This window comes from Cricetulus griseus, chromosome 6, assembly GCF_003668045.3.
Source record: "Cricetulus griseus strain 17A/GY chromosome 6, alternate assembly CriGri-PICRH-1.0, whole genome shotgun sequence".
NCBI classification, from domain to species: Eukaryota; Metazoa; Chordata; class Mammalia; order Rodentia; family Cricetidae; genus Cricetulus; species Cricetulus griseus.
Window position 1 is genome coordinate 137,179,287 of NC_048599.1, and position 135,545 is coordinate 137,314,831.

Below are 135,545 nucleotides of genomic sequence, written 5' to 3' on the forward strand. Positions count from 1 at the left end.
GCATGTGTATGGAGATATAGCATTTGGCACTTGGAGTTACTTTCTTGGGAGTGGCATCCGTGGTAGTAAAGACCACCCTCAGAGCATCCCAGAGACTGGCACCGGAGTCACCTCTTAAAGGGCACAGGCCCATGAGGTTCTGTGGAAGCAGGAAGCCTGTAAGGCCTGGTAGTCTTCATTTGGACTGAACCTGTCCCTGTCTGACCAGCAGGGACTAGACTCCCTGGGGGACTAGTGATAGCAGCCCAGCTGGGAAAGGCTCTGTTCCACGTGTTGGTGAACACACAAGAGATAGCAGTGGCGTTATGGTGGTTTGTGGGCTGACAGTGACCCTACTGGGCATGTGGCAGAGATATGTGAAAGCTGTACCCACACAGGTGGTGCTGCACAGATGCTCACAGCGGCTTCCTTCATGACCACAGCCTGCAACAGGCGATGGCCTGCAGAAAGCCAGGGGCTTGGGCCAGCATAAAAAGAACAATAGCAAAACTGTAAGAAAGGGGGCAGATCAGAGGACAGAGAGTCAGGAAAGAGAAGCAAATGTGGCTATAAGGAGGCACAATATGATCCCAGCTGTGCTGAGCAGTACTGTCACTGAAGGACAGCAGTGGTGGATACACAGCCCTACACAACTGATAAAATGCTCAACACCAAACACACACACACACACACACACACACACACACACACACATACACACACACACATGCATGTTTATATATGTACACACACACATATATATATATATATATATATATATATATATATAGGATCACACTACACATACATACATGCTCATGTGCACACATACATACACTCACATACACATATGCCCACATGCACATATGCACACATACTCACACAGACACATGTCCACATATTCACGCAAGCAAACATGCTTATATATGCATACATACATGCTCGCTCACATATGTGCATACATGCACACATGCACACTTACTCACAGGCACACACATGTTCACACCAGCAAACATACTCACTCACACATGTACACATGTATGTACATGCACACGCACACATTCACACATTCTTACTCATTGCACACACTCATCCTTCAATCACCTTTCAGGGCAGGATTGACCAACCTGTGTCTTCTGGGACTTGAGCTTGTTGTTGACATGGGTTACCATGGGGGTGGCTGGGCAATACTGGGGATCACCCTGAATTCCTTCTCATGATGGCATGTGAATCCCAATCCTCTCCAAAAAAAAAAAGTTAAAATGGCAATATGTATGCCCTCTGACTCAACTGACACCCCCTCATCTGTAGTGCACTTTGGCCTGGCTTCCACTGCCTGTCCCAGGCCCTGTCATCAGCCTCATTTTTGCTTCTTTGCTGGCAACCCAGGTTCCTTCCAGGTATCCAAGACCCCTGGATCAAGGTCCACACTTCCTGCAACATTCTGGTAAATGCTCCCCCTGCTGTTGAGCAACGGAGGTGAAGGACCCTAGAGGAGCATCAGGGACTCTCAGCCTCTCACCAGGCTGTCTGAGGGAGGCGTCCCTGCCCTGAAAGACGCTGGCTGGGCAGACCTGGCTGATGTTAGCTCTGACAGTGCTCTGTGGTGGGTGTAGGATTGCCCTGTGAGGACCCCACACTGCTGAGTCCACAACATTAGTGATTGCTGGGATAGGAGCCCAGCAGGCTACTTCAAGTTATAGCTTGGGAGGCAGTCTGTCCTGGAGCACTCCTGCTGAGAGGAGGAGCTGAGTGGCCTTCTGAAGGACTTGCCAGCAGGTGAAATAACTCTGTTGGGTGGGTGGAAGGTACCCGGTGCTCCCAGGCAGCCCAGATACTGGATGCTTTGGTATAGAGTGCTGAACCACAGCAGAGACAGATGTGCAGGAAGCCAGCCACATGATCAGGGTCTGCCAAGGAGGATAGATGGTGCATTTGTTACTTTTCTGGGACCTGCAGCAAAATCAGCCGAAAGAAGGAAGGGTTTATTTGACTCACAGGGGCACAGCACAGTTCCTTGTCATGGGGAAGGGGTGACAGCGGGGACATGAGGCAGCTGTCACACTGCACCCGCACTCAGGAAGCAGAGAGAGAGATGAACGATGGCACTCATCATCCTTGCTCTTTTTTATTCGGTCTGGGACCCAGCCCATGAAATGCTGCCATGGATATGCAGGGCGAGTCTTCCATCTCAAGGACTCCCTCACAGGCATGCTCAAGGGCTGTTTCCCAGAAAATTATAGATCCTGTCAAATTGACAATATTGACCATTGCAATTCGGGATCAGAATAATGGCTGTCCTGAAGAACGGTAGGAAGTAGCTGACTTGCACATGCAGAGACTCACAGACCACTGAGAGACTTTTGTGCCCTCCTAGGAGATGAGCCCATAGCCAAGTGTCTCCAGGGCCCCATGTTGTCTTCTGCACACCCTAGGGCTGGCCCTGCCCTATAGATTCTTGTCCCACAGCCTCCCAGTGGGTAAGGAAACAGGACAAGAATATCTCTGCATGCCCCAAACCATTGGACTCCTAAGAATTTCACTGAGGTAGAAGGCTCTTGAATTTTGGTTGGATTTATTTCTCAACTTCTTGTATGCATATGGGGGGGATACCAATGATTCCAAAGTGGTTACTACCTCCTGCTCACTTGGTCCAATCAGCATAATGTCACCAATAAAGCATATCAATGTGATATTTTGTGGAAGAGACAGGTAATTGAGATCCCTTCCAACTAAGTTATAAGACAGGGCGGGGGAGTTATTATCTCCTTGAGGTAAAACTGTAAAGGTTCACTGCTGGCCTTGCTAACTGAAAGCAAATTGCTTCTGGTGGTCCTTATGGTCAGGTACCTAGAAAAGGGCATTTTCTAGGTCATTAGCTGCTGCACATCGTGTACCAGGATAGGTGTTACTATGCTCAGATAAGGATACCACAACTAGAACAGCAACTACAACTGGAGTCACTACTTTACTGAGTTTTCTTTCTTTTTTTTGTCTTATTTTTTTTTAGAGCCTGGGTTGTCTTTTTTATTTTTATTTTTTATTACTCATATTTACATATCCATCCCCCCAATTTCTCACCCTCCCCTCCTCCCGTGTTCCCCACCCAACCCACCCCAACCCATCCCCCCCCCGACTCTTCCCCAGGGATAGTGGGACCCTCTACCATGGACCTTCAAAATCTGTCATATTGTTTGGGGGAGGGTCTAGACCCTCCTTGCTGTATCTGGGCTGCAATAGTATCCCTCCATAGGGAATGGGCTCCCAAAGTCCGTTTGTGCTCTAGGGATAAAGACTGGCTCCACTGTTAGAGGTCCCATAGACTGTCTTGGGCTCCTAGCTGGTAGCCACATTCAGAGGGCTTTGTTCGGTCCAATGCTGTTTCCCCAGCTTTATGACTAGGGTCTCCATTCTATCGGTAGGTCAGGTCCACTGTTCTGCAGGTCTCTCCATCCCTGTCTTGGCTCCTTTGCTCAACCCTTCTCCCTCTCCACAATTGAATTCCAGTAGTATGGTTCAGTGCTTAGCTATGGGTGTCTGTTTCTGTTTCGAACAGCAACTGGGTGAAGACTCCCCTTCCTCTCCCTGCCCCCAGGCTCCAATTTGGTCAGGGGTTATTGTCCCCATCCCCTTCTTCGAGGGACTTTGCAATCTTCTCTTGGGATCTTCCTTGTTTCCTAGCTCCTCTGGAATGTAGGCTAGTGATCCTTTGCTCTATGTCTAAAAATAAAAAATGAGTGAGTACATATCATATTTATCTGATTGGGTTATCTGAGGATTGTTTCTTCTAGTTCCTTCCATTTGCCTGCGAATTTCAAGATTCCATTGTTTTTTTTCCACTGAGTAGTACTCCATTGTGTAAATATACCACATTTTCTCTATCCATTCTTCAGTTGAGGGGCATTCAGGTTGTTTCCAGTTCTGGCTATTACAAATAATGCTGCTATGAACATAGTTGAACATATGTCCTTATTGTATGGGTGTGCATTCTTTGGGTATATGCCCAAGAGAGGGATTGCTGGATCTTGAGATGGACTGATTCCCATTTTCCTGAGAAACTGCCATACTGATTTCCAAAGTGGTTGTACAAGTTGGCACTCCCACCAGCTATGGATGAGAGTTCCTCTTTCTCCACATCCTCTCCAGCATAGATTGTCATTGGTGTTATTGATTTTAGCCATTCTGACAGGGGTAAGATGGTATCTCAGAGTTGTTTTGAGTTGCATTTCCCTGATGGCTAAGGATGTTGAGCCCTTTCTCAAGTGTCTTTCAGCCATTTTGGATTCCTCTGTTGAGAATTCTCTATTTAGTTCTGCACTCGAGCTTTTAATTGCGTTGTTTGGTGTTTTGGTGGCTAGCTTCTTGAGTTCATTGTATATTTTGGTGATCAGTCCTCTGTCAGACGTGGGGTTGATGAATATCTTTTTCCATTCTGTAAGTTGGCATTTTGTCTTGCTGACTGTGTCCTTTGCTTTACAAAAGCTTCTCAGTTTCAGGAGGTCCCATTTATTGTCGATCTCAATGTTTGTGCTACTGATGTTGTGAAAGCGGGCTCCTGTACCAATTTGTTCAAGGGTGCCACCTACCTTCCCTTCTAGGAGGTTCAGTGTGGCTGAATTTATGTTGAGGTCTTTGATCCATTTGGATTTAAGTTTAGTGCATGGCGATAGATATGGACCAATCTACAATCTTCTACATGTCCGAATCTAGTTATGCCAGCACAATTTGTTGAAGATGCTTTCTTTTTTCCATTGTATAAATTTAGCTTCTTTGTCAAAAATTAGGTGTTCATTAGGTCTGTGGGTAAATATCAGGGTTTTCAATTCGATTGATTCCATTGGTCTGTCTGTCTGTTTTTGTGCCAATACCAAGCTGTTTTCAGGACTATGGCTCTATAATAGAGCTTGAAGTCAGGGGTGGTGATGCCTCTGGAAGTTTCTCTATTGTACAGTGTTGTTTTGGCTAACCTGGGGTTTTTTGTTTTTCCATATGAAGCTGAGTACTGTTCTTTCAAGGTCTGTGAAGAATTGTGTTGGGATTTTGATGGGAATTGCATTGAATCTGTAGATTGCTTTTGGCAAGATTGCCATTTTTACTATGTTGATCCTACCTATCCAAGAGCATGGGGGATGTTTCCATTTTCTGGTATATTCTTTAATTTCTTTCTTTAAAGACTCAAAGTTCTAACTATACAGGTCTTTCTTGTTTTTGGTTAGTGTTACCCCAAGATATTTTATTTTGTTAGTCGCTATTGTAAAGGGTGATGTTTCTCTGATTTCTTCTCAGCACATTTATCTTCTGTATATAGTAGGGCTACTGATTTTTTTGAGTTAATCTTGTATCCTGCCACTTTGCTGAAGGTGTTTATCAGCTGTAGTAGTTCCCTGGTAGTTTTTCGGGTCACTTATATAAACTATCATATCATCTGCAAATAGTGAAAGTTTCACTTCTTCCTTTCCAATTTGTATCCCCTTGATCTCCTTTTGTTGTCTTATTGCTCTAGCTAGAACTTCAAGTACAATATTGAAGAGAGATGGAGAGAATGGACAGCCTTGTCTTGTTCCTGATTTTAGAGGAATAGCCTTGAGTTTCTCTCCATTAAGTTTGATGTTGGCTGTTGGTTTGCTGTATATTGCTTTTATCATGTTTAGGTATGTTCCTGTTATTCCTGATCTCTCCATGACCTTTATCATGAAGGGATGTTGGATTTTGTCAAAGGCTTTTTCAGCATCTAGCGAGATGATCATGTGGTTTTTCTTTTTCAGTTTGTTTATATGGTGGATTACATTGATGGACTTTCGTATGTTGAACCGTCCCTGCATTCCTGGGATAAAGCCAACTTGAACATGGTGGATGACTTCTCTGATGCGTTTTTGGATTAGATTTGCTAGTATTTTGTTGAATATTTTTGCATCAATGTTCATGAAGGATATTGGTCTGTAATTCTCTTTTTTTGTTTTGTCTTTGTGTGGCTTAGGTACCAAGGTAATTGTAGCCTCATAAAAAGAGCTTGGCAATGTCCTTTCTGCTGCTATTGTGTGGAACAATTTGAGGAGAATTGGTATTAGCTCTCCTTTGAATTTCTGGTAGAATACTGCAGTGAATCCATCTGGCCCTGGGCTTTTTTTGTTGGTAGATTTTTTTGATGACTGCTTCTATTTCATTAGGGGTTATAGGTCTGTTTAACTTGTTTATCTGTTCTTGATTTAATTTTGGTAAGTGATATATCTATCCAGAAAATTGTCCATTTCCTTTAGATTTTTGAATTTCGTGGAGTACAGGTTTTCAAAGTATGACCTGAAGATTCTCTGGATTTCCTCAGTGTCCATTGTTATGTCCCCCTTTTCATTTCTGATTTTGTTAATTTGCATGTTCACTCTCTGCCTTTTGGTTAGTTTGGATAAAGGTTTGTCTATCTTGTTGACTTTCTCGAAGAAGCAACTCTTTGTTTCATTGAGTCTTTGTAGTGTTTTCCTAGTTTCTACTTTATTGATTTCAGCCCTCAGTTTGATTATTTCCTGGAATCTACTCCTCCGGGGAGTGTTTGCTTTCTTTTGTTCTAGAGCTTTCAGTTGCTCTGTTAATTCTCTAGTGTGACTATTTTCCAGTCTTTTCATGTGGGCATTTAGTGCTATGAACTTTCCTCTTAACACTGCTTTCAAAGTGTTCCATAGGTTTGGGTATGTTGTGTCTTTATTCTCATTGAATTCTAGGAAGTCTTTAATTTCTTTCTTGATGCAGGAATGGTTCAATTGCACATTATTTAATTTCCATGCGTTTGTAGGGTTTCTGCAATTTGTGTTGTTGTTGAAGTCTAACTTTAAAGCATGGTGGTCTGATAAGATACAGGGGGTTATTCCAATTTTTTTTGTATCGGTGTAGGTTTGCTACGTTGCCGAGTATGTGGTCAATTTTAGAGAAGGTTCCCTGTGGCACTGAGAAGAAGGTATACTCTTTTGTGTTGGGGTGGAATGTTCTATAGATGTCTGTTAAAACCAATTGGGTCATAACATCTGTTAGTTCTTTTGTTTCTTTGTTAAGTTTCTGTCTGGTGGTCCTATCTAGTGGTGAGAGTGGGGTGTTGAAGTCTCCTACTATAAGTGTGTGAGGTTTTATGTGTGATTTGAGCTTTAGTAATGTTTCTTTTACAAATGTGGGTGCCTTTGTATTTAGGGCATAGATGTTCAGAATTGAGACTTCATCTTGATGGACTTTTCCTGTGATAAGTATAAAATGCCCTTCTTCATCTCTTTTGATTGATTTTAGTTTGAAGTCTAATTTGTTAGATATTAGGATTGCTACACCAGCTTGTTTCTTGGGTCCATTTGATTGGAAAATCTTTTCCCAACCCTTTATTCCTCCCACACATCCCCAGCCCAAGTTATAGGGCCCTATCCTGAGGTACTGTCTGTCTTTGAAGTTGAGATGTGTTTCTTGTATGCAGCAGAAGGATGGATTCTGTCTTTGTATCCATTCTGTTAGCCTGTGTCTTTTTATAGGCAAGTTAAGACCATTGACATTGAGGGATATTAATGACCATTGGTTGTTGATTCTTGTTTGTTTTGGATTTGGTGGTGGTGGTGTTATTGTGTGTGGATTTCACCACTTTTTTTTTTTGGTGTTTGGTAAAGTTTGATTATCTATTGCCTATGGTTTTTTGATCGTAGTTATCTTCATTACATTGGAGTTTTCCTTCCATTAACTTCTGTAGGGTTGGATTTGTGGATATGTATTGCTTAAATCTGGTTTTGTCATGGAATATCCTGTTTTCTCCATCTATAGTGATTGAAGGCTTTGCTGGATACAGCAGTCTGAGCTGACATCCATGTTCCCTTAGAGTTTGTAGAACATCTATCTTCTGGCTTTGAAAGTTTCCATTGAGAAGTCGGATGCAATTCAGATAGCTCTGCCTTTGTATGTTACTTGGTCTTTTTCTTTTGCTGCTCTTAACATTTTTTCTTTATTCTCTAAGTTTGGTGTTTGATTATTATGTATCAAGGGGACTTCTTTTTGTGGTCCAATCTATTTGGTGTTCTGTAAGCCTCTTGTACTTTTATAGGCATATCCTTCTTTAGCTTGGGGACATTTTCTTCTATGATCTTGTTTAATAAGTTTTCTGTACCTTTGAGCTGAATTTCTTCGCCTTCTTCTAAACCTATTACTCTTAGGTTTGGTTTTTTCACAGTGTCCCATATTTCCTGGATATTTTGTGTTAGGGATTTGTTGGACTTGAGGTTTTCTTTGCTCAATGACTGTATATCCTCTAATGAGTCTTCAACACCTGAGATTCTCTCTCTTCCATCGCTTGTATTCTATTGGTTATGCTTGCATCAGAGGTTCCTGATTGTTTACCCAGCTTTTCTATTTCCAGCATCCCCTCATTCTGTGTTTTCTTTATTGTTTCTAATTGTGCTTTCAAACCGTTAACTCTTTGAATTGTTTCCTCCACATGTTTGGTTGTTTTTTCTTGGTTTTCTTTAGATTCTTTAAGGGATTTGTTTATTTCTTGAATTTTTCGGTTTTTCTTTACCTCCAATTCATGTAATTTTTGCTTGTTTTTTCTTCTATTTCTTTAAGGGATTTTCTTGTTTCCTCTTTAATGGTCTCTATCATCTTCATAAGATAATTTTTAAGGTCTGTCTCTTCTTCATCCTCCACATTGGGCTTTTCAGTTCTTGCTGGTGTGGAGTCCCTAGATTCTGGTGGTGTCATATTGGTATTTCGGTTGAGTGTGTTCTTACTCTGTCATCTTCCCATCCCTTTTTCCAGTGGGTGCAGGTGGGGTCTCTCCCTCTCTCAGGTGGCAGGCAGAGGGCTCGGGCTCAGGCTCAGGCTCAGGAGCCAGCCAGAGGACAGAGGGTAGAGGGTGGACAAGGGCGAGTTGTGTCTGGACTCAGGGTGGGCCTTCTGGTCTGGGCAGGTCCACTCCTGTCCAGTGGGGCTCAGGAAGAAGCGAGCAGGGGTTGATGGGGGAGCCCAGGGGGCAGAGCAGCGCCCAAATTCACCTGAGGCTCGGGCGCCAACCAGAGGACAGAGCTTGACTGAGTTTTCAATAGTCAACTGTCATTCTCCAGGTCCATCTATCTTCTGCACAGGGCAGATAGGAGAGTTAAAGGGAGATGTTGTGGGAACCACCACCCTTGCATCTTTCAAGTCCTTGATGGTGGCACTAATTTCTGCAATTCCTCTGAGAATGAGGTACTGGTTTTGATCCATTATTTTCCCTACAAGAGGCAACTCTAAACCTTTCCAAACATAACAGCCCTCACTCCACAGGTCAGGGAACAATTGTGAGAATTCTGCCAACTTCTAAGTATACCTATCCCGATTATACATTCCGAGATGGGGGAATTAGCCACAGGATGAATTTGGAGACCCAATGGACCTACTATGAATCAGACTTCAGCCAAAACTCCATTGATCACCTTACCTCCATAAGCGCCTACTTTAACCAGAGGGTCACATGTTTCTTGGAGTCTCCTGAAATCAGTGTCAATTCAGAAGCAGTAGCCAGTAGGCCCCAGAAAGTCTGATTGTTTCCTTCCCTTCTGTGTACACTTACCCTTGTAAAAGGCCTTAGGTCCCCCTGGGGAAGACTGGAGAAAGGCTAGCAGCAAAAACGGCTAGGTGTTTTATCAAGGTTCTTCCTTAGGGGAATTTGACTGTCTTCATTCAAGGGGGTTGAGTATGCAAACTGGCTCAAGTCTTGAAACTGGTTTCACAGGCCAAGTTCTATATTTTGCCATGATCCAATGTGGCCTCTTTCATTTGTTTGAGAATTTTTCTGCATAGACATAACAAGTAAGAATGCTGGAGGCTTCTTATCTATTTCATGCCTGGAAACATCATGATTGAACAGCCAACACCAAAAGTCCATATGAATCATGCTACCATAAAAACCACTTTGCCTGTATTGCCCATTATGGGCCAGGCATTATGGACACTGCTTTGTCTATGCTGCCCATTATGATAATCACCTTGTCTTTGGCGATTCATTGCTGCCACCTGGCCTCTGCTATTCCGAGGTCCAGTTAAACCCGCTGTAGTTAATTCATCCAACTGAGCAGCAGCATCTCCAACTCTTAGGTTGACCTGAGGAAATGGGAAGACAGCAAAGCTCTTCTGATATGTTGGTGCCCCTCTCACCATTTTGTGTCTTATGGGATTTGTGATGGGCATATCTTCTGGGCCTTCCCATTGTGGAGGATTAGGCTTTACACAGTGTGCCCACTCTAGCTTTGAAGTTTCTCTGAGCTTAAAACCTTCATCAAGACTAAGACAACAGGGATTTCAGGCATGTCCAACTCCTTTTCAGTGGTCCATCTTTTGACAAATGCTTCAGACAACCATTCAAACAAACCTTTGATACCTTTTTTTGTGGGCAGAGGTTTCTGTCCTGCCTGGTCCCACAGCCACTTTGACCCAAAGTCAAACACTCAAAGACTTATTAATGTATAAGCTTTTGGCTGATGACTAGGGCTTCTTACAAGCTAGTTTTCTCTTATTTATTAACCCATAACTACTAATCTATGTATTACCACGAGGCTGTGGCCTACCTGTAATTCAGCATGTTACTCCTTTGGGCAGCATGGCATCTCTTTTGGGCAGCCTCTCTCTCCCTTCCTCTCCCAGACTTCTCCTGGTCTGGTAACCTCGCCTAGCCTTCCTTCCTGGATACTGGACAAACAGTGTTTTATTCACCAACCAATAAGAGAAGTATATATACAGAAGGACATCCCCCATCGTTTTTTAAAACTGTGCAAGCTTCTGTATTAAACCTAAAATATCTATTCAAAGGGCCCATATAACAAACTCAGCCTGATCCAGTTTATGTTCCTTCCACTGTGACAAGAGTTGCAAGTTGACTATGGTGACTCCATTTTGGCACCTCAGATGAACTTTGTCTTGCTGAGTAAAGTGCCAGGAATTGTAAGGGAGCCTAAGAAAAACAATTCCGGGAAGAAAAACAACTCAAGGATGTGGGCTCTTTGCAATAGTCATCCTGACCTCATTATTTTTGCTAATCTCACATTTTGGCTTTTGTAACTATTTAACTTAGCTTGCAGCCATGGGAAGGGAACCTTGGAGACTTTCCAGCCAGGATATGATTTTTCTCACTTAAATGTGGACCCTGAGGAAGGCTCACTACTGTGCCTGGGTCCCAAGTACCCAGATGTAGCCACCAACTTTCTATAAAGTTCATTTCCAAGGCCTCTGCTCTGTGGAGCCCCACAATATCACCAGTACCCACACCCTTAAAATATATCCCCACACATATACCCCAGACTTCTGCTTGAATGAATTAGAAAACTCATTAAACTCTTTAGTAGAGTAGTGCACCACCTCATGGACCACACTTCCTATCTCTCCTCTAGGAGCCTGTTTTGCCTTAAGTCTGGTGATATGTCTACAGAGAGACAAGGAAGGATTAGTTCCCTCAGTCAAATGTCAGAAAAGGCAAGGGTGGGGGTGTGAGTGCATCTCCTACCCAGGGTGGAGAGGCTGCCTCCTCACGTAAGATAAACCCTTGAGAATCCGAGGATTCAAAGCTCTCGGCTTCAGTGGGGTCCTCCCACACATCCCCAGCCCAAGTTATAGGGCCCTATCCTTTATCAATCAACGCCCTTACTGTACCGGCTGACACCTTCTGAGGCTGGGTCTGGAATTTTTGCTGTATTCAGCCAAACTTATAATGACTTTCCACAACTTGAGCTCTGTGGCTACTAGAAAGAAGATTCTCTTCCCGGGAACACTTAGAAACCTTTAGATTGCCAGGCAGTGGTGGCGCATGCCTGTAATCCCATCACTCAGGAGGCAGAGGCAAGCAGATCTCTATGAGTTCAAGGCCAGCTTGGTTTACAAAGCAAGTTCCAGGAGAGCCAGGGCTCTGACACAGAGAAACCCTGTCTTGAAAAAAGAAAACAAAAGAAAGGAAAGAAGGAAGAGAGAGAGACAGACAGAGAGAGAGAGAGAGAGAGAGAGAGAGAGAGAGTCTTCAGACTGTTTCTATTCATCTAGAGCCAGGTCGTTTGTATTGCTGAGTTCATTGTTGTCCTTCATTGTATTCTGAAATATTAGAAGTTGGTTAACTTTATCATGGAGCTTGATGGGAGATGTCCTTCTGTATATATGTTTCTCTTATTTGTTGATGAAAAAATGATTGGCTTATTGGCCAGGCAGGAAGTATAGGCAGGACTAGGAGATGGGGAGAATTCTGGGAAACATAGGCAGACAGACACACCATGTAGCCCACCAAAGGAGTAGCGGGTCCGAACCCTTCTCCAGTAAACCAAGACCATGTGTGCAAATACATAGATTAATAGAAATGGGTTAATAATTAAGACTGAGCTAGCCAATAAGAAGCCCAAGTCACTGGTCAAAAGTTTTATAACTAATATAGCATCTGTGTGTTCATTTGGGGTTCAAGGACTGGCAGGAAAGAAAACATTGCAACAGGAGCTCATTCTTTTCCTTTGTCAATTTATCCAGAGAATCTAGGAGCAAGCAACAGAAGCATCATTTTCCTTATTTTTCCACAAACTGTCAAAAGTTTTATATCAAATCCATTGCCCCTTCGAGCTCTGGGAATTCTGTTGAAGAGAAAGGATTATATGATCCTGAGGGGTCAGGGTCATCACAAAGGAACTCAAAGAAACAACTAACCTGGGTTCATAGGAGCTCACAGACTTTGTACCAACAGCCAGGGAACCTGCATGGGACTGACCTAGGCCCTCTACATGTGTCTGACAGTTTCGAAGCCTGGTCTATTTGTGGGATTCCTAGCAGTGGGATCAGGTCTGTCCCTAACACTTGGGCTGGCTTTTTGGGAACCTATTCCTCAGTCCTGGGTTGCCTTGCCCAGCCTCAATACAAAGGGAGGAGCTTAGTCTTACCTCAACTTGATATTCCATGCTTTGTTGACACCCATGGGAGGCCTTCCCTTTTCTGAAGAGAAACAGAAGAGGAGTGAATGTGGGGGGGCGGCGGCAGAAGGAGAGAAGGTAGGGGAAACTGCAGTGGAGATGTAAAATGAATGAAGAAATTAATGAATAAAAAGAAAAATCCATTGCCCCTCACAATTGTTGAGTCAAAATAATCAAATGCATTTGTGTCCTTAAGTTTGCAAAACAGTTCACCCTATGGGCTTTCAGTGCTCTCCCAGCTTCTAGGAGAGGTTCAGTAACTGTCCGTGTCAGATTGGAAGCCTATTCCTGATACTTTACAAATTCTTCCTTATACTTCTGTTACTCTAGAACCACTCCTAGTACCAAAATTTGTATTATTCAGGGTTCTCTAAAAGAACATATATACGGAATGTATTAGAATGGTTACAGGCTGTGGTCCAGCTAGTTCAGTAATGGCTATCTACCAACAGAAGGTTCAAGTATTCAGTAGACACTCAGTTCATGAGACTGGCTATCTCAGCTGGTCTTCAGTATATGCTGAAATCCCAAAGAAGTAGGCTCCAATGCCAGTGAAAGAATAGACTTGCTAGTGACACAGACACAGAGAGTACAAGCTTCCTTTTTTTCATGTCCTTTATGTAGGCTGCCTGCAGAAGGAGGGGGGCAGATGAAAGGTAGACCCTCCCACTTCAAAAGATCTGGACTAAAAGTAGGTCTGCCCACCAGGTGGTGGTGGCGCACGCCTTTAATCTCAGCACTCCGGAGACAGAGGCAGGTGGATCTCTGTGAGTTGGAGACCAGCCTGGTCTACAAGAGCTAGTTCCAGGACAGCCTCCAAAGTCACAGAGAAACCTGGTCTCAGAAAAAAGGAAAGAGAGAGAGAGAGAGAGAGAGAGAGAGAGAGAGAGAGAGAGAGAGAAAGGTGGGTCTTCCCACTTCTAATGATTTAATTAGGAAAAAAATCCCTCATAGGTGTTTTAGTTAATTGCAGATGTAGTCAAGTTGACAACCAAGAACAGCCATCACAGGCAGCAGCCCTGGGCCCATAAGCCCCAACTGTCTGCAGAACCAGGAACCTTGAGGATGCCACCCTTTCTGCTGCTTAGCATTGTTCCATGGCCTCTGGGCAGAGGAAAGGCTCTCCAAGGAACTGGAGATAGAGCTGATAGAGGTGAAAAGATAGAGGGTTTTAGCAGGGCTCCCAGGATAGAAGGTTGCAAAGTCAGGACCAGGGCTGGAAGGGCAGGCCCGCTATCCCAGCAGCATCATGGGGCTTACCTAGGAGATGTCATGAAAGTGGAGAAGTAAGGATGTAGGACACCTCAGTACTCTCAGACAGCAGGACCCTGAGGTGGAGCTGGCTCAGCCGGGGGCTGTGGCAGCTGTGTACACTTATCTGGTTTATGTCCAGAAGCTGGCGGGGATGATCTCTTAGGTATCACGATCTCTGGCTGGCCTTGTTAGGTAGTGATAGACACCCCAGCTCTGGCAGACTAGAGCCAGACTTTAGGCACTCCAGACCGGGCCATGAAACTTGAACCTTGAACACAGCCTTCACATAGGCTGTAGGAGGAACTCCAAATGCAGCCAGAAGATATGGAGTGCAGCATTTGCTGTGTTCTTAGAAAGAATTGCATGTTCCTTATGATTAATTGCAAAGTTTGGTGACTTGTGCAGTGGAGTCAGAAGAGCTTGGGACCCAGACCTCCCCCTTCCTCCCCAGTGTACTCACATTGGCCACCCAAGGGACCAAGGATGGCCAGCCAGACTTTCAGCCAGTGAATAGCCCAGCCTGAAATTCAGGAACCACCAGTCTGGCCAGCACCTTGTGTGCCCCTGGTCACAGTCTAGGCAGCATCAGGAGCCAAATGGATACAGGAGATGACCTGCCACAGGATCCCTTTTGACACCTGCAGCTCTGGGAGCTGCCACAAGGTGGCATTGGCCTCCAACAGCTTAGCCTCACCAGGCCTGGTGGACACTTGAGTTTTATCTAGTCCCTTGAGTGCAAAAACTGACAACCTGCTTCCTTGTCCAGTGTGAGGGGCAACGTGCTCAGGGTTAATAGATAAGCTGGGTAGCCCGGTCCATGCCCTACCATCTCTCAGCCACAGCTGCCCCCCCCCCTGTGCAGTTACTGTAGTTGGCCCCACTGGGCTGAGGAGCTACACTCAGGAAGTATGGCATAAAAAGCTATGAATTCAGCACTGGTGGGATCTATCTTGACTTTGAGTTTGAGGAATTTTTTTCCCCGATGGGCCAAGGCCAAAGCCGGGCCAGAAGAGATCTGAATAACCAGTGATCAGCTAAACTCAAATCCCAAATTCTAAGAACATTTAGAAATAGCAGGAACATGGGGACAGATGCCCAGCCAGGAGCATCTTTATGTGACTCCCCTCCTTGCAATGGACTGAAAGACAGAAGTCAGGAGGGCTATCCAGATACACAGGACACACGGGGTGAAGTGGGGAAGTGCCAGCACAGCAGGCAGACCACCCCAGCAGGCATGCGATCACATACCAAGACAGGCTCAGAGAAGTTCACACGGTTAGAGCCAGTATGGTATTCCTAGCTTTGAAGTAGCTAACTGGGTGGAAGGGGTTCCCATGGGTCCCATGAGAGGACCTGTCAGATGGCGTTAAAAGGACAGTTGACCCAAGGTCCAGGATGGATAGATGTCTGACCCAGCCCTAAGCACCCCCAGGTCTCACTGAGCCTTGTGTCTACATGCCCATCTGCCAATGACTTTGGCGCCTCTCCCTTCTCTGATGCTGACACTATGGTCCCCTGAGGACCTTTTATACCCCTTGCAGCTCACCACCCACCCACCCAAGACCCCAGTAATGCTCCATGGGCAGGTGAAAAGTGCAGAGGAGTCCCTGCCTCTGTTCCCAACACTGGTATCAGGCACAGTCCAGGGCTACTAGCTCAAATATCACAGTGGCTGCAATGGTGTTTACAGAGAGCAGAGATCTCTAGATCTGGTATCTTTTGTTTGTTTGTTTGTTTGTTTTTCGAGACAGGGTTTCTCTGTGTAGCTTTGGAGGCTATCCTGGCACTCTCTCTGGAGACCAGGCTGGCCTCGAACTCATAGAGTTCCGCCTGCCTCTGCCTCCCGAGTGCTGGGATTAAAGGCATGCTTCACCAACGCCCAGCCCTGGATCTGGTATCTTTGACAAGCCCTGCTTAGCAAGCCAGTACAGGGACTGGAAAACCAACTGTGATCCCCTGAAGGGAATCTGTTGGAAACCACTTGCTGGTGTTACCTGGGAGCTTGCATGATGCTGGATCTGACCTGAAATTGTGGAGACCCTGGTAAGTTGCAGGGTCAAGAGGTGCTGCTGGACAGGTCAAGGAAAAAGCTAGCTGCCTTCTCCACACAAAGGGCCTGGCAGAGACTCCCAGGGCCAGAGGTGTGCAGCTTCACCACCCTCCTCATCTCAAGATCCTACACCATCAAGCTTTCACACTCCTCTACCATGTAGGAGTGTCCACAGGGTCTAAGATGTGGGTATCTTTGGGGGTCTTTACAAGTTGACCAAAATAGACAGAGTGGTAAGAAGTGAAGCAGCCGTGAAAACAGGCTTTCAGACAAGACTCAGCATGGTGGGCATGCCTGATAGATGTTAGGGACGTTGCCACCATGCACGCCTTTAAGTGAGTGTCAGATGGGAGAAGAAATAAAAGGTCCCAAGAAAGAGAACAGAGAAATTCATGGTCACTCCAAGACTAATGCTTCTCTCTTGGCAGGTGCCTTGGTGTCCTGGGGTGGGACAGCAAATGACCAAAACCTGGCATCTGAAAACAATGGGAATGTGTTCTTGCACAGCTCTAGAGGGACACCTGATCAGTCACCCTGGGGAAACTCGGGTACAGGCAGGGCTGCCCTCCTCTACCAGTGCCCTGGTCTAGGTATCCCTTGGGTGGTAGGTGCATTATCCCCCCAGTCTTTAAGACAAGATGTCTAACTTTGTTGGTTCATGTCCCTAGTAGCTGGGTGCAAACTTCCTCTGCCCCCAGCTGTTGACATAAGGAAACGATGTGGCTGCCATGGATTGGGGAGAGGGAGGGATGAACAAATGGAACACAGGTGACTTTTGCAGCATTAACCCTGCCCTACCTGATACCAGAATGGCAGGCATGTCATTATTACACATCTGGAGAAACATACAGAGAGTTCAGACTGAGAGCAGCCACGGGTGACAATGACATGCCAATGTAGGCTCACAGATTGTAACAAAAGGGCCATGCTAGTGGGATGCTGGTAAGAGGGGAGGCTGCCAATGTGGCTCTCTGTACATACTCCTCAGCCTCCAATGCTGGAAATACACACACACACACACACACACACACACACACACACACACACACTGATTAAAAGACAACAACAACAGAATAGGAGAGACTATTTGAAAATTATGTCTGATTAGAGTTGCTATCCAGACTCACCTACATAGCAGCTCACAACCATCCATAATTCCAGTTCCAGGAGATCTGTCCCCTTCTTCTGGCTTCTACGGCCACTGCACACATGTGGTGCACAGACATACCTACACTCAAGCAGAACATGCATACACATAAAATAAAATAAATAAATCTAAAAACACATACACATAAACACATAAAACACATACACATAAGGTAAAATAAATAAATCTAAAAACCAAAACAACAAAATTCTGACACAGTGCTTCAAATGGATGAAGCATGAAGACATCATTACATCAGTCACAAAACACAAATTCACAAAGAGCAAAAGTTAAAAGTGTGGGTTGGATCAGGCGGTGGTGGCGCACGCCTTTAATCTCAGCACTGGGGAGGCAGAGGCCGGCAAATATCTGTGAATCTGAGGCCAGCCTGGTCTACAGAGCAAGTTCCAGGATAGCCAGGACACAGATAAATCTCGTCTCAAAAACAAAGCAAAACAAAAAGTGTGGGTTAGCTGGGGAGATGGTTCAGTTGGCAAACTACTTGATTAGCATTCTCGAGGCCCTGGGCTTGATTCTCAGTATTGCATAGCCTGGACGTGGTGCAGATACCTGTAACTCAGCACTGCAGAGGTGGGTGCAGAAAGGTCGGCAAAGGTCAGTCTCAGCTACAGAGTGAGCTTGAGTCCACCCTAGGATAATGACACACTCTCAAAAAGAAAAGGCAAGCACTCAGGACAAAGGAGGGAGAAAGAGAGGGAAGATCTGACAAACAAGGAAATGCACTGAAAAGCTAGTAGCAGGGGAATTTTCCCTATGTGATGTTTATATGAATTCTAAACACAGAACAAAATAAAGTGTTTAAGAGTGCAAGTTATGTAAAATTGTAAGGAGCATTGAGGTGGCTTCTACAGGGGTTCCCCTGCGGAGGAGAGGTGTGATCAAAAAGGTGGCAGAAACTACTGGGCTGCACTCGGCAACAGACAACTTCAGCAAGTACCCAGTGAGCAACAGGCTGAGCTGCAGATGCTGAGGGCCTGGGCAGATCTGAAGTGTCTGTCCTTTGTGTAGCAGAGGCAATGTGAGTGAGTGTGACTCATCAGCAGGCTGCTGGGGCTCAGCTGCAGCTCACACATGGCTCTCTCAGTTGACTAGTTGCCTCTCTCCTCTCTCTCTCTCTCTCTCTCTCTCTCTCTCTCTCTCTCTCTCTCTCTCTCTCTGGAGTTATTCAGAATAAAACAAGAGCCCCCTGCAGGCCCAAGTCAGTCTAGAAGACAGCCTCACAGGTAGCGTGAGGTTAACACTCCTGCTTCTGATTACAGTGGTGCAGGGTGGCATGAGCTGAGGTCTTGTCAGGAAGAGCTCAGATTGGAGCCTGGGGACCAGAGCTTTGAGGGAAGACTGCAATGCCTTGAGTATGAGCTAGTGAGAATATGGACTGGACCCCAGCTGATCACCTGCCTCAGGTGTTGGTGGCCATAGCTGACCACCTGCCTCGGCAGCGGGTACTCCTGACTGACCACCTGCCTCGGGAGTGGGTACTCCTGCCTTGGGAGTAGGAACCGCCTAGCTGACCACCTGCTATGGCCAGGCACTCTGTAACTGTGACAGAACCAAGTTTGCCATCCTGAAAGCTCCTGTATCCTGATACCCTGTCTCCTGCCCCGTGATTTCCACAAAGCATGGGGTAGATGAAGTGAAGCAAACCCTACATAGGTGGCCAAGCACAAAGGCCCACACACATACTGGGCCTCCCAGGACAGGACTGGCAGTGCCATTTTCTGCTGCAGCTACAAGATGCTAGCTGGCTAGTTAGGGTAGACAGACTGTCCACCCTGGCAGCTGTTAAATTTTGTTCTTGGGAACTGGAGGTGCAGAAACTTCTCTAGGTAGGTGCCAGGGTGCTAATTGCTGTCATCCATGGTGGGTGGTGGCAGCCATACTGAGGGAGGGACCTTTTGCAGTGCAGCACTTGCCAGAGTTGCTGATGAGGTGACCACGGAAAGCTCAGGGTCTGCCGCATCCTTCAGGATAAAGTACCACCCCCTGCCTCCCCTCAGACTACATCATCATCCTCCAGACCCTGACCCAAGAGTCTGGAAGGAGAAGGAAGGCCACCTGGGTTCCAGGGCATCACTGTCACTGTCCACATTTAGAGATACCTCTATTGGCTGAGAGAGCTAAACCAGGACCACATATCAGGAAAAGCGCCAGGAGAATACAGGGCCACAGGCAGGGATGTGGAGAGCCCAGCCCATCAAGGCAAAGGCTTCAAAAGAGGCACAACCACTGATTTCCTGATGGCTGGCCATATCACCTGACTACCACATCCGTAAAAATCAGAAAGAACCTAAGGAGCTACCACCCTAGAAACCACACTGCAGCCAGGGGTGTTATTCCGAGTCTCTGTGACCATTGACCATCCTTAAGCCAGGTGTCTCACTTGAGCCCCCTGAAAAGTGCTGTGTATGCCACAAGCCCATAGACCATTTTTCAAGCAACCCCAGGAACCCATCTGGCTGGCTAAAGGCTGTGGGGAGATCAGCAAACAGATCCAAGAGAAGAGTACCTACATGAAGGGAAAACACGGCTCAGAATGCACACACACACACACACACACACACACACACACACACACACGTATACACACACACACACACACACACGTATACACACACACACACACACGTATACATCCACAGTGTGCCCCACGACACATACACATGTCTCCACTTACCTCACAATGCTCACACATTTTTATACACTTACTCTGCCAAAGGACACGCCCTGAGCTTCCAAAAGGTTCAATGTCTGTTCCTGTGAGGATCTCCCAATTGTGTAAGGAACATAGGCAAACCTGAGTCTTACCTCCACCCCTCTTGAGCTCCAGATATGAACTCAGCATGTCTGCACAAGGGGGGCATGGGCCTCACAAAAGCAGGGTGTATAGTTTCACAGAACTGTGTGGAGTTGCTGGAGAGGTAGGGAGTGGGACTAGACACACTTCTGCCTTAAAGCCCCTTCCCACAACCATCCTTGAAGCCCATGACTGCCAAGGCCCTGCAGAAGGGCCCCTGATCCTCTGAGGGCTGCCACATGACCCAGCTCCTTTCACCTGACACAAAGCACACAGGCTCCCTTCAAAGGTTTTGAGGCCCATGAACAGACAAGTGCCAGTCCCTCCTCTCTGTCATGGGGTCTCTAGGCACAAATAAGTTCCCCAAACAGGCTGAAGACAGACATAGGATCTGCTGTTCAAACCACAGCCTGAGTTTTAGGGGTTCCAACAGTCTGAAATAATCTCATGCAGGGTCTGAAGGGTGATCATAACAGCACCTGCTGGTGACACCTGGCTCCCCTGTGAAGTATGATTCTAGTGCTGGCCCCCTACCCACCCCACTGGGATTCCCACCCTGAGGAAAACTCAGAGTAGGCAGCATTGCTGTGTGCCCTTCATGCCACCAGACACCGTGTCCCCAAGCTTTGGGGGAGTGTGATTGCAGGGCACCAGGAGATGATAGTGGTAGGGATGAAACTGGGCTGTTAACAGCCCTGAATCCAGCTTTCAGGCCAGTGGGCCCTTTTCCCAGGCTGGGTGGTCATTGCAGAGTGGGGGGGTGCCAATTCTCAGGGAGCATGGCCAGGTCCATGAGTAGGAGATTCTAGGGTTCTGCAGGGAGAAATGGAGCAGTATTGGGGAAGCCCACATGGACTGAGGCCCAGAACCACCAGCAAGAGTATCTGCAGTGGCTGTTCACAGCCGCCCAAACCCAGCCGGATGAGGACCTACTGCAATCTCAGCCAGTCAGACCAATAATTTGGGAAAGAAAGAAAGAAAAAAGAAAGAAAGAAAGAAAGAAAGAAAGAAAGAAAGAAAGAAAGAGGAAAAAAGAAAAAGAAGGAAGAAAGGAAAGACAAAAAGAAAGAAGGAAGGAAGGAAGGAAAGAAGGAAGGAAGGAAAGGAAGGAAGGAAGGAAGGAAGGAAGGAAGGAAGGAAGGAAGGAAGGAAGGAAGGAAGAGGTGAGGCGTGGCTGCACAAAGAGCCACACCTGTTCCCACAGCCTTACAGGAGTAGACATCATGGTCAGGCCCCCGAGCCAGACAGCCCTTTTCCTATGCTCCTATGTAGGGTGGGGTCTAAGGTCCCCAACTCTCTTGGAGTACTACTGCACGAAGACTGCCCTCAGTCCCAGGTCTCTGGGGGCTGTGGTTTCCCACCACCTGATGAGGTCTGTTACTGCTCCTGCCCACAAGCCAGGCTGGGCCTCAGGTTTGTTCTTAGCACTAGTCCAGGACGAAGAGATCACCAGCATCCTGCAAGGGGTCTACCCCTCATGTACTGTGGGAATTTCTTCCATCCCCTAGGGTTTAGCACGACTCTGAACAAGCCAAGCCAGGCTCCCTGCCTCTCCCTCTTAGGTGCCATAGGTAAGGCCACATACCTGACCAGTGGCACCTGAGGTTTAAGAGGTCCAAGAGAGGGGTTGGCTACAAAGATGATTGAACATGTACAGACTATCTGCTGGGAGGGGTGAGTAGGACCCAGGCGTCTAATTCTTCCATGACCTGCCTTGAGGCTGACAAAACCAGAAAGAGCAGCAGGCCAGGACCCTGGCTCAGCCTCAAGCCACAAGCTTGTGGCCATGTCCAAGGACAGGGGAGCAGTTACACAGCAGGGCAGGGACGGGTACTATACCTCCAAAGATCTTCAATGTTCACCCTCCCATGGCTGTGATGTGCACACATTATGCCCAATACATGGGCATAAGCATACCCTAACATAAATACACACACACACACACACACACACACACACACATCAACATTCATGGGCACACAAATACACAAATGCCACAGACACAAATGCATACACACCTATATGGGCACACAAACACACATGCCTGTCTGCCTTAGCATACATGGTATACACACAAGCACACCCCTGGAGATGCACATGTACAGTATGTAGTCTTCCAGAAGACATGTGAATTCAGACAATTGAAGTTGACCGAAAAACTCAAACAGCAGACAACCAAAGTGAGTCCACTACCCCTGTGCTTGAGAGATGTGATATGGTTTTGGCACACTGGCAGTCAGGAACCTGGAAGCCACTCTACTACTGACCAAGGTCTTTACCCTGTAAATCATAGGAGTCGGTGAGGTACTGAGGGTGGCAGTGGATAGCTATAACCAGCACCCACCCAGGCTCTCCTGGACCACCACGTGCCCCTCTCAGCTCCTGGGATGTGTGATGATCTCAGCGCTCACAGCCCCCAAGTGCTTCATCCCACGCCAACTGCTCCTGGGCTTTTGTCTGCAGTGACTCATGGGAATGAATGGAACATTCCACTGACTGTGGGAGCAGGCTGGTGGGAGCTCTGATCTCACACTCAAGGTTCTTGGAAGAATCGAGCTGCTGCGCTGCTCTGACCCCACAACAGGGACTGATAAGGGGGAGGGAGCCCCAGAGACCTGGGGATGCCTCCAGATGCAGACAGCAGGACAAGACCCCAGGCTTCCTGGAACAAAAGACCAGTGCCAATCTTCAGTCTGCCCACAGCAGCCCAGTGTGGAGAGTGTGGGCACACACTCAGGGTCCCCAAGAGCCCATGTACAGCAAAGTTCAGAGGTGACTGGCAGTAAAGGGGGAGCAAGCTCTTCCCTCAGGACATGGTGCAACACTGGGAGAAAAGACACCAGGGTCCCCTGAAAGGCCCCACCCAATCCAAACACCTGATGAGGAGGGGGAGGAGGCGGAGGAAGAAGAGGAGGAGGAAGCGGAAGAGGGGGAGGAGGGTGGCACCCAGTCTCTAGCACCGCTCTGGAACAAGGCACAGAGCTAGGTTATTTAGGGATCCCACCAAGCTGAGAATCTTTCAGAAAGGATCCAGGCAGCTGCCTGTGCTCTGAATGGAGTTGGGGCAATATGCCCAGTGAATTGGATTAATTACTCAAAAGCCAGAGAAATTTTGCTTCTGCCAGGAAAACCACTTTCCTCTTTAATACAAATTCCACTAAGTCCTCCCAGCCTCCCTCAAATTAGACCACAGCTGCAAAACAAGCCCAAAATACAACACCCAGGCAAGGGACACGGGCACAGGCTATCCACGTGCTCCATGCTGCCCTGTTCCCCCACCAAACTAACATAACTAAACTAGCAGGGGAAAAAGTCAGGGAAGATGCTGTCTGCTTCATCCTTCAAGGCCAGGCCAGGGCTGCCAAAATCCAAGCCCCACAGCTCCAGGGGGCCAGCGTGGAGCTCCTGGGAGCTGGGCTCAGGGTCCCCCATGAAGCTTGGTTCTGCCCCATCCATAGGGCTGCTTGTGGCTAGGACTGGGCCTTCTCTGCCCTCCACTGACCCTGAAAGAAAAAGGAACATCAGTATGGTAGGCATGGACCCCAGACACTAGCAGCAGGCTGGCCATAGCGTAGGGGCTTCCATGCCTCTACTACCTTGTCCATTCTGCAAGCCCTTTGCCCTATGTGGGAATGTGAACCTGTCTCCTCCCAGTGAAGGGGGACGAGCCCAACCCTGGTGACCCTACTCTCATGGCTTAGGAGATCTACCCATGGCAGAACCACAGCAATGTTCCCTCAGCACTGGACCCTAAAGGCAGTGAAGACATTAAACACATGCCTTGTCTACACATGTCCTGGTGGCCCAGTGGCGCTGATCTAGGGACATGACTAAAAACATCCATGGTTTCCACATGTGCCCATGCAGTCACACTTTACCTCTGTCCCTGCCAGTCATCCTGATCATCACCAGACAAGAAGAGGGAAATGACATGGGGACCTTGGGTCAGAGAGCAATCTGGACCTTGGCACAGTCTCCCTGGTCCTGTCAGGTTGGACACAGGCCCTAGAGCCAGGGCCGGTGTGGGGAAAGGCAGCCTGGGCTCACAGCCCCACTCACCCAACCACCAATCAGGATTGGTGGTCAGCAGAAAGGGTGCTCCATCCACCACGTCGGACCCTGCCCCTGGGGTGTATCTGGAGATGAGAAGATCCCTTAGTGTCCACAAGTGCACCTGGGCAACAGAAACTCAACAGAAACCAATCCCAATCCTACAAAGGCACTTCCAACTCCACTGAAGCTCAGCCTGCCAGGACCAATTGTAGAAATCACAGCTACAGGTGCAGGCCCTAGCCATAGGCCTCTGCTGAATGGAGATCCATGCTGGATTCTCCAGCCATGGCCTCATCCCTCCCTCTCCCTCCCACACCCCAGCTGGTGTGTGCTCCCCAAACACAAATTTATTTCACCATCAGCCCAAACAAGACAATTAGGACACAAAAATGTTTTAGAAACACATATCAGAGAGCCACATGGTGAGTCTGACTTGGGCCTGTTCCCTGGGCTGCCTCTCAATGTGGGGTAGAAGTCAGGACCAGAAGCTTCCAGAAGTGGAGAAAGGCACAGACTAGGGCTGGGCTGGAGGCAGGCACGTGACAGCTGCCACAGACAGACAGAAGCACCCACCTGGCATCAGGCACAGATGTCAAGACCAAGTTGGGCTCCTCATCCAGCATGCCAGGAGATTCAGTGTCCCTGGCCAGGGATCCCACAGGGTGCAACCCACTGGAAACAATGTCAGTCATCTGGGGGCTGGCTAACTGCCATGAGTGAGGAAGCCAGGGTGAAAGCCCGGGACTCAAGCTCGAAGGCTCTGAATGGAAAGAAAAATGGTTAGCCCTCTCCGTTTAGGCCAGCCACACAGTTTAAGCCAGCAAATGTGAAAGCCAGAACCAAAAACAGGTGTCCAATTTCAGGTCAGGGCAGGTTCCTGGAGAAGGTCGTCCCCAGGCCTTGGATCACTCACATGGGCTCAGATCAGGAGTTCCCCTCAGCACTGCTCCTGTGACCTTGAGTTCCTCCCTCAGACTGGCTGCCTATCCCCATGACCCCTATACCTGTGGCTGCTTAGAAGCCCTGCCCAGCCAGCTGACACTTCTAGACATGGCAAATACATATAATGGGAGACAAAAACAGCCAGAAGGGCAACTGTAAACTGTCGTCAGAGGCACCCCACCTGGTGACTCACTGGTACCTACTGACCAGGGCTTGGCACTGGGGAGCAAAACCCCATGTCCTGGAGGTGTATAGCTGGAAAGACTGCAGGCCTCAGAGTCACCCCAATTTCAGCAAGGCAGAGGTGAGACAGCCAGCTGTTGCTAGACTCTGGGCACAGGCAAGTCAGCCCCTTCAGCAACAGTGCCAATCGTTTCAGGGTCAGAGGTCACCTGGCCCACCCATGGAATGACAATGTGCTCTAGGGTTTACCAGAGGGGGAGGAAGGTGTCTCCAGCAGTTCTGGCACACTCCCCATGGCTTGGCTTTGGTCCATACCCAGCATCCCACAGCATGGGGGGTCCTGTGCCCTGAAAGAGTATAAGACATTAAGGAGCTCAGAGCCCTATAGAGCAGAAGAGTAAGTAAACCCCATTCTTCCCAGTGTCCTGAGTCAGCTGACAAGATCACCCCATGCAATACTGCTACAGCAGGCTCTCAAGGGACCACTACAAAGACCCGTTGAGCATGAACAGTAATGTCAAAGGTGTGTGAGAGGCTACGTGCTAAATACTATTGTTCAGACAGAGCCCAGGCCAAGGATGGACCACAGGGACACTAACCGAGCTGCAGCTGCTTTTGCTATCCCGGAGTCTGGCTTGCGGTCTGTGATCTGATCCGCCAGGGACACCTGCAACACGTCCCCCTGCCACACGTGCCACATCTCCTGGGGAGACTGAGGAACCTGAGATTTAAAGCCATACACACCAGGCAGAAGCTCAGGGTGGGGAAAGCAGTGAAGACGCTGCTGTCCTCAGCCCAGCCTCCCCATCAGATGTCCAGGGATGGACTCCCTTGAGCTTGGCCTGGGCCCAGAACAGGGAAAGGATGTGCAAGCACTGATGCTTCACTCAAACAGTTCTTGAGTCAGGCTATAGCCACCCAGAGGCTTGGCCGCAGGGCCTCAGGTCATCAGAACAGAGCTCTCCTCAAGCACAGGTATGACCAATGTACATGGGACTGTTAATTGGCCAGCAGTCTTGAGCCTAAGTGAAAGTATTCTTATCCTGAATTGGGCTTATGGAGACCCTGAAACCCCCAACGCTGGCATCACCTATGGGCAACTAACCGGTCATCAGTGTTGGGGAGAGACAGTGCACACTTGCCCATCTCAGGAGAATACCAACTGGTATGGTTTGGATGCATCATGAGGGTGCAGAATACATGTTTGGGCTGAAAGGTGAGTGGGGCCCAAGGAGGCAAGGAGAATGCTACCCCCAAACAAGGACATCATACAGTACACATACTGCAGAAGCCTAACAAGGCCCACCTGCTTACAACTCACAGAGAGCTGCTCCCAACCAGGAGCCATACTATGGGCAAGCTGGAGGAAGCACACTGCCATCTCCAGGACGGATGCCATGTCCTCTCGCCGGCCATCAAACTGAGGCAGCAGAGCCCGCAGGCGCTCACAGCTCAAGGAGATCCGCCTCCTGCTTCCAGACAAGTGAAAAGGGTCTAGTCTTCACCAGAAGGGGAAAGGAGCTCTGGAACCCATCACTGAGTAGCCCCCAAGGTAAGCCCTCCAGCAACCCGCGGCTTTGGGACTGTTACACACAGTAACTCTCGGCTGAGGGCACAGCCCTGAGGCAGTTCTGCTCTGGTATGTGTAAGGGTTAATCCAAGTCAGGAGTCTAGACTCTAGAGGATAAATACACTCATCCGTGGACCACCAGGGTTTCAGATCAAAGTAGCTGCAGTGGCGCCCCTACCTCCTTCCGCAAGACTGAGTTTGCTTGGGGATCTGGGGTTAATCCCGACTGCTCCAAAAGGATAGAACCTGGTTAAACCACAGACCTAAACTCCTCCACCCTTTCTTTGAAGCACTGTCTATCCTGAGGCTGCCCTCACCTGCGTTCTCTCTCGCTGACCACATTTCTCCGAAGGCAGGAATCTGCAGGAGCAACAGGACCTGTGCGGGGGCGTAAGCTGTCCGGAGTCTCAGGCTGAGGAGTTCTGCTACAGAAAACGGAGCCAAGACCACCTGTGAATCCCATGCACCCCACATGGAGAACTACGCCATTTGGGGTGAACGTCTGGAAGAAGTGGCAGACAGGCCTGGGTCATCCAGGAATACCACCTTGCCAGCGCATGACGCTTCCCCGACCCCTCCACGCCAAGATGGGGTGCTATGCCCCGCTGTGTGCCAGGCAGGGTGAAGATTGTGGGCAGCTCCTGGGCAAAGAAAGGTCTCGGGACCCGACTCTCTCAGAGCCTGTCAATCCACACTGCACCTGCATCCGGTGAAGCTGCAGACTCCATAATCCTCAGTGGTCTGCTCGTGACCACTGAACGCCATTGGCACGAAGTTGGAGGGAAGGAAGCAACAAACTGGAAACCACAGATAGCCCCAAGCGCTGCCCACCACCCTGCCCTCCCACCCACACGCTGCCTACCCGCGGGAGCGCGGCATCTCACCAGCACCTGGAAGCCCACTCTCACACAAGCGGCTCGCCACCCCCACTCCTTCTGCCTGCCCACCTCGTGCAGGGCTTGCCCCGCCCCTCCACGTGTTTGACTCTCTGCCTCACGAGCTGGCCTTCAGGCCACGTGACCTGACTACAGTCCACGTGATGGCTTGCAGCCCGGGTTCTGGCGCCTTTACCAGAAAGTAGCAAAATGATTCCACTCATGAGGTCTCTAGCGGATTTCTAGGGGCGTGGCCTGCCAGGTGCCCAGGCCTTTTCTTGCACTTTTGCCAAGAGTTGGTTTCTTCCTACTCAAGATAACTCTGTGCCTACAGTTCTTTGGAGTGGCCTCCGAGGCTAATTAAAGTCCAGCTCCACCCTCAAGAAGCTCACAATCTAGTTGGGAAAGGGAGGCTGGCCCACTGTGTAGGTGACACCTATGGGATCCTGGCCTGTCTCAGGAGGTCTATATATAGGGTGTCCAGGCATGCCCTCACACATTGTTCCTTCTAGCAGGTGTTCTGCGCAAGTTCACAGTTATTACCCATACTAAAGGATCACCAGAGCCAAGCAGCCCCTCCCCTCTCCTGACTCACCTGGCCTGCCATCGCCAACCTAAAGAGACTTACCAGCAAACAACAAAGCTGCCATCATTTAAACTACATGAGCCCTGGGTCCTGAATCCCAACCATATGTGCCAGCCGCCTGCATTCTTGATCTGGGCCAGTACCAAGTTTGGAGACCTCCATCTGGAGCCTGTCGTCAAAAGCTCCATCCTACCCTGTAAGTGTCCCTCAGCAAATATTCCTTGGGAGGGAGGAACGGGAAAGCAGGGAGAGGCCTGAAGGGTCATGTAGTGGTGAGGGATGGGTGTTAGGATTCGGGCATTCCAGTGGGACTTCTTTCTTGGGGTAGTTGATGGAGATCACTACACCTGTCCTAGGGAACATTAGGAATGGGCAGGTAGCACCACAGAGGAAAGGACGTTGCCACAGAGTTGGATCTCTTGCTTCTGCTTCCAGCTGGGGTCCTGGGTGGAGCCATGGGTGATGGGGCTGGGCATCAGCTGGAGAAAGGGGATGATACTGGGAAGATGTAGGAGCAGTCTTGCCTCTCTCTTCCTCCTTGTTCTGCTCAGGCACCAGAAAAATACATTGGGTGGCCCAACCAGGGCTGCAGGATGGCGAGGAAAGCCAGCGGTGCTGCTGGCATGAGCTCATGAGCTCAGGCCACCTTGGACTAAAGAAAATCCCTGATTCTGGGGTGAGGTGTGGAGCAAGAGCCAGTTCTTACTCTTTGCACTGGAGGCTCAGGGCAATAGACAAACCTCTGAAACTATAAGCAAGCCCCAATTAAATGCTTTCTCATACAAGAGTTGTGTGGCCATGATGGCTCTTCACAGCCACAGAACACTAAGACAGTCTTTGGAGAGACTTGAAGGGTGTAAAGTCAGGGGCCAGTATGCTGTGAACCCTCCAGTATATTGACCTGGGCCCTTAGGAAGAGACTGGATTAGTGGACCAGGCCTGGAGAAAAGAATGGAAGTTGTCTTAACCCCCAAGCATCTTCTAGGTATCCTGTGTGACTTCTCTCCTGCCCGCGCTTCTCACTGCCACACTGTTGGTTTGGTAGGGTTTTCCAAAACACTGAACAACAAAGGCTCCTGGGACCCAGAAGGCCCAAAGTCAGGTCTCAAGGTGTCTTGTGAATACCCCACCTACCAGAGTGTTGTCCTGCATCACTGGGCTGTAGCTCCTGAGAGTGGGAACGCACCCACTCCACTCCCTGTTGAAAGGTGCCCATGTGACTGAGGGCAGGTTCCTGGCAGGGGTGCACTACCTAGGGCCCTGGGGCTCTAGGTGCAGGCCTCTGCCCACCTGAGCACTGTTGGAAGAGGGGGAAGAAGGGGAAAGCTGGCTGGATACAGTAGCAGCGTGGTGTCATCCATGCTTGCCCACTTGAAATGCAGAGGCCCTCCTCCTTCCCAGTGTCCTACATAAGCCTGAGTCCCCCAAGTTAGGGCACATAGACCTGGGGCACCACGATTAGGGTTTCTAGCTGTTAAGGGTCTCCTTCCTAGCTTTCGGAGTAAGGAGGCCGTTCAAATCCAATGATGAAATGAGTGGTCCCAGCAAAAATGTACATGAGACAGAGTCAAGACACCCTTTCAGGTCTCCTCTTGGACTAGACACTGACGCCTTAAGGGTGCGATCGGCAGGGGGCGCGCGCGGCCAGGCGCCTGAACCACGACTACCCGATTTTTTGTTGTTGCCCCCGCCCCCCAACACACGCGCTCGCGCGCGTGTACACACTCACACAATCTTGTAAGAAAAAAAGACTAAGTGTTTCGGGACAAAGAGAAGAAAGGGGCGATTGCGGTTTCTGACTCCTCCCTCACAGCGGTTCCGCATGTCACTTGAGGACCATCGCGCATCTGGAAGCATCTGCTGAGCTGATGCCTCCCAGGTACCGGCTGCTGCACTCCGCCCCAGGAGTTATCACCGTCCCGTGGGAATTCCCGTTGATCCCGGTTGTTTCTCCCTCCAGGACACCACCTCCTATCCCTTTGTGCCAGGCCTCTCAAGCTCAAGATCTTCTGAAGCGGCTCTTGGGGAGGAGCCTTTGTTTGGACCAGCCTGCTGATGCCAAAGGGGTGCGCTAGATGCCTTGGTGGTCTGAACACAACCATTTCTAGGTCCAGAACTGAGACTACGCAGGCATGGGTGCGGGGGGGGAGGATAAGGTGAGTTGTAGAGAATACCCCTCCCTCGCCTGCAAAGAGCGCTCAGTTGCAGGCATGGGGAGAGATGCAATGCGCCCCACAAGATGCTTTGCATGAAAGTAGCAGCGCTGGGACCTGAAGTTCATTCCCCCCACAGAAGGGGATTCCCCAGGGCAGCTCCTCCCAGGCACAGCCCCTGAGAAGAGGGTGAGCATGAGCCAGAAGACAGCAGTCAGTGGTAGTTCTCTGCTGGTCACTTCTTGGTAGCTACTGGCTATCAATCCCTATGAGGAAGGGCTTCCAGGGACCTGGGAGCCAGCCCTTCCAGACAGCAGGAACACAGACATAGCTTTACCTACCCAAGTGACCAAGTGCAAGCAACACTGGTGGAGAGGCACAGGGTCAACAGCTGCACATTGATGGCATTGACTCTGGTCCTGGTTCCCCCTGCTCCCTTCCCCACCCCTTTTCCTCTGGGCCGATGCAGCTAGTCTCTGCTTTGCTGGGGCCAAGCACACCGCAAGGCAGGTAGGAGATGCCACTGCTGATGTGGGACTCAGTTTCCCCTGTGTAAAATGAGAGGTGGAACAGCTGGTCTTTGAGGACCATTCTGGGTGAAGGTGCAGGTCTTCAGTTGGGGCTTCGAGGGCCAGGGACACTCCTGGAAGTACTAGGGGAGGCAATGTTATGGCTGCAGCAAATGCTTTGAATGCAGGCAGCGTCCTTGGGAAGCAGACAACACCTGGCCCTCCCCTGGCTTCTCTGGAGTCAATCAAATAATGACTGTCAGGCAGAGTAAGTCCAGGAAGGCTCTCTGTGACCTTGCTGTTCTGGAACCTTCTGCCACTTACCTCCATAATTTGGTGTCACCCTCCCTGGGCAATCAACCTGTGTCACTTCACTGCCTGATCCAATCCAAGCATGAATACTGTGTCCTTGAGGTCTGGGATTCAGCTCCAGGTCTAGTGACATCTTCCACCTGGCACTGTCCACAAATTCTCAGCCCCACCCCCATCTGAGTCTTGCCTACGTCCCTGCATAGATTCGCTCTCAAACCTGCAGGTGTAGCTGCTGCCAGGACTGGAGAGCTGGTGTGAGGCAAGAAGAGCAAGGAGAGGTGAGCCTGGGCGGTACCGAGGCTGACAGTTAACAGTGGCCTCAGCAGAGGCCGAGGGTGGGAAATCTGTGGGCAGATTCCTGTACCAGGACTCACAGGCAGGGACAGTGGAGCAGCCCTGCCTTGGATGTACCTCTGTTTTATAGGTGCTGGGAAATGTGACATTCCATTTCCAGTGTCTGCCAGCTCTTATCTACCAGCCCTATGCCAATGCTGCTCAGACAAAAGTAGGGGTCCAAAGAGGAGCTCTTGGCCCTGTTGATGGCAACTCTATACCTGAACCCCAAACTCCCTGACCCCATCTATTGCCTCATCTCAAGGCCCCTGCTGTGTGGCCCCAGGCCCCAGTGACCTTAGGGTCACTAGACATTGTCATCTTCTGTCATGCTCCTTTTTGTGATTCAAGCTTCTTCTGCCCCAGGTGACAGTTACTATGGGACAAGGAGGAGCCATGACATTGCAGTCTCCACCCCCTACTCCCCCCCCCCCCCACACACACACCTTCGTTTTTTGAGACAGGGTTTCTTTCTCTGAGTAACTCTGGAATTCTTCACTCCCTAGACCAGGCTGACCTTGAATTTATAGAGATTCACCTGTGCTGGGATTAAAGGTGTGTGCCACCATTGCCCAGCCATCTTAAAGACAGAGAGATCCTCTCTGCCATACCAGTGCACTTCCCACCAGAGCTGGGATCTTTCCTGGAACTGTGTGTTCTAAACAGCCTGGATCCCAGACATCTTGGAACCCTCTAGGCCTTGAAGACTAAGGGCACAGAACTTGATCCTGGCCTCCAGCCAGTGTACATGCCTGGCTAGCCCTCTGGGTCTGTTGTTAGGAAGCGGTGCCTTCCAGGGCAGCAGGAAGTGGCCCAGGTCCCATGGGAAAGATCCTCAAGGGCCCACAAGCAGCTGTGGCTGGCAAGAGGCACAGCCAGACAGCTATGCAACTGAAGGGGGGGAGCTCGGGATGCCAAAGGCATTGGGCTTCAGCAGCAACTCAGGAGAGCAGAGTGGGAGCAGGGGACAGAATGGTCCCCAGTGCCATGTAGCCTAGGTCCTTACTCAGCACACCTGAGAGTGCTAGCTTCGGCCACCAGTGATGGACAGTCTGGGATGACATAACTCTTTTCTATTGTCATGACTCATCTTCTCAGAGGTAGTTATCTTGGTGTGTTCACCCCTGAGGTTTCTTGACCTGATTTCCAGAGATATCGAGAGATTTTTCAGATCTTGTTGCAGGGGCTACCTACCACCAAAGGTGGCTCTTCTGTTCTGGTAAACTATTCTGGATTTCTCTGAAATGGGACAGTCCACATGGATGAGGGGTGCTTACCAAAAAACCAGTTACCTCCCTGGCCCCAAACAGCACACACTGAGAGTCCACATGACCTTGTGCATCTATGAGTATCAAGTGCCTACTATACACCCAGTGTGACTGTGTGTAAGAGCCAGAATCGGCCAGGAGCAGCCCACCGGCTAGCTCTAACCATGAGTGTGGGGAAGCAGTGTGGGAGGGAGCAAGGGCATCCCCAGTGCTAAACTTGAGAGTTGTACTGGCTCAGGAAATGAAGACAGTGTTCAGTGTTAGCAGCTTGAGTAGCCAGAGGGAGGGGCTGGAGTGATGGCTCAGTGGTTAAGAGCACTGGCTGTTCTTCCAGAAAAACACCTGTGTTTGATTCCCAGCTCCCACATGGTAGTTCATAACCATCTGTAACTACAGTTCCAATGGACCTGACATCCTCTGCTGCCCTCCACAAGTACCAGGCACACACGTGGTTCATAGACATGCAGGTGAAAGACACACAACAAGAAAAATGGAAGAAGAGGGATGAGGAAGGAGAGGGTGAGGCTAAGGCAGGAGGACTGTTTGAGCCCACGAGTTGGAGACTAGCTCAAAAGGAAGAGGACACAATATGGCTGAACATCATCCAGGACCTGAATAAATGACACCACCAGTAGGCGTGCTTTTGTGGAAAGGAGAAATCCCATCCCCCCCCCCCAAGACAAAGATCTGGACTGTGGAGAGAGAGAGAGAGAGAGAGAGAGAGAGAGAGAGAGAGAGAGAGAGAGAGAGAGAAGGAAAATTAGTCTTCCCCAGGGATAAGCACACTAATCCAATACCAAGTGGTCAGCATGGTATATATATGTTACATATATGTAACAATAACAACTTAAAGAGGCCATGGATTTGAAAGAGAGGGGTACATGAAAAGGATGAGAGAAGGTAAAAGAAGGAAATGATGTGATTCTATTCTAATTTTAAAAACAATGAATACATTTTTTTTTTAAAGAAAGGGACAGAACTGGCCAAGGGAGGAGCTCCCTGGGTGAGGCCTCCGGGAAGGGCAGGTCCTCCTCAAGAGGGGCCTACAGCTGCTCTTAGAACAGGGAAGAGGGGAAGATGGGTCAGGAGGATGGCTTTATGGGAACGAAAGTAGCATAGAGGGTCCTGGTTTTAGGATGGGTCCCCTTGGGTATCACCAGGAGCAGGGAGAGCAGAGGGGCCTGGAGGCCTCTGGGAGCTGCAGCCAGCCCATCCTTCACCTGTCTCAGTAACTGTGTGAGCATGAAAATCACATGGGCATGTGGGGTTGGAATGGCAGTATCTGCCTTGAGACTTGGTAGTGACGGTACAGGTCAGCAGTGGTCACGAGGCTGTGCCAGCGCCTCCGCACTCCTCCTTAAAATAACATCTGGGCAGTGTTATTTTAAGCAGCTCTGTGGGAAAACATCTAGGACATAACATCTGTCTACTTACTTCTGTGACATGGCTTTTTAAGTGTGGAATGGTCAGTCAGAAGGATTCAAACACCAGGTAGACACTGCAAGTGGGACCAGCTTCATCCTACAAGAGCCCAGGGCACAGTGGTCTGAACACCAAACTCCGGTGTGGAAGCAACCAGCTCCTGGGCAAGAAGGCTTGACCAACACAGCCCTCCTCACAAACCTTCTGACTTCATGAGTTTTACCAGTTATAGAAGGGGCAGGATTTTCAAAAACTAGTTTAGAAGCCAGGCATCGTAGTCCATGCCTTTAATCCCAGCACCAGGGAGGTAGAGGCAGGTGGATCTCTGTGAGTTCAAGGCCAGCCTGATCTACATAGTGTGTTCTAGGACAGCCAAGGCTACATAGACCCTGTCTCAAAAAAAAAAAAAAAACCTACATAGTTTAGACTTTTATTTGATAGAGTTAGATCATATGATTTTGCTGCCTTTTGCAACTGCTCCTTTGGGTCGTCTTAATCTCTCTAGACAAGTAAGGCCACATCCCCAAGGACAGCCACTTTCCAGGCACAACCAGAGCCAGTGAGAGCAAGGGAGAGCCTGTGTGTGTCCAACAGATCCTAGCATTGGACCTTGTTCTCTGTGACTCCCTTACCTTTGAACCTCCTTTGGGTCTGGTGAGATGGTGTTTGCCACCAAGCCCAATGTCTTAGTTAGGGTTTCTATTGCTGTGATAAAACACAATGACCAAAAGCAACGAGAGGAAGAAAGTGTTTACTTCATTTTATATTTCCAGGTAACACATCACTGAGGGAAATCAGGGCATGAACTCAAGAAGGTCAAGAACCTGTGGCAAGAACTGAAGCAGATGTTATGCAGGAATACTGCTTATTGGCTTGCTCCTTGTGGCCTGCTTCCTTATATCATCCATTGTCAGCACATCCCACAGTGACCTGGGCCTTCCTACATTAATCAGGAAAATGCCCCTACAGGCCTTTCTAGTGACGGCATTTTCTTGATTGAGATTCCCTCATCCCAAATGACTAACAAGTCAACTTGACATAAAACTTAGCAGGACACCCAATAATCTGAGTTCAATCCCCAGAACCCCCATGGCAGAAGAGAGAATGACTGCACAAAGATGTTGTTTGACCACCACATGAGTGCCAGGGCATGTGAACACCCCTCCAAATAAATAATAAGCTTCATGAGCCTCCTCGTGACTTCTGCCTTTCCCATACCCTTGATGCAGGAGCAGGGTAATGCTTCTTCCCAGGCCTACACAAGGCCTGTGTTTCCCTGCAGCTGCCAGGCTTCTCTCTTCCTTCTGGCTGGTTGGTTCAGAAAGCAGCCTCCATGTGCCACTTTAGACACATCTCCAGTCCCAGTGCAGCTCATCTGAGAATTCTGAGCTTTCACTTAGGGGTGAGGTGTGTGCCTCAGGAGCTGTTGGGGAGCAGCCATGGCTGACATGGACACCAAGCCCCTTCCCCTAGGGACAGCTGCCTACCCAGCAGCTTAGCAGCTCCAACAGCTTTGACATTTTAACTGTGCACAGGAAGCAGCTAGACTTTCTGCCATGGTCAGCAGAGAGCTTCTACTGCTTCCCACTCACTGGGCACCAAGCCCGGCACTCAGCTGTCCTTACCACAGTGGCACTGCAGTGTTGCCTACAGGACTCTCTCAGATGCTTGGTGGGAATGGCCAGGAGCATGCAGGCATGCATGCATAAACATACAAGCATGCATGTACCCATGTGCACACACATGCAGATGCATACCCAGGCACACACAAGCATGGATGTCTGGCTTTGAATACACACATGCCCACATAAGTATAAATCTGTCCACGTGCAATACACATGTGGAAATGCGCACAAAATGTACATATTCACATGTACACATACCCACATGTGTGTGCATGTACCCCACGCACATGTTACAGTACACCTGTGCAAATTGCACACACAAGAACATGCATGTGTTTCTGTATAGATCCAGATGTATCCATCTCAGGCTCTCTGTCTTTCACCAATCTGCAAGCTCCTTGAATGTGATGCCAGTGTGAATGGTGAAAGAATAAATCCCATCACAAGAAACACTCTGCCTATAGACGATGGTCCCCTTCAAGCTCTTTGGATAGTTTGAACACTGAGCACTTTAGATTCTTTCATTTTTCTCTTTTCTAATTATTTAAATTAGAAACAGTCTTATTTTACATATAAATCCCAGTTCCCTCTCCCTCCCATCCTCCCATGCCCCTCACCGACCCCCCATCCCATTCCCCATCCACTCCCCAGAGATGGTGAGGCCTTCCATGAGGGATCATAAAAATCTGTTAAGTCATTTGGAGCAGGGCCTAGGCCCTCCCCCTGTGTATCTAGGCTAAGAGAGTATCCCTCCATGGGGAATGGGTTCCCGAAGTCCGTTCGTGCACTAGGGATACATCCTGGTTGCACTGCCAGAGGCCCCACAGACTGCCCAGTGCTCCTAGTTGACACCCACATTCAGGGGGCTAGGTTTGGTCCTATGTTGGTTCCCCAGCTGTCAGACTGGGGTTCATGGGTTACCACTTCCTCAGGTCAGCTGTTTCTATGGGTTTTCCCAGCGTGGTCTTGACCCCTTTGTTGGTCACTCCTCCCTCTCTAAAACTGGATTCCAGGAGTTTGGCTCAGTGCTTGGCTGTGGATCTCTGCATCTGCTTCCACCAGCTACTGGTTGAAGGCTCTAGGATGGCATTTAAGGTAGTCATCATTCTCATTATAGGGGAAGGGCATTTAAGGTAGCCTCTCCACTATTGCTTAGGGTCCTAGTTGGGGTCATCCTTGTGAATCTCTGTGCAATTCCCTAGTGCCAGATTTCTCTTTAAACGTATAGTGACTTCCTCTGTTGATGTGTCTCTTTTCTTGCTCTCCTCTATTCCTCTCCCCACTCAATCTTCCTGATCCCTCATGTTCTCCTCCCCCTCCTCTTTCTCCTACCTCCCTCTCTCTCCCATGCCCCCATTTGTTCAGGGGCTCTTGTCCCTTTCTGCTTTGCTGGGTCCTCCTTGTTTCCTAGCTTCTCTGAAGGTGTGGATTGTAGGCTGGTAATCCTTTTCTCTATGTCTAATATCCATATATGAGTGAATACATACCATGTTTGTCTTTCTGTGACTGGGTTACCTCACTCAGGATGGGCTCTTCTAGTTCCATGCATTTGCCTGCAAATTTCAAGATTCCATTGTACCACCCCCCCAGGTAGTACTCCATTGTGTAAATGTACCACATTTTTTGTATCCATTCTTTGGTTGAGGAGCATCTAGGCTGCTTCTAGGTTCTGGCTATTACAAATAATGCTGCTATGAACATAGTTGAAGGGATGTCCATTTCCCCCTGGCTTCATGTGCTAGTCCTGTGGAGCAGTCCTTGCCTCCCCCTGAGGCTCACCTGAGGGCATGGGAGAAGGGTTTAATCAATGATATCAGGCACTACTAATGACCCACTGTGGTTCGTGTAACTGAAATTGTGATTGCCAGACATGGGGATAGTCTCTGCATGACTTTCAAACTGAGAATCCAAAGAAATCCCCTCTCTCTTGAGGTTCTTAAAAAAGCAAATATGTCTAGCTTTTGTTTTTGTTGTTGAGACAAGGTCTCACTATGTAACTGCTTGGTCAGGAACTCTCTGTAGACCAGACTGACCTCAAACTCACAGAAATCTGCCAGACTCTGCCTCTCCAGTGCTGGGATTAAAGGTGTGCATTGCCACATTTAGCAAGAATTACTATCTGTGTGTGGGAGGAAGCTGTTAGGCTTGGAGTGCCCTTACTTTCTGAGCCTTACTCTTGTGCCTAGTTTTTTCATTTGTTTGTTTGTTTGTTTGGTTTGGTTTATTTTAATGGACCCCCATGAAGAGCTTGATCTGGGCTCCTGGGAAGATGTGACTTCAGAGTGGCCTGGGGCAGAGCTGCTAGCTATTCCTAAATTATTCTATCCAAGTCTCTATAGCATTGGACATTACAAATAAAACTATTAAAAAATTATGTCCAGACCTCCTCTGGAATGGGATGGGGCTGTCTCCATGATACTCCAGGGTAAAAGGAAGCCCCTGACACATCATGATGCCTAGCTCCTAGTGACGGTGATGATGCCAGAATGTCCACAAATCCATGCTTTCTACCATGCTATCCGCCAGCTATATCTTGCTGTCCTGTGATTTTCCCATCACTATGGAGGCAGAATGTCTCTTCATTTCCTTATTGAATTCTCTGCTCATCTTTGGACAGCCACCCACACAGCCTGCCTGTCACTTTCTGCTGGGCTGCTGTCCCATTCTCTGTGGCTGTGTGATCAGTCAGGTATTTTTGTGTCAGTCATTTGTTCTTTATTTTGTGGATATTGTCGTCCCAGTGCAGAAGAGGTTAGGAGTCAGTTCCTCTATGCCTTGGGGTGGGGGTGTATATTAAATAAAAGACTTTCCATGTAACTAATATTTCTCTGCATTGTCTTCCAATCTTTTCCTTGGCTCGAGGCTATGAAGGAGGCCTGATTTGATTCTGTCCTATCTAATGGCAGGCATGCGGCTCCTATAGGAGCATGGGCTCTGGAGCCAAGAATCTGAACTCAACCACTGACCCTGCCAAGGGCAAGGAAACAGCAGCCAAACAAAACAAGTCCTGGGGCTGAATAAGCAGTGAGGCTTAGTAAATTACCTGCGCTCTCAGAACCTTTGTCCCCATCTACAAGATCATCATCCACCCGGAAGCTGTGCCATGGCCATCACCTTGGCCCTCAGGATGGGTCCAGTGGTGCCACCCCATTGCAGGCTGACTGGTCCCACACCCGATCACTTGTCAGTACTAACATAGAAGTTGCCCAATCAAGGTGCTCTTCTGTGTTTGTCTTTGTGGGTGCCAGCCTCTGAGGGCTACCACCACAGTCATAAATCTGTGCTGACTGTGGCCAAGATGAATCCCTACCTCGTCTTTTCTCACAACTCCCGTCGCCATTCCTGAGCATATTTTCTTCAGTATGAATTTTCAAAGCAGCCTATCAGATTCTGGGAAAATAAAGTGCTCGTGGAGTTGATGAGCACACCCATTTGTTGGAGAATAGGCTTGGGACCTGGAGAATCTGATGCTGCCTCCCCTTAGGAACAACTCCCAAGCCACCTGGAGGAAACTGGGGTGGGGGCAGATGGAGCCCTGGTTCAGTTGTTTGCAGCTGCTATTGGAAGGCTCTGTTCCCAGCACCAGCCTCTGGCTCTTTGCTGATGTTGCTTCTGGTTTGTGGGTACTCTGAGGCTTGGCTCCTTTTAGATGGTGGTCCTGATGTAATATAATTAATTTCCCTCTGACTCCTCTTGGGTTTCTGTGTAAGTGGTTATAGCTATTGTGGACACAACTTCCAAATATCTTCCTTTGCAGTCCATACTCTTTCATCTTGGTGCCTGGGCAAGGTGTCCAACAATGAGCAGCTTCCTTGTGTGCCTCATTCAGAGGTTACTGAGTGCTTGATGCCTAAAAGGCCTCTCTCTCTCCTCTCTTCATCTCATTTGATCCTTTGCTTGATCCCTTGGTGGGGGAAGAGGGAGACAAGTCTATCCTGGCCATGATGCCCAGGGGGCAGGACAGCAGTAAGTCATGGGTTATGTGTTGGTTAATATTGTCAATGTGACAGGATCTAGAATCAACTAGGAAACAAACCTCTGGGTGTGTCTGTGAAGAATTATCTAGATTGTGTCAGCTGAAGAAGTGAAAGAGGCACCCTAAATATGAACAGAACCATTCCATTGGTTGGTGTTCTGGACTTAACAAAAGGGAGGAATCATTTAATTGGGGCTGGGCTTACAGTACAGAGGTTTAGTCCATTGTTATCATGGCAGGCAGCATGCAGGCAGACATGATGCTGGAGAGGTAGCTGAGAGTTCTACATGTTGATCTGCAAGCAACAGGAAGTGAACTGTCCCCCATACTAGGTGTAGCTTGAGCATGTGAGACCTCAAAGCCAATCCCCACAGTGATACACTTCCTCCAACAAGGCCATACCTCTTAATAGTGCCATTCCCAGGTCAAACCAATGACTGATCCAGCTTGAGACCCATACCATGAGAAGGAGCCCACCCTGGCACTGCCTAGAGGGCCAGGACCCAGAGACTGGACATCCCAGATGCCTAGGATAGAACCAAATGACTCCTAATGATATTTGGCTATACTCATAAATTGATGCCTAGCCCAAATGTTATCAGAAAGTTTTCACCCAGCAACTGATGAAAACAGATGTAGAGACCCACAGCCAAACATTAGGTGGATGTTGGGATGTTGGGGGGGGGAGGAGGGAGGATTAAGGGAGCCAGAATGACCAAGGACTGATGGGGGAAGTCCTTCTGTGTATATGTTTGTCTTATTGGTTGATAAATAAAGCACTGTTGGCCAATAGGGAAGCAAGTTAGGACTAGGAGAGAAGGAGGATTCTGGGAAATACAAGAAAGGGACAGAATCGCCATGTGATCCCAGGAAGAGAGGACGCATGCCGCTGGCGTCCTCTATAAGATAAGTCTTTATAAAATATATATGGTTATGGTTGATACTAAAGACAGAGCTAGCAAATAGGAAATCCTAGTCATTGGCCAGCAGCATTGTAACTAATGTAAGACTCTGTGTGTTATTTGGGGGCCCTAATGTGGCGGAGGAACTCAGACGGCTGGTAGAAAGAGTTATCATTACAAAGGACACCTTAAGAAAACCCACAGAACCAACTAACCTGGGCTCATAGGGGCTCACAGAGACTGAACCAACCACCAGTGAGCCTGCATGGGACTGACTTAGACCCTCTGCACATATGTTGCAGTTATGTAGCTTGGTCCTTTTGTAGGACTCCCAACAGTGGGATCAGGGGCTGTCTCTAACTCTGTTGCCTGCTTGTGGGACCATTTCCTCCTACTGGATTGCTTTGTTCAGTCTTGATGTGAAGGAGGGGAACTGTGGATGGGCTGGAAAAATAATTAATTAATTGAAAAACTAGTGCCACTCCCTATAGACCAAATATTCAAACACATGAGTCTATGGGCTCTATACCTATTCAAACCACCACATTCTACTCCCTGGCCCGCATAGACTAGTAGTTGTAACCTAATGCAAAATGCATTTAATCCAACTTCAAAAGTTCCCATAGCCTATCGAATTTCAACTAGGTTTAAAAGTTTAAAGTTCAAAGTCTCTTCTAAGATTCATATAGTCTCTTAACTAGAATCCCCTATAAAATCAAAAAACAGACCACATACTTCCATAATATAATGGCACAGGACATATATTACCATTCCAAAATGGAAGAAAGGGAGGACAGTGAGGAAACACCGGACCAAAGCAAGACTGAAAACCAGCAGGGCAAACTCCAAACACTGCATCTCACATCTGGTGTCAAAATGCTCTTCAGATCTCCAACTCCTTTCAATTTTGTTGGTTACAACACACTTCTTTTAGGCCAGTGAACAGCTTTCCTTGACAGGTATTCCATGACTTTGGCATCTCCAACATCTTGGGATCTCCAAGGAAATCCAGGGTTTACCTTCATAGCTTTACACAATGACCTTTCTGGGCCTCCATGCAGGGACACGGCTGCTACACAACTGGCTTCAGCAGCTTTCTTTATCATTCCTTTTGAATGATAAAGGAGAAAGGAGATTCCACAACTCCTTTCTTCTATCCTTGACTCTAGAGCCAGAACCACATGGCTGAAGCTGCCAAGTTCTTCTGCTTGCTGGAGTTGGACTATGGCCCTCTTATTCAATTGCATTTTCACCAGCTTTCTGTTTTCAATGGTTTTCTTCACTGGCCAAGCTTAGTTGTCCTGAAACTGGATCTGTAGACCAGGCTGGCCTTTGCCTCTGGAGTACTGGGATTAAAAACCTGTACCACCACATCCAGCTCTAAGCTTTTCTTTAATTGCTTTTCACAGGTTGGAAGCTTAGCTGGCTGGGTTCTTGCCCTAAGGTCATCACACCCTTTATTCCATTAAACATCAGGATTTTCTTTCATCTGTTTAACCCACTTCCTGGTGCCCTTTTCCTCCTCAAGTTGTACATTTTGTAACTTTCCTTTCTCAGCTTGCTCCTTTTCATAATAGATCTTTATAAGAATGATCACTAATAACCATACTATAGAGTCAACATTAGGCTGTTTTGAGATTTCCTCTGCCAATAGGATTCATCCACATCTCTTCACTTTAGCTTCAGGCAGACTCTTCAGACAAACGCAAAAAGCAGCCACATTCTTCACCAAAATATCACAATAATGATCTCTAGGCAATATACTAAAATTCTTCTCCTCTGCAACCTCTTGATCCAGGTCCCCACAGTTCAAATAACCTTAAACACCACTGTCTTCTTTGTTCCTAGTAGTCTGGCCCATTAAGCAGTGCTTAAAGCATTCCACTGCTTTCCTAACCCAAAGTCCCAAAAGTATGGTCAGACCTATCACAGCAAACCCCACTCTAGTGCTATGAAGAGATATCATGATCATGACAACTCTTATAAAGGAAAACATTTATTTGGGGCTGGCTTACAGTTCAGAGGTTTAGTTCATTATCACCATGGAGGGAAGCAGGGCAGCATGCAGGAAGATGTGTTGCTAGAGAGGTAGCTGAGAGTTCTACGTGTTGATCTGCAGGCAACAGGAAGTGAACTATCCCCCACACTGGACAGAGCTTTTGAGACCTCAAAGCCCATCCCCACAGTGACACACTTCCTCCAACAAGGTCATACCTACTCCAACAAGGCCACACCTCCTGATAGTGTCACTCCCTATAGGCCAAGCATTCAAACGAATGAGCCTCTGGGGGCCGCACCTGAGACCACCACACAGAGAGACCATTGTATGAAAAAGTGAAGGTGAAATCTGAGCTGCAGTGGAGACCCCAGGTTGTTGGAGATGCCAGAACCATAGCTGAGGGAAACCGAAAGCTTGGAGTGGAGATGGCCCACAGAAAGACTTATGTTTACCAGAGACAGCAGAGCTAGCAAAGGGTGGCTACCTTTGGATGGCAGCTGATAACCATCTGAGCCTCAGCTGCCCATCATGGAGCTACAGGGTTTATTGTGTCTCCCGCCACCCTCTGGCTCTCAGACTCATTTTGGTCTGATTGTTCCTTGGTATACTCCCATTCCTTCCTTTTAGAGTGGGAGTGTTTACTGCATGGCATTGTCTATTGCAAGTATATAACTCTATTTTATTTTATAGGAGCTCACAGTTAAGAGATTGCCTTGAGTCACAGATGAGACTAGCTTTTTGTTTTGTTTTGAGACAGGGTTTCTCTATGTAACAGTTCTGGTTATCCTGGAACCTGCTTTGTAGAACAGGCTGGCCTTGAACGCACTAAGATCCACCTGCCTCTGCCTCCCAAATGCTGGAATTAAAGACATGTGCTACCACCGCCTGGCTAGACTTAAGCTTTTAATCAATTTTGGAACTGTTAAATACTATGGGGATTTTTAGAGATGAAATAAATCCATTTTACATTATTAAACAGTTGTAAGCCTTTAGGGACAAGAGGAGAAGGTTTATAGCTTAAAAATGATGTCTAGGTGTCAAGTTGACAAGGAATAGACGTGTGATGGTTAATATTGATTGTCAACTCAACAGGATCTAGAGTCACCTAGGAGATAACTCTCTGAATGTGTCTTAGAGAGTTCCTAGGTTAAGTTAACTGAGGAAGGAAGACCCACCCTAAGTGTGAGTAGCAGGATTCCATGGGCTGGGGGCCCAGATTGAATAAAAAAGGAGAAAGTGAACTCAGCACCAACGTTTATCTCTCTCTACTTCCTGACTGGATTCTATGTGTCCAGCTGCCTCACCCGCTTCCTGTAACCATGTCTTCTCCACCATGATGGACTATACCCTTTGACTGTAAGTCATAATGAAACTCTTTCCTTAAGTTGACTTTTCTAGGCATTTTGTTACTGACATCAGGATGGTTGTAGCATCAGCACTCTCTGGTCTCTCCCCTTGAGCACCCTTGAGCTTCTTACACTCCTGAATCCATACGCCCTCACCTTGTACAAGGGCTGGTAACAGTCCTGCTTGTGGATATTTGTTGGGAGCTGTAAAGTACCATGCCCAAAAGATGGCGCTGGTTTCCGCCTTCCGCCAGCCTGACGGCGAGTGCTCTCTGTAGTAAACAACTCCTAATTTGGTAAAGGCCATGTATCCTCTTAATTCTGCTTGGAGACAACCTATCCTGGTGCGCCACATAGGGTTAGGTGATTGATAGATGTAGACTGTATCAGGCCCCGTCTTCCTCTACCTGGGGCCGCCATTCACTGTAAACCAAGGTTCCCAATTAAACTGTGTGAAGAAGATTCCTTGGTGTTGCGTCGTTCTTGCTGGTCAAGGGTGGATGCGACAGATATTCTCATCATCCTGTACTGCCATGCAACTCCTGAAGGTGCCTAGCACTGAACACAGCTGCTGAGAAGCTTTCAGAGTTCGGGACATGATTTCATGCACAGGAGTGCCCCTCCTGCCGTGAATGCTGGGCTGTGTCCTCTGTGTGCCCTTGTCTCTCTGGATGGATCACCTAGACTGGTGACCTACAACTAAGCTCTCCAAATGGTCTTCCGGATGACCTGAATAGGTTGCCCTAAGGCCCAACTTGAGCTCTGTCCCAAACCAGGAATTGCTGTCATTCACTAGTGCTGTGCAGAGCAACTCATGCTTACCATCCTGTTATTGTTCTACTAGTCTACAGTCACCCTGTGAGGACAAACAACATGGATACGCTCATTTCCAGATGAAGAAAGCGTGACTCAAATTGAAAGAACTTGCTTAAGGCTACCTACCCAGGCACGGGGTCCCCAAGGGGAGCAGGTAGCTCCCAGAGCTAACAGACTTTCTTGGGAGAGCAACACTATCCCTTGCTGGCTCTGCCTTGACTTGGGGTGGGGGTGGGGTGGGCTATGAGTCTCATAAGTTGAACTCCATACCTTTAGAGTGGGCTGAGGGCCTGAGATATGACCAACTTCTTTGAGCCACAAAACATTGAATTCTTACAGAAACAGGCAGTTCACAGTCATCTGTGAACTGTGAAAGATCAACTCTGCATCCCAGCTGCCTCCTGGGATCTCCTGGGGTCACCAGGGAAGAAAGGGGAAGCAGATCAGGAAGTGGGCCCCCTTGAGTCTTGGAAGCTGGGCCAGAGCCATGTTCTCAATTCCACCTTTACAGACTCTCCTAGCTATCCTGCCCTGCACGCCCCCAAATTCTCCCCAATATGTCTGAGTCCCCTGTCCCCAGTGCCCAGACCATGCAGTGAGCAGAATTTCAAGCACATCTCCCCCACCATGGGCACTCTTCCAAGAGGCTCTGGGGCACCTAGCCTGCACAATAGTCACGTTCAAATTCATAGGGTGTGGAGCGGGTAGGCACTGCTGAGGAAATATGAAGGGAAATGGTGCCAGGAGGTCTGTGGGATGCTCACTCACGTTGCCTGCTCACTCATGTGCTACATACGGCAGCACTCCAAGGTTGCAAGGACAGCCTGCCCTTGTCACTCATCCCAAACCACAGCTGGCTGGGGGTGGGGCCAGGTCTCTGGACTCCAGATGCATTTCCTTCCCCTGGGGCCCCCTGAAGTAAGCAGAGGTTCTCCCCCCACTTCTGCTGGACCTTTAGGCCAGGAGAGAAAATTCAAAAGTGCCCAGAAGGTCAGAAAAGCAGAGAGAGCAGCTCCTAGGGACTTGGTGGTCCCTGGACGGCTTGCCAAAGGAAATATAGCCCTGACCCCTGGCCACATGGTCCCCCACCTGCCAGCACCTCCCCAGGCCCAGCCAGCTTGTGACTAAGAAAAAACAAGCAACTCCACTGATCCAATTAGGAAAATGTTATTTTTCAAGCGCTGCCAGTTCCTGGAGGTTGAATCTATGACCTGAGAAACATGTGAGTGTTGTCACTGGCCTGGGACAGCCACTGAGCATCCCATCTCCAAAGGGAGGGAGTACCCACACTTACTTTTGGGCTGATAGTGGGGGGGGGGCGCAGTGGCAAGGAGGACACACACTCTTCCCAATTTGAGAATGAGAGTCCAACCCCTGCCTGAAGCGAATGCTCCCTTCATCTTCTGCCCTCATGCCAATCACTCAGTCTGTGACCTACTGTGGACAAACACAGGACAAACCCCTTCCTCTCAGTCCTTATTTAGAGGAGCTTAAGGCCCAGGAGGATATTTAGTATGTGCATATGAAGACTGGCTGCCTTCTTGGGCTCTTTGTTCTTAGCTGACCCAAGCAGGGGCACTGCTTAGTCTGATAACTGTGGATTAGGCATTCCACCTCCTGCATCCTACCATGGGCTGCTGGAAGCCTAGACTGAGAATAGCCTGGGGCTGAAGCTCTCCTAGAAACTCTGCCATGCCAGGTCACAAGAAGCACGGGAATCTGGTTAGGACCACAGTTCCCCACTTGTGTCAATTCCATCACTGCATGGGTGTGTTGTACCCAGCCCAGGAGACAATGAACAAACTCATTTCCTCTGCAGCATCCTGCTTAATTGAAGTATACCATCTTTGTCCTGTCCTGTGTAACCATGGAAGTTTTGTAATCTTGGGGCTTCCAGTCCTACAATTTTCCCTTATAAAAACCCCCTCAGTCGAAAGTGGGTATTCCATTTATTCCTGAAAGAATAGGGTCCTTGCTGCAGCTCGTATCCTCGAGTCAATAAAGAAACCTTTGTCCTTGCATTTGGTGAGTTGTCTCCTTGTTGGCGGCTTCTTTTGGGGTTCCAAAATCTGGGCACAACTGGTGCAGTGGGTCTGAGCCTGTGCTCTCTTGGTATATGTAAGCTGTTTACTGAGTCCAATGTTGTAGGTTGCGGTTTCTACAGGTAGTTAGAAGTTCTCGGGCTTCAGAATAGATGTGCCCAGCCTGCTGCCCCAGGAGGTGGTGAACTGGAGCCTGGGAGACTATGACGGCCACTCTCCAGGTGTTGTGTATTGTGAGTGCCGCTGAATATTTGGAGGGAGAGGAAGACAGGAAAAGGCCAAGAGTGGAAGGACTGCTGGCCACTGGGGATGAGACCCTCCTGGCACACATAGGCTGCCCCACCCCCATGCTCTACATGTCACTACAGTGACTCCCAGGATTGGGGTAGGAGTCTATGGCAGCCCAGAGTAGTGGATCTCATCTGTTCTGATTGATGGCCTAGAAGGTCTCTTCTTAAATTGCCTTCTTGCCTCCAAGTAGTGAAAGGCTGAGAAGAGGCCTTGAGGGCGGAGACGGGCTCCAGAACCTGAAGAAAGCTGAGCAACTGGCCTTGGAACTGACTGTGGAGGCGGGGAGGCTTGCCTGGCCCAGGTCCAGGGAAGAGAAGGGCTCCCATGCCAACCCAAGGAAAACCAGGGACCTTCGTAAAGGCTATTCTAGAGTTAGCCATTACCACTCTCCTCTCCAAACCTCCACACATCCTGGGGTGGCAGGAAAAGAGCTTCCAGCAGGGCCCAAAGGACCCGGAAGGCGCCCCGCCCCTGCCTAGCCCCGCCCTCAGCCCCGCCCCCTGCAGGTGCTTGTCCCCCCCCCCGGGGGTCGCGGAGGCCCAGAAGCGGCTGCGGGGGTCGGCGCGCGTCCGGCGAGGGCGCGGGCGGTGAGGGGGTGCTGCCGTGTGCAGGCACACGGCCCTGAGCTGGGAAAGTCGGCCGCGGGGACGTGCTCCTGGACGCCGCCAGTCTCAACAATGAACGACCGGGACACGGAGGTGCTGCCCTTGCCGCCGCGGTACCGATTCCGTGACCTGCTTCTGGGCGACCAGCCATTCCCGAACGATGATAGGTAAGTGACGGAGCTGTCCGAGGTGCTGAGCCCCGCATGTACCCCCACCCACCCTCACCCTCACCGCCCTTCAACTTTCCCGGCTTCCCTGGCGAGAAGTTTTGGGTGGGCTGGGATTCGGGGCGCATCTCCCTGCAGGGGCCTGGAGCTGGACGTGGATCCCGGTGCTAGCAAGCTCCGAGGCTAAACTGTGCGAGGTGGAGGGAGTAGAGTAGGGAGCTAGTTCTGTCTCTCTGTGCGCACCCTCTCTTAGCCCCAACCCCAGCGCACCACTGATTTGGGGACCAGCCAGAACCGGACCCACTAGGACCACGGAGCCCCGCAGCCAGGCAAGGCAGTCACCAGGGGAGAGCGTCCTTCAGGCTCATTTTCAGCGTGGTCACATTTTCAGAGTGAAGGTGTTATGACGTTCCCTCACCTCAAATTCCCCTCTGTGCTTTAAGCAGGGATCAACAGAATGAATCTATGGGAATCACTCGTAAGTGGAGGGGCTTGGCAAGAAGCCAGAAAGAAATATCTTTCTGCCTTTTCCCCAAATAACTGTCTTGGGTAAACACTAGTGTTCTCGCTGTCAGCCTCAGGGGAGGCGCTTTCACACCAGCAAGGCAAGATGGTGAAGGACTCTGGTAGACTGGAGAAGGCTGGCTGGAGAGGAGAAGGCTTATGATCAGGAACTTCTACTTCTGTGTGTCACCTTCCCAAGGCTATGTCACCCCCACCCCTGGACTGGGATGCTGTTTCCCCCAAACGATGTAATTACTTGAGTTAGAACAGAAAGTACATGAGCCTGCAAATTGTCAGGACACACACTGAGCACTTAAAACAACCAACTGCTGAAATCACACTGGAAAAGAAATCACTTTTGTGAGTAGGTCAGTGTGTGGGGACTTTATGTACAGAGTGAAGCTGTGTGTGTGTGTGTGTGTGTGTGTGTGTGTGTGTGTGTGTGTGTGTGTGTGTGTTCCCAATCTTCACTGACTAGAACCAAGGCATTTGGGTCCTATGCGGGCATGTTTGTTCATTTGTCCTCTGCTATGTAGTCGGGACTTGCTTTGATTTGCTATCCTCCTGCTGAGCTCCTCGAGTGCAATTGTGTGCCCCTGCCCCTGGTTTAAAGGTGTTTTTACATTTGTGCTTTCTTGTCTTTTGAGCCAAGTGCTACAGTAACAGACAAGCCTGTCCAAGAAGGATGCCCTGGTGGTGGTCTAGTTAGCAATGTCTGTTCAGACAGTGGGAGAGATGGTTGTCTTGGCCCTGCCATCTGTAGTGGAGACTCTCTTGCCCTGCTGGGATTCTCACAGGGCAGGACTGGGGCTTTTGTGGGTCCAATTTTCTGTGCTTGACATCTTAAGTCAGCACCCCCTCCCTCATGGGTGCCTACTCCACTGGGATTTGATGAATTCCGGGAAATAGCAGCTGCGGAAGATTCTCCCAGTGCTGGGTAAGAAACAGCATCTGTCTCCCTGAAGTGCCTGGGGCCTGACTGGATAGATGCCAGTGACTGTGGTTGATGTAACTGAAAGACTGTGTGTCTCCCTTTCCAGACATGGATACTGAAGGTTTTTGTTGTCAGCTGTAGGGTGGCAGCCACAGTCTGCCTGGCAACAATCGTCTTTTGCCCCAAGGGGGTGAAAAACTGCTATCAGGTCCATGGCACTTTGTTCAGTTTTTTTGTTTTGTTTTGTTTTTGTTTTTGTTTTTGTTTTTGTTTTGTTTTGGTTTTTTTTTTGGTTTTCCGAGGCAGGGTTTCTCTGTAGCTTTGGAGGCTGTCCTCGAACTAGCTCTTGTAGACCAGGCTGGTCTCCAACTCACAGAGATCCGCCTGCCTCTGCCTCCCAAGTTCTGGGACTAAAGGCATGCACCACCACTGCCTGGCCAAATCATAAATTTTAAAACAGTAAAATTGAACATAACCAGAGCTGGCACAGCCCTTGACTCTCAGAAACCAGAACATGACCATCATCCTGAAAGATCTCTCTCCCCTTTCAAGTCACCCCCTTAGTTCTAAACCCATCTCTATCTCATGGGGCTGCTTTAGTATCAGCTGAAGAGAGCGGATGAGTCTGCCTCTCAAGACCTCCATACTCTGGCCCCTTTCAGCCCCTAGGTCCTCATCACAGACAGGTGATACAGAGATCACAGGTGGGCTGAGATCTGCCCCAGAGTACCTGTGCCCTGTGTTGTACATAGACCCAGCTCTGAGCACAGACTTCAACCTAAGGGTGGGGAGGATGGGCGTTGGGAGGTCCCTCCTGCTGGCCTGGTAGTCTTGCCATCACTCCCACCCGAGGAGCCTTGTCCCTTCTCTCCTCATCCCCCATGCCTGTCCCCTGTTCCTTCTGCACCAACACTGGTTCTCAAAAGTGAAGGATAGAACTGGGGCACTTCACAATTATGACGATGACCCAGGCAGCTGTGCCATGTGTCTAGGAGAGCTTAGTCTGGGGTACAAAGGAAGGGCAGGCTCCATCTTCCCTACCTACTCTTAGGAGTTCTCTGGAGTAGTAGGTTAGGATCCTGGGATGGGGTCTTTGGCTGCAAGCCTAATGGGTTCTTGTGCTAGGATGGTACAGCATAGACTCTCCAGGGCCCAGGGCAGTGGTCTCAGTGAGGGGACATCTGGGGTAAGTGTGAGATGCCCTGGCACAGGACAGGTGCATATTAGAGGTTTAGCCTCACCCTACTCTCCCAACCCCTAGTCTGGCTCCATAGCTAGCTCTGCAGGGAAAACATGGGGGGAGCTTCCCCCAACTCTTGGCAGGCTGTAAGCAGGCAAGAAGGGCCATGTGGGTTTCCTGTTCTCCAAGGGAATAAAGCCACTGGTGGTGAGTCACCACAGCTTCGGAGGCCTTGGAATGGAGGTGGTCAACCACCCACATGGGCAAATAAGGCTACACTTTGAGCCTGGCTACTCTTGAGGATACTGAGTACTGCACACAGCCCATGAGGGGCAGGATTGAGATCTTATCCACATTGGGAGCCCATGTAACCTTGGGTAAACTCTCACTTTCTGGGCTGAGTCTGAGTCCTGGACTCTTCTGTTGAGGAGCAGCAGTCAGAGGGAGCTTGGTGGATCCTGTCACATCCAAGTTTCTAGGCCCCTGCTCCTTATGCCACCTTATTGCTTCAGCTCCAGGCGTCCAGGGCATCTTAAGGAGGTTGGATGCTCTCTTCATCCAGAATTGCCCCTGCTAGTTCCTGATCTGGGGGACACAGCCTCATATCCTCCCTCTGAATGAATGAAGACCCCTAAGAGGATGACCCAAGAAGCCTCAGGCTGTGGTGTTGTAGGAGTATCTGAATCTCAGAGTCTTGTCCACCATCTGTGACCACCACTGGGGCTTTGTCTGCAAGACGTACAGGGCAATACCTGGCTGCTCAGAATAGCCAACCATGGGGAGATGAGACCTAGCAGGTGACCACTGGCTGGGCTCCAGGCAGGTGAGCACAGGTTTGTCCCTGGATTAGCCTGCTTAGTTCAAGCCTAAGGGGAAGTCTTCAGGGTCCAAGGTCTGTGCTGTCTCTAGCTCTCAAACATGGAGTGAGCCTCAGCTCACTTCTCTGAGGCAACAGCACTGAGTATTTTCTGGCAGAACCAGAAAATTGGGGAGGCAGGTATTGCTCTTGTTGCCAGGGCAGAAGGGCACCCCCAGTTGAGGACAGAGTCATGGGTGTGCAGAGCCTGTGGTGCCCCCTTTCCTACCCTGCCAGGATCTGAAGTGGGTCAAATTGCTCTTTGGGGACTGGGCTGGATCCTTCTCATGAGATGCAGGCCCTCCACCCAGATCTCCAAGCTGAGAGATTCAGGAAGGGTGCCTCCAGGGACAGCCCTGCACTCAGAACTGCTCACTGCTCTTGTTAATGACTGTAGAGTTGGGCTGGGCCGTGCTGCTGATGGAGTGGGGCTGAGCTGGGTGTGGAGAACTCCACTAGGATCATCAGGACCTCCTGACAAGTCCTTGTTTAGCTGGATGCCCCCTAAGTGCCCTCCCCATCCACTCTTAAATGTGCTTGCATTTGGGGCCAGAGCCTGGCTCCTCATCCCAACCACCCCCACACCCTCCTGTGCCCTGTCCTTATCCCTACCCTCGTCACACTGGGTATCACCATTCTGAACCAGAACCCCCAGGCTCTGCCTCTGCTGGGCAGCCCTGCTTGCACCCCACTCTCTGGACATTCATTCCAGGACAAGTAGCCTTCTAGCTGCACCCAAGGGCACTGGAACTAGAGTTTGTGCATGAAGTCCACAAGGGCAGCTCTAGGGTGGCAGGAGGGATTAGGGGCACCACTGCTTCTCCTTTGGGGTTCCTTGGTTCTGACTAGGAACCCTTGTGGCTCCCAGGTTAACCCACAAAAGAGGAACAGGCATCGGTATCTGAAATAGGAAGGGAGCTGGCAGGATGGAGAGTGTGGCCTGGCTTGAGCCAAAGTAATGGTGGGTGGGATATGGAGGCCATGCCTGGTCAAGGGTCCAGGAGGACAGAAAGAGTTTGAGAAGGAAGCAGGGATCCACTGGTGATGAGAACTGAGGCAACAGGCCTCATCAGGACAGGAAGGGCTGGAGTACAGGATCTGAGACTGTATCCTCCTGGGCTGGGAACCCCAGAAAGGCCTGGAGCATCCCCACCATGCTCTCGGCTTGAGCTACTCAGTCAGCTGGAGCCTCATATCTGCTGAGAGCAGGCTTCAAGGGAACTGATGGGACAGGAGATGGGAGCTGTCATAGCAGAGGACAGAACAGGGATGGTGATAGCCCTGCCAGGTGGGATCAGATTGCAGAGACAAAGTGGCCCTGGAGCAAGCTAAGTGCTTCTGCTCCACTGGCTAGCACTGGGTTTCTAGCCTTTGTTCCTGCCCAAGGCTTCTGAGCCCAGGGAAACACCAGGTGGTGCTGCCTCCCACGGGGATTTACATTTAAAATGTCATCTGGGTGCTTCCCTGGCCCTGCACAGGTTTGGCTGATGGGCAGGGCAGGCCTGGTTCTGCCTCCCTGACTTTCTCTGCACCCTCCTCTGGGTTGGTGTGCCCAGATGAGGTTATTGGGTCATCTGAGTCAGAAGGGCCAGCTCTCTGGGTTCCCAAAGCTAAGCCTGGATGTCAGTGTGCACTCCATCCTTCCGTGCCCTGTGATACCCCCTTGTGCCTCCTATATGATTGAATCAAGTCCTGGTTTGAGCAGGAAGCATGGGGATGAGGTCTGTAAGGTTCTGGAATGTTCCAAGTACTCTCAGGTGTCCCAAGCAAGATGCAGGTTGAGACTTCTCTGGGACCAGGTTTCCTCAGCTGTACATGGGGATGGGGGTTGCTCATGTCTTCACACTTAGCTATACAGGAGGTCATCTGATCTGTCCCCCTGCTGTCCCCTGGGGTCCATAATAAGGAACAGAGCCTGGGAGGTGATTCATGGAACATAGTAAAGGTCAGAGAAGCCAAATGACCCCTTGATATAGAGTTGTGGCCCCAGGATTAGTGACACCTTCCTCCTTCTGGTATCCCTGTCTGGTCATGGGCTCTGGGACTTGGGTCACTACCCCAGAGCTAGGGCCCTGGAGGATTCAAACAAGAAGGACCAACAGATGGTATAGAATAAAAGGACTAGAACACAGGGGAAATGAGAGATGTCAATACAGAGTACATCTGTGGGCTAAGAGAGTATTGTCATCACCCTGTGGGGCTATGGGTGCTGAGGAGCACCCCAGGGCCCAGGGCCCCATTCATATAAGACAGCTTTTCTCACCACCTAAGTCATACACCAGGAGTAGACTAGTCTAGTTCTGTGCATGCCTGTGATGCCCTGAGACACCCTGAGAAGTTGAATCTGGCATCTCCAGGGGCTGAATGCCTCATCTCATTCCCTGAGCCAACACAGCTAGACACATTGCTTGGCCCTCTAAGCCATGTTCTATGCCCACATCCTAGTGACTCGCTCGCATGACTCAAAATTAGATTCCTCCTGAATTAGCACAAAACAGAACCCAGAGGGCTGGTGTGGGGGTGGGGTGAGGGAGCATGGTCCTCTGTGGAGTCACCCAGAGAGGGACATTCCCCATATACCTCTTATAACCTGCGGTATGTGCCACTCTGAGCTTCTCCCTTTGAATGCAAGCAGGAGGGTACCTTGAGTCTGATCTTTGTCTTTGTCAGCTGTGGGCAGTCATGAGCAGTCATTGAATATTCCTCAGAGGCAGTTTCCAGAACAAACAGTTATTCTCAGTCTTGTAGGCCAGAAGTGTCCATCAGGTTCCCAGAGGTCAGAAATGTCCAGCAGGTGTTGGCAGGTAGGGTTCTTAGAGTGTGTTGACTATGCTCAAAAGTGTCCTCTGGGTTCTCTCCCTATAAGGGTGCTCGTCATAGGATGAGGTACATCTTAAGACCTCACTCAACCCCAATGGCCCCTACACCACCCCCTGGGAGTGGGAGCTTCGGTATAGGAAATTAGGAAGGCACAGGTCAGTTCCTTGTAGATCTGGCTGCTGCAAAAAGGCTGATGGAAACCTCTCAAGGGACTGTGGCTTCAAAGTCATTGAACTTCACAGCTTGTGCCAGGTCCCCTCGATCCCTCTGCCTGTATTCCCTCCCCCACAGTAGCATTCATAAGGTAGGTGCCCAATGTGCTGGCCCAATACTAATCTTTTATCATCCATGCACACCTGTAACACCGGGGAGATGGCTCTGTGGGGAACGTGCTTGCCTTGCAAGTGTGAGGACCTGAGATCAACCCTTAGAAACCACATAAAAGAGAGGTGTGATGGCTGCTTCTTGTGTCCCAATACTGGGAAGCAGAAACAGGGATTCTCTGGCCAGACAGTCTTGCCTAATTCGTGAACTCCAAGCCAGTGAGTGACCCTGTCACAAAGGTGGAACAGTGAAGTGCTCCTGAGTATGGCACCAAAGGGCTATCTGGTTCTACACACATGTGCACATGTATCTATACACAACACACACACACACGCACGCACGCACGCACGCACGCACGCACGCACACACGCACGCACGCACACAGTTGCAAGCACTCATATGAGCAGCAACTTCTCAGGTTTCTCAGACACATGGTCACCAGTGAGGGGCAGGCTCTTAGAAGTAGACATTGCTGGGGCCACATAGCTGACCAGGATGAACTGGGAATGTAGGATGGGTGAAGGTGCTCCAAGGCAGGCTGAGGACTTGTGTGAGACTCTTCATCACTCTGTGCTAGGCAGGGAAGCCACTAACTAGCAAGTCAGGCAGATCCCAGCTATGCAGAGTCCAGGGTACTGTCCCTGGGCCTCGAGTCCCATGAAGTGTTTGGACACTCAGAGACAGAGAACACCCTGGGAACAGAGCCAGTCTCAGCAACTGCATGGTGGGGTTCTGAGCCCAGAAGCTCCCTTATCCATCTTCTGTTGCTTCAGATATGGGCACAGCTACATGTTCAGGGTCTGGTCCATGAGGGCTCCTGTTTTGCTCCACCTCTCCATCCGCACCCCTCTTCAGCAAGTGCCACTTGGCTCTCCCAGGAAGATAGAGCTCTCTTGCCCCTCAAGGCCCTGGCAGACTCAACACAAAGGCCTCATTCTGTCCCACTGTCAACTTGATTAATTTACATAGGCCCAGTATGGGAAAGAGAGTTGGATCTACGTCTCCATACTCTTGAGTCTGGCAGTAGCTGTAATGTCCTCAGAGAAAGATGTGGCATCGGGCTAGGCAGTTCCCACCCACAGGTACCAAGGTTGTTTCTGCCCTCCCAGGCTTCAGATCAACAACTGTGAGGTCCTGGCCCCTTTCCCTGTAGTGTCACTATGACACCTGGCTTGCCTCACATTCACCTTTTGGCAGGAGATGGGGGCCTCTGGAGAGTCAAGGACCACCCATATAGTTAATGGGTCTGCCTGTGACCCTTTCCCAGGTCACTGAATGAAAACTTTCAAAACATGTCCATAGCCAGTTCCTGGGACCAGACACTGTTGGTGCTGCCTTCCTGGGTTCCCTGACCATCATGAAAGCAGGTTTGTGCCCATTTCCCGCTATGAGCACTCAGCCTGCTGACACTTGGACTCAAGGTTCATGAGACCTTGAAGTGGCCATACCTGGCTCTTACCCACAGAACCAAGATGATAGTGTGTGCTGCTTCCAGCTGTGAGCACAGTAGCTAAATGGCAGCCTCTGGCCAAGTATGAAGTTTTCTGGCTGCAAGTATCTGATGACCTCTTCATGGGGGGGGGGTCAGTTTCTCCTCTAGCTATGTGTTCTTCGTAAGCTGGACTCTAGATCTGAGGCCTGCTAGACCAAACTTGCCTGATGTTGGTACCATTGTGATTTGTATGTTGCCTCTGGGCTTGGGTAGCCCATTAGACTTGGCCAGATGGCAGTTTTATCACCACAAGTTCACCATAAGAGACAGCGCCTCTTCCATGCACCTAAGGACTTTGGGCCCCCTGTAAATATCTGTCCCCACCCATCCTGACATTCCCTCAGGATCGGGGCTATATGCCTTCTTCCTTCTTTTCTTTTTCTTTTCACTCTTTCTTTCTTCCTTTCTTTCTTTCTTTCTTTCTTTCTTTCTTTCTTTCTTTCTTTCTTTCTTTCTTTTGAGACAGGGTTTCTCTGTGTATCTCTGGCTGTCCTGGAACTCACTTTGTAAACCAGGCTGGCATTGAACTCCGAGAGACCCACTTGTCTCTGTCTCCCAAGGGCTGGGATTAAAGGCATGCACCACCACTGCCCTATGCCTTCTTATTTCTTGATTTACCAACCTCAGCCTCAATCTAAATCAGCCTTGATCATTAGGGAGGGCTAGTTGTGCACCCAAAAATATAATTCCTTCCAAAGACACCCCCACACACACTTTTCAATTGCTAGCTGTACTGGCTAGTTTTGTGTGTCAAATTGACCACTAGAGTCATTAGAGAGGAAGGAGCCTCAGTTGAGGAAATGCCTCCTTGAGATCCAGATATAAGGCATTTGCTCAATTAGTGATCAATTCGGGAGGGCCCAGTCCATTGTGGGTGATGCCATCCCTGGGCTGATGATCCTGGATTCTATAAGAAAACAGGCTGAGAAAGCCATGAGGAGCAAGTCAGTAAGCAGCACCCTCCATGGCCTCTGCATCAGCTCCTGCCTCCAGGTTCCTGCCCTGTTTGAGTTCCTGACCTGACTTCCTTCAGTGATCAACAGTGATATGATAAGTCACATAAACCCTTTCTTCCCTAACTTCTGTTTTTGTCTCAGTGTTTTGTTACAGCAATAAAAGCCCTTACTAAGACACTAGTTCTCAAGTAAGGAAGTTCAATGTGATCCCACTCAATGACAGAGATAGCTCCCGTATCCTCTCTGAGAATCATGTACTAACCCTGGAGTTATGTTTACTTGCCATGTGTGACACCTTGTGTTAATATCACTGTGCTGATCCTGAGGTCCTGTGACCATATACTACAGAAGACACTTCGCTAGTGGGATTAAGAGCCTTGTGAGATGGCTTTTAGGATTCTCTGGGTGGCCTGATACCATCTAGGGTCTCCTAATGGAGAGACAAGAGGACCAGAGCAGAGTCAGAAGTTAATGTTATAATGGAAATGAAGGGAATCAGAGGCCCCCACAGTGAGAAACACACATGGTCACTAGAAACTGGAAAAGGCAAGAGTTGCCTTGCTGACTGATGTGGAGGCTGTGGGACTCCTGAACCCAGAGCTGTGAGATTCATACATGTTTCCAGCCAATGGGTTTCTAGTCTAGAATCCAGAGGAAGCCTATGCAACCTATATCAGTGATTGTCCCCTCTGATACTCAAGTGTCCTGACTCTTGAACCCTTCCAGTTGGCCTCCCTCTAACCTTGTTGGTACCCTTCCCTATCTTGTGTCCACAGATGTCCTTTGTTTGTCCTTCAAGTTCAGGAGTTGATGAGGATGAGTATCTGAGCATACTGGGTCCTGTTGCTTATTTTCATGGAATTCAGTGCATAGCTCTTCCCTCCCTCTATTGCGTGTTTCTGAATACTAAGTATATTTTAAACACTTGAGGCCTATTGGGGACTCTATCCAGGGGTCCAAAGACCTATTGGGACAGTGTTCTCCACTCCTGGATGCCTAGATTAGTGTCTGCCTTTGCCGTGTGATCAGAACCATCTGCCTAGGCAGTAACTCCATTTCCAGCCATCTCTTTGGATTCAATGTGATTCACTCTCTAATCTTGGGATGATGCCTGGGCCCTCAGGGAGCCTGGGCTTTAAACTCTGTCTCTACCTCAGTATGTGGAGATAAGCATACTTATCTGGTCTCTCAGAGTTCCTTTTATTGAACCTTCTTCTCAGTAAGCTAAGCAGTGCTTCTACCCCTAATGGCCACTTTTTTTCTGGCCTGGGATTAGGTTTTGCTGACAGCCCGGCTCTCTGTCTTTGGAGTCCTTTCTCTCACACTTGGTACAGTACGCATAGTCACACTGCTGTGCAGCTGCTGGCATTGTCCATCCCTGTTAACACTGACTCTTTAGCCCCAGTTTCTGACATCCACCTTCTACTGCCTGTCTTAATGGAGCCAAGGACTCTGGGGACTTCATATGAATGGAGTACCACAGGACCTGTCCTTTTCTGAGTCGCTTGTTTCTCAACACAACATCTATCTCTGTGGTAGCATGTGGCAGACTTCCTCCTGCTGAGGCTGAGTGGTGCCCTTTCTCATGAACTGATCCATGGCTTGTTCCTTGTTGTGCATAGACACTGGGACGCTCTCACCTCTTGTCTGTTATGTTCTCACAGGGTGAGAACTGCTTCTCTGGAACACAGAGGTAGGAAGGGCTATGTGGACCTGCCATTCTTTTTAGATCTTATGGAATATGCTTGCCTGGGGTATCTTGAAATGTCATCTGAATCCTGATGTTCCTGGAAAGGGGGTTATTTATTCCTTGGTTTCTATGACATTCATCCCACAGAGCCTCAGAGCTCCAGACTGTCCAAACCTGGCACGTGGCACCCATCTTCTCTTCTTTCCTCACTTCAGACCAGGTTCCCTGACAACTGAACACTCTCCCCTGTGTCCAGATACCAAGGAATGTGGGTCTGCTACTCTTCCCACACAAGAAACAGCACTGGACTCTGGAACCAGAGGTGATAATTGTGCTTAAAATATACCTGCTCTGGTCCATGGATTTAGCAACAAGTAGAGCAGGTCCTTGCTATCTGCCTCAGTTTCCCTGCTATCACCAAAAGGTTCTTCATATACATCAGTCCTAAGTCATGCCAGGTGAAACGTTAGACTCACCCTCTTGTCTGTTATCAGACTCTAATCAGGGACTTTGATGGACACATGAAGAAGACCCACTGTCTTCTGAGAACATAAGCACAGAGCATCCACTACAGAGGTGCCACACACACGCTGGGGCAAGCAGCTAGGCCTTTGTCCTCCTGTGCTCTGCAGATATGGTGTCTGAGCAGTCCACATGTGATTTCCTGCCATTGCTCAGCAATGCAAATGTGTTCTCTCTGAACATGGGGCCCTTATCCCCGACACTCTTGCAGCCCTCTACCCCTGCTCCTGGGTGACCATAAGTGCCTGGAAGTCCTTCCAGCACTTTCTCTGCACTGCAGCTTATCCCAGGTTATGCTGTGCCCTGTTGCCTCTTAGTTTGGTTCCCACACAGCACTTCCCACAGCATGCCCCTGTGGAGTTTCATGGTCCCTTCTTGGGTTCCTGAGAGGGGCACAGGGGCTTCCACCTGCAGGGGTACTTGGCTGGTACAAATACATCATCCCTCTAGGGCCAGCATGAGCTGTCATGAAGTGCAGTCAGGGGATGATCACATGAATATTTGCTCAGATGCTAAGGGCTGGTTTTATGAGGACTTGGAGCTGGAGCAGATAATTGGAAGAGCCAGCAAGGCAATCTTTTTTTTTTAACACAAAGACAATTTTATTCACATTTAAAGGGAAAACTGCGGGGCATGCAAGCTGTAAAAATACCCAGCTGTTGTCAGGGGAAGAAAGCAAAGGAGAGAGGGGGGAAAGTCATGCCATTTAAGGGAGCATGGGGTTCAGACACATGGTTGACAAGCAACCATGTGGTGAGGACAGAGCAAGGAGCTCTTTAGTGAAAGAGCAAGGAAGCCCAAAATATTGGGGGGAAAGCCCAAAGGGATAAGGAAGGCTTGCTTAGAGGAGAGAAAGAAATAAAGGGAAAATTATACTTTTCTGGATAATTTAGAATAGCAGGGCAACTTATGGCCCCACAAGGCTTCTGTCCCAAGCCTCTGTGCTAGTTGAGAACAGGATTCTGGGAAGAAAAAGTACAGTATCTCATTAAAGAGTTAATTATTCCACCTGTCTCTTTTGCATGGCTTAAGGTGAGCCCATCTTCCTAGGGGTGGTTCCTTAGCAGTCATTTCTCAAGGACAGTGGTGGCTCAGGTTATGGATACCCTGATGAAGCAGATCATAAACTGTGCCTTGGTTTCCCTCAGCAGTCCAGTCCACTGGCCCTCATGGTTTCTCTCTACCAGAGGCAGACAGTGCAGCCATGCCCCCCAAAAGGACTCCATCCCCTGAGTTGTTGTCTTGTTTTGCCAGGGTACATGGAGGCCCAGCAAGGCTGTGGATGAATGGTCTATCCCATGGTGAAGGGATTCAAGAAGGAGAATAGCAAAACCCCATTTTGTGAGGTCTGTGACATAAAAGTTTGTGGTGGACAAGGAGACCTGGATCTGTAGCAGCTGTTCAGGACTAGTGTGCACCAGAGAGACTCCTGTACCCAGCCAAATGTCAGATAGCCAGATGACTTCCCAGCATAGACACCCATCCACTGTGACCCACCTGTCACCTGGCTGAGTCACCTGCAGCCTCAGCTGTGAAAGGGCTAGGCTGGGCTAGGAAAACCCTATCAAGTGGCTATGGAGGTATCTCTGAACCAGTCAGTTCTCCCTGCTCTGCTCCTTATTGCTTCAGTAGTGGGGGAAGGCACTCCATCCCGCTCATGTGAGTGTAGGCCTATGTGTGTTGTGCACGGGTGTATGTGTGCACACGAATGCATGTATCTGTGGAGGCTGGGTGTCAACCTTGGTGTCTTCCTCAGGCACTTTCTATTTGTTTTTGTTTGTTTGGTTGGTTGGTTTTGGTTTTTTTGCTTGTTTGTTTTTGTATTTGAGACAAGGTCTCTTAGTGGAGTCTGGGCTGCACCAATTTGGTGAGGCTAGCTGGCCAGAAACCTCCAGGAATTTGCCTGTCTCTGTTTCCCCAGCTCTCTGATTTTAAGTGTGTGTTATCACAGTGTATGACTTTTATTTTAAATATTTGTGCTGGGAATTGAACACAAGTTCTCCTGCTTGCATGTCAAGGACTTGAATCACTCTGAGCCACCTCCCCAGCTTCTGCTAGGGTTGTGAGGCAATACTGTGCAAGTCCCCTGGCTCAGACAAATACCCTGTATCTGGAACTGCCACACACAAGATGGGGAGTCATTGCACTAGCATTCAGCCCTCAGTAACTGCCCTTTGTGGGCTGAACCTTGACAGCTCTGGGATAGGATTGGAGGATGAGAACCCTGAATGTCTGAAGGAGGGAAGATAGGTACACACTTACCATTTCCCATCTGACCAGAGGCCTGGGCTCACTTCACTTGGTAGGGGTTGGAAGATGGGTGAGTCTTCCTGCCATCCTGAGCAATAGATGGTGGTTCCCAGGAGACGCGCAGTACCTTATGATGTGGACACATGCCCAGCAGAGATGGCTATCTCCTCTCTCCACCAGACTTCCTCTGGGGGTGAGCTGCCAAGGGCCACATGAGCTGTCACCTACACTACCCTTCCTGCATCCTCTCCCTTCAGCGCCGTGACCATTATCACCATTACTATTACTTCTGGAAGGAGTGGGGGTAGGACAGCTGTACACTGGAACCGTGTCCTCCTTGAGGCATCCAGGTTGGGACAAGAGCCTGGGGCCGACCTTGGAGCACCAGGAGCCAAGACGACGCCCTTCCCTACTCCGGATCATTCCACTGTGCTGCGCGTTGAGGGTGAGGAGTGCGGTGGTTGCGCCCGGCGCCGCCCCCGCCACAGCCACCCGCGCCAAGCGCTCCCGCAGGATGGCGCGGGCCAAACTGCCTCGCTCGCCGTCCGAGGGCAAGGCGGGTCCGGGGGACACCCCAGCCGGCGCTGCAGCCCCTGAAGAGCCGCATGGGCTCAGCCCTCTGCTGCCTGCCCGCGGTGGGGGCTCCGTAGGCAGCGACGTGGGCCAGAGGTAGGGACGCTTGCGGGGGACCAGGACCCCGCGGGAGGGGCTTCGCATCGCTTGCATTTTATCTAGCACGGGCTCTGCTCCCCCACGCCTGGCGTTGCCTATAGCCTGGGAAGAGGGCGCCCTGGCGCCCCACCACCCCTTGACTGCAGCCTGGCCTGGGGAGACTTAGACCCTGGCCCCTTGCTTAGGGGCTAAACCTAGGGCCCTGCAAGTATGGCCTGGGCTCTGGGCCATGTGGTCCTGGCCCACACTGCTCCAGGAAGCCCCACTCGGGTGGGTTCAGCGAGGAACACTATGGAGAGGTAGGCACTTCAGAGGTGAGCAGCGGAGGCCCAGGCAGGCTACATAGGAAACTGGCTGCGGGGGGGGGGGGCGCAGTAAAGGCATGAGCATGCTGATCCCAGCATGGTTGGGCAGCCTGGATGCAGGAGGCTTTTGCAGAAGGGAGCCCACCCTTTTCATCCTCCTGCAAGCTCCAGGTAGGATGTGGCACCCCATTTCATGGATGAGGACACTGAGGTCTCTGCAGCTGCCAATCTCTAGCTGTCACCTGCCTGTGCCAAGAACTCTGCTGGCTGCTGCGGGGGGGTGGGGAGTTGAAATGAACCAGACCTGGCCTGGTGTGGGCACATCGTGGGCTTGAAGCCTGTTCTGGTAGCGGTTGGGGCAGGGCTGGATGGGACCAGTTCAGGCAACTTCCTGGGCACTGGCTTTGAAGATGAACAAGAGTTGGCAGGGCCTTCTGGACAGGGGGATGGTGAAAACCCTGGGTGGGGTGCCAGTGCTGGGTCAAGCCTGATGGGTTGGCAGTGGCTGGACCCAACAGATGGCTCAACTAAGGTGATCAAAGCAACCCCCCTTCCTCCCTTGCCTCCCCCATTTATACCAGTTTCCTGTTTCTCACATGGGAAGGCTGATGCCACCCTGTTCCCATTTGCCAGAAGTGGCTCTTGAGGGGCCTCCCACAGCTGACAGGCAGCTCAGGGCAAGAAGATAGTTAGTGCTTCTCAAGGCTCTAGGGACCCATCTTGGCCTTTTCCTACTCTTAGTGGACACTGTGGGCCAGTAATCCTGGAAGCTCCCTTCCCAGCCTATCTGGCCCCATGAGAGGTGAGCTGCAGGGATGGCAATTCTGCCCAGCTTTGCAGCCCAGAGTGCAATGCTCCTGTAGCCACCTCTTCCAGGAAGCCCTTCCCCATTTGCACTTCTGCGTGTGGCTGCCCTTGACCCTGTAGACCATAAGCTGAGCTGTTGGCCCTTTAACAAGGATGGCCCCTCTCCCTGATTTGCAGGGTCCTTGCCAGCCTCTTTCTGCAGAGCAGAGAGACAGGAATTGTCCACCCAGCTGGGCCCAGGCAGCACCTGGGCCTCTGGCTGGCATCTGAACACCTGCTGTGATGAGCAGTTGGGAGCCAAGGCAGATCTGACATTAGGAATCGGGTTTACTGAAGTTTCCAGGCAAGATCATGGGCCAAGACTTGTCCTTGCCCTGTGTCCTATATCTGGGCTGCTGTCCAGGAAGTTAGAGCCTGGTGCCTCTCCACCACTGGGAAGGTAGAGAGGCAGAGAGAGGAGAGAAGTATCTTTATGGCCCCATGCATGTCCACAATGGCGGTGTGACCCTGCCCATATAGTCCCTGAAGCACTACACTTTCTCATAGAGACAGTGGGCCTGGTGTCCATCCGTCTCACTTACCCAACCTGACCCTTCTTTCTCGGTCTCCTGTTGAGGTTTAAAATGGTTAGTAAATGTGATCTGGGGAGAGGGGTCTCTATTCCAAAGTTTTGGAACCCAGGAAAAGCTGAATCATTAGTGAACCTCTCAATGGGTTAGGTGCTGGGTCCCTTCTACACCCCTAGATTCACTGGACTTGAGGCCCTCCCACCTGTCCTCCCTGTGGACCCCCCTCAGCCCCATCTGCTTCCTTGGGGATAAAAGGGGGTGCATGTTCAAGGAGAAGTAGCTGGAAGGCTGGGGAGTAGGGCAGAGCCTCTGCACAGGCAGGTCAGAAGCCATACCTGAGCTGTGCCCATGGGGCTAGGATTGGAGAACAACTGGAGGGGTCAGAAGACAAAGACAGTCCTAGAAATTGTCCCTAGTGGCATATGTTGGGAATCTCTGGAGGCTCTAAGTGACGGGTCACTAGTGTATTTTATAGTCGGTAGCAGGACCAAGAGAGCAGGTATCCCAGAGTGCTGTGGTGACTGTGTTGTGGGTAGAAGGCTACAAATGACTTAGGAGGTGAGCCCAGGGCACATGGGGTCTCCATATCCCAGGAAGAGGAAAGGGTTTGAGATTTCTACAGATGCTTCCATGGGGAGTTTCTGGGCCAAGAATTGTCTATCCTTTGACACCCCTGGGGTCTTAATGTAAGGTGTAGAGGTGGGGAGAGCCAAAGGTGCTGGGATGGAGTTGGGGCAGGCCTGATGGATGGTGCAGAGGCTTGGCTTGGTCGGGGCCTGCTTTTCATCCCTGGGGCTCCAGAGAATAGCCACTTGCATTGCCATGTCCACTCCCCGCCCATACCCACACACAGTCTTCACTGGGGCCACCCCTTTGAGACTATAACATAGAGAAGCTCTCAGTCCACTGAGGGAAGACAGCAGGAGAAGGGACCTCCCATCAGAGCACAGCCCAGGAGTAGAGTCCGGGACAAGGGCTCCAGGAATCCCCCTCCCCAGTGACATCCCTCCTGCTTTTGATTTGGCTGGTCTAGGATCAACTGTCTACTTCTGAGCTGAGCCTGTCCAATACTTGCACACCCATCACAGCTGCCCCAAAGCCAAGTGTTCTGAGAACTAAGACCCCTACCTCATGGCTTTGTGACCTTTCCCCAGGACTTTCCAGTCCCTGTGTCTTCAACCTTCTTCCTAGCCAACACATGTCTGCCTTGAATCTGCACTCCAAGACCCCATCTTGACACCTCCGGACACCGTCTACTTCTTTACATTCACTACCTCCTTGGGGACACAGCTTCACCCTCTGTGACATCAAGTCTCTCAACAGTCAGGCAGACTTCGGGTCCACTCCATTCCCAGGATCCTTCCCTGACCATCATATGTCAGTGATACCCCCCAAAAAGCTGAGGCCGTCACAAAGCAGCTTCTTAGGCTCGCACATTGCCTTGATATTCTGAGAAGTCCGCAGCCTGTCAGTCCAGCTGCAGGGAGCAGAATTTCTCCCCATCCCCAGCTTCATGCACCCTAATATTCTTGGGCTCAGGATATGATCCCATGGATCTTTCTTGCTGGCATGTCCTTGTTCTCTGTGTTCAGAACCTCATGGGCCCTACAACCCTTAAGACCATGGACCCTCCCCTGCCCCAAGTGGCTCCATTGAATGGCCTTCATACAGCTCCCCTAACCCTTTCTAGGCTCCCAAGTGCCTCACTCCCTACTCTTGACAGTTGGACACACCCCAGCTTTACACACCACACCCCAAGACCTCTGGGGCTTGCCTCAATTGATACCCTATTACTTCTACAGTTAACAGTTTGTTCAGCTCTCTCCCCCTTCCTGGTACGCTGATATTGAAATATATGTGAATACTGGGCTCAGGTATAGGGTGCACTCCTTCCTGATCCCTCTAATGGACACAGGTTTCCTTTTTAAGTGTGTTGAGTTTGTGGGGGCTGTCACAGACTGGGGGTGGAAGCCATATAACTTGATCTTCTCATGGTTTGGGGAGCTGGATGTGAGTGGGCTACTCCCCCTCATTCAGGCCATCCTCCCATGTAGTCACGAAGTCTTCTCTCTCTGCCCATCTCTGTGGCTTGAGTCTTGAACTCTTCCTACTAGTATATTAGCCAGTCTGTGTGGGGTCCACCCATAGGACCCCATTTTAACTTAATTTCTGCAATTTTTCCTAATATAGTTAAATTATACTCTGAGATACCAGGGGTCATGGCTATAGCCTATGAATCTGGGGTATATAACCCAGTGAAGAATAAGCGGACCCCTTGTTTGCTGATAGGAACCTCCCTGACATGAAATTAATTATCTGGATGCACAAATGTGCCCCCTAAGGCTCAGTGCTCATAGGGTGCAGAGAGAAGTGGACCCCCCCCCAATACCCTGACCTCCCATCAGCCCAGAAGAGTTCTAGGAAGGTGCCTTGCTGAACTTGACCCTTTATGGTTCAAGTCGGGTATGCCTGTGTCTACCCAGAGGCTCCTGTGGGGATCCCCAGGCTCTAAAGGAAGCAACAGGCTATGGGCACAGAGATGAATCCAGATTGTAGCCCTCATTCATTCTATGCCATAGCTACTTAGGGCTGTCATGCTGATAAGGAAGGCATAGTGGTACCTAGGTCACTAGTTGCCGGCATTGATCCTGCCAGGCCATCTTGGGTTTGTTTGGGTGTTCCAAGTGAATCTGCCTTCATTGCTACCACTCCCTGCCTCTGCAGCTCTCCTGGCAGGTAGCTCGGGTGCCTGACCTCATATTCCCCGGCACCAGCCCTCGGCAGGGTTTGCATCAGCCAATGATGCCCTGCTCCTTACACACAGGCCATTGTCCTTTAAGGGGAAGATCTGAACCAAGTAACACTGCAGAGGTGGGGACTGCCCAGACAGTGGGGATGTAGTCTCTTCAGAATACAGCAGAGTCACCTTGTCCCAGCCTCAGCCACTCGTGTATACAACATGGCTCAGGAGCCTAGATGGTTGGTGCCCATGCAGATGGGGACTGGTCTGATGTAGGGAGCAGATCTGGGTTGTGAGCAGGCCTGGTCCTCCATGCTAGATACCGCATGACCCTGTTCTCATTGTAGCAAGCCACAACTCTGCCAGGCTCTTCAGACCTTCATCTTAGATCTTGCAGCAGAGCTGGGGCTAGGAAGGGAATTTCAGCTACACAAAGAGGCAAGGCATCTGTAAGCTCCCAGGAACCCCCAAACTTCACACCCTATTAAAACTGGGCTCCCCTATACTGTACAGAGCTGTCCGGTCATTGCCATACCAGTGGGGACATTGATTCTGCCAAGCATATGTCCATCCTTCCCCTTGTACACCCAGGGGCCAGGAGGGACCACATATTGGAATGTGAAGAAGGATACTGGCCTCACAGAGGTCCCAACGCAGGTTGTACAGGATGCTGCCCGAGGTCTTCAGTGATCTCTGCTGAATATTTGTTTTCTCGCCTGGAGAACAGTTGCTTTGAGAGAGGTCCACTGAAGTCCTTGGTTGGAGGGGCTGGCCCAGAACTGCATGAAGTCAGTACCCAACACAAACTGGAACTCCTGAGCTGCTGACCTCTATCACCCTGACTCTGAGCCCCCCTTCCATGGCAGCATAGTCTAGGGAAACTCAAGGTCAGGTTGTCTAGAGCTGGCCAGGTAGAGGAGTGCACTTCAGTCACCCAAGAAACACCAGCTCCCAGTCCTGGCCTGCCCAGCTACAGGAAACCAAGAGACAGGGCATCCAAGGTTTCCTGTGCCCAGCAGTGACCCTGTATAGGGACTACTCAGTTGTCTTCAGCTTCTTCTGTTACAGAGCTGCTGGAAGGGCCACTGCTGGACACAGAGTCACAAAGAGGCCCGAGATAGGCTTAGCATTGAATTGGGAGAGCGGCAGATCTTTGTCTCTTGGCCAAAGGTAGGGCCTGTCCTGGTTGTGGTTTGTCACTCCCTCTGGCCAGAGTGCAGAGCCTGCATGTGCCAGCACCTATGGCCTCTGTTGCTTTCTCCAGTTCCGAGGGGTAGGCCTGGCTTCTGCCTGCCTTGCATGTAAGGCTGCCTGCCCTGACACTACCTGTCATGCCTGAGGCTCCATTGGTTACAGGTGTGTGTGCTTCTGGCATACCCCCATTGCTCTGGGTTGCTGCCTGGAGTCCTAATATGTCCTGGGGCCCCATTCACCTTCTATGTTGATGTGTCCACTCTGTCTCCAGGGTTCATGTGGAAGATTTCAGCCTGGACTCTTCCCTCTCTCAGTAAGTGCTTCACAGGGGAGAGACTGTCTCAGGGACAGATGCATCCGCATACCCCTGAGGACCAGCCCCATTGGAAAGGCTACTCTTGCCCAATACCAAGGGTCAAGAACCAGGCAGAAAAATGACAGTGTTGGTTAGCACTCCCCAGGACCAGCAGGTTCTTCTGGGGCTGGGGCTGGAGATACATGATTAATGGTCCCCTTGGGAAGAATCTGCAGGCAGGAAATGGACTCCCCAGAGGTGGATGCCTGTCTTAGTTACTTGTCTATCGCTGTGATAAGACACCACAACCAAGGTAATTTATAGAAGAATTGACTGGGGATTACAGTTTCAGAGGTTAGACTCCCAAGAAAGCTCCCTTGCCAGGAGAGTTAGTTTGAGAAGCTAGTGCCCATTTTCCCAGGCCTCTCTGGATCCCTTCTCTCAGTTTCCCAAGTGGAGATGAGGACCCATAACTGGCCAGCCCAACTCCCCTGCCTACCCCCAGGCTCGATGGGGCTGAGACCTGGAGCATTATAGGGGGGCCTTCCTGGGGAGCTTGACTAAGACAGCAGGGAGAAGCTAGGAGAGCTGTGAGCCCCACCTGGTCCTTCAAGAAGGATCCACAGCCACAGGAGGATGCCACAAATAGAGTTCTACTGAACTCCCCTGGGGATTTTGAAGGCTTGGGGTTGGCAGTCATCAGATCTCTTCCCACTTGGCTGTCCCTCTGCAGATACAGGAAGGAACAGCTGCCCCTGGCAGCCTGTTCTGGGCCCCTCTTACCCACTCACCCAAGAAGCCAGTACCATGGCTATGCCCTCCAGCTCCTCAGCAGGATAGGTCATGTGTTTTGCTCCGGCTCACACTGGTGGTTGGACCTGTGCCCTGTCTAGTGTCTGTAGGCATGATTGGTGTGTATGTAGCCAGGCTGTGAGTTTGCAGTGTGATACATGGAACAATCTAGGCCTGAGGTGGCTTTCTGGCCGCACTAACTTTCATACCCACACCAGCACCATGAGGTTCTAGTCCTGGGCCCCATACCCATTATCTCTCACTGTACCTCTCTCTGAGCTCATTCCCAAGGGACACAGTTGGATACATCTTAACTGATGAAGCACTTAGATCTTGTAGTTACTCTGTGATGCTATGGGAAGCAGCTCCCATCATTATTCCCATTCCCAGGAATGGGAGGAAGCTAAGCTAAAAGGCAGGTGAGAGGTAGAGCCTGCATCTGTCTGGCTTCCCAGTGGGCACTGGCTCTCAGTCCTTAGACTCTGCCTGCTGGACCAACACAGTTTCTATGACTCCCAGGAGCTTCATAAAGGCCCCAGGATACCTTGAGCAAGAGCTTTGAGAGGTGCAGATCATCCCCAAACTCACTATGCTCCTGTGTCTGTGCCCTGTGTCTTCATCTTTCGCTAGGGTGGACACACATCCTGTCTTAAACACAGATTGGAGTAAAATGGATAGTTTTAATCCCTGTTTTGTGTGGTGCTAGAGGAAGTGAGTGACCACAATTTATTAAAAATTCAAAAGTAAATGAAGACTCATTGATTTCCCTGGCATTGTAGAGCTCTGACTTCAAGGAGCCAAGCAGGCCTTGTGGCTCCTCCAGGAGAACACCTTCAGCCATAAGAGGGCACTGCCCACGAAACACCTGGGGCCATCCAAATGGGTGTTGGCAGCCTAATGGGCAGCCCTTCTGGGAGGTGGCTGTGTTCTGCTCATGGGGTGTCATTAGTCAGGGTCACACTGGTTCAGGGACGATGTCATTAGTCAGGTCAGCTTTCCAGAGCTGGGGGAGGGTGCCAGCAAGGGGCGGGGCTGAGTATCACAGGTTCCTAGTTGTTCACTGAGCAGCTCAGTGGCCATGGTGGCTTCTTGGTCTTCACAGGTGGCTGAGTTTTCTGATCTCAAGTTGCTCCTGAGAAAATGACAAGAAGGGCAGGAGGCAGCCTTGAGAGGGCCCAGGACCCTGGAGAATGGAGCTGGAAAAGTGGTCATGGGCATGGGGTGGAGAACTGAGTGCTCAGGGAACCTGGGGGCTGGGGGCAGTGGTCAGACACAGTGGGGAAGCAGCAGGGGATTTCCAACAGGAATGTCCCACAAGAATGTCTAGTGAGATGAAGCAGCAGGGTGCAGGGACAGAGGGAGGGTCACACACACACACACACACACACACACACACACACACACACACACACACACACACCAGTTGAATTTAGTTCCTACTTTCTTCCTGCCTCTTAGGGATTAAACTCATAACACATAGCACCTTAACTTCACCATGTCTACATTGACACAAAATAGCAGAGAGGAGTGAACATCAAGCCCAGCCACTGGGGGCACACCAGTGGAATTTAGTGCCTTGATCTGGCAGGTGGCAGAAGCCTCCTGTCACCATCCCTGATGCCCCTACATTTAGGGGTGTCATGGGAGTAGAGCCAAAGATAGGAGAGGGGAACCACAGTGGATCAGAAAGGCTGTGGTCTGATAGAGACTGCTGCCTTGTTGCCTTGGCACCTGCTGAGGGGGCTGTTGTGGGGGGGGGCTGGGCATGTGGAAGACCCTCCCATCATTGATGCCTTTATTGTAGAGGAGGTGGGTGTACAGGAGAGTGATCTGCAAGCTTCGTGCATGCTTATAGGTTACAGGTGGTCCCTCAAGCCACCTGTTGACTCCCCTGCCCCCATCCCTGCACAGCCTGTCCACCTAGTTTCAGACCCCTTCAAAGAGAAAGGTGCACAGCAAAGTGTACTGAGGTACAGTAGGGATGTTGTATAAAGTCAAGTTCAGAAGTATAGTGGGATATACCAGGGTACACCAGCCAATAGCACTAGGTTGGTCCCTACTTGCCTACTTGTTGTGCAGTCCAGGGTGGACCCAGTCATTGCCCTGCACCAAGCCCCAATTGTGCCTTGGTTCAAGTGAGAGGACAAGGCTCTTGGATCCTCAGGGAACTCTGTGACCAGAGAACCACTGTGACCCAGGCTGCTCCCCCAGCCCACAGACAGGACACTTGGCAAAACTGCTGTGCACACTGTGATCTGAGCTCACCAGGCTTCAGAGGTGGTTATTAGATTTTAAAATATATTTTATTACCTTTATTTATTTGTTTATTTGGTGTGTGCTTGTTGGGGCGTGCATGTACTATAGCATGCATGGGAAGGTTGGTTGTTGTGGAATATTAGTTAAATATTGGTTACAATTAGTTATGCTGTGGAATATTTGCTTAATGATGCAAAGATGTGTTGAATTCTTTTATGTTGCATTTGTTTAACTCTGCAAAGCTGTGTTATTTTGCCTGTCTAAAACACCTGATTGTTCTGATAAAGAGCTGAACAGCCAATAGCAAGGCAGGAAAGAGAAACAGACGGGGCTGGCAGGCAGAGAGAATAAATAAAAGGAGAGACCGTAAAAGGGAGAGCAGAGAGGAGCAAAAAAAGGAGGAGAGGAGGTAGTGAGGGGCCAGCCACACAGCAAGATGTGGAATAAGAAAGAAAAGATATACAGAAATGGAAAAGGTAAAAACCCAGAGGTAAAAAGTTGATGGGATAATTTAAGAAAAGCTGACTAAAAAAAAATAAGTCAAGCTAAGGCATTTATAAGTAATAATAAGATTCCTTGTATTTATTTGGTAGGTCCCCCAACAGATCAAAGAGTAAAAAACAAACAACAAAAAACAACTACACTTGGTGGATAATTGCAGTAGTCAGTTCTCTCCTTCCGCCGTGTGGGACCTGAGGATCTAACTCAGGTCGTTGGGCTTGGTGGCAAGTGCTGTCACTCTGTATGCCATCTCATTGGCCTGATAGTGACTATTTAAAACACTTATGGGCTGTTGGGATAGTCGTCCCCAGCCAGGAACTGACATTAAACTCTCCAACTGTCTTGTCGGAGCTAGCACCTGATCAGAGGAAAATGAATTTCAGAGTCCACCCACCCTGGGCTTGGTGCAGCCTCCCCAGTAGACAGTAACAGTGACGGGGGAAAGACTACAAACAGGGAATCTTAGCTGGTATTTGTCTCCTTTGCCTACAGAGAGGCAGTGGCCTTCTCCATGCCTGCAAGATCCTTCCAGGCAGCAAGACATGCCTGCAAGGCACACTTTCCCTCTGCTCCTCTGAGCTGCTGTGACCCTACACTGTACTATGGTCCCTGGTGCTGTGTCCCACCTCATTCCTTCTTGGGGGAGTTTCAGCCTGTTTCGGGGTTGTACTGATAGGAGTCACATGTCCTGGGAGCCTGTGTCCCTCACAGTGAGCCATGGACCATTCAAGGATACATGATTGCCCCAGTTCACAGAGGGAAATGCTGTAAGCTGACCACACCTGCTACAGGAGTCCAGGCTCCAAACTCAGACTCCCATCATCCTTCCTATGCCAGTACTGGCGTTTTCATCTCCTGCTCCTGAGTGGGATGGGTAGGGCACAGGGCTATGTCTGAAGCTTGGGGATTGAGAACAATAGCTCATCTTCCCTTAGCCACAAGAGTTATATACTCATGGCTAAGTATAACTTGGCTTGGCTCTTCCAAGTAGCACGTGGCTCTTCCTGGGTGTGGCAATGCGGCATAAGTGGAGGAGTCAGGGGCTCACTCGCTATTTGCTCTTGGTGATCTTGGGACTTCAGGGAATATAAGTGTGGCCACGCCTCAGAGACTGGCCTCTGTGGACAGTGCCATGGGAGTGGGGGGATGGAGGCCAGATCCCTAGGATGACTAGAGGGGCAGCTCATAAATGACTACTTCCTGCTGGCCCTTCTGACTATTCCTGTGATTACAAGGAACACAGGCCTCAGAATACACACCCTTGAGGCCACCACACATAATGACTGTCAGCTCCTGAACATCCTGCTAAGGTTTGAGCACCCAATGCCCAAAGCTCTGTGGGTGCTGTAGGCCTGATCTTCCTGGGGTCTGGAGGGCTGGGGGATGCTGAGAAGGTGGTACACCGGTGGCTGCAGGTGTAGCAAGGGGAGGCTTTGGGAGGACCAATGGCTGCTTCAGACCACAGACCTTGATGATTCAAAGAAGGGGCATTTGTCCCTCCCAAGTTCCTCTGTGTTCCTGTGGTTTGAAAGAACCCAGCTGGGCTTGGAACTCTGGCTCTGGCTTTAGGCTCCAGCCCCTGCCTTGGGCCTGAGCCCCCTGACCCAAAGCCTCAGCCTCCTCTCCTTCCTCAGGGTCCAGGTGGAATTCTATGTCAATGAGAACACCTGCAAAGAGAGGCTCAAGCTGTTCTTCATCAAAAACCAAAGATCCAGTGAGTCAGGGGCCTGGAATATCCTGGGTGGAGAGGGATGGGCAGGGTTGGGAGTCTGAGGAGATATGCCAGCTGGATGGGCAGAGGGCAAAGGTCACTTTGGCTTCCCATGTCCTGGCCTGTGGAGATATGCACCCCCATAGTGGAGACTGGGTTGAACTGGGCTAGGATGTCCATGGGAGCCAGCCCACACCCTAGGGATCCCAACCTCCACACTTCCTCTACTGCTTCCCAACTTTAAGCTTGGCCACTGTGTACCTACCTGGGATGCAAGAAGGGACTTGGATGTTAGGCTGTGGTGCCAAGTGTCCTAAATCTGTTCCCATGAGAGAAGTGCCCCCAGGAAATCCCCTGCACCCCAAGCCCCTGCACGGAGCCTCATCCATACAGTGGTCCGAGGAGTCTGGGGTGGGGAGCGCAGATGCATCTGTCCTCTGCATGGGGGGGGTACAAGTGTGAGATGGAGGTTCATGCAGGGCCACTTCAGGAGGGGCTGTTGGGAGACCCCAGAAGAGTGGGTGGGCGTGCTCCTTGAAGATCCTGCCCTGATGCCACCCTCCCCACAGGCCTGAGGATCCGGCTGTTCAACTTCTCCCTCAAGCTCCTCACCTGCCTGCTGTATATCGTCCGTGTCCTGCTTGACAATCCAGACCAGGGCATCGGATGGTGGGTGACCTGTGGGGCTGAGGCTGGGGTCCTGAGGCTGAGCCTTTCTGTTAAACCCCACTGGCATTTTGGGTGTCTGTGGGGGAGACCTGTGACCAACAACTCACCAGACTCCCAAGAAGCCCTGTCATCAGAGCCTGGGGAGTCTTTTCTTCCCCTAGTGTGACCCCAACATAGAGTCATGCCCAGGTACCACTCATACCTAGAATGGTGATTGGGTCAGCATTAAAAGAGGGGCCCCCAGTGTGGAGGTGTGTGTACACGCAGCCACAGAGTATGTGTTCCAACCACCTTAAGGAAGAGGTGCCTGCTACCAGGTGTCCTAATAGGAGCCCAGCTGAGGAGGCTGGGAATTTGTCCTCTGATGTCTTCTCTTTGAGACATCAGTGCTATTGCCCGGCCCAGACCTTACAGGGTGCCATTATCTTCCCTGAAGGCTGCTGGTCTCTCGGCACCTGGGGATGATGCCTTGGCATGCTTCTGGTTCATCTCTGGGCTGCTCCAGAGGCCCTCGGTGCCAGGATTGTCTTGAATTGTGTCCTGTGGGGTTGGGAGGCTGGGCCCTGGGCCACCTGCATGCTTGTCACTCCTACCTCCTACTCTGCCCCTTTTATTCTCTCGATTCTATTCTGAGGTGACATTCCTCCCCCAGGTCTGACTTCCTGCATCCGTCATTTCCTAGTTTCCCACATCCCTCTGAGGATGCTGTGCCTGGCCCTTCACTTTATTAGTTACTTCTACCGGAGCCATTTCTCTTGAACTCTGTTGGCCTCTGAATTGCATACCAGTGGGTTTGACAAGTGGGTTCAGATGCCACAGGACTCCTTAGTCAGAGCCTAAGGGTTTGGGTGCCACTGCTGGGCCATCTGTGAACCCTGCCAACACTGAGTTACCACCTGGGCCACACAGAGCAGGCTCTTCCTAAACTGCTGGGGTCCTGTAAATCTCCAGGCAGGAGGCCAGACCTGGAGCCTATCTGCACAGTTTTACTGAACTCCTTATTTTCATCTGTTGCACATTTCCAGGAAACTAGAATTCCCAGACCAGAAACTCTCACTTGCTATTGAGAATAAACCTCTTATCACTGCACAGGTCAGAGGAGGGAAGAACCTTCTAAAGTTGTTTGAGGAGACATAGAGGCTATAACTGACTCAAAACACTCTTTTCTGGGTCTGTTTCACCTTTTGAGTCCTGAAGGCTCAGGACTTCTGCTTCCACCTCCCTAGAGGATCAAAGTCTGTTGTATTCATCGCCATCACTAGCAGGGACAATGCGTGGGAGGGTGGGTGGATGATGGATATTGTGGTGATGGACAGATGGGTGAATGATGGATAGTGATAGCTGGGTAGGTAAATGGTTGATAGGGGATGAGATGCTGAGTAGATGTTGGAAAAGAGGATGCATTAGTAGATGGATACATGAATTACAGATCAGGTGATGATGGATGCACAGACCATAGATGAGATTATACATAGGTAGACATATGGGTGGATGTTGGATAGAAGAATGAGCACAAGCAGATGGACGTATGGGTCACAGATCAGATGATGATGGATAATAAAGAGCGCATGCATGGACCACAGATGAGGTAGGGGATGGATAAGTGACTGCTGATGAAGAATGAGTAGATAGATGCTGTATAAGAGGGTGAGAGAGAGGGTGGGTGGATGACTCAGAGACTTCTGTGGGTACCGACTGCAACAACCCCAGTAAAGCACAGGTGAGAAGAGGAGAGGAGAGGAGCGGCCCCTTTCTGGGTTCTGTGAGCAGTGAGGTCCCTGTGGTAGCTGCCCCTGGTGCTGATTATGGCCTGGAGCAGAGCTAGCATGTTGACTGTGCCCTGCTACCTCTCATCAGCTGGTTCCAAAGTGCTTGGATATGCTTATCTTCAAGCGGCTTGGGGATGAGGCTCATTAATTCATCTGCTTGAGGTAGGAATGTTCTTTCTGACTCTCAAGAACTATCCAGACTTGTTCAGGCAGCTCTGGCCTCCAGAGAGCGTAAGTGTCCCCCCTGGGCCATCTGTGGTTGTCCAGGGCCCATCTCTGGAGCTTGTCATCAGTAAAGGCTAAGTCCTCACTTTCTCCTGAGCAGCACCTCACTACAGGCCCAGATCTCCAGACCGGAATGTGTGCTCTATGCATCTTGCTTAGAGAGCCTCCCAACATGGCCACTGCAGGCCAGGGAGGCTCCTCCCACGTTAGAGTACCAGCTGCAGTTGGGGCATATGGTGGGCCCTGGGTGAGCAAGTAGCTGCCCTTTCCATTTGCCCTGAGCCCACAGCAGCTTTGGAAAGGGCCCTTGGCATCCACCCTAGAGGTCTGTGGCTGGGCCAGTGCTTTTGTCTCTTCACAGTTGGGGCTGCACGAAGTATAACTACACTTTCAATGGCTCATCCTCCGAGTTCCACTGGTGAGTTTGCTCCTGGCTCCCATTTGTCAGGCCACACTGGGAGTTTAACTGTTTGGCTCTTGTGTAGCCAATGCCCAGCCTCAACCCAAGGTTAAATTCCCTGGGGCATGTTCAACTGCACCCTTGCAATCTGGCTGAAGTCGGTACCAAGGATATTCCATCAGAGATGGGTAATTTAGAACGAAGCATGTGTCAGCTCCCCCACTTACCCTCCACATCTGGCCATTGGGCCCTCATTACCTTGGTAACATCTTCTGGAGCCTAAAGAGGAAGTGCATTGGCAATTGTGAGTCTGTCTGGGCCTCACTTCCCTTCTTTTCCTAGGGCTCCCATCCTGTGGGTGGAGAGGAAGATGGCTCTGTGGGTGATCCAGGTAAGTCCCAGCCTACCTCTCCTCCCTGCAAAGTGGAGGCTGCTTGTATGGACTCAGTAAGGAGAGGACTCTGGTTAAGTAAGAGAGCAGAAGTCCCATGTTCAGCAAGCAAGGGACTCAGGCTCCCTCGGTAAGCAGGGCCTTAGGCTCAGAAGTAGAGACCCAGGCCTAGCAATTCTTACTATAGTTTTCCTGGAGACCACTGAGGGCATGCTTCCCCCATCATCTCTTCCTTGGTGAGAACCTCTCCTTCCTGCTTGCCCACCCAATACTTACTGTCTTCCTGGGAAGTAGTAACTCAGGCCAGCTTCTGAGGGTGTCTTCCCCAACCATGTCCCAGAGGCCTGGGTCCCTTGCCTGGAGGATCCCATAGGACTCACAGATGCCTGTAATAGAGGCTCCATTCCTACCCAGGGCCCAAGGAGTACTGTCACCTGAGCCTCATCCCCTCACTGTCACTTCCACCTCCTATGGTGGCTTTAGTAGTGCTCTTCAAGTTTCCCCCACCCTTCCTGCTTCATCTTCCCTGATTGTCCATAGGGTGCCCCAGCAGAGCAGGGGTCAAGTCTGGACTGCCCTCTACCTACCTACCCTAGGCCCTAGAGTAGCTCCTGCAAGTATTTCCAATCAAGACCATCTTACTTCAGCAGCAAGGATGTAGGCAGCACACACACACATGATCACACACACACAAACACACACACACACACACACACACACACACTCACACACACAAGTGCTCTCTCACACACAGGCACACACACACACACATACACACATGCTGTCTCTCACATGCTGTCTCTCACACACACAATGCTCACACATGCTGTCTCTCACATACACTCACATGTGCTCTCTCTCACACATTCACACATACACACATGCTTGCACAGACACTCCCACACACATGTACACACACGTGTACACACACATGCTCACATGCTCACATTCACACTCACACACTCTCACACATGCTCACACACACACACATATGCTCACACACACTCACATGTGCTCTCTCACACATGCACACACACACACTCACTCACACTTGAGAACCCAGCATTGTTAGGACTCTGCCTGCTGAGACCCTCAGGAATAGGTCAGGCCCTGTTCCCAGATCTGTTCCATGTCTCTCTGCTTTCTTCACTCAGGTCATTGTGGCCACAATAAGCTTCTTAGAGACCATGCTCCTCATTTACCTCAGCTACAAAGTGAGTTCTTCCCTGTATCTACCCTGCCCCGGTTCCCCACCATGCCCTTTCTCCACAGCCCTTCCTCTGGCACCCATGATCCCTAACTTGAAAACTGCCCACTTCCAACCCTTATCTCTCCTTATCTTCCAAGCCCCTAGTCCCCGTCCCCCACCCTGATTGCCCCTTGCTGGCTCTGAAGTACCTCTGGCCCTCAGGGCAACATCTGGGAGCAGATCTTCCATGTTTCTTTCGTCCTGGAGATGATCAACACGCTGCCCTTCATCATCACGGTGGGTGAGCCCCAGCCCCAAGCTCGGCTACCCAAGCCCCACCTGACCTCTCCCCCACACACCACAGGTCTTCTGGCCACCTCTTCGGAACCTGTTCATCCCCGTGTTTCTCAACTGCTGGCTGGCCAAGCATGCGCTGGAGAACATGATTGTAAGTGAGGTCTGGCCCCTCTCGGCTCCAGGAGAACAGTTTCCCCACCTGCTGGTGGGACCAGTTAGTGGCCAGGAGAGTGCATGCCACAGTGATGCGTTCCAGTCCAGCCTTGAGCTTCCTCTTCCTGTGAGGACAGCTTTTCCAGAGCTCAGGAGAAGATGGGACAGGGTGTGGGGATATGGGCAAGCACAACCAGACTGGGTGACAAAACCAGGGCCAAAAGACTGCAAGCTCCAACTGCTCCATGGCCAGCCTCTGCTGGAATGTGCCCATCTCCTATAAATGAAAGCCAGGACGACAGCTATCTCCCTGGCGGGAGACTCAGCCCTGTTCTGGTTGCATAGTGAAGTTTTGAAGTCAAAGGTGCTCACACCTATCTGCCGTCTGGCATATTTTGATCTCACCCCAGGGCATGGCTCATCCTAAGACCAAGCTGAGGTCTGGGTGGCCAGCACAGAGCAGCATTGCCTGTAGCCCTCCCCTGGGATGGCAGTGTGAGCAGATCTCTGTTTATTATGCATGGAGTATTTATGGACCCTGACTTCTGATAGCTTCATTCTTTGCAGAATGACTTCCACCGTGCCATCCTGCGCACACAGTCAGCCATGTTCAACCAGGTGCTCATCCTCTTCTGTACCCTGCTGTGCCTCGTTTTCACGGGGTGAGTGCCCTAGACATCTCATGGTCCATCCCATCAGGTGGCCATGGCTCATCCACTCCCCGAGCAGACCTCAAGCCTAGGTAGAAGATAGGCCTAGGGGCAGTGACAGAAGGGGCACAAAGCTGACGTAGAACTTAGCTCCAAACTCTTGTGTCCAGAGACCCTGGATACAGTGACACAACCCTGACCTGTAGATGCCTGCCCAACTGGCTGTGTTTGCAACTCTGAAGGGAACTTACCTCTGGGCTGCGTGGGGGCCCTTTGGTTTGATGTGTCTTTTGGAGGGTCACCCAGAGTGGGGAAGTTCTGGTCACATGGGTAGACCAGCCAACCTCCTGCATCTGCCTGTGGAGTGGCCTTGCTCCATGTCCTCAAAAGAGGCCCAGTCACCCCTGCTATCCCTCAGGCAAGGGTGAGCTGGCTAGGAGTGGCTGCAGGCCTGGAGGACATGGAGCAGGGCCACACCATCACTGCTGCAAGCCACACCCCTTTGGCACTGAAGCACACCCCCTCGCAAATTGCAGCCCCACCTCCTTACTACTGAATAGAGTGAGCAGCTTTCCCAAGCTCAAACTTAAACTCAGTGCAGGGGGCAAATATCCACCTGTGGGTGGTGAGCGTCCAGACCCAGCTTTACAACCTCACTCAGTATCCCAAAGATCAGGGATGCATCACTTAAGTCCTAGGTGACAGGGTCCCCAGGACTGGTAGAGCTTTACCCCTCTGGGAGCAGAGAAAGGGGTAAGGCCCTGTGTCCCTGTCCACAGCAGCCAGCTCAGGCAGCCCCACTCCACACCACAGCCTTGTCTCTTACCATTCAACTCCTCCCATCCATGGCTGCAGCCCCTGCCCCACTGCCACAGCCTCCCCCCTGCCGCAGCCCCTCCCTGCCACCGCTGCAGCCCTGGCCTTCTATCTCTAGGACCTGTGGGATCCAGCACTTGGAGCGGGCCGGTGGGAACTTGAACCTGCTGACCTCCTTCTACTTCTGCATCGTCACTTTCTCGACTGTGGGCTTTGGCGATGTGACACCCAAGATCTGGCCATCCCAGCTCCTGGTGGTCATCCTGATCTGCGTGACCCTTGTGGTGCTCCCACTGCAGGTGAGTCCCCGAGCTCCACACAGGGACAGTCGGGAGGCGCTGTGTGAGGGGTGACATAAGGACAGGAGGGATCCTGGGGGTTGTGGACACATGTTGGAAAGTCATTCCCAGGAGAGCACTGGGGCCTGAGGAGGTGTTCCGCTCTGTGGCAGGTCCCTCGACTCTGGTGAACAGCAACTTGGTGTTCTGCCCAAGAGAAACCATGGAGCACAGGTTTTTTCTTTTTCTTCCAGGGGGTCTGAGGTGCCCAAATGACCCATTCAAGAATTTATTTAGAGACAGATTGTGGGGGTGAACTTCACCCTCTTTACCAATCACAGCTAAGCAACATTTAGGGCTATGAGAGACAACTGGAAGCGTCATTGCTGACCCTGAGTTCTGACCTTGGGCTAGTCCCATCTCTGACATTACAGCACTGAGCTCCAAGCCCAGCAGGCATCCCCTTACTTCTGCCAGAAAGAGCTGTCTGCCTCTCCACTGCCCCTGTCCTGAGTATGCGGCACTGAAAGCCTGGAGTGTGCTAATCCTGTCCCTTTCACCCATCACTGTCCTTCCAGGCAGTTCTCCCCATCTGTTAGCTTTTCTGTGCCCAGAAGCTGGTCCTGCAGCATTCTGCTTCTAGCTGCTGGTCTCTGACCTCGTTCCTTGCCTTGTTCAAGGGTCCTGCCCTTCTACAGGCAGTTGAGGTTTTAACAATGTCTAATACACCGACTTGTCTCTTAACATTTTCCTCTCTTACCTAAGAGAGCCATTCCCTCCCTCAATTGTAAGTCTGTTTTCTTACAAAAGTTTAAGATTAGCTCCTCACAGAGGAGACAGCCCCTCTCCCCCCAGAACAGAGTCTGTATGGCAGGATGGGGATGGGCCTGACTCGGCTCCATGCTCATTCCTCCATCCCTCAGGCTCTGCAGAGAATACTCCAGGTGTCTCCAACATTCCCCGCTCCGGTTCAGAAGCTTCTTGGGTCCTTATTAGTCTGTGTAAGATTTCTAATTCCCAGGCAAGGCCTCTGGTACCCACCTGTAATCTCAGCCTTAAGCAGGTTCAAGACCAACTCCCATGTAAGGATTTTTATGCAAATCACATTGACACCTGTGGCATGGACCAAGTTGCAGCTTATTAAGGCCTTTCACCTTTCCTAGCAAGTCTCTTGACATTCCTGGGGCTTTTTGCAACACTTTCTTTCTTTCTCTCTCTCTTATTTTTTCTTTCATTTTTTGGGAGGAGAGGGGTTTTGAAACAGCATCTCTCTAGGTAGTCAAGAGACATATTGTAGCCTCAAATTCACAGAGATCCTCCTGCCTCTGCCTCAGGAATGTTGGGAACAAAAGGCGTTTGTCACTACACCTTGCTAAAAAACCTGACATTTTTATTGTTTTGTTTTGTTTCATCCAGGGTGTAAAGTTCTTGATATATTTATTCAGGCCACATTGTAGTTTTCTCCTGTGTAGACCTCAAATTCTAATTCTGAGTTCTGCTAGTGCCAATGTGTGGAGTGTGTATCTAGCAAGCTTTGCTGGTCACTGGTCAGCTTCCCAGTATTGTCCCAGAAGAGTGACAGTCCACACTTCCTCTGAGCTTTGTTCTGATGGTCCTCTGACAACCTGCTGAGTATGGGGAGATGCCCTTCCTCTGCTTAAAGACCTTCCTTCTCATCCCAGTTTGCTGAGACCAGAATGTTTTATGATTTATTTATTATTCTAAAACTGGTGTTTGAATGTAAGTCCATGTGAGGGTGCCAGATCCCCTGTAACTGGAGTTATAGACATTTGTGAGCTGCCACATGGGTGCTGGGAATTGAATCCGATTCTCTGGAAGAGTAGCCAGTGCTCTCAGCTGCTGAGCCATCTCTCCAGCCCATAGAATCTTTTTAATTAAATTCTTCTTATCAGTCCGATTAAGTGTTTTCTCCTTAAATTGTTAGGGTCCTGTGTAATATTAACCATCCTTGAATTCCTGAAACACAACCTATGACATTCTACATGTTATGCTGGACTCTGTTGCGTGTTGTTGGGTTGTTGTATCTGATCTGTGGCTGTGCTTCCCTTGTGGATCATCACACCCAAGATGGCTCTGCTTTGGTCCCTCTATGCCTCAGAGTCCCTGGGGCTGGAGTGTGCGGGTATCTCCGGAGACTCCTGAAAGGCGGCCACACACTATGGAGCAGCACCTGTCCTCCACAGTTATGAAGGCCACAGGCCCAAAATCTGGGGTCAGTGGCATGGTTCTCAGAGGGCTGTAAAGGCATGGGGTTAGCCCTGCCTCGGCTACTAGCCTCAGCATCTCTTGGCTGCTGTCTAAACTGTCTTCCTTCCTGTGTTGCTTGCCTTCTCCTTTCTTCTTACTGGACTGGGAAACCATGTCAGCTTCTCCAGTGTGGGCTTTGAGGGTGTGACACCCAAGACTTAGCTGCCACCGCTCCTGGTGGTCATCCTGATCAAGATCATCTCAGGTTCCTGACACACCCTGATCTCTACAAAAGCCCCCTTTTATTTTTCCAAATGAAGTCACATTCCTAGGTCCCAGGAGGACATAACTTTTGGGAGCCCCCCTCGCCCACTATAGGTCCTGTCCTCACGATGCTGCCCCCTCCCCTCTGCAAAGCCATCAGGGTCCATCCTGGCTTCTCATCTCGTAGCCTCACCAGCTCTTCAGTGGCTCATCCATGGTACCCTGACCTAGCAGAAGTTGAAGACAGTGCCAAGGATGGGTCCATGGACAGGCATCCCCAATCCAGCCATATGACTCTCAGCCTCCACTTTCTATCTGGACACCCCAGTCCCTTTGCCAAGGGAGGGTGAGCCCCTGCCCCAGTAGCTCCAGAGTCACTTTGAAATGGAGTAGGAATGGAACTCCTCTTTGCCTTCTCAGAGGCTCTGAGACGCTGAGGCTCACTCTCCTCCATTGGGACCTAGGGTTAAGTGTTTAAGTCTCAATGTCCAAACACTTAGATAACAGATGTTCTTGAGGCCAGGTCAGAACGAAGCTTTGTTGGGGCTAGTAGCAGCCCTGGGACTGCGCAAGGCCATTATCTGGTAGTTCTCATGGTTGTGGTGGCTCCTGAGCACATCCTCCACCTTATCCCTGGATTTAGGAGTCACCATAATCCAAGGTGGCCTCAGGTCAACAAATTACAGTCACAACCCCTCCCCTTTTCCAAATCAGCTCCCATCTCAAGATTCTGAGCAGACATCCACTTTAGGAGCCACTGTCAATCCTACATTAGCTCTCTAACCCCCGACCCACCCACCCACACACCATAGCCTACAAGACAGGCACTTATGCTTTCCAAGTGAGGAAGCTGAGGCCCAGGATGTCCATCAGCAGTGCCCTACCATGGACCACCTGCAAGGGGTCCCTGTGTTCCCCAACCCCAGAGTCTTGAACACCCCCCGCCACAGGTCTCCTGGTGAGGACTCATGGGAGTGAGAGTGGACAGGGTCAGGACCTACAGAAATGGGCTGAAGCTATGTGTAGTCCCGATGCTCAACACAGAACAGGCGGTGGACATCTGACCTCAGAGCCTTGGGCAGAGCGAGGCTTTGGGCAGAGCCAGTGCTGTGCAGCTCACGTGACCCGGGCAGATGTGAACTTGGCAATCCTTATAACTTCCCACCCAGTCTGAGAGGACCTCCCTGGCAAGGACTGAACACGTGACTTCCACATCCAGAACCTGACACCTGATCAGGTCACTGTTGCTAGAAAGAAATCCCTGACTTCACTGCTAGGGATTTCCTAATACTGTCAGAAAGCTGATAGGTGGAGCCAGGCCTCGAATGTCTGTCCAGATGTCCAGAGTACAGGCTCTGGCACACACTACTGGTCATGTAGCTTCTAGGCCGCCAGCTGGACTTCCCATGACCTGAGTCACACACCACAGTTTCTGACCCTGCTTTTTACATGCCATCTCCTGGTCCTGCTCTGGTCCCTGTTAAGGTCACCATCCCCATCACTCCTACATCTTGGCAGCCAAGCAAGCCTGCTCTTACTCTGTCCTCAGGACCTGGCATTTCCACCCTGGACAGCCCCTGCCCCATGCCACTGCTGCTCCACAGCCTGCCCCACCCTTTGTCCCCCACTGGATGCCTGTGCTCATTTCCCCCTCTTCACAGTTTGAAGAGCTTGTCTACCTCTGGATGGAGCGACAGAAGTCAGGGGGCAACTACAGCCGCCACCGAGCACAGACAGAAAAGCACGTGGTCCTGTGTGTGAGCTCCCTCAAGATTGACCTCCTCATGGATTTCCTGAATGAGTTCTATGCCCACCCCCGGCTCCAGGTAAGGCTATGGGCAACCCTAGAGAGCCTGAGTTCTTTCCCCACCCCCACCCCCACTGTGCAAGACTGCCACATGCTTGGGCAGGGTTCCTGAGCACTCTAGACCCCGGTTATCGAATCCAGTGTGTGTGTGTTGGGGTGGGGGTCTGTGATGGTCCCATAAAGCCCTGGGAATGACACCACTCAGGAAACAATACAGGCTGGGGGGGGGGGCAGGATCTTGCTCAGAGGCACTGACATACAGCCTGGCCAGCAGGACTACTACGTGGTCATCCTGTGTCCCTCCGAAATGGATATCCAGGTGCGCAGGGTATTGCAGATCCCCCTGTGGTCCCAGCGGGTCATCTACCTCCAGGGCTCTGCCCTCAAGGACCAGGACCTCATGCGAGCCAAGTGAGTGCCAGCCAGGGCAGCACAGCCAGACCTAGGCCTTAGGCCACTGGGAGCCCCCCAGGTAGAAGTAGGGCCCTGTCAGGCATAGCTTGACACAGGGCCTAAAGCAGGCAAGGGTCCCAGGTGGAGGCAGGGCCAGGGTGGGTGGAACATTCATGGTCTAGATCCAGGAGAGTGGGACCCTAGAGCCTAGCTCCATCCTTACATGCTAGTCACTGCCAGGCAGCCTAACAAGCACACCTGGCCAAGCTGTGCTCTTCTGCTGTGAGTCTTGTCTTTGGGCACTTTTCCCTCTCTTGCTCTGAGTCTGGGGATTTTCTCTGTCAGGTTTCAGGGAGCTTAAAATAGACCAGGGGTGGAAAATACCGGCTGCTGAGAGTCAATGGTGAAGACTCGAGGGCTGAGGGTGGCTCTTGATTTAAAGACAAGTTGACAGAGTGACTCGAGGTGACAGGAGTGTGCTGTTAACGTGTAACTGGAATGTGCTAGTGCACCATCTGGGACTCTTCCTCCAAAGCCTCCCATGCCACATTTTCATTCCAGAAGGCTCCTGCACCCTTTGTTGTGTGGTACAGGTGATACAGGGCCAAGGGCAAGCAGGACAACAGCCCAGGTCCCTCATCCCCAGAAATCTGAGCTGGCGCTCTCATGGATGCAGCCTCCTATCCATGAGACTGTAACTGTGTCCAGCTCTAGACTGGCAGATGGGACAGAGGAAGTGGCAGCCAGGCAGGGAGGCACCCATAGCTTTTATGGAGCAGTGTGAAGCTTTACTGCCCTGCTTGTGAGGTAAAGGTTTCTCCAGCTGGCTCTTAGCAGGGCTGAGTTGTTTCTGTAGCCAGGCTCCTGGGAACATGGAAGGAAACAGAAATGACCACCAGGGTCCAGGCTGCTGAATGGTCAAGCAGAAGAGGGGACAGGCTCTGTGCTCCAGCACAGGGTGGATGGGATCCCAGGAGATGGGCCCCAGATGCTGAACAGTGCCCCATGTAAAGTCTGCTGCCCTAGAATGTAGGACCCACTCTTTCTGACCGTAAGCCTCTGACAGCTGCAAGCAGAGGCTAGGGTGTGGGTGGATGTGACAGAGCCACATCTCAGGCACCATCATGCCACTGTTTGGAAACCCTGGACAGTCCCCAATGGCCAATGGGTGTCTCCAGGGCAGGCTTGGCTCATGGGCCTAGTTCAGCATCTGAACTTGGACTCTACTGTGGGTGTCCAAGCATCCTGACTTGTCCAGAATGTTCCAGAAGAATCTGGGAAGGCTGGGAGACCTGGGATGCACTGTAGAATTCTATGGTGGGACGTACTGGGCCAGGCCTGACTACCTCAGCAAGGTCCCCTGCTGGGCCATCCTTCCCTCACCCATCACACACCTGGCCCCTCCTCACCTCCTCACCTCCTCCTGGGGAGGCCCTGGTCCATAGCCTCACTCAGCAGCTGGTGCTCCGCAGGATGGACAACGGAGAGGCCTGCTTTATCCTCAGCAGCAGGAATGAGGTGGACCGCACAGCTGCGGTGAGTTCAGGGTCACTACCCACCCCAAGCCTGCACTGTCTACCTACCCTTAGCATTGGCCCTCCAACACCAACCACACCTCCCCCCAGGATCACCAGACCATCCTTCGAGCCTGGGCTGTGAAGGACTTTGCTCCCAACTGTCCCCTCTACGTCCAGATCCTCAAGCCCGAAAACAAGTTTCATGTCAAATTTGCTGGTGTGTATGGGGACTTGTGGCATAAGGGCGTGCAGGCTACAAGGGGGTGGTGGGTACGGGTGAAGTATTCCTCTCAGAGGCTCAAGGAGGTTTCACCCTTGGGATAACATGCCCTCCAGATGTCTGTATCAGAATTGGGGAGCTAGTAGGGGTAGTCTTGACAGATGACCTGGCCTCCACCTGGGGCAGAGGTCTGTGGGAGCAGGAGCCAGAGTTGGTGTGGGAGGCAAGAGCACTATCTAATCAGAATCTCTATGAACAGGGCCCACGATGGGCACCTGGGGGACAGGTAAGGGCACCTGGGTAGAGCTGTCGTGACCCCCAGAAATGCAGGTGCAGCTCACAGAGGTGCTGAACTCCTGCTTAGTAGGAGTTAGCTATTCGGGGAGGGATTCCAGGGGCACCACACAGGAGAGAGCCTTCACACGTTCAGAAAGACATGGGTGCTTTGGGGAGGGACCACAGACAGCAGGGGTGGCAGGCCCTGACCCTGCAGTCCCCACAGACCACGTGGTATGCGAGGAGGAGTGCAAGTACGCCATGCTGGCCCTGAACTGCATCTGCCCGGCCACCTCCACCCTCATCACCCTGCTGGTGCACACGTCCCGTGGCCAGTGAGTGCCCTGTGCCAGACCGACTACCACGCCCTGGCCGTCCCGATCAACCCCACAAGGCAGGGCGGGCTCCCTGGAGGAGGAGGGCATGTAATGGGCAGAGGTCTGGCACAGGAAGGGGTCCAGGGAGATGCAGGGTGCATTTAACAAATTGGGTAGGAGGGGCAGCCCTATCTGAGGGTGACAGCCCCCTTACCCTACTACTCTGGTAGGGAAGGACAAGAGTCTCCAGAGCAATGGCAGCGCATGTATGGGCGCTGCTCAGGCAACGAGGTGTACCACATTCGCATGGGTGACAGCAAATTCTTCCGAGAATATGAGGGCAAGAGCTTCACCTATGCAGCCTTCCACGCACACAAGAAGTACGTGGGACTCGGGGCTGAATATGGGTTTGGAGCCTGCTGTTCCCACCACCATTGGGCTGCTCATCCTCCCCACCCAGGGCCAGGTCAGCATGGGTGGAACCCTGGGCCAGGAGGTCACAGAGTCTCTCAGCCAAGGGCAGTGTAGCCTGACATTGCTCACCTGGTGAGGATGGCCAAGTCAGGACATCCCAGAACAAGGTTCATGTAAAAACCTGCCACATAGCCACTGTCCTCTGGAGCGTCTCCTGAGGCTGGCCTGGGGTCCTCATGTCCCCAACACCTGAGCAGAGGGCTTGTCCAAGAGGTCCATGAGGGTCCCTGGAAGGAGAATGGGTTGTTCAGGAGGGCAGCCTGAGCCACGGGGTGCTAAGAGCGGCCCTGAGCTCCAGGCCATGTCTGCTCAGGTATGGCGTGTGCCTCATTGGGCTGAAGCGTGAGGAGGACAAGAGCATCCTGCTGAACCCGGGGCCACGGCACATCCTGGCCGCCTCCGACACCTGCTTCTACATCAACATCACCAAGGAGGAGAACTCAGCCTTCATCTTCAAGCAGGAGGAGAAGCAGAAGAGGCGGGGTCTTGCAGGGCAGGCACTGTACGAGGGGCCATCCCGGCTGCCCGTGCACAGCATCATTGCCTCTATGGGTGAGCTGGTGTAGCATGCAGGCGGCAGATGGGTGGCTTCCGAGGGTGTGTTCCACAGCCTACCTGCCACTGGGTGGGAGACCTCGACCCCTGAGACTCAGCTCTTTCCTGGACAGTGTGAGCCACTCCAGGCCTCAAGTTGTGGATCTGTCCAATTGAGGTATCCCCACCTATCAGAGTTTTGGTGAGCATCAGTTACCTGGGTAACTGACAGCCCGTGAGGCACTATGGTATATAAACCAGAGGCCCATGTAGTTCTCTCTGCCCAGAGCATCCCTTGAATAGATGAAGGCCCTGGTGGCATCTACTAGGTGTAGATTATCTGAAGTTAGCAACAGCTTAGCTTCAGGGCTCTGCCCAGGGACTTCTGTCTTCCCATAACTGGTTCAAGTGACCTCCTGAGCAGGGCTGGGCCAAGACTTAGAAGGTAATACCTGTGACATATGTCATCCCCTACCAGCCCTTTAGGGGACAGTGGGGAACAGGGATAGGTCATTCAGCCTCTCAGGCCACAGACCCACAGGCTCTCCAGGGCAATGACCGTCTCATGTGGTGCTAACCCCAAGCTGTGACCCACAAAACAAGTTGACACCAATCAGCGCCCACTGCATGCCTGGCCTGAGTGGTGTCCAGGGACCATGTGCTTTGACTCTGTGGTACACATTCTCAGTCACGTGTGACTGTGACAGCAGCTGCCTGACTCTGAAGTTGCTGCCCCTGCAGTAGTAACAGCTTGCCTTGATGGTCAGGCTTGAGGAAGAGCCTGGGGTTGGGGTTGCTGCTGCCCAGCCCAAACTCTATCCATTGCTTGCTATTTGCTCACCCCACGCCTGAGACAGAGCGACTCGGGAAGCCCTTCCACCCACTTCTCAGGTCTGGCCCACAGAGGCTGTGGGTAGTAGCATCCTTGAGCCAACTACCAACCAAAGCTAACAACCAGGGGCTGAAGTGGGAACAACAGAGACCAGCAGGTGCAAAACAGCCTCGCTGCTCCTGTGTTACTATGTGGCTGCCCTCCCCAGCCCGGTCCTCAGAGCAGATTGACCAGTTTCCAATGAGCCCCAAGGGCCCCCACCTCCAGGAAGGCAGAGTCTGTCACAGCAACCAGTTTGGTTGGGGCCCTGGAAGGTCTACTCGGCATCACCACCACTCAGGGCCCGCCCTTGTCCTAAAGGGGAAACTGAGACTCAGGGACATCCTGAAATTACTAAGGCCACACAGCTGGCCTAGAGAGTGGCATGGGAAGGGCTGCTGGTCAGGTTCAACCCCTCTGTCCAGGGACAGTGGCCATGGACCTGCAGAATACAGATTGCCGGCCCTCCCAGGGTGGCAGCGGTGGGGGCAGCGGTGGCGGCGGCGGCAAGCTGACTCTGCCCACGGAGAATGGCTCTAGTAGTCGGCGCCCCAGCATTGCACCTGTTCTGGAGCTGGCAGACAGCTCAGCGCTGTTGCCCTGTGACCTGCTGAGTGACCAGTCAGAGGATGAGGTGACGCCCTCAGACGACGAGGGGCTCTCTGTGGTTGAGTGAGTGCTGAGTGGAGCTCAGCTTTCAGTGGGAGGGAAAGGTCCCTGGTGCTAGGTATAGTGGCAATCCCTGCTCTGCAAATAGGGTCTTCTGGGTGGAGCCCCAAAACACAGGGAATCAGAGCAGAGGTCGTCCACCTCACCCCAATCCTAGTCCTGAGAGAGCACTTGAGAGCATGCTGGCAGGGGTGTACTAGGCTGGTACCCTTCCTTGGCTGGAGTCAGAGATAATGGGGCTAGAGTGGATAACTCCTAGACCCAGAGTGGATAATATAGGGTAGCATATACACCATACCTGCTCAGCCACTGAGATGTCTGCCCTTGGTTACTCCATGAGTTGATATAGAGCCAGGTAGTGACCCACAGACATTCCTGAGCTAGTGTAACAGCTGGGTCAGCTCCTCTTGGTACTGTGGGGTGTGGCCCACCCCATTTCAGGTGGGTATTGTTGGGGCAGGGTCTGTAGAAGTCACCAGTAGGTGATTTGTCAAGACCTTGTCCTAACTCAAGTGGCCATCCTGGCTGCGGTCTGAGGCCAGATCTTCCTGGTTGAGACCAAGAGGGACAATTGTAAGTCCTCCATAGTTTAGCTACCTTGATCTCAGTCAGGACATCCTCCTGATGGGAACTGTTCTAAAGTTGAGGAGTCAGTGGTGGGACTCCCAGATCCTGCAAGTAGAAAGGACATGGGTCCCTGTGGCTGTGTCCCTTAAGGCACATGGAAACACAAATAGAGGATTGTGGCCAGGACCCAGTGTCAAAGCATGGCATGGCACTGTAGGGTGGGAAGGAGAGGCAGCCTTCTGAGAAGCTAGTCTGGAAACACAGACCTGTCTGTGTACCTGTCTGTCACCTGGGGTGCTGTGGGCATCACTCTGGGGACTGGGGATTACAGCCCTGGTGTTCTCAGCTTCCAGGCTCCAAAGGGAGAGAGAGAGAATATGAATGTATGTTTGGGTGTATGGGGGTGTGTGTGTGTGTGTGTGTGTGTGTGTGTGTGTGTTTATGTGTGTGTATGTGTGTGTGTGTGTTTATGTGTGTGTATGTGTGTGTATGTGTGTGCATGTGTGTGTGTGTGTGTGTGTTTATGTGTGTATATGTGTGTGTGTGTGTGTGTGTGTGTGTTTGTCTGTGTGCATGTGGTTTGTGTATGTACATGTGTGGAAGTGGGTGGGAACTGCTTGTGTGTCCATGTGTCTTTGTGTGCATGTGTGCAAGTGCACACGCATGTATACGTGTGCATGCATCTGTCCCTGGTTTTACTTCCATGTGTATGTATGTAAATGTCTGCACTGAGTATGTTGTGTGTGGAATTTTTCTTCCGGGACATAAGGGGTACAAACTAGCCTCCTGTCCCCCATCTGAGTAGCTGAGGGCTGACTGTTGGGAGGACCATCCCAGCCCTCCTTGGGTCCTGCAGAGGGGAGCAGCCACAAGTGGCCCCTCTGTACCTCATGTCAGCCTGAACCACTCTAGTACCTTGGTGTACCTGTCCTAGTCCTAGCCTGGGAAGCAGGGGCAGGTCTCTGAGGTCTCATGGGGCTGTCCCGGGTTGGTGTAGGAAGCAGAAGATGGGAGACAGCAAGCCATCTCTGCTAGTACCAGGTGACTCCATGAATATTCCAGGTAAAGGGTAGCTTTGAAGTGGCCCGGCCACGCTGCCATGGTGCCATGCTGCGGTCCCTATCTTCATCCAGGTATGTGAAGGGCTACCCACCCAACTCACCCTACATTGGCAGCTCCCCGACCTTATGCCACCTCCTGCCTGTAAAAGCCCCCTTCTGCTGCCTCCGGCTAGACAAGGTAAGGCTGAGTCTCAACAGCTTTGGCCACCTGCCATCCCGCTTTGGTGGCTACCTGCTATCCCACTTTGGTGTCCATGTAATTTGGTGCTGCTGCAAAATCGAACAGGAGCCAAACCCTCCCTGCCTCATCCCACCGGCCTGCTCTCTTCCTCCTGCTCTGATCTCACTGCAGCCTTTTCTGAACAGGCTGGAAGCAGATTAGGACCACTGAGCCCTGAGACCCCAAACACCTTGCATGCTCCCAGATGAGAAGGACTACTTCTCTCCTCATATAACCTGTCCACAGAGTCAGGCAGAGCCAGGGTCTCCAGTCAGGGGGAGACTCCAAAGGCTTTGTCATTCTTTAAGCCAGCACATGCCTGTCACTTCCCCTTTCTGCCTTCCTTGGGATCGATCCCTGTTGACCTCTGACGAGCTTGGATGCCGTGGTTAGTGTGATAGAAGTCAATCCAGGATACAGCCAGCCCATGCATCTGGCCTAGCACCCTGAGGCAGGGCAGGACACAGCTAGCAACATCTCTGGCCATGCTATCCCACTGTGAAAGTGACTGTTTCTATGGTGCAGTGACTGCAGAGATATGGGCGTGGTAGCTTCTAACCTGCCCTACTCTGAATCAGCTTTCTTAATTCTAGGTCCCTCTGATAGTCTCCTTAGCATGTTACCAAGGGGGAATCATGCTTTGCATTCATGTTGTAGAGGCACGTGGCCTCTTGTTTTACTCGGGGGCCATACTCTGTTTCATGTTGCTTAGGGATCTGGATCCTTTGATGCTTGCCAGCCTCTTATATTTCCTCACTGTGCATGCTCAGCTATAGACTGGAACCAGGCACCTCCCACAGAGGTCTCACTCCATTTAGGGAAAGGGGCTTTAGGAAACAGGATCAAATGCTGCCTGTGGCCTTGATTCTGGGCTCTGTGGTGGGCAGAGCTAGGCAGTGCATGTGTGTGAACATGCACACCCATATCCACAGACACACATACATGTGCACACATGACTTGGCCCTCTGTATTTCTGTAGCTAAATGCTGCACTGGCTGGCTTCTACCAAGCTTTGTGGGACACTGACTTTGGGGGCCGCTAAATGGATGAGCACTGGTGGCTGGTGGCCCCGTATCTCCCCACGTGTTACACGTTGCATGTCCCTGCTGTTGTTGGCCCACCAGCTTCTCCCATAGCCAGGGTGGTGCCCAGCTTGGGTTCCCCCATGTCCCCAGGGATGCAAACACAACAGCTATGAAGATGCCAAAGCCTATGGGTTCAAGAACAAGCTGATTATCGTCTCTGCTGAGACAGCAGGCAATGGGCTCTACAACTTCATCGTACCTCTGCGCGCCTACTATCGGTCCCGCCGGGAACTCAACCCCATCGTGCTGCTTCTGGACAACAAGTGAGACAGTGTGCAATCCCCATGATGACCCACTTTCTGTTCAGGGACTGAGGGCCCATCCCCTGCTGTCTTCTGTGGCCATGCCTCCTTTATCTTGCTGACCTTAGCCGCTCCTTCCTCTGGTTTCTCCTGTAACCTCTTTATGTCATGTCCCCACAACTGAGAGTCCCAGCTGGCAGGACCACAGGAGTCCCAAAACCATAGCTCCTTTCATCCAAGGACCCCAGAAGCATGACAGCCAGGGCCCAAGGTCCAGTCTTAGCATATAACTTCAGCAAGTCCAGGGCCTCAGTTTCCCCAGAGTTGAATAAGTGGCAGGCCTATTGACCTTAAATCCACCTCAGTCCCATGTTTTTTGGGCCCTAAGAGTGTGGGGAGGATAAACCACAGAGCAGGTGACACTTCCAGACTCTGCTGTCCCCACAGGCCTGACCACCACTTCCTGGAGGCCATCTGCTGCTTCCCCATGGTCTACTACATGGAGGGCTCTGTGGACAAGTAAGATGAGAACAGCCATGGCCAGAGTGCCTGCTGTCCCTCCACCATCCTTCCCCAGAGCTCCACAAATGAGCAGTTGACCCAGACCCAGGGGAAAGAAGAGGGGGGCTGAGAGGGGCTTGGTGGGGTGGGGATCCTATGGCCATACTCCTTGCCCTGTGCAGCCTGGACAGCCTGTTGCAGTGTGGCATCATCTATGCTGACAACCTGGTGGTGGTGGACAAGGAAAGCACCATGAGTGCTGAAGAGGACTACATGGCAGATGCCAAGACCATTGTCAATGTGCAGACCATGTTTCGGTGAGCATCTAAACCCATGGCAGCCAGGCCTCATAGTGAGGTCTCCACAGAAATGGATATGGAGCCATTGTGAGAACCCATAGCCCCAACCAAAGGGCCCACCAGAACCCACAGACCTGACCCTGGGACCCAACACAGATCTCACAGCCCTCACCATGGGACCTACAAGACACCCCGCAGTCATAACCATAGGACCCACAGTGGACTCCAGAGCTATGACCACAGGACCCACCAGAGTTCACAGACCTAACCACAGGACCCACAAGAGACTGCACTTCTATGACGATGGGACCCAACACAGACCCCACAGCCCTGACCCCCAGATCTACCAGAGACCAACACCCGCAGTTGTAACAATGAGGCCCACAAGAGGTCGCCCAATCATGACCACAGGACTCACCATAGACCCCACAGCACCAGGGCCTCCTCAGACCCTCAGTCCTGACAGGAGGACACCTCCCCTATCATCCCTCCCCCAGGCTCTTCCCCAGCCTCAGCATCACCACAGAGCTCACACACCCTTCCAACATGCGGTTCATGCAGTTCCGTGCCAAGGACAGCTACTCTCTGGCTCTTTCCAAACTGGAAAAGGTAAGTGGGTCCCTTCTGGTGGGCCATCCTTTGCCAAAGAGCCCAGAGACCAGGGTCAAGGGGAGCGGGCAGGGCTGTGGGATCATGGGCTTCTGTCCTGTGGGGAGCTAAAGAGAGGCTCAGCTGATGCAAGGCTTTCCTTGTGCGGCTGCTTCCCTGAGCACCTGCAAGTCAGCCCTAATCCTCTCTGGGATCAGGCAGGAACTGGTAACAGATACCTACAGCCCACCAGGTACCAGACACTGCCTCTGCCCTGGACCCCGAGGATCAGAGAGTGGGAAAAATCTCTTGCACTTCTGACCTTGGAGTTCCATGGGAGGTGTCAGCTCCATGGAGGGTATCAGCTGGGCCAGATGTGGAACTCAGGGACACAGAGACTCAGTGAGGCATTAGAGACACACTAAGGACCCAGCAACCCACTAGAATATGGGGGTTTCAGGGGTATGGGAGACAGGTATTGTCTGTGTTTTTCTGGTGTATGGTGATTGTGGCCCTGCCTCCTACCCACACAACAGATGGCCAGGCACTGGGGTAAGGGCAGTGGCAGCCATGTGTTAAGATGAGGAAGTCACACCTGCCAAGCTTGCTGCTCTATGTGAGTCCCAAGTTCAGCCTGGGCCAGTGTGTTTGTGGAGAGCTGCCGGAGGCCAGCATGGCTGACTGGAAAAGACCTAGGAATTGTCTGGACCAAGCCTGACTCCGGACATCAGGCAGAACAGACAAGCTCTAGGGTTTCTTATTGCACATGAGCACAGCACTGACCTGAAGCTAGGTCAAAGTACAAGTGGTCTGGCTGAGTCAGAGAAGCATGAGGGAGGCAGGTGCATAGAGCCCCAGACAAATGTGGCTCCTGCTGTCCAGCTTACCCACAACCCTGACCCTGCCCTGCCCAGCATCTAGGTCCACAATGGGAAAGGACAAGGTATGCCTAAATGGTTAAAGGTGCTGGTATTATGTGAAGAGAAACACAGACCACTGCCCCCCATCCCACGAGGGCTCTCCCCGTGTGACTGAGAGTAGACCAGGCTGGTGTCCAGGCATGGAGTCATCGTGGAGCCTGTATCCCTATACACAGTCACACCTGGGGCCAATCCTGCTCCTCACGGGCCTCAAGGCAGCCTGAAAATGGGTGAAGGCAGCATACACAGCAGCAACCGGCTCCCACAGCCCTCTATGTCAACAGTAGAGGGCGGGGCTTTCATCTGCTCCCTGCAGCATGGACCTGGTGGCTGACCCATCTCTGCATCCTGGACTTGTCAGCTGTTGTCCATCTCAAGGCAGTGAATGGTCCTGGGCCCATCATGTGGCTTTGTGACAGTAGGGATGACAAGGACAAGCTGAAAAGTCAGGGCACCATGGTAGTGAATTCATGGATGCTGAGGGGTTGGGATCCATAATGAATGATGTCCCGGGCAGACAAGGTAAGGAAGAAGATGAGGTGGGTTGCTGGTGCCATGGCTTCTTGGGGATGGTAGAATCCCCAGTCATGCCCATTGTTAAGGCCTGTGTATTACTGAGCACCAAGCTTTGTAGGATTGTCCACATCGAAGACATATGTCTGAATGTTTCCTTGTCTGAAACAAGGGAATGTTCTGGACAGAAACTAACATTTGAAACCCTCCCTTTCCTTCCAGTCTCTTGGGACCTGTAGGGTGATCACTTCTGTTTAGTGCTGTTCTTAGGAAAGCCAGTGGAATGTTTGAGTTCCCTCAGTGGCTCATATTCACAAGGTGCATGCTACAGTGGGAAGACGGTGGCCGTGACTGCAGATTGTCATGTGATACACCCATGTCTAGTAGCTCAAACATGCTTGGTTCTTCACAGGCCAGTAAAGCCCACACATCCCAGCCCCACTGTTCCACTCTCTGACCTGAACCTTCCCATGACACTTGCCCTCTTCTGTTACTGGAGTCCAAGGAAGGACAACATGAGAGGGGCTTTTGCCACCTTATCCTGTGTGCTTCCTTCTGTCACCGGGAAGATGTGGCTGGTAGAGGGTTCACTGATGGAAAAGTCGTCTGTAACTGCTGCTATTCCTGATGGCCTCTACGACTATTTGCCTTTGACTGAAGCAAATTCCTTATGCTATGGGAACTGTCCTTGGATGCCAGTGTGGGCTGACTTGGCCATGGGTGTCTACACTCACCTGACTTCCTTGTGGAAGCTTCCTGGAAGAGGGGCCTGGAAGAAAGCTTGCCTTCATTCCCAAGTCTATGAATAGCCCCTTCCAGGCACAGGCAGACGTGGCAGATGGGACCATGCTAAGGAACTTGAGATGGGAAGTGGTCCTCCATGTCCACGTTGGCCCCACATAATCAAAAGGGGACATGACAGGCAGGGCATCAGAGACAGGAAGAGGCCCCACTGCCGGCTTTGAAGATGAAAGAAGAGGCCACAGGCCAATGACTCTGGACATCCCCAGGAGCTGGATAAGGTGGGGAAAATGATTCTGCAGAGCCTCCAAAGAACACAAGGGCCAGCTGGCTCTGACTTCAGCCGCTGGAAGCCTGTATTAGACTTCCGACCTCGGAGCCTTGAAATGAAGTTCAGAGCCACTATACCTGTGACAGTGTGTCCCCAAAAAAACTCATACTGTGAGCCGTCAGATCCAGTGCCTGAAGCTTCATGGACCCTGTGAAGAGGGCAGTGAGCAGCAACTTGCACAGCTCACCCCTCCTGCTGACATGTTCCAGTGCCCATGACATCACTAAATATGATTCAAGATCAGTGTAGCACCCCTGCCCAGTGTGTGCGAGGCCCTAGGTTCCAAATACAGGGACATTATCTCACAGGTCCTTAGTCCCACTTTCTTTTCAGATCCCCAAACTCTCCCTAGGCTCTGGCCTTGAGTATGTCTGGGGCGATGCAGCTGTATATTCAAGCCTGCTGGCCAGAATCTGTTGGTGTATGCTGAGACACACATCCATGTACACACACCATGAACATACTACACACATGCAAGCGCATACATATGCACACATGCTCATACCACAAATGCATATAAAATGCATGCATCCACATACCAAATATACATGTACACAGATATGCACATACATACCACACATGGACACACCCTAGGTAGCCACCCATAATTCTGTGGCCACCATGATCCCATGTGCCACCTAAGGACCCCTTTCTTGCAGCAAGAACGGGAGAATGGCTCCAACCTGGCCTTCATGTTCCGCCTGCCGTTTGCTGCTGGCCGAGTGTTTAGTATCAGCATGTTGGATACACTGCTCTACCAGGTCAGCTGGGATGTGGAGGGAGGGAGGTAGGCAGGGTCCCATGATCCATGGACCAGAGCCCACAGTTGCTCTCTGTTTAAGATCTGGTCCCATTGCTCTGGACAGCCCTCCCCAGATTCCCTGAGACCTATTCCTGCTGGAGCAGCAGGTCTCACTGTTCTCAGGGATACCCTGGTACCACTCTGGGGGTCTTGGGTCCTGGTCCTTTTTAGACCTCATGTGCTGGGCTGGCAGGCAGGTGGCTTCTGAGTGTGCTGAGGCTGGAGCATCTGCCTCACGTGGCCCTGCTGCCCCACAGTCCTTCGTGAAGGACTACATGATCACCATCACCAGGCTGCTGTTGGGCCTTGACACCACACCAGGCTCCGGCTACCTCTGTGCCGTAAGTGCGGGCCAGGTATACAGTGCCGTACGTACGACACAGGCCTGGCATCCTTCTTGGGTCACTGCAGTTCTGGGGCTCTGGGTACTGCCTGCAGCCCTTTCTCAGCATAGGGCTTCCCTCTCATCGCAGATGAAGGTAACCGAGGATGACCTGTGGATCCGTACTTATGGCCGCCTCTTCCAGAAACTCTGCTCCTCCAGTGCTGAGATCCCCATTGGCATCTACAGGACCGAGTGCCATGTCTTCTCCTCTGAGGTACGTCCCCATTGCTGTATTAATCCTTACAGTCCAGCTCTGGGGACCTGTGTGTGACTGACGTTTGCCAGAGGCTCCTCCTAGGCAGGTTCAGTGTCCAAAACACAAGCCTCCAGTGAGAGCAACTGCTACTCTTGGAAGAATGGTGACCTTGGGAAGCATCGCAGACCTCCAGGGGGACTTGGTAGGGAGGGTATCAGGGGTGGTCTGGTGAAGCTAGTCTACCTGTGTGGGTAGCATGTCCACCTACCATCCTGCCCCCTGCATGTTCTGTATGGACTTTAAGAGGCTAAGATACTGGGGTAGGGACAAACATGTCCAAAGGTCCCACATAGGCCTTGTTTTCCTTTACAGCCCCATGACCTCAGAGCCCAGGTGAGCACCCCCGGGCCCCGTGTGGAGTTTCTGCTTCACCTTTGCCTCATGGAGTTCTTCCCTACCTTGATCCATGCCCATGGGAAGCAGGCAGGAAATGAAAATGTGTTGGCCACTGGACTTTGGGGGTTGGGGGGCGGGGCTCTCAGCAGTTACCATTCTCCTATAGGATGGGGAAACTGAGGCAGGCGGAAATCACTCATGGGTTTACCCACATCATGTGTACCCCTCATCCCAGCCCAGCTCCATGCACCATCAGCAGGTCCCACTGTAGCCTCCAGAGTGTCAGGTCTGCTATGGGCTGATCTGAGCACCACACCCTCATTATCCCTCTCAGTCTCTCTAAGGTACTGCCTGATGGGGTCCCCACATTTTCCCCAGCACCTCACATGCCTGCTCAGTCATTCCCAGCCCACCACACCCCGTCTCTTTTGCACTAACTCCCAAGGATGTGTTTGATGGGAACCCCTGCCCCACCTGTATATAGGGAAACTGTGATATAGACAGGGGCCCCAATGCTAGAGTAAAGCCGGGATATGCCAGGCCAGAGGGACCAGCCAGACAAGATGTGATGGCCTGGAAACGTTAAGGATCCTCTTTCCTGGGGACAGGCTGACTCCATCCTGGATCAGACTTTAAACAGATCTAGGAGGCCAGGCAGACCGGGGTACAGGTGGGAACACAGGACCCCACAGTCCTTCTGGCCTGGAGAAGGCTGGTATTCACATGTGGGTCCAGAGTCCATCTCCTTCCTGGCACCTCGAGGCACAAGGGGCCCCAGCCCATAGCCCCTCCTGCCTGCCCAGTCCCAGATCTCGGTGAACATGGAGGATTGCGAGGACACTCGGGAGGCCAAGGGACCCTGGGGCACACGGGCTGCCTCTGGCAGTGGCAGCACCCATGGCCGACACGGGGGCAGTGCTGACCCAGTGGAGCACCCGCTACTGCGCCGAAAGAGCCTGCAGTGGGCCCGCAAACTGAGTCGCAAGAGCAGCAAGCAGGCTGGGAAGGCACCTGCAGCCACAGAGTGGATCACCCAGCAGCGGCTCAGCCTCTACCGGCGCTCAGAGCGCCAGGAGCTCTCGGAGCTGGTCAAGAACCGAATGAAGCACCTGGGACTGCCCACCACTGGCTACGGTAAGGGCGGGCAGCGAGGCAGGACAGGTTGGGCCAGAGCCGGTGATGGGCATCTCACATCTGACTCCTTCAGCAGGCATGGCCACCATGGTCACTTGGGCCTGCTCAGTGAAGGGCAGAGGAGTGTCTTACACCCACCCAGTATGGAGAAGATGCAGAATAACCCACAAACTGGCTCATCTCTACCACTCTGGAGCCTCAGTTTCCCCAGCAGAAAGTAAGGGACTGGACCTAGAGAAAGAGTAGAGTGGAGCCAAGCCAGCTCCCCAAAAGCTCATGGCCTTCATTAGGGATGCAGGTCCAGTGTTCCCATTTCATGAGAGATGTGAGAGAAGGAGTTGGCAGGTCCCTGCCAGGGATAGGGCAGGGCATAGTCATTGGGAACAAGAATGGCTACCCATTCCTCTGTTCATCCCACGGCCATCATCACATTCCTGTTGCTTCAGAGTCACTCCTAGGGGAACATCGATGCCAAGAGACTTCTGTAACCATCTCCTCTTTGTGCTATTTTTGGGTAATATCTGTGTGACTTCAACCAGGCTGCCTCTGCTAATGAGGTCAAAGGTCAAAGGCCAAGATCTCTGTTCTGGCCTGTGGCCACCCCCAATCTTTTAGTGTCTCAATACTCAACCATTGCCAAGGCTCACCCTGCATTGTGATGTCTACCATCATCTGAGATGGGGGCCCTGGAGACTCCCCCAAGTAGAGGGAGCTGCCCAGGGGTCACTGGGGCTGGGCCGTGTGCCAGCTGTGCATATTGGGCATTCTGAGCATATTCACAAGGCAGAGCTAGACTTCATTAACAGGTAGGCGCAGGGAAGACTGAGACCAGGGTTTTGAGAACAGCATGACCACCCCAGGCCTTTCCCAGCCATGTGTCCAGTGTGGAGTATCCCTACAATGCCTCAGTACCCCTGCCTGGGTAACCCACTGTTCCAGGGAATTAGCCATCAAGGCTCAGCATGAGCCATGGCAAATACTACAGATGCAGAGTCCAGCCCACATGACCAAGCTCAGAACTGGTACCTGCCCTGTGTGCCCCTCAGCCTCTGCAAAACCCCCTATATGCCAGTGCTTGGCAGAGAAGGACCAGGTCCCCTTTGGCAATTAACTTGCTTCTGAGGTGGCTGGTGCTGGCCACCACTGTTCAGCATGGACGGTGTCTGCGTGCAGCTGGCCGCTGCCCTGCACCCTTTCTGCTGTGCCAGCGTGCCCACCCCGCCCACTGCTTGCTGACCTGTCTCTCTCTCTGTTTCTGTCTGTGCCTCTCCTATGTGTTCCGTAGAGGACGTAGCAAATTTAACAGCCAGTGATGTGATGAATCGGGTAAACCTGGGATATTTGCAAGGTAATTCTGCTCCAGTGGATACTGGCCACCACACAGGGGATGTGCCAACCCTTTGCCATCTTGGCTGGGCCAGACAGTGACCAGGAGAGATGAGAGGGCTTTGTGTGTCCACAGTGGGTTCTCAGACCTTCTGTCTTCCTCCTTGGTTTATTATGGAAGCCCAGATGATGGTGTCCACCCTGGCCCCAGGGCTTAACCCCAAATACTTCACCCAGCTCTGTTGTTAGGATGTGCTGTGCCATCTAACTTTGCCCTGAGTAGGCAGCAGGCCATTCCAGCAACAGCTGGCCTCTCTGGCTAGTCTCATGAGATGCCCAAAGTCCCTGTGTGTCTTAGTGAGCCTCCTGCCAGGCATGAGGATAGAAATTAGGGGTGTACTCTGTGCCAAGGCATAGACAGGATTGGACTACCCCAGGTAGACTTGGGGCTTCTGGAGAAGGCTCTTTCTGTCTGCTTGAGACGGAGCTGACCTAGTGGTTGCTTCTCATCTGCTTTAACACTGCTGAGCACCTCCTCCAAAGAGCTACCTGACACCGAGGCCTGTCAGAGCCAGAGCCAAGGTTACTTCAGGGCCTTCAGCACCTCCCCAACAAACAGGTCTTCTGGGAGATTTAGGGGTGTCTGGGCCCAAGTAAATGTCAGTTTAGCTGGGTCCTTTTTTTTCGAGGATGGCATGGGCAGCCACAGAAGCGAAGTGTTGGCATCTCCTAGGCTTGTGGTTTTCCTCATCCTGCCACCCATGACAGCAGTCATGGGAACTGGGCCCTCTGCTGGCCACTTGAGGTTCTGATCTGGGCCTGGTGACTTCCATGAACCAAGCATACCCTGCACCCAGCTACATCTGCTTCCTGTGTGGCTCCTAGGCAAAGGTGGGCAGATGAGGGCTTGGGCAGCTCCTGCAGGATCACAGGGTGCTGTTGGGTGCTCACTGGAGAAAATGTGCTGGAACTTGGCAACAGGGACTCACAGGACCCTATGTGCAGCATGGAGTGTTGTCAGGATGCATGGCCAGAGTGTCACAACCTGCTCATATCCAGTGTGGGGCTCGTTGTGCACAGGAGGCCGGAGAAAGATCACAGCCCTAAAGTTATACTGGTTTTGAGCTGAGCAAGTCGAGGCTCAGGTTAGGAAGCTCCAGCTGCATGGGGAAATGGGCATAGATACCTAGGGCTTAGGTCTGGGAGGTGAGGGAAGCAGAGCTGCTACAGAGGTCTAACCTGTTGCGAGTTTCCATTCTAGAAGTGCATCAAGCCAGCTTTGTCCCCATCCTACCCCTGCACCTGCTCCCTACCAAGCATGTGGATGCTAAGGCTACCTTAGGGCAGTTGACTTGCTCTCCTGGGCCAAGCAGTTGGAGTCAATACCACAAAGCTGACCACAGCCCCACCCTGGCATGGCAGCTGGGATTTGGCATGGTTCCCTCAGCTTAGCAACATAGAAGCATGAAGCCAGGCCTAGTCCTGCCCTCCCATGGGCTTTGCTAATGTCAGACATTCCCAGCTCTGTCCCTGGTTGGGGAACATTGGTAGCCCAGGGCTCAGGCCTAAAGAGGGAGGATCCAGGCGCTTCCTCTCATAGCCAGGGCTTCTGACCCCACCTGCAGGATGGCTGTCTGATGGCCCTGATATTCACGTATCAGTAGCTATGGTCTGGGGTGTTGTGAACATGACTGAATACGCCTGCTCCCGCACACTCCCTGCTGTCCCTGCAATGCCCACCCCAGAGCTGCCCGAGAGACTTGGTCCCAGAATAACACACTTCCCACTTGGCTCCCAGCATGAGCCACATGCCATGGGAGAAAAGCAAAAACTGACACTCATGGGGCAGAACAGCACCCCCATATATGGAGAGCGGGCCACCAGGCCATCCTACGCTGCAGTAGACAGAGGTATTGGCTCCATTTGAACTACTCCAGGTACAGACTGTTTGAGGTACAGGAACCCCCACTTCATAGAAGTATTCTTTGCCATATTCCCTCATCTTGGGGCTGCAGCTCTGAGAGCCAAGGCATGCCCTACCCTGGCCCAGCTGACTACTTGGCAGCTTCTTCAGTTTCACGGGGGAGTCAGATATGTCTAGCAAGACAAAGGGTAAAGAAAAATGGAAGGGGGTGGGCAGAAGGATGTCCTGCCCCAAGCTACCTTCATTTTGTGTGGCCTTGAACATGAAGGTGGTAAACTGTATGTCTCCATGGTGCCCTGCTAGTCAAGCACAGATATCAACTATGTCACTGGCTGCTTCTCCAGAACCACCCACAATCCTAGGGGGTCACATTCCATGATCACCCTGGGGCCATCGCTGGTCTCTCTCCCTGGAAGAACAGCAGCATAACCACAAGCAGGAGGGAATGACCCTGTTCTCAGATCGGTGAGATTAGAGGTGGCCTGCCCAGTCCCAGGGACGGGGCACCAGCAGAGCACCTCAGGGGGTGATAGGAAGGGCCTGAACAGCTTCTGGAGGGCGTGTAGGGGTGTGTGTGTGTGTGTGTGTGTGTGTGTGTGTGTGTGTGTGTGTGTGTAGGTGTTGTATGGCTGTATGGGGGAGGGTACTATAGGACTGTAGGTGTGTCATATGTGCAGGTGACCAGTAGTATTTATGGGTACACACAGGTATATGTACAGGTGCATGTATGTAGGGTATGCACAGGTGCTTGCAAATGTGGGTATACATAGGTGTACGCCTGAGTGTACACAGTTATAGATGCAGGTGAAGGCATGTACAAGTATACTCGGGTGTTGTGTGGGTTTGTGTGCATGTGGGCGTATGCACCTGCCCATACAGATTTGTAGGAAGCAGGCATGTGCAGGTGTGCTCGGTGCCTCTGCTCAGTCAGCACCCCCACCTCCCACTGCTGAGATGTCATCTATGGTTGGCTGTCAGCTGAGCAAGCTGCCCGGGAGAGTGGGAGCCAGTGTTCTGGTGTTCCCTTCGGCTGAGCTTTGCCCAGTGCTGGCAGGAGCTGAGGACAGATGTCAGGGAGGACCAGTCAGTATATGGCAAGAAAGGCTGGAGAGATAGCTCCTCTGGGTCCCTGGGGCCCAGCAGAGCTGTGCAGGGTGGGGTTGGGTGATGCCTGGGCTATGTCCTTTGCAGACGAGATGAATGACCATCACCAGAACACCCTTTCCTATGTACTCATCAACCCCCCACCAGACACGAGGCTGGAGCCCAATGACATTGTGTGAGTACAAAGTATTGGCCCTCCCAGCATCAGGCATGGGGCTCCAGGTCCCACAGATGGCATAGGTCTGGTGTGGCTGGCTACCTGGCTTGCCATTCCAGAGCCTTCCTTGGTATTTTCCTTTTGCAGGTACCTCATTCGCTCTGACCCCCTGGCCCATGTAAGCAGCAGCTCCCAGAGTCGGAAGAACAGCTGCAACAACAAGCTCTCATCCTGTAATCCTGAGACCCGTGATGAGACACAGCTCTGAGCAGATGACACACATCTGCTGGGATGGACAAGCAGACACAGAACACAGAGGGAGCATTGTCACACACTGGCCTGGACCGAGCAGGCTGCACTATGGCTATATGGTGGCTCCAAGACTTGCCCCTAGGAATGAAATCCTCTTAGTGGAGCCAGTTGAGAGACCGCTGGACCACTCTGGAAGCTGACATGAGGCACTTTTTAACCTCTTTTTACAAATGTGTATGATTTGCATCTCTTTACATAGCTGTACCACAACTCGTGGCTTGGATCTGGCCACAGTGTGAGGCCAGCAACAGAGAAGGGACAGAGCAGGGACTGGACACTACCCTGGCTCCCACCATCCTGCATGGCTTCACTCAGTAATTTCTGAAGGGGTGCTGGGGTGCATGGGAGAAGGAAAGACTGGAACTGGGGAGTTGAGTCCCACATGGACCTGGGGACTTCTGCATGGAAGCCAGCTGTGTTCTCTAGCTGCCCATGTGCTGTTCTCATCAGAGCTTCTGCATGGTGCATGGCTCTGAGACTATACCCGCTGGGCCTATGCGTTGCCTCTCCCCAGAGCCAGGCAGAGGGCCATCCAGTAAAAGCACCATGCCCTTTAGGAGGAGAACAGAAAAGGGGCTTGTCAGGAGGTCCCACCATAAGCCTGAGCTCTGCAGCCCCCAGCATGGGGTCGGGGACAGGGCCACCAATGGATCCTCTAGGAGTCCTGCAGAGGGCCATAGCTATGGAGAGTCCTGCAGCTGTGGCTATGATGGAGTCCTGCAGCTGTGGGGGGAGTCCTGCAGCTGTGGGGGGAGTCCTGCAGCTGTGGCTATGATGGAGTCCTGCAGTTGTGGGGGGAGTCCTGCAGCTGTGGGGGGAGTCCTGCAGCTGTGGCTATGATGGAGTCCTGCAGCTGTGGGGGGAGTCCTGCAGCTGTGGCTATGATGGAGTCCTGCAGCTGTGGGGGGGAGTCCTGCAGCTGCGGCTATGATGGAGTCCTGCAGCTGTGGGGGGAGTCCTGCAGCTGTTGCTATGATGGAGTCCTGCAGCTGTGGGGGGAGTCCTGCAGCTGTGGCTATGATGGAGTCCTGCAGCTGTGGCTATGATGATGGAGTCCTGCAGCCGTGGCTATGGAGGTCAGATGCTGTTTCCAACTGTCATACTTGAGCTTCCCCAGCCATGGCATTTGGGGACATAGTACTGGCAAACAATGTGTCTCCATGGACCATTTCACACACTCAAAGCAGAGTCTTGTCTCCAAACACCTGATCTGAGAAGCACAATTATCTCTGGGCTCTGGCCATGCCTCAGGTCTCCAGGGATTGCTCCAGGCAGCTGACTTCATTCTTGTTTATGGTTTGGATGGTCAGAACAGGAACCTTCTGTTAAAATGGATATATCCTGCAGGCATGCATGAACCAAGACAGCCAGTTGAGGCTCCAGGACACTGGGTCTGGAAGACATTGAGGCTCACCTGTTTTAGGGTTAGAACTGCCTCATGTATTTCCCTCCCCAGATTTCACAGACTGGCCCCCAACCTCTGGCATGGCCAGCATGGCCTTCTCAAAACAGTAATAAATCCTCTATGGCTATGGGTAGCTGGGTCTGGGCAGCTGCCCCCAGGTGTGTGTGTGTGTGTGTGTGTGTGTGTGAGAGAGAGAGAGAGAGAGAGAGAGAGAGGGAGGGAGGGAGGGAGGGAGGGAGGGAGGGTCTGGCCTGGCAAGCTGAAAACCTATGGTCCAGCATGCCCCCAAGGAAGAAACAACTCACCTAAGGCCCCAAACTCCTGGAAATCCATCCTTACCCCTCTGGGGAGGAAGCTGCCCTTGATGTATGTGAATCTCCTCTGTGTGCTTTTTTGGTGTCCTGAAAGGCTAGGGTGAAGGAATGGACCAAAGGGCTCAGGCTCTCCCAGGCATAGCAGATGATAGCCCAAATGGGCAGGTGGTAAGGGGTGAAGCAGTTGCCAGATAGGATGCCTAGGACCAAGCATCCCCTTCCTGTGGCCTGCCTGCAAACCCAGCCTTGCCTGTCTGGGACCTGCCTCCTACCCCCACTCCTTGCCTGGCTGGGACCCACTTGCTCAGAAAGTATACATGAGTTCTGGTGAGGTGTTATGAACAGAGTTAGCTGGAAGGACTCATGGAAGAAGTTCTGGGGCCTATAGAGAAGCAGGCGGTTTACCCCAGGCTAGGGTCTATCAGTGGCCATCACTCTGTAGCAGGAGACACAGGAGAGTCATGCTGGTCTTTATCTAGATGGGGCTACAGCCTTCAAGCCCATGCTGGAAGAGCTGCCACCTCTGGGGTACCTTGGGGAAAACCACCTGACCCACACTTGGGTCGGGTGTTCACTCTCCTGTGCATCACTTGCACCATGGAAACATATTTCCAGTCTCTCAGTGTGTGTGTGCTGGGGTGGGGTGGGGTAATCATCCTACAGGTATAGGCAGATTCAGCCCAGCCTTATGCTAGCTCCTAAAGATGCCAGGCCCTGGGACTGGCACTTGGGCCAGGAGGGTTCGTGTGCTGTGAGATATCAGACACCAGCTCAATAAAAGCCACCTGCATACCTGGAGCCTTCCATAGCTTCTGTCACCTTCATCTCCAGGCTTGGAGGACATCCTGTCTTTGCAGGATCCCTGTCCCCAATCATCCTTAAGGGCTCTCATGAAACACTTGTTCCAAATGGAAAGCATCTGTCCCAGCCCAGGAGGAACTAGAATAAACATTGCAACAGAATTTTCAAAGTATACAAAATTAGCAAGAAGCCTTTTCTTTTCCTTGTTCCTAACTAGCCAAAAACTACTCAGAATAGCACCAAGTGCCTCGGGCGCTTAGCCTGTGGTTAAGCGAAGCAATGACAGCAGCAGTGCCGTGAGGTGAGGGGCAGCCGGGACTGGCAGTGCTTCCATGGTGAGGGGGTTGAGTTGGGAGCCTGTGCAGTACATGAGGGTTTGCTGCAGGTTCTAGGCCGTCTCAGCAGCATCTATTTAAAGATGTGCAGTGACAGGCAGAGGGACGGATATGTAAGTGCCTAAGCGCTTAGTACAGAAAAGGAGGGGCAGAGATGGAGACCTAGGAAAGGATAAAACAGTTGCACATGGGAGTGACACCAATCCAGCTTTACATCTGCCACACTGAGGTCAGCTTCAGCCAGCCAATGACAAGACAGACATGAAGGAAGCATGGCATGACCCATCTCCCAGGTCCCTTACTCTACCCACTCCATATACCTCGTGCTGTGAGCATCTCCAGACAGGTTCCTGGGGGGGTGTGACTTGGTCTACCTCTGCCAGGACACCCACGCCACGCTGAGCCCCACCATGCTGACTCTCATCTCACAGGCACCATTAAGTCACATCTTAATGACCTCAAGGGGTTTCTCTGTGTAGCCCTGGCCATCCAGGAACTCACTCTGTAGACCAGGCTGGCCTCGAACTCATAGCAATCTGCCTGCCTCTGCCTCCTGAGTGCACCACCATGCCCAATGAGTCATGACTCTTCCACTTGCACACCTTCAAAGTCTCAGTACTTTTCAAATAACTGTCTCAGTGAGAAAGGGGGGGGGGGCTCTAGGGGCAGTGTTCTGGAAGGCACTGTGCAGTGGCAGGTATCGGGGAAACCCCACAGAACTGCAGGCTGTGCTCACAGTGAAGTCCCAAGGCCTCAGTCTCTAACCTCACCACACATAGGACCTGGGACCTGAGGGGGCTCAATTAGAACCCCCAGGGGTGGGAACATCAGTAATCTAGCCTCAAAAACAGTTGGGTGTTGGCCACACCCATCTTCACCTCCTGTGATGTCAGAAGTTTTGTAGCCCTGGGCTGGGAGGTTCTAAGCAGAGCTCCTTTATATACCAGCACAATCCCTACAGCCTGAGCCTCTGCGGAAGCAGGTGCTCCAGGTCCTGTAGTGTAGCTTCCCAAAGCAACTGCAACTCACATAGGGAACCCACAATGCTCTAGCCTTGAGCTGGGGGTAACATCTGCCTATCTCGACAAATAGCCTCAACCCTGCCCAGAGCCCTAAGGGGAGTCATTGCCCATGCCCATGAAACTTTTTGTGGGCAACTCTGGGTATCTCTAAAAGGTGCCTGCCAGGGGTGGGCAGTTTGTACACACAGCAAGCCCCACCCAATCCTCTGTTCAGATCCTTTGCAACGAGACACATCCTAGTGTTTCCCTGACCTGGGGCCTGCTTCTCCTCCAAGTGGGAGCATCGGGCTCTACACACCTTCTTGGATCAACAGAGATGTCTTAAACAGCTGGCAGTGGTCCAGAAGACAGCAGGCACTGGGGCTACTGTCCATCCCCAGCTTCTGCCTAAAGCACATGTTCACTAACTGGGATGCAAAACAGGGCCATGGCCTTGTCTTCTGAAGGCACTCTTACCTCAAACTCAGGGATGCTCTCAGAGATTGTGGGGCAGGTGAGTACTCCTTTCACCAGGGAAACTGAGGCACGGGCCCATGTTAAGCTCAGAGTAGCAAGGCACAAGCCTGGACTTTGAAAGTAAACTTCTTAGAACCTCCATCACCCCACCAGGTTAGACTGCTGGGGTAGCGATACCTTTGGGTGGTACCTACACTGACTCTCCATCTTGAGGTCCCAAGGAAACCACAAAGGGCAGCCAGGCTAGGACAGCCCTCTCCAGCCCCTCCCCCCAAAAGCAGCATCCGTGGTCCCTGCTCTGCTCACTCTCCTCAGGTGGAATCCTAGCAACCAAGAGAGGCTAAACTACAGGCCTAGCCAGGGCCCTGAACAAACACAATTAGCACATCGCACTGGCACAAGCAAATGGTGCAGGCTGCATTGCTGACCTGCGGAAGCTGGCTCAGCAGTTCTCAGAAGGCCTTAGCTGGAGGCACTGCCCTATCTCCCTGAAAAACATTTAGGTTTCCCAAGTATGTGAGAAGATGGAATCTTACCCACTATGGCACAATGAAGACACAAGCCAGGTGTGGTGGCACATACATTTGATCCCAGAATTCTAGTAGTAGAGGCCAGCCTGGAATACTCAGCAAGTACCCGCCCAGCCCAGACTACATTAGACCATGTAAAAGAAAAAAGGGGAGGGATGGGGTGGAGTGGGTAGAGGAGGGTTGCCTGAAGAGATGGGCCCAGTTAAGAGCACTTGCTGCTCTCCTAGAAGACCCAGGTTTGGTTCTAGTACCCACCTGGTAGTTCACATCCATCTACAACTCCAGTTCCAGGATACCCAATGCCCTCTTTAACCTCTGAAGGTATGTGTTACACTCCACAAATGCAGCAAACTTTCATAAACATAAAACAAAAATCCACAGAAATCCTCACCCCAGCGTACGATAGTGAGACATGCGGGGACAGTCAGGACTGCAAGCTCCACGTCGGTCCCTAGATGCAGGTGTTCTGCAGCACTTTGGCCCAGTGAGTCCTGTTGTCCTCTGCAATTAGTAAATCCACTTCACTTATCTGAACCCTGGTGCTCCATCTTATGAGACCCAGACCAGTTGGTAACTGGACAGTCATTGGATTTTGTGATCCCTGTGTTACGGATGAACCACTGAAGTACAATAGGGCCATCACCAACCCAGTTAGGACCACACTCTCTGCCCCTGTAGGAACCAACATCTTGTCTCTCACCTGCTCTGCCCACGATCACTGGGACCTCCCTGGTTGCTCACCTGTACACCTCAGGGTTGAAGCATGTAGCCCAGGCTGATAATAAATTCACATTTATTATCCTCCTGTTTTAATCTCCAGAGTGCTCACGTTATGAAGCTGTGATTCACATCTAACATAAACTACTGTGTTCTTTGGGCAATTCCCAGTATTTCACCATACAAAAATGGGAGGAAAATCATGTGAGGTCAACTCTCCAAGTACAAGTCTTGCTGAAGTGACATCTACAATGGTAATGTACCCCAAATTCCTATGTTCAGGTCATAAACCCCAGAACTTTAGAATATGACTGGGTTTGGGGATCCAAGCCTATCTCACTGGTTTTCTAAGTGGTTGACAGATACAGAGAGATGCAGGGTAGAGATTGTCTACAAGCTAAGGAAAGTGGCCATAGGAGCTAGTCCTTTACTTATCTCACGCCTCTGGCCTCCAGGACTGTACAAGGCAAATTCTGCTGTAAGGTAGGGATGTGTGTGTGTATACATGGGGGTTGGGGGATGGGAGTTGCACAGGAATGCAAGTGCTCACAGAAGCCAGAGGTCAAATGCTCCTGGAGCTACGGTTACGGAACTCAGTATTCTCTCAGCATAAGCATTACAAAATGTCAGCAAACTAGATCTGATGATGTGTAAAAAGGATAGAGTGGCCTCATTCATGCCAGGAAAACAGGTTTGTCTAAATACCAGGAAGAAGGAACAGTAAGAAAAAACTCACCAGCAGTTCAGTGGGATAAAATGCATCTTATAAAACCTAACTGTGGCACACTAAGAGGGAACCTACAAACAGGAACACCCCAACAGGACCAGGAGGATGCCCAGCATCTCTGCCAGGCAGCGGTGGGTAAGAGCTACACCTGGCAAGGAGGCAGGAAGACAGCCAAAGCCCTGAGTACTGTAGAGCAGAGACAAAAAACAAGAAACAAAAACAAACAAACAACAAAATATCCTTTTCACCAAATATTAACAGAGTTCATCTATCAACTGTAAGAATCAGTAAGAGTTGAGCAAGATTGTTCATGACAAGTTAGACAGAAAAATGTTTTGCATTTATATGCTGCCTGCATTGGATGCAATGCTGCTAGCAGGATGCAGGAATTACAGATAGAAGCTCCCCAGCACTTTCACAGTAAGCCCAGCGGGAGGCACAGGCCCTGCCTGGAAGACCCACTGTCATCTTACAACCTTCTGAAGAGTTCCATTACCTCTGTGGCCTCGATTCCTCTGCCTGTACCAAGCATAATGCTCTAGGTGGGGCCCTCACCCACCTACCCACAGACCAAGGGGCCAGAGGAAGAGGAACAAAGTCACAGAGCAGCAAACATATAGACTCTTACACCATCCCCAATCCAAAGACAGCCCCAGGTGTATGACAGGCAGGAAACCAACAAGCCAAAACAAGGCTTAGAGGTCACTTTAAAAGTCTTCATGACCCTATAGCAGAGAAGGGATTCTTCCTTCCTTCCTTCCTTTTTTTTTTTTTTTTTTTTTTTTTTTTTTGGGGGGGCTTTAAAAGTCTTCATGACCCTATAGCAGAGAAGGGATTCTTCCTTCCTTCCTTCCTTTTTTTTTTTTTTTTTTTTTTTTTTTTTGAGGGGGTGCGAGACAGGGTTTCTCCATAACAGCCTTGGCTGTCCTGGAACTCACTCTGTAGACCAGGCTGGATCTCACAGAGATCTGCCTGCCGCTGCTTTCCGAGTGCTGGGATTAAAGGTGTGTGCCACCACTGCCAGGCATGAGGGGATTTTTCAACACTAATAACAAAAAGTTGATAATGCGGCCCTAAAAATTTTAAGAATTATTTATCACAAGAGCACATGAAAAGAGAAAAGCCAAATCAATTAGCAAACGATAATGAAATAGGCAAAAACTTGTATAGACAGCTTACAAGACAAAAGTGCAACCAACAAATGAAGAGATGGAAGGAATTATGGTCAATTTCAGGTGGTCAGAAATTTCTGTAAGGCATGAAGACAGTTTGGACATCAAACAATAGACAGTTTGGGATACATCAGTGGATAAAAGCATTTGCTATGTACGGTTGGTGACCAGAGTTTGATGCCCAGGACCCTCAAAAAGGTAGAACTAACTTTGTAGACCAGGCTGGCCTCAAAGTCACAGAGATCCGCCTGCTTCTGCCACCTGAGTGCCAGGATTAAAGGCGTGCGCCAGCACCGCCTGACTCACACAATACATGTGGCAGTGCATGCCTTTAACCCTAACACACAAAAGGCAGGTCTGTTCGTTCAAAGCCATCTGGTGGACACAATGAGTTTCAGGTCAGGCAGGGCCCTACAGTGAGACCTTATCTAAAAGTTTCTAGAAAGCCATAGCTTGCCCTATCTGCTGTGCATACAAAGGACGGCTCCTGCCTCTGAGTCAGTAAGAAAGAACTGCACAATAAAAACTGAGAAGGGGCCAAGAAAACTGGAATCTCACAGGAGAGCAGCACTCAGTCTTGACAACACATAGCTGAACAAATGACAACCCATGCTGCTTCCAAGCCTGGACCCCCCAGGACTCCCATGAACCAACTGTGGACCAGCACGGTCAGTTAGGCCCACAGGCCCATGCACTTGTGGGACCCTCCTATGAAATTCTCCAGACTTTTCTCACAGGGAAGCCAGAGGACAATGGCTTCTCCCTTCCTGCTTCCCCAGCAGCCTCCCAGGTCTGAGATGTGCCCTCTCTACTATACCACCTGAATAACTGCACATAAGGCCTCCAATTTCACAGCATTTCCTCATGGGGTGACCACCCTATACCACCATACTATCCACAGGCAAGGTTCGGCTGTGAAGTACCAACTTAGTGCTGGTGCATAGTGGCACGGGCTTGCTCACATGGTATCCTGGGTGGCATCAAAGACAGTCCAAGGAAGAATATGAACCATTTGGCAGCCCTGAGGAAGGCAGAGATGGAGGCTTTAGCTTGCACCTACATGCTTTGGCCTGTGCCTATTACCTTCAACAAATGCCATTTCTTATAGTAAACCCAAGGGGCTGGTGAGATGGCTAAGAAGTTGCTGGTCTTTCAAAGGACCCAAGTTTGGTTCCCAACACTCATGTCAGGTGACTCACAACTACGTCCTGGAAATTGGGCTGGTTATTCAGTGGTTGCAGCTTCGATCTGGGGCAAGGAAAACCACTCCAAAAGTAGGTGCCCTGCAGTGTTTCTGGCAGGGTGGCACCCATGGGTGGGCCTAGATGGCACCAAGACCACCTGGTTCAAGGAGCCTCTCCTCTGCCCCCAGATACCCAGAGGTGGAGGCCCTATCTACTTTGGTAGCTCTAGGCAAAATATGCCAGACACTCGAATAAGACTGCAGCGTGGGGAAGGAGACAGAACCAGAACAGACAGCTTTGTTGAGCTTGGGCAGAGGGTAGACTATCCTGGAAACACACATACACACAGACACACACACACACACACACAGACACACACACAGACACACAGACACAGACACAGACACACACACACACACACACACACACATACACACACACACACACACTGCTAGTTAACAGTGGGCCCTGTCTCTATTCTGGGACTCAGGGTTCTAGGCTTGGCATCAGATGAGGGTGCCATTCGCTATTGCTCTGGCATTGCTCCTGTTTTAAAGCTGAGCTAAGTGAGGACCCTGATTGCTAGCTATTGCCAACACTTTCCCAGGCCACAACCCTGCCAAACAGTATGAGGGATGAGGGACTGGGGAAAGAACCCATCATCCACACACTAAGATACATTAGGGAACCCAAGGTTTTTGTCAGGGAAGCTTTTGTCACAGCTCTGAAATTCCTAACCATGCCCATAACACAGGCCTTCAAATGGGACACACAGTGGCACCAAAAGATACTGAGAACACCTTTCACAGTGCTATAGGTTGTCACAATTTTTGCCAACACAAACCTAGAAATACCTAGGAGAAAATCCCCCACTGAAGAACTGCCTCCATCAGACTGGCCTATGGACACGTCTGTGTGGCACTTTCTTGATTGCTGACTGATGTAGGAGGGCCCAGCCTGTGTAAGAAGGGCAGCAGAGCAAGCCAGAGGGAAGCATTAACTCTATCACCCCTGCTTCAGTTCCTGCCTTGGCATCCCTTAACGTGGACTGTAATCTGTAAGCCAAATAAACCCTTTCTTCCCCAAGTTGCATTTGGTTGTGTTTATTTATCATGATTTTCATTTATCACAGCAACACAAAGCATAGAACACCAACAATACCAGATATCAGAAATGCCCCAGAGTGCACCCCAGATAGCAGGAAAGACCCTGAGCCTGCAAGGTACAAGCTTATTGCAAAGGAGTCAGTGAGAAATGAGAGGATGGTGAACATGGCTGCTTCCTAGCATGGCTGGTGCCTTGGCCACAGCCATAACACTGGACCCAGCACTAGCTTTTCACACGTGGCACAGGACATAGGTAACCAACCATGAAATGAAACCACAGATAGGCTCAGGTCACCATGACCAAAACCATTTCACTAAAAAACCAGAATCAATCTATAAAGGTATACCCAAGTTGATTAACTTTCAACAGAAAAATTTATTTTAATACTTTCTTCTTCCAAATAACAATCATAGTTCCAAACAATCCAGAAGTAAATTTTATTTTATGTCACGTTTCAATATTGCCTGAAGAAGTCTGGGCCTGAAAAATCTGACTAGAGATTACATTACAGGAATACACTTAGACCATCAGGTCAAAAGGTCACATTAGAAATAGTATCTTTGGCATGCATACACACACGCACACATGTGTATACACAAGCCACCTACACATACCTATGTGCACATACTCCCGTATCCACATACAGGTATGTCCCACGTCCACACACACACACATACACACGTACGCTGCACATGCTTGTGTGCACACATGTACACATGCACAGGCTCCTTACCTCTCCATGTATCTGCACATCTATTTCTGAGAAGCTTCTTTTAATACCAACCATCCTGTGCTCCTTGGGATCTGTCATTACGGAGGAATGAGCCACACGAGTCATCATGGACTGACTCACTTGACACTTTCTGCACAAAGTCCCCCATAAACCAGGAGAGCACCCTGTCTTAATGCTGCTGGAGACCTGAGAGGCAATGTAAGGTGAGTGGCCTTCCCAGCATAGCTGGTCAAGGCATGGTCCCCACACACACAAGGACTCAGTGCAGTGCATGTAAACACAGGCAGCTTTGGCCAGAAGGCCCCAGATCACCACCTTGAAGTCCTGGACCTGAACCATCCTGTTAAAAACTACTGCTATGCCATGGCACACAGAAGGCAGGGTGCCCCTTAGCTGTCAAGGCACACAGCCTGGACTGCGAGTGCCTGATACATAAGGTGCTGTATTTTGCATCTAGATCCTGTATTCTGAGATGGTCTTCAGGACAGGCCACGTGCTTACTCATCACATCAGAAGTTGCGTGCAAAAGCAACTTCCTGGCTCTACACCAGGTCTTCCAACTCTTCATGAAAAATAATCAAATCCCAAGGCAACACAAAAGTCATGTGCAGCTGCCTGGAAGCCAGTTGCTGGGGACACTGTCAGCAGAAGGAGTTGTGACAACCACACACATGGTTAACAGAAAGCCAGCTCATTGCTTTATTACATTTTAGTGCTCTCTTAAAATAAATATGGTAACATCAAGTGCACAGTGAGAAATGAAGACATGGGGGACAGCTGGTGACAGGCAGTCACAGACGTTAATGCTCATACAGCACAGTGCCACCCCTGACTGGACACACGGTTGCCAAGGGAAGAGGAAGATAACAACCTCACACTCTCTAGTTCCTGTGCCATGCTCCTTGCGTCTGTCTACCTGGCAGTGCCAGGGGTAACACTTGTCTCTCTCCTGTTACCTTCAGTTCTCTCCTGCACTTCAGACAGATTCAAGTATCACTCTCAAGACAGAAATGTGCAAAACTAAAAGTGGCTCCAGGGTCTTCCCCACACTGATCCATCGCCGGGCATGTCTGCTCTGACGGAGTCAGCCACCACAGGGACCACAGGAAGAGGACCTGAAGCAGCTACACCATTCTGAAATAAATGCAAATAACCACCAAGTTTTGAAAGAGGCAACACAAAAGAATTACCAACCTCACCTGAGACTGCACACCCCACAGAGCATGCTGTTCCTCCAGAAGCAAGAACTCTGGTAGGCAAGCCAGGACGTCACAACACCACGAGGGAACCGGCGGCCAAAGGGTGGAAAGTACACTACTATACCAAAATCTGCCTTTATTAAAGTGAACAAATCAGCACATTCCCCAGACCTAACCAGCGGTGGCTGCAGCCAGCTTAGGCTGCCTGCTTCCAACGAGGCCAGCATCAGCTACCAGTACCCCACAACCCTCCCGACTGTGTGGTAGAAATAATCACTCCAAATATGTAAACGTCATTTTAGCAGAAGACAAACTTTGCTGATTTCAGTGCTTTTAGTGAACTGGCATTTTCAGTAAACTTTTTCTGAGCAGCAAGGAACAGGATTTTTTTTTTTTTTTCAGAAATCTTAGAACTGGATATAAAGGTTGGCAGTAGACACAGTCAATAAATATCATACAATCTCTAAAATGAAAAAGATTTCCCATACGAACTCCTTTTATGAAGACATTCAAACACCCTGACCCGAGAGCGAGCCTCGGCCCTCTATCACGCACGATTACAGCTGGCCAACATAGGGCATCAGGCAATGTGCAAAGGGGTGGGTGAGGGGAGGCCAGAGAGCAGATCACATTTAACTTATCCTGAAGAACTTCAAGTGAGGGGGTCCACAGCCCAGGACCTCACTCCATGATGTCCCTTATTCTGGGGATGTCAGTGGTCAGCAGGGCCACAGCAGCCGTGCCCAGGAAAGCACAGCACTCACTCCTGTATGCTCCGTGCCCAGCATCCATGTGTGCAGGGGTGAGAGGATCTTCTCTGTTCTGTAGGAACCTCTGTAAACACTGTCCGTGGCTCCTCACACTTCGTACCAAATGGATAAAAATAATAAATAAGGATCCCGCCAGCGCATCCTCTCAGTCCTGGTTGCCATGGTCACTTACGAGTCTGGTTCTTCTTTGGCACTGTGGGCCGCTTGGGCTGCCACAAGTGGTTATGGATTGTGAGTGCATCCACGCTGACGGACATGGTCTTGGCTGGGATCAGGTTAAACTGCTTTCGGTCTGAGCTGTATTTATACAGTTTGTCAATCATCTTCTTGGTGATGCTCTTTGGCCCAGTACCAGTGAGTTTGTAGATTTCTTCAGTGTCAGGTTGGTAGCAGTAAAGCGCCCTGAACTGGCACCCAGCATCTCGAAACAGAATGATATAGTGGTTGGCATCACACTTCTCCAGCTCCTGGGGAGTGGGAAGAGATGAGAAACACTGAATGACACCCTTACACCCCAGGTCACCATAACTGTCCAATGGGTAGGTATTATTCCAAGGCAGTAAGTATCTAGTAGCACACACTTCTAAATAGGTCCAGCACAGCCTCCCTACTTTAAAAAGTTAAGGTTAGCCACTTGATAGAGCATCAGGTGCCAATGACATTTAACTACTCTAAAAGCAAGCAAGGAAAAAAAAAAAAGATGCTGAGGCAAACTGAAGAATCATAATAGAAGATGCTTCACAGCGTCACACTTTGGAGAAATGCAAATCAAAACCAAGTAAGCATCACTTCATGCCCTCCGGAATGTCTAAAATAAGGACTGTATAGGCAGGTGTACAATGGTGTAGTCAGCATGGAAGGATTTCAGCTATTCTACACACTTGTGGACAGTTTTCATATGGCCCAGCGATCCCTATTGGTCATACATATACACATAAGAAAAGAGAAAACAGATCCATGCCAAAACTCAGATGCTCACTGTCTATAGATGAATATTGCCTTATCCCACATATGTATCCAATGATGAATGACCTACCTACCTATACAGAGGTCTATAATCCAACATGAAAATGAGTGTTCGGGCACACACAACCACACTTCTAAACTTCAAAAGCAGGGAGTCAAATAAAAAAGCCAGACCCAAAGGATACACTGTGTGCAAGTATGTGTGTGTGTACATGCGTGCATGCCTATGTACGTGCATTTTACATGTGTGAAAGTCAGAGTCAGAGTACACCTTTCAGGAGTCTTTTCTTTGCTTTGACCATGGAATCTGCAAATCAAACTCAGATCACCTGGTTTGCACCAAGTGCTTTTTATCTACTGAACATTTCACTAGTCCCCAAAAGTCAGATATTCTATGACTCTATATACAAAGTCCAAAATAGGGAAATCCAAGAAGACAGGATGCAGATCAGTAGTTGCACTGTTCTACTGAATACACTAAAACCTACTGAGTCATGGCTTTCAAAGGGTGGATTTTGTGGTCTGGAACCTGGATTTTTTGCCCCCCAAGACAGGGTTTCTCTGTGTATCCCTGACTGTCCTGTAAATTGCTCTGTAGACCAGCCTGGCCTTGAACTCAGAGATCCACCTGTCTCCCACGTACTGGGATTAAAGGTGTACACTACCACAACCATTGTGGAAGCCGTATCCTAATACAGCACAAGAGCCAATACGACATACTGATGATATTGCCACCAGATTTGCTGAACAATGTGTGAGAACAGATGTTCACAGCTGTGAACATGGGTGCATTCCTCCAGTAAAACTTCCTATGCCAACAGTTCCAAACTGTGGCGGGGCTCCTGAACTCTTATTGAGAGCATTGCAATCTCAGCCTGCTGTCTCCGGCAGCTGTGAGGGAGATTTGGAGACCATGTGGCATGCAGGATATGCCAGACTGAAAGGAGGTTCCAATTCCTGCCCATAAAGCTGAAAATTTAAAAGATTTGTAAAAATGAAAAACGACTTACCTATCTTTGCTTTAGAAAAAAAGATTTTCATAAATAATGTGGTTTTGCCAGTGTAATGGGCTATTATTAGTTATTTTATTCTTCATAATAGCAGTGTGTACATGTGTATGATGTAAGGGAGTGTGTAAGTGTGGAGGTCAGGAGACAAATATTTGGAGCTGGTTCTCTCCTTTCACCTGTTCTGGAATCAAACTCATGTTGTAAGGCCTGTATTATAAACATTTTTCACTCACTGAGCCATCTCACTGGCCCAGAATGTTTTGCCTGCATGTATGTCTGTGTACCACATGTGTGCTAATGCCCATGAAAGTTAAAAGAGGGGATTAGACCCCCTAGTACTGGAGTTATAGACAGTTGTGAGCTGCCATGTGGGTGCTAGGAATCGAACCCCGGCTTCTAGAAGAGCAGCCAATACTCTTAACTACTGATTCATCTTTCCAGCCATCATGAATTTACAAATTTTTAAAGATTGAGTAGAAAAGTAATCAAAGTCTGAATACACAACACTAACCTCAACTATATGAACAGTGTTTAAATATGAGCTGAATGAGCTGATCAGGGAGAAGAGTGCCATCTCCAGGAGTGGCGGATGCTGGGTTCCTGAGCCAAGACTGGTATAACTCAGCAGCTGGTGTGTAACTCTGCAAGGAAGCTGGAATTTCAACATCCTGGGTATCCAAATCACTGGCTGACAAGAAGGCTCCCTGTACCTAACCTATTGATCATCATATTAACTCTGCCTTCCATCTAGGGTTTGTTTTACATGGCAGACTGGGTACCATATGACTAACTCCAGATAAAAATTCTCAAAAAGGGTTTTCTACACAGAAAATATGGCACCCCGTTGTGTTGCATGCCCTCAGGGGAAGCAGGCCACGGCAACCCCTGCACATGGAGGTATACCCTGTGCCTGCATCTTCTTGGCACAGGCCTTAATAGAACTGAGCCCAGGAGCTCTTTTGCATGTCTGAAGGGGAAGTGTTCTTGGAGCCATGATACCAGTGCAGACAGTCTCTCTGTATGAAAATCTCCATGGGGAGAGAAGTCTGATCACAGGCCACTCTGTTCCCCACCACATCTGAGACTGGACCAGTGGGAGGAGACATGTATATTTAGTCTAAACAGCTTGTATGACTTTAAAAGAAAAAAAAAAAAAGTGGACATGCACTGGGCCCTTAGGACCAGAAGAGGCCATGGTGAAGTTAAAGGGACCAAGGGAAGTACCAGGAAGAACTCAAGCCTCCCCTCGCGTGCCAGAACTCCATGTACACTAAGGGGGCAGAGGCCCACAGTTCACACTCATCCCTCTTCAACACCAGAGGAGCCTGCTGGAGCCAAGAGAGCTGAGAATTTCACCTTCCAACTCAACGTAGCTATGGCAGTGATTCATTACATAAGCGTTTTTTTATTCCTTCTTTTCCATTCTTTTAGTCCCACTCTCCCATGTAAGTCTCATGATGACTTGACTGTCAAGTCAGCACCATTACTCATGCCTCTCCACCTGGGTTACTAGGGAGCCTTCTGGACACTTCAGCCACAGCACACAACTTTTTACTCCCACGACTTTTCTTTCTCTCATTCTTATCTCCTTTTTTAAAAAAGAAAAAGATTTATTATGTATACAGTGTATGCATGCCTGCAGGTCAGAAAAGGAGACCGTATCTCACTACAGATGGTTGTGAGCCACCATGTGGTTGCTGGGAATTGAACTCAGGACCTCTGGAAGAGCAGTCAGTGCTCTTAACCTCTGAGCCATCTCTCCAGCCCCTCCTCCTCTTTTTTCAAATTACATTTTTATTTATTTGTGCTGAGGGACACACGCGTTTAGACCAGAGGACAACTTGCAGGAGTTAATTCTCGCCTTCTACTATATGGGGATCAAACTCAGGCTCTGAGATTTAGTGGCAAGCACCTTTACTCCGGCCCACTCTTTTTAATTCATAACTATCTATCACCTTCCACAGCTCTAGCAATCTTCTGGCCAACCTGAGCACTGCATGCACATAGTGCACAAACATAAACAGAGGCAAAATACCCACAAATATAAAATAAACATATATGCATATATGCATGCATGCATTCAGGACACCAGAGAGACAGACCATAAAATAACCACCTTCATCATGCTATAATTAAGCATGAATACACAGGACAAAGAAAGGGGATTGGAAGCAGCAAGAGAGAAATACCTGAACCCTAGCCCTTTAAGGGACATAGCAGGGTTTAGTGTGCAGTTCAGCAGCTCAGGGTACCTCCTAGTGTAAACTCTGTATTATTCTCTAAGTATGATGTTAATAGGTAGAGTAATTGCTCACTGCTGGATATCATCACTGTGCATATGGCAACATACTACTCAACTAGAGAAAAGAGATGGCCTAAATACAAGACCACTAAATGCCAAAAATCAACACACAACATTCAATAATAATGCTAAATATTAACTGTCTCAATTCCACAGTCAAAAGACAGAATAATAACAGACCTCACCACAAAAGACAGACATGTTCCCTGATGAGCAGATACAAAAGTACTCAACAAATCACTTGCAAACTGAATTCAAGAACACATCAGAAAGACTGTTCTCCATGATCAAGCTGGCTTTATTCCAGAGATGCAGGAATTATTTAATATACATAAATCAATAAATGTTTTAAATTATGTAAGTGGTCTCAAGGAAAAAAATCATAGGGTCACGTTGGTAGGCATAGACAAAATCCAGCAACCCTACATGTTGAAAGTGCTGAGAAAGGTCTGGAGATGGTTCAGTGGTTGAGAACACTTGTTGCTCTCACAGAGGACCTGGGTTTGGTTCCCAGCACCCACACAGTGGTTCATGAACATCTTTAATTTTGGTTCCAGGGGATCCAATGCCCTCTTCTTACCTCCACAAGCACCAGGAATGCATGTGGTATACATACATACACTTAAAATAAGTAAATCTAAAAAAAAAAAAAAGTCCTCAAGAAAATAGAACAGAATAGAAAGAACGTAAGTCAGCATGATAAAGGCTGTTGTGGTAGTTTGAATGTAATTGGCTCCCATAAGCTCGCAGGGAGCGGCAATATTAGGAGGTATGACCTTGTTGGAGGAAGTGTGTCACTGTGGGGACAGGCTTTGACGTTTCCTATGCTCTATATGACCCAGTGACACAGTCCACTTCCTGTTGCCTTCTGATCAAGATGCAGCCAGCATCATGTCTGCATACACTCCACCAAGTCCCATAATGATGATAATGAACCTCTGAACTGTAAGCAAGCCACTCCAATTACATGTTTTCCTTTTTAAGAGTTGCCATGAGGCTCTCTGCTCCTCCCTGTTCTAGAGACAGCCACATATTTTCATGCGGTGCCAGCCTCGTTCCTGAGACATAATGGGGAGGGTCAGAGTGAACAGATTTGGCCTATTCTGTTGTATTGGACGCCTGGTTACCAGAGCTGCCTTCACTTCTGGCAAAGTGGACATTGTTGCCATCAATGACCCCTTCATTGACCTCAACTACATGTTCTACATGTTCCAGTATGACTCTACCCATGGCAAGTTCAAAGGCACAGTCAAGGCTGAGAATGGGAAGCTTGTCATCTACAGGAAGGCCATTACCATCTTCCAAGAGCGAGATCCCGCCAACATCAAATGGGAGTCTACTGGTGTCTTCACCACCATAGAGAAGGCTGGGGTCCACTTGAAGGGCGGGGCCAAGACGGTCATCATCTCCACCCCTTCTGCTGATGCCCCCATGTTTGTGATGGGTGTGAACCATGACAAGTATGACAACTCCCTCAAGATTGTTAGCACCACCAACTGCTTAGCCCCCTGGCCAAGGTCATCCACGACAACTCTGGCATTGTGGAAGGACTCAGGACCACAGTCCATGCCATCACTGCCACTCAGAAGACTGTGGATGGCCCCTCTGGGAAGCTGTGGCATGATGGCCGTGGGGCTGCCCAGAACATCATCCCTGCATCCACTGGAGCTGCCAAGGCTGTGGGCAAGATCACCCCAGAGCTGAACGGGAAACTGACTGGCATGGCCTTCCGTGTTCCTACCCTCAATGTGTCCATCGTGGATCTGGCATGTCGCCTGGAGAAACCTGCCAAGTATGAAGACATCAAGTAGATGGTGAAGCAGGCATCAGAGGGCCCACTGAAGGGCATCCTGGGTTACACCGAGGACCAGGTTGTCTCCTGCAACTTCAACAGTGACTCTCACTCTTCCACCTTTGATGCTGGGGCTGGCATTGCTCTCAATGACAACTTTGTAAAGCTCATTTCCTGGTATGACAATGAATTTGGCTACAGCAACAGGGTGGTGAACCTTATGACCTACATGGCCTCCAAGGAGTAAGAAGCCCACCCTGGACCATCCACCTCCCACAAGGACTCGAGCAAGAGAGAGGCCCAGGCTGCTGAGCAGTCCCTGTCCAAAACCCCCCACACTGATCATCTCCCTCACAGTTTCCATCCCAGACCCCCCAAATAAGGAGGGGCTTAGGGAGCCCTACTCTCTTGAATATCACCAATAAAGTTCACTGCACCCATTTAAAAAAAAAAAAAAAAAAGAGTTGCCATGGTCATGGTGTCTATTCACAGCCATAGAAACTCTAAGGCAGCTGAATATGACCAATCTACAGTCAACATTATTTTACATGGGGACAAAGTCAGAAAACAGTTCCCCTAAAATTAGGAACAAAACCTAGTGTCCACTGTCTCTACCCTTAATGAATACAATACTGGAAGTCTTAGCTTGAGCAGTAAGACAAGCAAAAATAAAGGGATACAAATAGGAAAGGATGAAGCTGAGTATCTCTATTCATGGTGACAGGATCCTATACATAAGAAGCCCTGAAGACTCTACTAGAAAACTCTCAGGTCTGATAAACTCTTTCATCACAGTGACAGAAAACAAAATTAACACACAAAAATCAGTCGCCTTCCTATACACCAGTAGCAAACAAACCGAAAAGCAAATAATCCCATTCACAACGGTCTTTATCAAAACAAACAAACAAAAGAAATAAAGAAAAAAAAAACAGCAGCTCTCTTTGGCACAGAACTTTAGTCCAAGAACTTTGGAAGGTAGAGGCATGCAAATTTCTAAGGTCACGGATAGCTTGATCTACAGAGCAAGATCCAGGACAGCCTGGGCTACACAGAGAAACCCTGTCTTGAACCCCCTGCAAGTTGCAGGAAAGCCAGAGATTCACAAGATACTCTGTCTTGAAAAACAAAAAAAAAACAAAACAAAACAAAACAAAACAATTCTCCATAATGAAAACTTTAAGACACCAAAGGAAGAAATTGAAAAAAATACAAGATGAAAGATCTCCTATGTTCATTGACTGACAGGATTAATGATATGAAAGTGGTCATCTACTAAGAACAATCTACAGATTCAATGTAATTCCAGTCAAAATCCAAGTGAGTCTTCACAGAAATAGAAAAAATAATCTTAAAATTCATATGGAAGTACCAAAGACCCTAGATAGAAAAGCAATCCTGAGCAAAAAGAGAAGGTACCCTATCCCTGACTTCAAAATATACTCCAAAGCCATATATTTGTCATGGTATGACACCAAGACAGACATGAAAACCATCAGAGAAGACCCAGATATAAAGCTACACAACTATAGCCACGTGTTGTTCCAATAAAAAAAATTTAATGTGTATGAATATTTTGCATGCATGTATGTATGTATGTATGTATGTATGTATGTATGTATGTATGTATGTATGTATGTAAACCACATGTGTGTCTGGATCCCCTAGAATCAGAGTTACAGATGGTTGTAAGCCATTATGTGGGTGCTGGGAACTGAACTTAGGTTCTCTATAAGAGCAGAAATTGTTCTTAACTACTGACCCATCTTTCCAGCCTTTAATTAAAAAAAAAAAAAAAAAAAAGAATAAGGATGTATGGCAAAGTCTTATTGAAACCCACTAACTTTTTGTTGTTGTTGTTGTTGTTTGTTTTTGTTTTTGGAGACAGGGTTTCTCTGTTTAGCTTTGGAGCCTATCCTGGCACTCTGGAGACCAGGCTGGCCTCGAACTCAGAGAGATCCGCCTGCCTCTACCTCCCAAGTGCTTGGGATTAAAAGCGCGCCATCAACTTTTAAGTTAATTAGAAAACACAATTTTTTAAAAGGAGTTTTAAAGGAATAGAGGTACTCTGCATGAGTGAACAACGTTGCTCCCCAAAAACGTGTATTATTAAACAAAAAAATCCCAGAGATCCCAAAACACAGACTACTGCCATTGTCCTCAGTTGCTTACTATAACTAGACGATAAGAACTTAACTGCTGAAGATACAACATATTTTGGCTGCAGAGAAATAAAACTGAAACAGACCTGAAAACTTCCTCCCTGCTGGACAGCTTTTACACCAGGAGATGCTACTGGACACTGGGGAAGAAAAGACCTTAACAGTCTTATCCAGTGCTGGATCTTGAATGCTTTAATACTACAGGGCAAGATGTGCCCACTGAAGAAACAGCGGCATGACTGCTGTGAAAGCAACCAAACTCTCTCTGATAGATCAAAATCAAGCCAGTCAACATTTCAGCATAAATAGCAAGGGGCTCACAAGACCCCACTTCTAGCTAAAGAGCTATCAGCAAGCAATGACTGCAGGAGTATAGTCATTTTTCTTTATGGGCGTGGCCACTGGAAGGTTGCCAATGCTCTAGTGACAACTTCACAGTCACGCACATAAGGGAAGCACTTATGAGACTCAGTGGACTATTCAAAGAGGAAGAGAAGGAAGAGATGGAATTAAGATAGAGTGGGGAGGGTATAATCAAAGTTCTCAAAGAATACATTTTAAAATTACACACAAAAAATAAGTAAAAGGTAAAATGAGAGAAGGAAGAAGGGGAGGAGGAGAGAGGAAGAGAGGGAGGGATGGAGTGGCAGGAGGGAACAAGCTCCTCCAGAGGTACCAATTTTACTACTAAAAAGAAGCAAGGAAGGAAGAGGGCTTGGTTGTAATTACTGAAACATAATTTCTGATGAAAGAACACTGTTGTGTATTTTTCTTTTACCCCAAGGTCAGCAGCACATCAGTAAACCCCCCTGAAATGTGGGGGCATTTGCTTTCATAGCTTTCTCTCACCAGAATTGCATTCCTGCCGAGTTAAGGAACCATGCTAGAGCTCATGCCTAAATTTCAGTTGTCTCATCCAGAGACCTCCTAGATATGCATCTTGCCCACGGTCAGCACACTGTTCAGAGAATTCTAACCTTCCCCTCCACTAACTGTGCCTCCTCTGTTCCAGACAGGACCCAGAGTCACTCCTAACTCATTTGCTCCAGGCTCTGCTCTCTTAAGGTAGTCAGGAGTCCACTCCTCCCTCAAAGCTCCAGAAACCCTGCTCTTCACTCCCCTGCTCCTTCTGACCCTCTGAGAGTTCTTGTCTTCCTCTGCTCATATCCATATCATCATTTTACTTGGGGTAAAGCCAGTCTTGGTCTTGCCTTAGCCCACAGAGGCCCAGTGCCCTGTTACCTCTGACCAGACACTGAGCCCCGAGTCTCACCTGCCCTTGAACTGCATACCCTGTCTTTCTCGAAACTGCTTGGGTGCCAGCTATTCTGAAGACCTATGGAGTCAACCTTTGAGCACTATGCCTAGGCTGAAGCCCTACACAAGGCCCCGTTGCTGCTGCTACTGTGTACTGTTTCAATTCCCTTGTTTCCTATCGGAAGCTCATACCCTAGGAATCCAAGTCTAATGGGAATCAGACATTCATACTCACCTTTCAAGTCTGTGACTGTCTTCATGCATAACTCACAGAGCCATCATGGATTCCATCATTGGTGGCCCACTCAATGTACCTGTCCTCCCTGGGCCACTGCACACTGTTCACCAACACACTGTAAGCATTCACTGCACAGATGTGGGCCCTCCCTCTCACCACCCAGACTGAAGGCTCAACTACAAAGAGCATGTCAAACCCTAACCCTGACCCTCATTTTTTCACTGCCTTCTGGATCCTTTTATTTGTTAAGGCTACTAACTTCTTGTTCTTTTGTTGAGACAAAGTCTCATACTATAGTCCAGGGTAGCCTCAAACTCGCAGCAATCCTCCTGCTTCAGCCTCTTAAGTTCTGAGATTATAGGCCTGAACTACCATATCTGGACCTGGCTGTAGCAGCAGGCACAGATAGCCTCAAGGAAGGTGACAACCAACACAGTAAAGACAAGCTGTATCTCACCTGACCCAACTTTTAAGTTATACTTGTTCTTCATTTAAAAAAATCTACTCTACTCTAGGGGGAAGGGTGTGCTTAATAGCAGAGTATGTGCCTACTATGTAAGCATAAGGCTTTGGTTTCCACTGCTAGGGCCAAAAACAACCAAAAGAAAGAAAGAAAGAAAGAAAGAAAGAAAGAAAGAAAGAAAGAAAGAAAGAAAGAAAGAAAGAAAGAAAGAAAGAAAGAAAGAAAGAAAGAAAGGGAAGGAAGGAAGGAAGGAAGGAAGGAAGGAAGGAAGGAAGGAAGGAAGGAAGGAAGAGAGGGGGGAGGGAGGGAGGACGGGAGGAAGGAAGGAAACCAAAAAAATCCCCACCACAAACAACATATCTATACATTCTCCCAAAGGAATGTGGGAATTGCACCCAGGTCCTGGCCCTCTCATGGCCCACACAGAGAAGTGTCCTCTTCCCCGGCTAAAAAGCTTTGTCCCACGTGAAACCATAAATTGACTTTTTAAAGAATTAGTTCCATCTTTCTCCACCTTTCAAAATTCCGTTCCTCTGTAGGGGCCCCCAAGCCCTGTTCCTACAGGAACTGTGTTAGGCCTCAGGACACACCCTCTACTCCCTGGTAATCAGGAGAAAAAGACTCCATGGCTACTCAATAACAGGGTAGTTTAAATAACAGAAAGAGAACATACCTCTGAGCAAACATCAAGGGCTAAGAGAATTTGTAATCTATAAGCACCTTTCATTCCTCATATAACTATCATGAAATTTGACACTTGCCTCCAATATTGAATTCTTGTGAGGTTCATTAACTTTTCCAGCCAGACAGCAGTGGGAGATGGCATTGTGGATAATTGGTTTGTTTGATTTGCTACTGGGCTCCTTAAAGAGTTTAGGACCTAAGAAAACCAGACCAAGATTTGTAAAATTACTAACAAAGGCCAATACACACAGAATAACACCTTTCTCAGAAGCAAAATATAGAAAGCTGCAATCATGGACAGTTATACATTTTTGAAGACAGACCATAAGGACTTCTTCAAATCTATTCAAGAGAATTTGCAGTTATAAATTTTTTAAAAAAGAAAGACAGATTAAAGTAACTTTCTGACTTGAGTCTCTTTGCTATATAAATTACAAACCCAGAAACCTGAAAACCTAAGGTTCCAAGTGTCCAGGATGTGTGATCCTGCTTTAGCTCTGCTCTCAAAGTAGCAGGGAGTTGGCATTATCTGTTGCCCATGGGACAAATGTGAGGACAGGTCAGGACCTCTATTGTGTCCCTGCTATTGACACCCAGCAATTAGATACAGCTCTAACCCTGGATAAATACTTATTGTAAAAAAATACCTTTTGGGCAGAATAAAGATGTATTTTAAGGAGTGTTCCCCTGGGTGCGCCTGTGGGAATATACCCTATAGAGGGTGTGCTGTACCTGTGTACTCGGCCACAGAGGCCAAAGAAGAAGCTGCTGATGCAGTCTCCCAATCTCGGTCTGTGCTCCTACTGGGGTTGCGGCTCAAGATGGGTAAGGCTTCCAGTGATTCCACTCTGCAGGCAGAAAAAGACAAGGCACTCTAGGTGCACTCTAGGTCATCACCACCATGACCATGCGTACCATCAGGGCAAGAAGCAAGCCCACTGCTGCAAGGTGGAGGACTTGGTAAGCTTTTACTAGCCAGTGCAGGGAGTGAGTGATGCAGGCTCAGGAACAGAGGACAAAGTACAGGTAACTAATAGCTGTCAAAAAAGTGATGAGACCCAGGGAGGGAGAGGCCACAGTGGGACCAGTCTGAAAACCATGCCTCAGATACCCTGAGTCCTGGCAGGCCTGGGCTGCACATGCAGGGACACAGTATCATGAACAGTAAACAACAAGACTAAAGACTGGGAAAACTGCTCAAAAGGCAGGCTGATGCTCTCTACGCAGGCTCACAGGGCTGAGGGTAGAATTTAGCTGAGTTACCGATTTCCAGAAGAAAATTAAAAAACCATGCAAGGTTACCCAGCAGTCCTCCAAAATCTGGGACACAAAAAGCCACTAGACAATGAGGAGGCAGGAAAATGCCTCTTCACAGACAGCATTCACATGGTGCCTATACATGAGACCATTCACACGAACCCTGGGTACAAGAAGTCAGAAACTTGAAGGGGTTCCTAACCTGCACTAAAAATTCACTGATGCCTAGACAGGTACCCACAGCACCTGTAAAATTACTCTGTAATGCAAAAGTTTTAACAGCTGGTAGAAAATGGAGACACCACTTTAAATGATCCAAATAACCCAAAAGCATTGGCCCCTGCCTGACTCACAGCCTGAGAAAGATATTCACATTTCAGGTTGTCCCAGCTAAGAGCGTGTGACTCCATCAACTGACAGTCTGTCAAAATTGATGGAGAACAGTCCTGAATTAACAGCATTTCAACAGATCCAGTCTGGGCAATAGTCATCAGGGATGTTAGTCATGGGACCAACAGATGACAGATAACTAAACAGATTGGGGACCAGAAAAAATGATGGTGCTGGGGATTGGTAGCACAGCATTCAGGAGGCAGAGACAGGCAGATCTCCATGAGTTCAAGGCCAGCCTGGTCTACAGAGTAAGTGCCAGGACAGGTTCCAAAGCTACATAGAGAAACCCTGTCTGGAAAAAAGGAGGGAGGGAGGAAGAGAAGGGAAGGGGGGAAGGGAGGGAGGGAGGGAGAGAGGGAGGAAAAATGATGGTCTGACAAGTATGATGTTATGAGACACACACTGCAGTGTGTGGGCCATGGGGCTAGGTGTCACGCCCTTAGCACTGCTGTGCAACAAGAAGAGCACACATTGGAACATTGGACAGGGAGGTCAAGGGGAAAGAATGAGGGAGGATGTCACAAAAGCTACTGAGCCCTGGTGAGGGTAGGCTGGGATGCCTTCTAAACACTGTGGACCTGGTTACAAAACATCTCTCCTTCAGCTCTGATCTGCAAGGTTCTCTCTCAGCGAGTGCACTGAGACGCCCCATGGCTTCTTGGCCTCCTTACCGGTGAGAAGGTGTGCCCCCTGAATGAACACTTTCAGGTTCTGTTGTTGCTGCAGACGCCAAGGAGAGACTGGAGCCAGAGTGAGTGCGGCTCAAGTTATCAGCTGCAGGGACAAGAAATCAGCAAACAGTGAAGAGCTTTACCAAGGCACCATCCCTGCTGCCCTCACTCACTGTGACAGAGTGTCCCTCTGCCAAACACAGCCAACTCTCTGGCCCAAACCCTGAATGCCTCTTACCATCTCAAAGCATCACATTTTGGTCTCAATTTCTCAAGCCTGTTTAAAAGGATAATTCCCCATTACCCTGCCAGCCTCACATTGGTCTTGAGAAATTACAATGAGATAAAGAAGCCGAGCACTAGACAGCAAGTGCAGGACGGCTGCTAGACGAGGCTGCTTACGGGTGGAGGAGCACTTGGTCCCAGAGTCACTACAGGACTCTTCTCGGTGAACTGACTTTGGCCGAGGCTTTTTAGGCTTTGATTTAGGTTTGCCAAGTCCTTGCTCCTCCAAGGCCTGCTGCTGCTTCCTCCGCAAGTATTCCTGTTTAATGAGCTCTCGCCGAGCCTTCTCCTCCTCCTTCCGCAGCCGATCCTCTTCAGCCTTACGCCTGAGAGAAAAATGGATTCATAAGAGGCTGGGTCAGAGCTATTCTTCCTAGGGACAAATCTACCAGACCCACCTCTTGTAGCCCTCCCCTGAGCACTTCTCTGTGGCTCTCTCTGCAGATTACTAGGGCTATGGGAGTATAGGAGCAAAAGGCAGTGGTGAAAGGGGTAAACTTTCTGGAAAGTACTGGGATCACAGACAACTTATTTCCTGTGCTACATACTGGAAGCCTCATCATTAAAATGGGGAGTGAATGCACAGGGCTATAGGGCTGCTATGAAAATTAAGGATCATACAAGGGAAGTGTTTGACATGAGAGCTGCACAGATGTGTACTGTCATGGCTAGTAAATGAGGAATGATGCTATCTTAACTGGGGTGTGTCAGCTTAGCCCTGTCTATATCATCTATATGTGCGGCTATGCCATCCCACTGGCTGCTGAGGAAGAGGTTACCGGGCTTCATCTCGCTTGAGCTCCACTTCAGCCTCCAGCTGCTGCTTGCGTGCTCGAGCCTCTTCAGCCTTGCGCTGTTGTTTCAGAAGGAAGGCTGCCCTCTTCTTAGCAAGCTCATCTTCTGCTTTCTGTTCATCCTACAAAACCCATCACTTTATAGTCAGTGATAGTAGAAGAAACTCCTTAAACTATCCAACCTAAGCTTACCTTGATCAAGTATGGACTTTAACATACACTTAAAATAATTTGACTTCTTGGGGAGAGAGAGTGAGTCAGGGTCTATGTAGCCCTGGATGTCCTAGAACCCCCTATGCAGAACAAGCTGGATTTAGACTCAGAAATCTGTCTGCCTCTGCCTCCCAAAGGCATGTACCCCCATGCCCAGCTCTGACTCTTTAATGAATGAGCTCATCATATGTACATTACGACACAAATAGAAGGAAGTCTATGCCATCAAAATAGCCTCAGTTAGATGGCCTTCCACATGACCTACACCAAATTCAGTTTCCCTGCAAAACCACACATTTCCCCACAAACTTAGCTAGCTCAATGTGACTATACTCTACCACACAAACTACAAATGGGAATGAGGAGATGGCTCAGCAGAGAAAATGTTTGCTGGGCAAGCATGAGGACCTGAGTTCAGATCCTCAGAACCCACAAAAAAAGACACGCAGGAAAGACAGCCTGCCTGTAATCCCACTACATGAGAAGCAGAGATAGGAAATCTGTGGAGCAAACTAGCCAGCCAGGCTGACTGAAATGGTAAGCTCTGAGTTCTATAAGACACCTTGCTTCAGAATATGAGGGGCTATGGCCGTATCACCCTGAACTCATCCAATCTCATCTAAAACATAAGATGGAAAGCAATCAAGGAAGACACCCAATGTCAACCTCAGGCACACGTGTTCTCTCTCTCTCTCTCTCTCTCTCTCTCTCTCTCTCTCTCTCTCTCTCAGGCACACGTTCTCACGTTCTCTCTCTCTCTCTCTCTCTCAGGCACACGTTCTCTTCTCTCTCTCTCTCTCTCTCTCTCTCTCTCTCTCTCTCTCTCTCTCTCTCTCTCACACACACACACACACACACACACACACACATACACACACATACGTCAACAAAATGTGCATCTTATAAGGCTGCGACTATGCCATGTGGTCAGAAAACAAGACATGGTCAAGACAGAAAAGAAACCCCAGGGTCCATACTTCTCTTCATCTCCAAGAAAGTACAGAGAAAGGTATTTCTAAAGCTTCTCTGTGGACAGGTTTTCATATCAGGGCTGGGTGGGCAAACTGTAGCACACAGGTCATGCACGGCCTGGATGTCTTTGAACAGTCTTCAAGTTCTAAGCACTTTTTACATTTTTAAAGACCAAAAAGTCATCCAAAAATCAAGTATTTCATGATTTGTGAAAATTATCAGGTTCTAGGACTACATCTGACTGGGTCTACCCTCCACCTTCAGGATGGAGGCTTCTGTAGCCCATGAAGTCAGACATGTTTCTCCCCTGCTTTTTAGGGAATCAGCTTAGAACACAAGTTCTTGAGACATCCTCTCACCTAAGGCGATGTGAACATATCTCATGAGCACATCACTCACCTTGAAGAAGAAACCAACCCCAGGTTTCTGGTCACCATCTCCACCAAGCTCCACTGAGCTTTCATTGCCAACACCCTCTCCATCCTCGTCAGGGGCCTTCAGGTCAGAGAGGTCCACCTCAATGAGACTGGCCTTGCTCCTCAGCGGCTCTTCCATCAGGGTGTGTTCTTTGCCTATGATGGCAGAGGAGCTCAGCCCTGCCTCTTTCACACTTGTATCCAGACCCTCTTTAAAGTTCATCTGCTCTGATACAATGTTTGCATCTTTGCAAGAGGACAGAACAAATGCCCGATGGTTGCTCTCATCATGGAGCCTATAACTGTCAAAGAGACACTTCTCAGGGGGTTCCCCACCTGGATCGGAGGGTGACCGTGGATGAGTGCTTGGGGGCAAAGACCGAGGATGTGGGAGTGTTTCCATACTGGGTGTTGGGGTTTTGCTCCGGGAACAACCCTGCTGTCTGTCTTTTGGAACCTTCAGTTCAGCTGGCCTTCCCGGACGGGAGTTCCGGCCCTGGCCAAGCCGTGGGGGTTTGCGGTGGCCAGGCACACCAGTTGGAGAGAGTGGCTCAACAAAGTGGACTGGGGCCTTTACCTTTTGGTCCTGGCAGTTATTTTTAGCGCCTGGTGTTGGCACTGTGGGGGACTTCATGAGAAGCTGCTCCTGCTGCTGGGAGATCTTCAGTATAGCCTGCTGCAGTGTACTGATGGTCTCATTCAGCTTTTCAATAGACAGGTCACACTCACTCACATCTACCTCACCAACACTGTCCTCTAGGAGAGCAGTGGAAATCACTCTGTGCTTCTCTCCATCATGCAGAGAAGCTGGGTCCCTTGGTTTATGTAGCTGTACAAGTGCCACATCCTGAGACTCACTGAGATCTCTCTGATCTTCTTTGACAAGGAACCCTTCAGTTTTACAAGTGCCATCATCTAAGTCCTCCCCATTGTGCTGTGTGAACTCCTTAGTGAAGTGTTCGGGCCTCAGTGGCTGTGGAGCACCGTCAGCCTTCCCCTTCTTCACCACATGCAGAAAGGCTGCCTTGCCCAGTTTCAGACGCTGCCGTGCAGACAGCGCCTCCATCTTTTTCTTCTGGGCTTCAATAGCCCTGCGCTTTTCCTCCAGCTGCATGTGCAGCTGCACCAGCTCAGAAGCCAGCAGACTGGCAGGGTCCTTGCTGTGCCTGCCAGGGCTCTGCTCCCTCTTTTGGCGCCATGTAGTCAGAGGGGCTGGGCAGCTTTCGGATGCATCTGGAGTAGTCTTCTGGGAGCTGCTGGTGCTGGACTTGGTCTCACAGCTGTTGAGCCGCTGGAGCTTCCTTTCAGCAAAGCTGGTCATCTTTACACTTCCACTTGCCATGGACATGCTGCTGAGCTGAGAGGTCGTGCTCAGACATGGGCTTGAGCGGCCACTGGCATCATCCTTGTCTTCGTGTTCCTTTACCTTCATATCCTCTTGTAGTTTGGCTGATTCTTCCTCACCAGCATATCTGGGAATAACCACAGGATGGTCCTCACCAATGAAATCCTGCTCTGCATCCTCTACGTCTACCACATCAGAGTCAGAGTCCTGCCTCAGGATAGTCCAGGGCTCTGAGTCGTGGGAACTAGGGCTCTGGGAACCAACATACCACCTCCCCTCATCTTCCTCAGCCCTGCCTACATGGAGGAAGAAGCCATCAGCAGCCTGCCCCTGAGGATCAAATCTACCCATGGCCACAGGCTCTCCTTCTCCTGCAGCTTCTGCTGACTGTGATACTACCTCTGCAGGATCAATGCTTGTGGCAAATTCTGAACAAGGAATTGGGGTGAAAGTTCTGTTCAGGTCATGACTGCCATGGTTACCAGTCACTTTCTTCCGTACCAGAGGCTGGGAGCCCTCACTAGGCCTCTTGGACACAGTGGTCCTTGGCCTCCCTTCTCCACGCTCATCTTCCTTAGTGATGATCTGCTTCTCTTTGGCTGGCCGAAGTACTGCTGGCATCAGGGGCTCTAAGTAAAAACTGTCAGGTTTACTCTCCAAAGTGTCCACCTGTCTCTGGGGAGACCTGACACTTGCCAGCAGGCCTGGGGCCTGAGGTGAGGTCCTGGGGATCTCTGGGGAATGAGGAGACACATCTGTCCTGATGATGGCCACAAGTTCTTCCTCCTCATCCTCAATGTTGACATTACTCAGGAGGCTTTTCCCATTGGTCTTCCCAGCTGAAGGGTGGGGTTGGTTCTGTGGGGTCAGATGGATAATGTTGGATGCCAAGCTGTCTTTGCTGATAGAGCGAGCCAAGCTGACACTGTCACCAGAGCTGGGGTCCACATCACAACTGGTAGCATGATGGAGAGCAAAGGGTGTTGGCTGGGACACAGGCCTGAAACAAGAGGAGAAACTCACTGTTTAAAAGCCTGAGTGAGAGGAGTTCAAGGTATGGAGAGAGGTAGAGAGGGAGAGAGAAGGGAAGGGAGAGAGAAGGAAAGAGAGGGAGGGAAGGGGGAGAGGGAAGGAGGGAGGGAGGAGGGA

General features: G+C 50.3%; 3 protein-coding genes and 1 pseudogene across 9 annotated transcripts in view; 2 read left to right on the forward strand and 2 right to left on the reverse strand.

Annotated features, from left to right (window-relative positions):
- Positions 1–23,465: 23,465 nt before the first annotated feature.
- Positions 23,466–27,681, reverse strand: Sohlh1 (spermatogenesis and oogenesis specific basic helix-loop-helix 1). The gene is given in 9 exon segments (XM_035447084.1): positions 23,466–23,671; positions 24,228–24,304; positions 24,795–24,981; positions 25,371–25,375; positions 25,565–25,693; positions 25,946–26,067; positions 26,668–26,815; positions 27,234–27,338; positions 27,617–27,681. Coding segments are annotated over 9 exon segments (1,044 nt in total).
- A 20,367-nt stretch (positions 27,682–48,048) lies between these two features.
- Positions 48,049–104,660, forward strand: Kcnt1 (potassium sodium-activated channel subfamily T member 1). 5 transcript variants are annotated; one of them, XM_035446766.1, is made up of 32 exons: positions 48,049–48,143; positions 68,230–68,271; positions 73,437–73,516; positions 74,083–74,182; positions 76,538–76,594; positions 76,919–76,967; positions 78,122–78,181; positions 78,379–78,453; positions 78,521–78,604; positions 79,174–79,268; positions 80,191–80,371; positions 84,484–84,648; positions 84,904–85,040; positions 86,495–86,558; positions 86,648–86,756; positions 87,262–87,370; positions 87,583–87,732; positions 88,140–88,378; positions 89,657–89,903; positions 91,601–91,706; positions 92,924–93,096; positions 93,523–93,594; positions 93,759–93,893; positions 94,373–94,484; positions 97,628–97,729; positions 98,028–98,111; positions 98,244–98,369; positions 98,724–98,744; positions 99,551–99,881; positions 101,167–101,229; positions 104,323–104,410; positions 104,540–104,660. In XM_035446766.1, the coding sequence occupies exons 1-32, from the start codon at positions 48,049–48,051 to the stop codon at positions 104,658–104,660; spliced, it is 3,672 nt and encodes a 1,223-aa protein (XP_035302657.1). The 5 variants fall into 5 exon arrangements, with proteins under 5 accessions (XP_035302657.1, XP_027278720.1, XP_035302658.1 ...); XM_035446765.1 differs by lacking the exon at positions 48,049–48,143 and adding an exon at positions 62,186–62,340; XM_027422914.2 differs by lacking the exons at positions 48,049–48,143; positions 68,230–68,271 and adding an exon at positions 62,186–62,340.
- An 11,221-nt stretch (positions 104,661–115,881) lies between these two features.
- Positions 115,882–135,545, reverse strand: part of Camsap1 (calmodulin regulated spectrin associated protein 1) — a 67,802-nt gene continuing 48,138 nt past the window's right edge. For 2 of the 3 annotated variants that reach the window (XM_027422920.2, XM_035446184.1), the window contains 7 exons: positions 133,035–135,396; positions 131,436–131,572; positions 130,774–130,982; positions 130,372–130,474; positions 128,783–128,898; positions 128,128–128,246; positions 115,882–117,643 (listed from right to left, as the gene is read on the reverse strand). In XM_027422920.2, the coding sequence (XP_027278721.1) occupies positions 117,341–117,643; positions 128,128–128,246; positions 128,783–128,898; positions 130,372–130,474; positions 130,774–130,982; positions 131,436–131,572; positions 133,035–135,396 (3,349 nt within the window). In that variant the 3' untranslated portion in view covers positions 115,882–117,340. The remainder of the gene's footprint in view (positions 117,644–128,127; positions 128,247–128,782; positions 128,899–130,371; positions 130,475–130,773; positions 130,983–131,435; positions 131,573–133,034; positions 135,397–135,545) is intronic. The other variant, XM_027422921.2, reaches the window with a different exon arrangement.
- Positions 122,523–123,511, forward strand: LOC100759189 (annotated as a pseudogene).

Coding starts and splice junctions, on each gene's coding strand:
- Kcnt1 (XM_035446765.1), top strand. CDS start 62,186: ATGGCGCGGGCCAAACTGCCTCGCTCGCCGTCCGAGGGCAAGGCGGGT. Junction 73,517..74,082: donor CATCAAAAACCAAAGATCCA/GTGAGTCAGGGG, acceptor CCCTCCCCACAG/GCCTGAGGATCCGGCTGTTC. Junction 89,904..91,600: donor GAGGGGCTCTCTGTGGTTGA/GTGAGTGCTGAG, acceptor ATCTTCATCCAG/GTATGTGAAGGGCTACCCAC.